General features: G+C 38.8%; 1 protein-coding gene across 1 annotated transcript; it reads left to right on the top strand.

The window, feature by feature from the left end:
* The first annotated feature begins 38,012 nt into the window (after window positions 1-38,012).
* Window positions 38,013-89,546, top strand: tox3 (TOX high mobility group box family member 3). Its single transcript, XM_067400895.1, has 9 exons — window positions 38,013-38,230; window positions 67,082-67,147; window positions 74,483-74,485; window positions 77,835-78,083; window positions 84,988-85,017; window positions 86,808-87,053; window positions 87,172-87,399; window positions 87,718-87,798; window positions 88,799-89,546. The coding sequence occupies exons 1-9, from the start codon at window positions 38,132-38,134 to the stop codon at window positions 89,543-89,545; spliced, it is 1,749 nt and encodes a 582-aa protein (XP_067256996.1). The 5' UTR covers window positions 38,013-38,131; the 3' UTR covers window position 89,546.
* Window positions 89,547-144,179: the final 54,633 nt, after the last annotated feature.

Here is a 144,179-nt window from a genome sequence, read left to right as displayed (position 1 = left end):
CATGCTCGTGATGAAATCTTTTGTTTGTTTGCATGTGTTTCGTTCAAGTGAAAGGGGTAATTGGTAATTATGAAAAGTATAAAGAAATCCAAGTCCCTTGATAAACACACAGAGACAGACTCCTACGCACTGTAAGTATACATCACAGCTTTTATAATAATGTGTTAATTAATAACAAGACTATCTAGTCCAACAAACTTGCTGCAACTCACTTGTGAATATTTCCACAGCTCTGATTTGTCTGTGAACAAAAGTGTTTGTGAAGTCGTGTGTGTGTGTGTCTACTCCCGCCTCCCTCATGCTATAGGTTGCTATGGATACAGCTTTTGACAGGCTCTTGTCAAATGCTTAGTTCGATACTCTGTGTCCACAGAGAGCAGTTTCTTTGATCACAGTTCAGAGCCAAGGGATCTTAAAAATCAGGGCAAGGGACGATACTTTGAAGACAAAAGTAAAGAGAAAAAAATCCATTGGTTGACACTGTTTGGAGTGTCTTTTTCAGTGCATTCACTTAAGTAGTCAATCCGTAAAGAATATTTTAGAGAGTTCACAGATTAAATGATCATGTAAAGATGTTTTTTGTTTTCACCTTGACAAGATTGACTCAATAAGCAATGATTCACTCAAATTTAGTTCTTAATGCAAAATCCTAATCATTCTTCTATTCATATATGGTTGTTAAGCATGTTCAGTTGGTCTACAAAAGGTAAAAAGCAGCCTAAATAAAAAATGGCTCTTAGGCTTTATTTTAAAACATGCTTGGAGAAGGTAAAGATAGTCCTATTAATCCTATTAGATAATGTCTATGACATGGCTGACTGAGTTGTTTGATTATTGATTGTTCTCATACATGAGTATTGATGAAGAAGTAAATTAAATGGCTTCCCAATCAATTATCTTTTCAGTAAACTCTAAAGGAATTGCCAATTGGATCTTGATGCCTTTCTGTGGCCAGATGGAATTTAGTGTGTGAGCCAATCAAAATCAATAAAGCCAAGCTGGAGTAACCCTTTAATCACTAGCAAAGCTTGCTTGGGACTAACAATGAGGTTAGAGGATGTTTCCTAATGCACCACTATATCAAAGATAACATTACAAAGATAACATTTCCATCGATGGAAGCATTTATTTGCTTTTCTGCTAAATTACTGCTGTATTATTTTTCTAACCAACCTCATTAGTGCTCTATACTGGGTTATCTTTTGTTCATATAGATTACAAGTGTGGTGTTCATGTGGTTCCAAAAAAAGATGAATAGCAATGGTTGCTGTAAAATAAACTTCCAGCCTCAAAAAGAGCTCAGACATGTAGAATACAAAGGGCATGTGAAAAATATAGCTTGACAGATTTGATAGGCAGATGCTTTGATTAAAATATCAAAACACCACCCACAAACAGAATGAAAAAAAGATGAAAAACAGAAAGAAAATAGAGAGCACCTGCAAACATCATTGGCACTAGTGATCCATGAATCCAATGGTTCTTATTAGAGTTCATCATAGACTGGCATCACATCTATCTGTTCTGCAGAATGTGGCTAGGGGCATTTTAAAAAGCTCTGAAGCAAAACTGCTTCCTGTTCTTACTCATTTGTTTCAATTAACCACATTATGACCGTTTTATCAGAAAGTTTTCAAACCTACAGCAGCGTAGTCATGCAATGAGAAATGTTCATTAAGTATCTTGCTTAATTCTTGCTTCGTCACAGCACTTTTGTGTGGCAGTTCAGTGTTCACAAAAATATCCCTCAGATTGTATGATGGCAATGTGTGTTGTTCTGTGATCAAAAAAGGTAGATGAAGATGGGCAACTTTTGTGGAGCTTTAGCAAGTTCTTTTTGGTTGATGCTATACAGTCGATTCCACAAATTTTGGCCACCATTGGTAAATATGAGCAAATCTGACTGAAAATTTGTTTTTGCAATTTCTCCTTAGTCTTTCATTCAAAATTTTCACAAAAATCAACTCTTCAATTAAAGTCTATAAAGTCTTTCTATGTATTCCACAATTATTACCACAACCACCAAGTCTAATTAGTAAAACTCTAACTGAAGTATATTCACATTGTTACGTGTTGTTGTAGGGACAAGCACAACGACGATGACGAATATAACAATACTTTAATTCCAAACAGAGAGAGACAGCATACACACGTGTTGATACAAACGAGAACGGACGATGAGTGAGGGCAAACACAGGATATAAATACAAGAGACTAACAAAGGAACTAAACAAGGTGATGGGATAATTAACAAGACACAGGTGGATCAAATGAACTAATAAGACAGACTGGGGAAAAACTAGGTCACAGGACACCGTACAGGTAACATATCGCCCCCCTCCGGGTAGGCGCGGCCTCGTGCCGTATGGAGTTCAGAGGAGGGAAGGGTGGGGGCTCTGGAGGAGGGCGAAGGGCAGATGAAAAAAAACCAAGTCCACAGAAAACAAAAATAGTCCAAGGGGGAGTGGAGGGTGGGAGGAGCCAAGGGGAAGCCTGGAGCAGGAGGAGCCAGATGTTGGTCCAGAGACCAACCATGATGAGGCCCCAGGGTGGAGTCGAGGACAGGAAGAACCATCGTGGGGAGATGAGAGGCGCCACCCTGGGGACGGCCGATGGAGAAGCCACCGATGATGGTGATCCAGGTGGAGTTGGAATGCCGGAGAGCCCAACCGACACTGCTGGATCTGGAGACCGAGCTGGAGCCGGGACGACGAGCATCCGAGGTGGAATCCGGGAACCTGAAGACTGAGATGGAGACAGAGATGAGATGGTTTGAGGAGGCGGGAGAGGGAGGTTGGGAGGGAACACAGGGCTGGACAGAACCAGCAGGGGCACGGACAGTTCTGAGCTGGACGGGACCAGCGGGGAGACAGACAGTTCTGAGCTGGACGGGACCAGCGGGGAAACAAGACAAGGGAAATTTATCTCCTCAAACATCCAATAAATCCAGAAAAGTTTCTGTAGACATGACGATGCCATCCGCAGTGTTGATGTTGTGGTCGGGGCTCTCTTCCCAGCCCTCGAACTCCACTAACACTCCCTCGACAGCACACGATGTAGCGGACTCACGCTCCTGGTCAGACACACCTAGCGGTTCACATCCCGGGGTGACGACTCCTTCCGTCCTCTCTTCAGGTTCGGTCTCAATCGTCCCGGCAGGTTGATCTCCGCGGTGGGCTCTCGTTTCTCCATCGTGCACGTAGTCGATGGCGGATGGTTGGTCTCTGGATGTGGAGTGGTGCTGGTGTCGTCCTCAGCGGGGCCGATGTTGAACTGGGAGTTGTTGTTCACCAGCACCCACTCCACGTATGCGGCGAAGTCTTCCGTTGGACCGCCCGCTGGAATGCGTGCCTTGGACCGCTCGCTCAGGCCGGTACGATAGTAAATACAGAGCGAGCGGTCCGGGAAGTGAGTCAGGCACGCAAGCTGGAGAAAGTCACTGGTGTGCTGTTCCAGCGAGCGGTCTCCCTGCTCCAGGCAGAGGAGCTGGACTGCGGGTAGAGCCATGAAGGATAAACAAAAATAAAAACTGGAGCAAAACACCGCAAAAAAAACTGTTTTGGTCCGTTCTTCTGTTACGTGTTGTTGTAGGGACAAGCACAACGACGATGACGAATATAACAATACTTTAATTCCAAACAGAGAGAGACAGCATACACACGTGTTGATACAAACGAGAACAGACGATGAGTGAGGGCAAACACAGGATATAAATACAAGAGACTAACAAAGGAACTAAACAAGGTGATGGGATAATTAACAAGACACAGGTGGATCAAATGAACTAATAAGACAGACTGGGGAAAAACTAGGTCACAGGACACCGTACATGTAACACACATTCTTATGGTATGTTTTTAAGTTCACCTTAGTGACAGGAACACTTAAGTGATAAGTCATGACTTACTGTTTCACTGGCCTCTAAATAAAAGTGACACTCAGGCCAAATTCATATAGCCATCCATCACTACGGCTATGTTCACAATATACATTTTTGGGAATAACAACCGCGTTTACTTACAGGTGTAAGTCTCGAAATGTGCCATTCACACAGCAACTTGCAGTACGTATACCGTCTGTATGAAGGTGCAATGAGAGTCAAGCCCGTATTCTCTTACCAGTAACTATAGTGACAGTGACCAAAGTAATATCAAAAATGGCGACATTCATAAAACTGAAAAGTCTTATCACTTTTTAACACGACAAGTGTCCAAGGGGTTTATCTGTCAAGTCTTCATTAATCAACAGAAGCTTCAACATAAACACTCGCCAGCTGGATGCATTTAACCTTTGCACTCGCGTCTTGTGTCCTTTGCAGTCTCACGCATGACATGGCATGAGTCGCGCATAGAACACAAACCTGATGGGAGCCGCTCCGGTGGAGAACAGTGACTGGATCTAAAACCTTCAGATGACACACAGCTTGTATCTCCGTCACTGTAAGTTACCGAAAGTTAAACCACACACACGAAACCCCTTAACATAGCGTCTCTCTCACACTGTATGACGTGACAGGGACATACAACTAGTTGTCCACTGCGGTTCCATTCACACAGCGCGGGTTTTCCAAGAATGCGGTTGTGAGTTTACAGGTGTGAGTTCGGTTATAGAATGTGGTTGTCACTCCCGTAAATAACTGTAGACCTGAGAATACAGTAATGATGTGTGACAAAAGGATGTTGAGCTGCACAAATCATGAAATGTCTATAAGATGGTAGTCTAATTGTTGGAATACTCATTTCCACTATCTGGGCAATGATTAAGAAGTTTAAATCAACTGGAGATTGTAAGATTGTAAAAATATGCCTAGAAGAGGACCCGTGTCTATAGTGGTCCCATACGCACTGAGGAGGATGGTTTGAGTTGCCAAACAAAGTGTAAGGATCAAAGTCGGAGAATTGCAGATGCTAGGTGGGTCTTGTTGGTTAGAAAGTCTCTTAACTATGAACAGACCTCACCTATAACCACACTTGTTTGGGGAGATTACAATAAAAAAGCCTTTGTGTAACCTCTTCAGTTCTACTCGCACCACTCTGAGCAGAATTCGAACGGGCGTTTCCGGGCATGGGAGGCGGTGTGCTAACAAGGATGCTAAGGACTCCATCCCAGTGTCAGTTGCTAGTGTGCCTCTTGAGGCCAGGGTAGTGTGGTTTACTTGCACAACTCATATTAACTGGCCTGCTTTACATTTGGTGACATCAAACAGTGATCTCATGCACCTACAGTTTGCCAGGCATTACTGGAACCTTCAGTGGAACTAGGTTTTATGGTTAGATAAGACCAAAATTCAACTTTTTGGAAAAACACCAGAGGTGGGTTTGGCATAGACAGAAACATAGCCATGTACTCATCCCTACTGTGAAGTATGGTGTTGGATCTGTAATGCTGTGGGTTTAATGTTCTTCCAAAGACCCTGGACAACTTGTTGGAATACACTGTGAAGATCCAGAGCTGTTATTTGGGCAAAGGGAGGATGCACAATGTATTACATAAAGGGGTGCCAATAATTGTAGAAAACACATTTCAGAAACAATATGTTTTATGATAAGACTATATGACCAATTAAAGGTTAGATTTTTTGTGAATATTTTAAAGGAAGGACTAAGAGCCCATCCACATGAGACACGTTTAGATGTATACTGTACATAAAAGTTTTTTATATCATATCAGCATTTTATCCTGACAGATCCAGAATTTTGGGAGCCTGAAACCACTATTTTTTTTAAACCGGATCCTAGAGTGGATAAATACCGATCTGGCATGTATACTACATCGTTTTGAGTCGGTTTCAGTGGTTTTGTGTGTACACAGAAAGAAAACGAGGGGGAAAAAAGATCGGATAGGGAAAGCCAGTGTGGATGTGACCTAAGAGGAGAAATTGCAAAAACAAATGTTCACCATTTACCAAATGTTCACCATTTACCAAGGGTGCCAATATTTGTGAAGCCTACTGATTTGAAAGGCTGCACACACATCTATAGATATCAGGAAGAAAATTGATTGATCATTGGTGAGATAAAAAAGACAAGTAAAAGTGTGTTGTAAGATCTCATGGCAATTCATATCTACATTTATATGTTGCAGAATTGGTGGCTAATTTGTTTGAATTTGTACGATCTTCACTGATGGGTGGACCTTCATTGTCATACTTACTTTTTTCTAAAAATCATGTGTTCATATGAATCACATTGCACAAATTTATACAAAATTGCAAATTTTGTTTTGCTACAATAAAGAAAATCATTTAGACTCTTTAGTAATTTTGATAATTCCTGTTACATTTGACCTACCTGATGCATAGCATTAAACCAGTGCAAATAGCAATATGTTAATAATAATAATAATTAAAATAGTAAATAATAATTATTATAGCAGATAGTGCTATCTTGAATTTTCTGATTCATTGATGTTATCCTGCAGAATTGTTATGCTTTTCATACTCTCACACAATACAAGTAATTAAAAAGAAGTTTTCTTAAGCCCTATGTTTAGTACATTTTTCTTTAAATGATTACAACCAATTAGAAAGTACCAAAGAACAGACTAGTAAGGTGCGGGAGTCACTATTAAGCACCATTTAAAGGTGGAAGTCCTGTTCTGACACGTGGTCACAGAAGCACATGGTGTGAGAAGAAGGCAAGATTATTTGCTTTAGTAATCTTATTTAAAATGACATGAACTGTACATAAAAAAATGTGTGTGTGTATGTGTGTGTGTGTGTGTGTGTGTGTGTGTGTATATGAAGATGTAGAGAAGCCTTTTGTCAGGTTTTATTAAGTTTTTTTATTTTGCATGTTCAGAAATTCCGTTTTTCTTTTCGTTGCCATAGGGCAACATTGTGTGATAAGGGGTACTTTTCGAGGATGTTTTGGAAAATACCTCACATTGGCAATAATGTGTTATAAGAAGGGAAGATGCAGGGTTCCTGGGTGCGCAGGAACACCCAAAGTGATGTGCAAAAATTGTAAAATAGACCTCTATTGCACAGCAGAGAAGAACTGCTTTTTGAAGTTTCGTACAGAGTGAAATGTTATTACTTGAAGTACATTATATGGCATGACACACTATCAATAAAATGTCCCCAAATGAACCAAAAAATGATGTACAATATTTTTTTTCATCTGCCATCAACGTTTGCAGTAGAGGGTTAATTAAATTGTAAATATCCTATATAGCTATACACAATACATACTTATAGTGTGAAGAGAAACTACATGTTAAAGTTGGTTCATGACCAAATGGATCAAAAGGGAACCAGATATGAAAATTCTGTCTTCATTTACTCACCCTCATGTTGATCCAAACCTGTATGCATAAGAAAAAAGAAGATATTTTGAAGAATGTTGGTAACCAAACAATTTTGAGGACCACTGACTTACATTGTATGGGCAACAAAAAACATTGAATAGGCATTTTTCTCAAAATATTTTTATGCTCCACAGAATAAGTCATACAGGTTTAGATCAGCATGAGGGTGAGTAAATGATGACAGAATTTTCATTTTGTGTATATTTCATTTTCATTTTAAAAATGTAAAGATGAAATAACCCAGTTAAGGACTAACATCAGATTCCTTTACGTGCTCATTATACAAAACATTTTCAAGAAGGAGCTCTGTTTTAAAATGAAAACAGCTCAATAATTCTAAAAGTAAAGCCAGTTGTCAAAGTCTATAAAGTGTCCTTTCACATTTGATGAATGTTGTATGGTTGGACTCTATTCAAGAGAATTGCTGACCACACAATTTAGTTAAAAATGGCAGTTTGACCAATAGATCTACAGAGTCTTTGTTATGGTCCTCATTGTGTGGTTCTGACCTGTAGGTTGTATGAAGAAAGCCATCCCACATCCTGGTTAAAGCCTCATTAGAGTTAAGACCAGCTGGGTAAGCGGGTGGGACACTGTTCTTAAATCCTTTTACCCACAGCTCCTACACAAGCCTCTAACTGCTGAGAAATTGTGTGGTCATTTAAAACGGTGGCCTTTTGTACACCATTTTCTCACACCCAGTTCATTATTGAAGAGGTCAAACTAAGTCATCAGCTCACTAGTTTACTGGGAAATAATTACCATCTCAAATTAGAGTTGTTAAATGACATTTAAATGTTATGTGGAAATAAGTCTGGCGTTGGCCTCTTTACATTCAACCATTATTTTTAGCTTCATATGTGTTGTGCTTTTATTTGGCTGACAACATGCATTTTATATATATATATATATATATATATATATATATATATATATATATATACACACACACAAACACACACACACACACACACACACACACACATTTCCATTTTTGTCTAATTGTTAAAGCAAAGCAAATTGTTAAAGAAAAAACTCTCTTGCAGTGTAGATAGCTTTGTTGATTATAATTATAGCAAGCTAAATTTGTTGCATTGCTCACTTGCAGTTTAGACACTGTGTAATTCACGACATAAAGTACATCATATCTGCATCAGCAGCCACATGACATTTTTAGTCATTCATGAATAGAGGCAAGACTATATAATGAGGCTCATTTTCCAGCACTACAGCAGAGCAAGACATCATTTTCACTGCGTCTTTAAACAACAAACTCATGCTGGGAATCCATTGCTGCAAGCTGTATAACATATGTTGCATATAAAAGTACATTTCTGATTGGATTACATTCCTTACTGTATCCAGTAGAGTTTCATAGAAACCACTGGCAATGCAGCGGCCCATCAGTTACAGTCTGTTTCTTTGGATACACAGCAGAGTGCCAACTGTCCCAACTGTAGTGCTTGGTTTCATGTTTAATATGCTGAAATAAACTTCAGACATTCCCTGCTCAGCAGACATTCTGCTGAGTTTTTCATAAGTAAAGATGCATCATGCAACTGTAGCAGCTGTGGTGGTTAGAAGTGTTTTTTTTCTTTCTTTCTTTCTCTTTCTCTCTGTATCTCTACCCTAGTGAAATGAATTAATTAGAGGTTGCAGCTGAAACTTGAAATAAGCAAAAAATAGCAGACATTCTCTGGAACTGTAATATATTAACATATTACTTTTTGATATTAATATGAAATGGCACTTAAATTAGTTTTTGGTCTTTTGGAACAGAAACAACGTCTCGGTTACAAAGGTAATCCTTGTTCTCTGAAGGAGGGAACGGAGACGTACGTCGGACAGACCGACGAATAGGAATCTCGCTAGAGAGGCCAATCTACTTCGAGTGTAACTAAAACGAGCCAATGCACATTGGCATGCAATCATATGCATCAGCTGCTCGCCTCGCAGCGCGGGTATATAATGAGCAGCAGGTGCGTTGCATCTTCAGGTTTTTGCTGAGGAGCCGAACCGGATAGGTGGCAGCATCAGCAGGGTACAGCGACTGTGGCGACGGGACGTACGTCTCCGTTCCCTCCTTCAGGGAATGAGGGTTACCTTTGTAACCGAGACGTTCCCATTCAGTCGGTCACGTTCGACGTACGTCGGACAGACCGACGAATAGGAATCCCTACCAAAGCGCCACAGGAGCTGCCCCCTTCCAGCGCTCTGTTGTAAGCCACCTGAACCCCCTGCCTGAGGATGGTGGGACAGGGCTAACACAGAGAGTGTCGATCACTGCTGCTCCCCAAAATCCATTCAGTGAGACTATTGGATAACGCTGGGAAAGCGTACCTTTTCGCTGGGAAAGGAACGCTGCGGAAGCCACATCCTTCCCCGAAGGAGTATGTGGAGAAGTACATATGGACTAACCCTGTAGGGCTGTGCTACATATGGAAGAGCTAGGGTGACTCCAACCCAATGAAGGGTAGGTTCTCCCAGAGGGAAAGACACGGGCTTCGTTTAGGAGCAACCGTGGAACCAACCATATGGGATCCCCGTAGGGTCACACATATGGAACCCAGCCTAAACCCGGTTCTCAAGGATACAATGGGGTATAGGCCTGGCGCCAGATGCTCCGCCACGTCGGCTGCCGAAGGGATATCAGAGGACTCGACAGGGTCTGCCTTGTAGGGACTCTCTGGAGAAAAGAAGCGCATGTAGCGCAGCAAGCCGACACTAAGCCGGGGTCTCTCCGTGCCTCTGACCTGTGGCGAGAACACGGGAGGAGACCGGCTCGACACGAAGGCTATAGTATCTAGCGAACGTGTTAGGTGTCGCCCAGCCCGTAGCTCTACAAATGTCTGTGAGAATGCAACCTGAGCAGGCAGGGCACGCCCTGAGCTTGGTAAGCCAGGGCGATGGCATCCACTATCCAGTGGGCCATCCTCTGCTTGGTGACAGCCTTACCCTTCTGCTGGCCTCCATAACAGACAAAGAGCTGGTCTGAAGGCCTGAGGCTTTTGGTTCTGTCTATGTACAGTCGCAAAGTGCGAACTGGACAGAGCAAAGCCAGGGCTGAGTCTGCCTCCTCTGAGGGCAGCACTTGCAGGCTCACTACCTGGTCCCTGAAGGGAGTGGTAGGAACCTTGGGCACACAGCCAGGCCGGGGTCTCAGTACCACGTGACTGTCACCCGGCCCGAACTCTAGGCATGATTCGTCGACCGAAAATGACTGCAAGTCCCCTACCCTCTTGATGGAGGCCAATGCACCCAGCAGCAAAGTCTTCATAGAGAGAATATTTAAGTCTGCTGATTGCAAGGGCTCAAAGGGAGCAATCTGGAATGCTCTTAGCACCAGAGAAAGGTCACAAGAGGGTATGGAGGGAGGACGAGGAGGATTTAACCGACTCGCCCCCCCTAAGGAGCCTGACGACCAGGTCGTGCTGACCAACAGACTTCATTGATATGCGGAGATAGCAGCAGTATGGACTTTGAGGGTGGAAGGGGACAGCCTATGCTCCAACCCTTGCTGCAAGAAGGAAAGCACGACTCCGATCGAGCATCTTCGGGGGTCTTCTCGGCGAGAAGAACACCACTCGATGAACAGGTTCCACTTCGAGGCGTAAGCACGTCTCGTAGACTGTGCATGTGTCGAAGTGATGGTGTTAAGTACCTCGGGGGGTAAGTCACCTAGAACCTCCGCATCCCATCCGGGGACCAGACATGGAGTTTCCAGAGGTCTGGACGCGGTGGCCAAAGAGTGCCCCATCTCTAAGAAAGAAGGTCCTTCCTCAGAGGAATGGGCCAGGGAGAGCTGTCGCAAGGAGTGAAAGTTCTGGGAACCAGGTCTGGTTGGGCCAATAGGGCGCAACTAAGAGGACCTGCTCCTTGTCCTCTCTGACTTTGCACAGGGTCTGTGCAAGTAGGCTCACTGGGGAAAACGCATATTTGCGAAGGACCAGTACAGACCAGTACATGCTTGCCCCGTAGGGGCCTTTTGAGGCGGCTCAGAGCAAGACGTACTGCTAGCAACTCGAGGCAATTGATGTGCTAATGCAGATGGGGTCCCGTCCAAACCCCTGACACTGCATGCCCATTGTACGTGGCACCCCAGCCTGTGGCAGAAGCATCTGTGAATACCACAGCATGCCGGGACACTTGTTCTAGGGGCACTCCTGCCCGGAGAGGGTCCGACCACGGACTGAAAGCTTGGCGGCACTCCTGAGTGATTGGCTCCAGGAACTTATGGAACGTGCCGCGTTGCCACGCCCATCTCGGGACTCGGCCGTGAAGCCAGTGTTGAAGCGGTCTCATGTGAAGCAGATGAGCGGGGTTACTGCTGCCACGGCCGCCATATGCCCCAGGAGCCTCTGAAAGAATTTCAGTGGGACCGCTGTCCTGCCATTGAACATATTCAGGCAGTTCAACACCGACTGAGCACGTTCCTCTGTGAGGCGTGCTATCTGTTCGACCGAATCCAGCTCCATACCAAGAAAAGAGATCTTCTGCACAGGGGAGAGTTTGCTCTTTCCCAGTTGACCTGAAGACCCAACTGGCTGAGGTGCCAAATCCCTGTGTTCGTACAACTGATCCCGGGACTGTGCTAGTATGAGCCAGTCGTCGAGGTAGTTGAGAATGCGAACACCCTGTTCTCTCATGGGAACAAGGGCTCCCTCTACGACTTTCGTAAAGACGTGGGGAGACAGGGCCATCCCGAAGGTTAAGACTCTGTACTGATATGCTCGACCTTTGAACGCAAAGCGCAGGAATGGCCTGTGTCACGGAAGAATCGAGACATCGAAGTACGCGTCCTTCAGGTCGATCACTGCAAACCAATCTCGGGGACGGATGCACTCAAAAATGTGCTTCTGCGAAAGCATTTTGAACGGTAGCTTGTACAGGCTCAAAACTCGCAGGTCCAAGATCGGTTGTAACCCACCGCTCTTCTTGGGTACAATGAAGTAGGGACTGTAGAACCCTGACCTCATATCGGCTGGAGGGACCGGCTCTATCGCGTCCTTCGCCAGTAGGACTGCAATCTCCGCACGCAAGACAGGGGCAACGACATCTTTCACTGTAGTGAAGAGGACGCACCTGAACTTGGGGGGACGCCGGGTGAACTGAATTGCACAGCCGAGCCTGATGGTCCGAATGAGCCAGCAAGATGTACTGGGGAGCGCTAACCAGGCTCGCAGAGACCGTACAAGCGGGACCAAAGGGACCACCGGCGTACCGGCAGCGAGGTGGAACACAGGGACGCGGCTCAGGGGGCTCTCTTTGTGAGGCGGCCCGAAGCTGCGTCACAGTGTGCTAGGCAACACTTACCTGGTTCCACGGATGGACAGAGGGAGCAGTCGAGGCTTTGGCTGCTCACTGCTCGCTGCTGTCCGCTGGCGACAGAAGAGGGGGATGAGAGTGGTGAGGTTTTTCTCCTCCCACTGCTCTCCAAACCCTCTTCAGACCTGGAAATGAAGGAACTGCTCTTTTTTTTTTTTTTTTTTTTTTTTAATTTGGGTACCGCTGCCTCTTGGGTCAGAAACAAACCCAATAAAAGGATTTACCACCCGGCCCTCCTCCAGGGGTGGAAGAGCAGCCCCACCCATCTCTGGGTTGCCCGTCTCAGGGGTGATTCTCACCAACCACTTAAACAGCTGCAGAGACGGGAGGCGTCATCTCCCCGCAATGGACACAGCAGAGCATACTGGGCCAGAGTTTCTTGCAGGGGACGACACCCTTGGCGACGAGCAGACTGAGGGGCGGCCCAAGAGGAACTCAATGGTTTGTCATGGGAAGCTCCCTGATCCTCTACTAACTGAGGACAACCGCTGGGCTCAGTCCTCGACAGTGTCACCAAAAAGGCCACCTCGTAAGATGGGAGCCATAATTTTCCAGCATTTATTAAGTTAATGTTAATTTCTACATATACTACATATTTAACTTAAAGTTGTATGAATTAACATTGAGTAATAGCATATTGGTAACACTTTACAAAGGACCATGGTTTCAGCTAAAAATCATGTTTTCAGCTAGAAACATTTCTAGTGAAGAAAAAAAAAAAGACAATACATCTTGGATGGCTAATTAACAGCAAATTTTCATTTTTGGGTGAACTATCCCTTTAAATGCTGAATGACAACAATTCGGCTAAGTCTATAAAACCTTTTGACAAGTACGATCATAGCACTTTCAGATCTGTTTTGTGCTCTTGCAGACCCAGAGAGAACAGTTGTCATGTAGATAAGAAACAGCTTCTTTTCAACCACACAGTATCCTTATTTCTGTCTTATAATCATTCGAATTCTGTCTTATAATCATTCAAATTATCACAGAAGTAATAAAAGTTTATAGTTTAGATATAAACACTGATGTTTTCGGTAGTGATACAAATAAAGTAAATCACCTTTTGAAAGTAACTTGATGCTTTAAATAAAGATTGGATCATTACATCATAAAACCAGTAGGTGGCGACAAGTGACTTTTAAAAAAAATTGTCATTGAATCATTCATTCAAGAGTTTCTTTCAAAAAAGTTGATTCATCTAGTAATGAAACAAGTGAAGTCAATAGCACTTTATTTCAATGGTCCACTTTAGACATTCTAATATCTAATTATAACTTTGCAACTACATATCAACTTATTCTACTAAACCGAACCCTAACACCTAACCCTAATCTAACAGTTTACTATGATCTACTAATATTCTAATGAGAGTTAGATGACATGTATTTGCAGAGTTAGTAAAAAAAGTTGACCATCAAAATAAAGTGTAAGTCTTAATGAGTGAGTCATTGAATCTTTTTTTTTAATTGATTCAAATCAATATTTTTTTGAATAGAAAAAAATATTGCAGCAATTAACATTTTGACAGAACCTTTAGTATATTACATGCTGTTCCCTTTCGTGGGAACTATCGACGCTGCGTGACAACGCATTGGGAACCTTCTGCGTGATGTCGTCACTGAAGCACTCATGTATCTAACCAATCGCGTAGCGAGACGTCAGAGACGGGTGACGTCACGGACCAGGAAACTATAAAGCACACCCGGATGCAGAGCACGGTAGCTTCTGTGTCTTCAGCAAGCACTCTATGTTATCGTGTGTCTTATTTGGTGTTGTTTGTCTTATTTCATATAAACAAGTCACGATATCTTTGTCTGAGGACAAGAGTATCTCACACCAATCCATATATATATATATATATATATATAAAAAAGACACGTATTATGGCGAGAAACATGCCAGCTCTGAGGAGGTGGATATTGTGATATCGATCTGAGGACTCGCCACCTCACACACATCGTGTTAGGGAGTGGAGCATGCACGTCAGTTCAAAAACAAAGCAGCTGACGGTTCATTCATAAAAATGTCCCGGAGTGTAAAAGAAATGAACTAGCGGGAGTTTTTATCTCCACTCCTGTTGGCTTTATTCTCGAGGGAATAAAAGTCTAACACGAGGCTTAGATCTCGCGTTTGCCGAGGCAGCGCATGGATTAAGCCTGCAATAAGGAATATATAGCTCGAATCTCGCGTTTGCCGAGGCAGCGCGTAGATTAAGTGTGCAACAAAAAATATACGGCTCGCTCGGATCTTGCGTTTGCCAAGGCTGCGCATAGATTGCGTGCACGTAGTATATATTGTATATAATGTTTATACATAATATATATATATCTGGAGGGAACTGAGCAGACGGGAGTTTCCCTTTCTCTCTTTCCCTATAATACCTTGCAAACTATTACGAGCTATAATTCTCTTTGTATTCTAATATATTCAGCCTGTCATTTTTGACTGTTTTGGGCTGCATTTAATTTAAGGATTAAATGAAATATTGAATACATTAAATTCTGAGGAATTTAAAGGAAAAGGGTGTCACCACCCTTGCTCCCCCGCAGAAAGCTTGGGGACCGGGACAGGTGACACAGCTGAAGTCCTTGTGAAGTAGGACAGATCTGCGGACTGTTATTACCACCAAGAAGGCTTCAAAGAGGTCCTGACATCTGTGGGCCAGGATCCATGAGGGCAGCCCCCTCCGGAGGGGGTACTGTGTTAGAATATCTGACACCCGTCCCCCTTTGGCGCCCTCAGGAGGCCGTTATGCTAACCCTGCCACCCAGTGTGCGTCAGGGCACAACGGTCTCCACCGACTCTCCGAGGAGAGCCGGTTATGACTTGATTCGTCTGTTTTCTGCCGGTGCGCCGCTCCAGAACGTTGAATCGAGTGCTCAAAAACACCAGAGGTCAGTCTCGAGAGACTGGTTCCCTTAGTAGATTTTATGGTAGAATGGAAACTTCTACCAAATATATCAAAATGGATGCTGCTCATCAGAGGGTTACAGGGTCTCGCCCGCCCAGATTCAATGGGGTCTTTCCCATAGTGGTGACCCCCAAGCAGTCTCTGGTTATGGAACAAGAGGTTATGACACTCTTGCGAAATGGAGCTATAGAAAGGGTTCCTCCTCCCAGTCAGCTGTCAGGCTTCTACAGCCGCTACTTCATTGTTCCAAAGAAGGATGTGTCCTATCATAGATTTACATGTGTTAAATCACTCAATACGAAAGCTCAAATTCAAGATGCTTACACTTAAACAGATTATCCCACAGATCAGGTCCAAGGACTGGTTTGTGGCGATAGACCTGAGAGAGGCATACTTTCAGGTGTCCATCCATCCTTCCCATAGGAAGTTCCTCAGGTTTGCTTTCGGGGGCAAAGCTTACCAATACAGGGTTCTTCCTTTCGGCCTGTTATTATCACCCCGCACATTCACGAAGTGCGTGGATGCAGTGCTGGCTCCACTGAGACTCCAGGGCATCCGCGTACTGAATTACATAGAAAGTGATTCTAGCTCAATCAGAGCAACTAGCAGTTCAGCATCGAGATGCTGCTCTGTACCACATGAAAAGGCTCGGGCTGAGGCTCAATGCCAAAAAAAAAAAAAAAAAAAAAAAAGAGTGTGCTAGTTCCGGCTCAGACTACCACTTATCTAGGTGTAGTTTGGGACTCCACCATGATGCAGGCACATTTGTTTCCTGCTCGTGTGAGTTCCATTCTCGCAGCCGTGAAAGGGGTGAAGTTAGGCCAGTCACTCACTGTAAAACAGTTCCAGAAACTGTTGGGTCTTATGGCAGCTGCGTCCAACGTCATACCTTTTTGGCCTTCTGCACATATGACTCTTACAGTGGTGACTCAGGACCAGGGGATTTTCTCCGAGGGGAAATCCTTTTCGCATGATCAAAAGTCGCGCGGCAATGCCTTCGTGCTCTGGCCATGTGGAAAGATCCCTGGTTCCTGTCCCAGGTACCTGTGCTGGGGATTTCTGGTTGTCGTGTAATGCTTACGACAGATGCCTCCCTCACGGGCTGGGGGGGCGATCATGAGTGGTCGCTCAGCTCAGGGTCTATGGGAGGTCCTGGAAGGTGTCAGACAAGTTCTTGACACTTAAAACTATCTTTCTCCTGGCCGTCTCTTCTTTGAAGAGAATTGGTGATTTACAAGCGCTGTCAGCAGTTTGCACCTGGTATGGTGAAAGCCTTTCTGCATACCAGGCCGGCACATAAATCGGTTGGAGATGATGGTGGTGTTTCTAGCATTAAAACACTTTCTCCCAGACCAGAGAGGCCATCACGTGTTGGTCCGCACGGACAACACGGCAGTGGTCTTATATATAAACCATCAGGGGGGTCTGCGGTCTTGCCAACTTTACTACTTGGCCCGTCGGATCCTCCGATGGTCCCTAGGGAAGCTGCTCTCTCTGAAGCCAGCTTTCATCCTGGGGTATAAAGGGAGCAGACGCCCTGTCGAGGCAGGGGCCGAGGCCCGGGGAGTGGAGACTCCACCCAGAAGTGGTGGATCTCCTATGGAAAAATTTCGGTCGAGCGGAAGTCGACATATTTGCTTTGGGAGAGTCAACCCAGTGACCACTCTGGTACTCCCGAACACATCCAGCACCTCTGGGTCTGGATACCATGGTACAGACGTGGCCGAAGCTACGTCTGTATGCATTTCCCCCGATCACCTTGCTCCCGGGAGTTCTGGAGAAAGTACACCGGGAAGGGGTCAGCCTAATACTGGTAGCCCCCTTCTGGCCAACCAGAATATGGTTCTCGGACCTAGTGTCCTTACTAGACGGCTCCCCAATGGAGCTTTCCCTTAGACAGGACCTCCTGTCGCAAGCGGGCGGCTCGATAATACATCCCCGCCCAGAACTGTGGAAGCTATGGGCCTAGCCTCTGAGGGGGCCAGGCTCATAGATGCTGGTCTTCCAACTGAGGTTGTGGAGACCATCCTTAACTCCAGAGCTCCCGCCACGAGGAAGCTTTATTCCTATAAACGGAATTTATTTTCTGCTTGGTGCAGACAGAATAATATGGACTCTGTCCACCCTCCTATCAGCTTTCTGCTAAGATTTCTCCAAGAAAAATTATCGGAGGGCCTATCGCCTTCAACCTTGAAGGTTTACGTTGCGGCTATCTCAGCCTTTCATGCTTCTCTTGAGGGTGGCTTCTCGGTGGGTCGAGACCCCCTCGTTACTCGCTTCCTCTGTGGCACACTGAGGTTGAGGCCAGCCTGGGACCTGGCTGTGGTATTACAAGGGTTAGCTGAGGCTCCCTTCGAACCACTCTCACTTTAAAACAGTTTCAGAGACTTTTGGGTCTGATGGCAGCTGCGTCCAACGTGATTACTATTGGCCTTCTGCACATGAGACCCTTACAGTGGTGGCACAGGACCAAGGGGTTTTCCCTGAGGGGAAACCCTTTTCGCATGATCGAAGTCACGCAGCGATGCCTTCGTGCTCGGGTCATGTGGAAAAAGCCTTGATTCCTGTCCCAGGGACCCATGCTGCCGCCACGAGGAAGTTGCATGCCTACAAATGGAATTTGTTTTCTACCTGGTGTAGAAACAATAATACGGACCCTGTCCTTTCTTCTATTAGCTGTGTGCTAAAATTCCTCCAGGAAAAATTCTCGGAGGGCCTATCTCACTCAACCTTGAAGGTTTACATTGCAGCAATTTCAGCATAACATGCTCCTCTTGAGGGGAATATCTCGGTAGGTCGAGACCCCCTCGTCACATGCTTCCTCCGTGGCACATTGAGGCACAAGGGTTCCGGCCTGGGACTTGGCCGTGGTCTTACAGGGGTTAGCTGAGGCTCCCTTTGAACCACTAGAGGAGGTTCCTGAGAGGTTCCTCACTCTTAAAACGATTCTTTTTTTTTTTTTTTTTTTGGCTATCACTTCTCTGAAGCGGATAGGAGACTTACAAGCACTTTCTGTTGCTCCTTCTTTTCTTGAATTTGCTCCGGGAATGGTGAAAGCATTCCCGTATCCTAGACCGGGTTATGTCCCAAAGGTCCCTACCAATGTCCCAGGCCCCATTGTGCTTCAGGCCTTCTATCCTCCTCCATTTGAATCTGCGGATCAGGAAAAATTTAACCTGCTGTGCCCAGTAAGGGCTTTGGATGCTTATGTCCACAGAGCTGCCCTGTGGCGTAAGTCAGATCAATTGTTTGTCTGTTATTGGTCCCCTAAAAAAAAGGCGGCCCAGCATCGAAGCAGAGAATGAGCAAGTGGGTGGTCGAGGCCATCTCACTTGCCTATGAAGCGGCCGGACAGCCTTCTCCTTTGAATGTTCGCGCCCATTCAACTTGGGGTATGGCGGCATCAAAAGCTTTGATGTCAGGAGTTTCCATGGGTGATATATGTGATGCAGCTGGATGGTCATACCAGCACACATTTATTAAGTATTATAACTTTGATATCGGCTCCACCCTAGGGTCCTCCGGGTTGTCAAGATAACTTTGACAAGTGTTTGAGCTACGGCTCAGTTGGGATTGCGTTCCCAATGCGTTGTCACGCAGCGTCGATAGTTCCCACGAAAGGGAACGTCTCGGGTTACAGATGTAACCCTGGTTCCCTGAGTAGGGAACGAGACGCTGCGTCTCTTGCCGTACCCCTGCACACTTGTGAGTGCTTGCTTCAGACTTATCCAGAAGCTACCGTGCTCTGCATCCGGGTGTGCTTTATAGTTTCCTGGTCCGTGACGTCACCCGTCTCTGACGTCTCGCTACGCGATTGGTTAGATACATGAGTGCTTCAGTGACGACATCACGCAGAAGGTTCCCAATGCGTTGTCACGCAGCGTCTCATTCCCGACGTTTTGTTTAGTTGTCTATTCAGAATCATGGGAGAATCGTGATCTGTATATTAAGCAAAAAACAAATTGTGATTCCAATTTATCCAGAATCATGCAGATCTAACTTTAATAAAAATGTCCATATTCATGTTAGTTCACAGAGCATTAACAAATGTTAACAAATACAACTTTTTATTTTAAAAATGTAGTAGTAAATGTTGAAATGAACATTGCACAACAGAGAAGTAGATTACACAAACACTATTTAATCCAATTATCCAACAAATAATGGGTCATAGAAACTTCGGAGAGAATGCAACAACTAAACATCACTGAGAACAGACAAAGAACTGAACAAAACAGGGAGTATAAATACACAAGCTGTGCCTCATTTCATTTAATTTCGAAGGCTGCATCCTCCAAAGGATGCATCCTGTGAAGGATGCGGTATACGGAGTGTCCTTAACCAGAATTAAACAAAACGTCCTTCATAAGACACACTGGCAGGAAAGGAAACAGGAAGTATCACGTTGCTATGCCAACACATTCATAACAGTTAAATAAATGAAAATTATTTATAAATTTGAAAAGTAATTTGAAAAGAAAATGCATTTACTTGTTTTATTTTGGTTAATGCTTGAGGAGCTGCAGTGTATGTGCAACAGATACAGAGACAAAGGAGGATGATATTAAGAAGAACAAAGTTTAAAACAAAAACATGCTTGAAACCACTTACATTTAAACACCATATCAAAATAAATGAAGGTTGTTAACAGCGACAGATTTGTGGGCTATCTGCAGCAGCGAAGGATACACCTCATGCATCCTCCGAATTCCTGTGAAAGAAGGGCACATTCAAAGGTCGCATTCGGAGTGTCCTACTTACTTTCTGAAATGATACAGCCTAAATGATGTATGCAACCTTCAAATGCGACCTCCGGAGGATGCATCCTTCGAAATGAGACACATCTACAGAATAGATGAGGGAGCTAAATAGGCTCAGCTGAGCAGAATGATTAACTAATGAGTTACCAAGGAAACAAACTTAGAACTCAGGCAGGGGTAACAGGAACTAAAGAGAACATACACGTTAGAGTATGCTGTATTGTTCATTGTTAGTTCATGTTAACTAATGTAGTAGTTAACTAATATTAACAAATGAAACCTTGTTGTAAAGTGTTACCAGTAGCCTATATTTATAAATTAACATTAGCCTAAATAAATGTAAAAAAAAAAAAAAAAAAAAAAAAAACACAGTTTATGACACTTAAAGGCAGGGTAGGCAAAAAATTTTGTTCCAAATTTGTTTAAACTTTCTATATATATCCATGCATAATTAAAATTTAAGAACTCTGATAAAAAGAGTATAAAAATCAAGTGACTCTAGACCATTTAATCTGTAAACACAGCTCATTATTTCCATCCGGGACGAAACATAGGATTGGCTGAGGCCACTGTCACTCTCTCGCAACCATGGCAACCACCCTTTTGCCACACATGACCTGCCCACTTGCGCACGCACAAAGAAATAAAACGCGAGTTAATATCGGCGTGGCTTTCCAGCGATGGCGAGAACTGAGAGCAGGATTGTGCACAGTTTGCACGCATGCATCAATCGGCATTTATCATATATGCATCATATAATCGTGGCAGGTCCCAAGGCAGGCGCATATAACCACGGAAGGTCCCGAGGCAGGCGCGCATAACCGTGGCAGGTCCAGTGGCAGCTCCCCCTGCCACGCAAAGATTTTACTCCCTTTCAACTGAGGGAACTCAAGGGGCTGAAAAGTGACTCCTTGATGGCTTTATTTCTGCTGGACAGGTAAATCTTTCTTTTTGTATTTTGGTCATACATATTTTTTTGTTTATTTTTTTCATGAAGCATGTGTCATTAGCACATGTAGCTGCGTAATATACCTAACATAACATTACTTAGCGAGCCGTAGTAGAGACGATAAATAATTTATAGGCCTAGCTCAAGATGATAGCTATAGTGTTGAATTGTGCATAATTTTGCTTTAGATAACTAAATACGTTTAACAGATGGTAGGCCTAACGTTACTCCGCATCTAGGAACTTTTCTTAGAACTATATTTACCCTCTGTCTAACTCTTTTACCATGTTCACCTGTAAGTTTACCTGCACGTTTTTTTTTCGCCTTTGTTTTGTTTTTATATTCTCTACCTATGTTTACTGATATCTTTATCTTGTATCTGTGTGTGTCTTACACACTTTGTTGTATGTGTGTGTTATTATTTTGTGTCTGCAATGCAGTTGTGAGTTGATGTTACTCTGTTTATCTGTAGAACAACGCATATGTTATGAATCTTACACGAAATTCATCTTCATCACAGTGTAAATGATGGTAATGGAAAAACGTACAGTATCATGCAACCTGTTTTTAGCTTTGCCTTATAAATAACTAGCTCGTTAGCGAATCAAAAAATATATATTTTAAACTTTACCAATATCAATATGCTAGCTTGATAGTGAGTACTAAAATACATCTTGTTTGTTTATATTCATAATTATAAAGTTATTTTTATTACATGTGATTCTGACATGATGTCACTACATGCACTGTGCTCCTTCCTCTCCGCTCGTCTCAGGTAATTAATGCGTCTTCCAGCTCAGTGGTCGGAGTCGCGCGTTCATGCGTTTTGGGAGCGTGGCTATGGAAGGAGCCCAGAAGGGAGGGGGTGGAGTGAATGGAAATAATGAGCTGTCTTTAAAACAGTCGTGAGAGGTCTACAGACACTCGATTTTTATACTTTCTTTTTCAGAGTACTTACATTTTAATTATGTATTGATATATAAATAAAGTTTAAACAAATTTTGAAAAAAGTTTTTTTATACATTTTTTACCTACCCTGCCTTTAACACATTAACTAATGTAAATAATTTGAACCTTACTGTGAAGTGCTACCATAAATGTTTCCATGTTGACAGTGCTTTACAAGGTTTAATTTGACTCTGTTATCAACTATAACAGAATCTGCAACAAAGCAAATTAACTAAGTGTTAAATTGTACAGGCTCTGACTGTTCTTCCCAGTATTGACTAGCACTACATGCTTGGATTATGCGTTTATCCATTCAGTTAGGCAGCTGTGGAGGCTAAATCAACTGGAAATAGTGTGAACTGACAACAGTCTGGATTAATATCGGACACAGTATCATATATTCCAGCTGATGTGTATTGATTAAACTCCATAGGCTCAGGAAGACCACTGTACAGTATGCATCAGAGATAATACATGCATTGAGGAATTGGTGTGTGTGTGTGTGTGTGTGCATCTCAGGACATGTCAGGACACAAATTTGTATAATGACATGGGTATGACATAGGTATTACAAGGAGAGGGTGACTTATGAGGACATTACCCCATGTCTCCACTTTTCAAAAGGCTTATAAGTCATACAGAATGAGTTTTTTGTGAGAAATTAAAAATGTGCAGTTTTCTGTGATGGGAAGGTTTAGGAGTAGGGTGTCATGTCTTGTTTGTTTGTTGTTTCATGTTCATGTTTTATGGTTTATTTTATTGTTATGCTATGTTTGTTTTCCTTGTTTTTGCCATGTGATTTCCCATTGCCCTCATGTGATCATGTCACGTGCTTCCCCTGTCTCATGTTCTCATTGGTTGTCTTAGTCATGTGATTTCAGTTCTGTCCTGTCATTGGTCAAGTCAAGTCAAGTCAAGTCAAGTCAAGTCAAGTCAAGTCAAGTCAAGTCACGTCTGTGTTTTTGTTCCTGTTCATGTTATGGATTATTCTCATTAAACTGCACTTGGGTTCTAACTACACTTGCCTCCAGTGGACTCTGTGTTACATAGGGGTAGTGTAGGGGGATAGAATGTAGAGTTTGTTCAGTATAAAAACCAATATTACGTCTATGGAATGTCCTCACACTTCACAAAAACAAACCTGTGTGTGTGTGTGTGTGTGTGTGTGTTTAGAATGAGGTGTGTGTATCTGCACACCATCTTGCCTCTCTTGAGTGCGATCCATAGCTGTTCTGATTAGGAAAATGGCATAGGTTACCATTTGTCCATTTGTAGGATACTAATGATAAGACAGAGTTGAAAATAGGCTGACAGGTGAAGATGACCTGGCAATAATTTGTACAAGAGAAGCGCAGTAAATAGATGCTTTATTGGACATCGCCAGAGACATCACTGTATGACCAATATATTTAATTGTTCATGCTCACTTCCTCAATTTATAAATTTAGATTACCTTTGCCATCATGATCCAACACTTAAAGTTGATCTTTAAAAATTCTAATATTTTAATAACACTTTTAAATGCAATCTTTAGCAAAAAATAAATTGCTCATACATAATAATGTTGTAATGTCTAATTTCACTCATATAGACTAACTTAAAATGACCTTGATTTTAGTTTTACTGTTTTATTTTTTAACTTATACTTGAACTTAATATCACCCATTTATCAGTTATCAGCCATAACATGAATTATCAACTTATTATGTTGACCAGAATATTAATATATGTGCATTTCTAATGGGTACACATATGAGCCTTTGTGGTTGTTTTTACTTCCTTGACCCTAAAGCCCAGGGTTGACAACACATCAAATACATGCACAAATAACATAAGAAAGACTATTCATATCCTCACCAAAGAAATCATTTTATGGTATTTGCTATAACAGCATGAAGGACTTTGTGATCTGTTTTGATGGCAGGATCATGATAAATTATGTGTCTCTTTGCTTCTGCAGCAATCCCTGAGACGTCTGATGGAAAGTCTGTTTTTCATTTTGCAATTCTTTCTGCCTCACAGTGTAGAGCCTCTAGAACTGTCTAGAAGAGGTGTATGAGAGGGAGGACGAGTCTTTAGGGAACACTGAGTAAGATGAATGAGATCTGTTTGAAAGTCAAAGATGACCACCCTCCCATTGCACCCCACCAGTCACATTACTATTACCATACCTGACAATGTCTGCACCCAACTTTAACAATAATAACAACCCTAATAATGGGAAATATCAGCAAAAGAGATTGCTTGTTGTCTCCATGAGTTATACTAATAAAATGAGTATATTTCAGTTATGATATATGCATAAATTTGATACAGATACTTTTTTTTACACTATGGCTGCTATTTGTCATGTACTTCTCTCTATTAACCATGTAAAAGAGTGTGTATATGTGTGACAGTGAAGGAAGGAAAAGAGAGAGAAAGAGAGAGAGAATGCCCCTAATCTCCTCTGATTCACTTTGACATGTGAATGACACAGTGAATGGTTACCATGGAAATAAATGTGTAAAATTTATGCATGCACCTTTTTTCTGTCTCAGCCAAAAGAGGGAGATTTTTGCTAATGGGGTGTAAGTGCTACTGGTCTCTCTATCTCTCTCTCTATCTGTCTGTTTCTCTTTGTGTATGTATGTAAATGTGTGTGTGTGAGTGTGTGTACAAATGTGGGTGTGTGTCTTTCTCTGGGCTTAGTAGGCATTATATTGTGTGTTGTTCTTAGGCATCAAAGCATGTTAGCATGATTAGCAGTGATGAAAGCACAACAATGTAAAGGCTTGTTTCTAAAACTAGACTCATTCAGCATAAACCTCCAATTATCATATAAAATGTGATGTTTTAGCACATGTGTATTGACATACAGTACACTGGATTTAAAGTAAGGTATACCGAAGAAGCAAACTATCTGAATAAACACACACACACACACACACGCACACACACACGCACACACGCCTACACACACACACACACTCACTCTTGCACAGAGGCAGTGGACAAACCCCAGGGTGCAATTTTACTATTTTGGTTTCCTGTATGAATTCCAGGAACTGTGTAAGTATGTGTGTGTGCTGGTGAAACAATGAGCATTACATCCATCATTACATTTTCTAAGGGCATTATTTCAACTTCTCTTAGCCATATTTTACAGCCTTATTTTTACTGCCACATTCTTAGATTTCAAAGTCATAGCTCATATCCAAAAATGCTTCTCTAAAGCTCTGCACCTCATAAAAAAAAATAGTTTATGCTGCAGTGCAGGACAAGAAGACTTTCTGTTTATGAAATCTGCAAATGCGGTCAGAAATAAGATATTTTACTTGCTGTTCAAACCTTTCATTACAGCCTACATAATGCTGAATCATGTACTAATGATTCAGTAGGGTGCAACTGCAATAATATCTTCTTCATTTTGAATACTCAAGTATTTCAAACGTGTTCTGCTCCTCTCTCTGAATTTATCAGCTTGTTAACCTTTAGATCAGCAGTCAGTGGGAGAAGAAATCTGATCGAGCAGTTCTGTACACAGGGTAATGGCTCTTTCTCTCTCATCCCCAGGCAAGTTAGTCTCTTCATATATAATGGACACAGCAGCAGTGTAATAGAATTCTTAGATATTTATTTTATGATATAATCTGCTGTGTGAATAGTGCTGATCTAGATTGAGAGTATAGGCCTATTTTAAAGGTGTTTTATAGGTATTTCAGTAGTGTGTACCTTGGTTCACCTTTGTTTTTTAAACAGATATGAAATGCACAAGGTGTCGAATTAATTAAGAGAAAAGTCCATCTTATATCAGAAATTATTATTGGAAGAAACAATATGAGGGACATAGAAAGGCAAAGAGAGAGAAAGGGAGATATGGGCAGAGAGAGTAATGACTGTCTCAAGCCATTAGAATGAGGGATATTTCAGCTTGACTGAGCAATTCATTCTCAGCATGTCACACTGAATTCCTTTCCTTTCCTTTCAGATGCTGAAATATTGCTTCCAAACAGTCATTCTACATAAATATGTTCACATACTCACCAAAAATATTCTGCTTGCTTGGATTGTTAATCACAGTGAACATGAAAATTACATTTGCATTAAGTTGATTTTATTAATTTGCATAAAATTAAGTTAATAATGTAACCTCTCCAAAATATGTAAATCATATCTTTAATAAGTTATGTAAAATACATTGAAAGTTCAAAAGGAGCATGTTCATCTAATCCTAAATATCACAACCCAAGGATAACCATATATACATTTTTGCTTACATCTTTCAAATGACCCACCAAGGTTATTTATTATCGTTTTGAATTTAGTTTTATGTAGGCTATAGTTTATTTAAAGGTGCCCAATAATACTTTTTCACAAGATGTAATATAAGTCTAAGGTGTCCCCTGAATGTGTCTGTGAAGCTTTAGCTCAAAATACCCCATAGATTTTTTTTTAATTATTGTTTTTAACTGCCTATTTTGGGGCATCATTAACTATGCACTGATTTCTTCAGCACGCCTCCCCTTTAATTTGCGTGCTCCCTGCCACACGAGCTGTCGATTATATTACAGCACATTTACAAAGTTCACACAGCTAATATAACCCTCAAATGGATATTTACAATATGTTCGTCATGCATGCTGTATGCATGCTTTGAATTATGTGAGTAAAGTATTAATTTTGATGTTTATATTTGATTCACTATGAGTTTGAGGCTATATGCTCCGTGGCTAATGGCTAATGCTACACTGTTGAGATTTATAAAGAATGAAGTTGTGTTTATGAATTATACAGACTGCAAGTGTTTAAAAATGAAAATAGCGATGGGTCTTGTCTCCGTGAATTCAGTAAGAAATGATGGTAACTTTAACCTCATTTAACAGTACATTAACAACATGCTAACAAAACATTTAGAAAGATAATTTACAAATATCACTAAAAATATCATGCTATCATGGATCATGTCAATTATTATTGCTCCATCTGCCATTTTTTGGCCTGCCCTTGTCTAATGCCTTTCATAATGTTGGGAACATGGGCTGGCATATGCAAATATTGGGGCGTACATATTAATGATCCCGACTGTTACGTAACATACTACATACAAACATTAATGTGTTAATTGATATAATTCTGCATTAATTACTCATTGGGGTCTAGTATCATTACTATGTTATATGGTGCCATTTTCATGTTTAATGCATTTTTAATGGTAATGAAATTCATATTCTGTATCTACAATTTTCTTTTCTTTTGTTTAATTGTGGAGCCATAAAAATTATTCATTTTATTTTATTTTATTATTTTTTTTCCAATTGTACTACTTTTTTTAAATTATTATTTATTTTAGTTAACAAAAATATTTTCATTTTATTTTTTTGTTAATGATAATAGGGGGTATTTAGAGCAAAAGTCAAGTTATGGACACCAAAAATGTTTCTTTATCCACATATTTTTAACTTACCTAAATGTAAAAGTAACTTGTGAAACCTGAATAAACATAATATTATGTCTTTTTAACCTATATACCTTTATTGTATTAAATGTTTACTCTCTTTTTGTTGAATTTAGGTAAGTGGCTTGCTCTCATCATTGTAATATCCCCTATCTCTCTTTCTCTTCCTTATCTGACTTCTCTCTCTCTCCCGCTCTCTTTCTCTTCCCTGCAGTCAGACAGTTGTGACAGGCCTGCTTCTGTCTGACTGATGTTACTGAGATGCCAAATGGGAGAGAGAATGGCAATTATGTCAAACTGTGCAGAAACATGTGTCTGTGTGCACCAGCGCCGACCCACCTCGCTGCACCTGATCACTCTAAATAACTCTGAACACAGGTATTCTGTGCCAGTGGCAGTGAAAGAGACAGAGCCCTATCCTGCGGATTTGTTTTCCTACCTCTCCCTTCTTCTTTTTCTTTCCCTCTGTATTGTGTTTTGTTTTTTCTTTCCCCCTACGGCTCTTCAGTCCGCAGCCTTGAACTATCAGATAAAAAAAATCCACAGTGTTTCTATATGTGAGAACCTTTTAAAGTGTGGTAAGAGACAGGACTGCATTGATACACGTTACACGTTACATGTGTGATTATATGTGTGTGTGTGTGTGTGTGTGTGTGTGTGTGTGTGTGTGTGTGTGCGCACACAAACGTTACTTGCAGTCTCTCAGTACGACACAACAGCATTCAGTGCTGTAAATTTAAAAATAGCAACCTGCAAATACATAGTTATGCTCTAACCACAAAGTGGAACAGTGGACTAAATGAGATCTAGAGCAGATTGTAGGAACATTTCACAAGAGAGACACACCAAGTGGAGCACAGGACTGAGAATTTATATTCCCTTAAGTGCTAGACAGAAGAAAGAAAGAAAGAAAGAAAGAAAGAAAGAAAGAAAGAAAGAAAGAAAGAAAGAAAGAAAGAAAGAAAGAAAGAATGAAAGAAAGAAAGAAAGAAAGAAAGAATGAAAGAAAGAAAGAAAGAAAGAAAGAAAGAAAGAAAGAAAGAAAGAAAGAAAGAAAGAAAGAAAGAAAGAAAGAGAATATTATTGAATGTAGTCTGGCAGTGGTTTGCTAGTAGGGCACCATATGTGATGGTCTGTTTTCATAGAAAATAGTCTCAGTGCTGGTTTTACTGCAGATCCACAGGCTGACAGCACTTCCTGGCACTCAGCCAGTAACATGCAGGCTTTAGGATTTGCTCATTTCTGCTACTTATTATTTGGTGGGGGTGTGACAGAATTGTTACCGAGGTTTTGAACACCAGAACCACTTCTTAGGACTGAATAATTGCTACCATGCAACAACACAGTAGTGAGAAAAACAGTAAAGTTTGGAAAGTTTGGTTTAAGGAACTGAGTGAATGAAAGAAAATGTTTGAAAAAGAAAGAGTTTGTGTATGAGAGAGAGAGAGAGAGAGAGATGGAGGTTTTCTTTCAGAATCTTGGCTAACGTCCAGCTGAAGGTGATCTCTTTTTCTGACCCACTGTCTCTGAGACATTTGAAGACATTTGAAGAGAAAATTAAATGTTTGAGAGTGTCCTCTAAGCAAATTACATAATATGAAATAGATTATTTGTAAACTGTTTATATTTAGATCACATCATCCTGGTGCCCTGGTGTTACGTTTGTGTACCATATTTGTTTTTAAAACTCATGACCAAATAGTGTCATAAAAAGAGATGATTTCCAAAGGCACCATGTTACCATATGTTATTTTTGGCCCTACCCTGGGATATGGTTAATTTTAGCCTCTTTTCTTATTTTACACATGAGTGGACATGCTGCATTGTGTGTTCCTGTCTTCAGTTTTATATATTTACAAAAAGATTTTCACACATAATTTCAGCATTATTTCAACAGAACTTCAGTGTAATGGCATCATGTCATGTCATGTTAAGCTATGAAATGTACAAACTGCTGAGAGTGATTAATTAAATGGCAATTTAAAATATGAGTTAACAGATTATTTATTTTTTCACATCATTGAGTCTGAGGATGTGTGTGTATGTGTGTGTCAGATTAATGCAGGACACATTTCAGTTTGAGTTTTGTTCTTTTTTACTGCCCATCTGAAATTCAGGTCAGAGACAGCTTTAGGATGGCTATTATTTTCCCCTTATTAACTAAAATTCTGATTACATTAGTCTTTAGATTGATAGAAAATGTGTTCTGTAAGAGCCAAATATTTCCCTTGTGTAGATGAGCATCACTGACTACAGTGCTTTGAGCACTGGACCCATTCTCACAGTCCTGCACAGTGAGGCTGCAGTGTAAAATAAACACAAGGTCATTTGAAAGGATTTATGACATGTTTATGGGGCAACAGAATTCACATTCCTACTTCCTCTTCTACTGTTTATTCTCTGTGCTAACATAACTGCTGCCCCATCTCACATTCCCATTTCCTATCTTATCTGATGGGATTTTCAAAAACACTTAGCCAAGAGTAGTGTAAACACACACACACACACACACACACACACACAGGTTTGTTTTGCTAAAGTGAGGACATTCCATAGGTGTAATGATTTTTATACTGTACAAACTGTATATTCTATCCCCCTACACTACCCATACCCCTAAACCTGCCCATCACAGAAAACATTCTGCATTTTTACATTTTTAATAAAACAGTGTTTAGTTATTTTAAATATGAGCACTCATGAAATGTCCACATATTTCATGTTTACGTCGTAATACCAGTGTAATACCCAAGTCATTATACAAATTTGTGTCCACATAAATCACAAAAACGCACGCACACTTACACACACAGACAGACACACACACACACACACAGACACACACACACACGCACACACACACACACACACACACACACACACACACACACACACACACACACACACACACACACATACACGCACACACACATACACGTGCACACACACACACACACACACACACACACACACACACACACACACACACACACACACACACACACACACACACATACACGCACACACACACACATACACGTGCACACACACACACACCTTTGACAGCAAAAGGAAATAAAAAAAAAATCTGGTAACACTTTAGTATGAGGAACATATTCACTATTAACTATGACTTTTCCCTCAATAAACTCCTAATTTAATGCTTATTAATAGTAAGTTATTTGTTAAGTTTTGGGTAGGATTAAGATTGTAGAAGGTCATTCAGATTAAGGTATTAATATATGATTAATAATTACTATAAACAGCCAATATTGTAGTAATAAGCAACTAGTTAAAAGGCCCTAATATCAAGGATTTCAAGTTCTAAAATGAATTCTATCTATCTATCTATCTATCTATCTATCTATCTATCTATCTATCTATCTATCTATCTATCTATCTATCTATCTATCTATCTATCTATCTATCTATCTATCTATCTATCTATCTAATCACAATATCATAAGAAGAAAAAAAGGATGAAATCCAAGTTAAAGGCAACAGAGAGAAATAAAGTCATGGCAGAATGAAACATGTCATTATATGCTGATAGAAAGGCACACTGAGGCATATAATGTAATTACTTCCCAACTTTCACAGTGTGTCAATCACGCCACTATCTGCTTATGCTTTAATGGGATATTGAAATGTCCTCTCAGCTGAGAGGCAATGAAGGCTCCTGCTAATTAGTATGAACGAGGAGCGTTAAAATGAGTAATGCTGTGGAGGACAGGTTTTAATTGAGAATAATATAATGCTCTATCCCTCAAATTCATCAAAGCCACACACTAATTGCTCATCAAACTAATGTTGCTACAGACCATGTTTTACTTCCTGTACATTTTTGGACCAAGAAAGTTTCTTTGGTCTAATTGATGTTAGATAATTACAGTGACATCTTAGAGTAGGGTGACATACACATTTTATAAGACAGCGTTTATCTGAAATTTGGAGATAAGTAGATTACTAATTAAGTAATTACCAGTAGTGTGGTAATGACTCCTCGTGTGTCATTAGGTGAGCTGAAGTCTCTGGGCGTTTATCTTAGAAATGGACAATGATTTACTATTTATCATGGTCAACAAAGTATCACATCTCTTTCCAAAAGCTAGAACTATAACTTATGCAGTGTCTGAATGAGTATAACAATGAACAGACTGTGATATATTCATTTATTTAGAGCTGTATTTTGCTTTAACAAGCAAAAGGGGACCAAACTGTCTCAATTAGTATGAAAATATCTATCTTGAGCAATTAACACCCAAATTTCCATAACACATAGTATATAGTCCAAGGACTCGAATAGTTGAATCTGTTTGTTTACATGAATTATCCAAACCTACCAATTGACTTCACTAGTATGAATCGGACTTTATAATGATTTGAGACAGAGGACTGGTTCAGATAGAATGAATCAAACTTCTGGCACTATAGCACTAGAAGGAGAGCAAAATGGCTGTTTAGGTGAGTGATTTTGACTATTTCCTAGCAATTGGTTGTGAAAAAGTAACTTTACTTTACTTTTTGAAAAACTAAAAGTTACAGTACTTTGAAAATAGCTGAATCATTTTCACACTACTTATCAGGGGCACTACATTTTGTTAGTTAATCCCCATCACAGATTCTAAAAAGGTCCATTTATTTACTCTTAATTCAAACTACTGTACCAATGTGCAATGTATTTTTAAACCTTGTTCCTTTTACCAAAGACTATAGAATAACACAAGATGCGTTACTCGTATTGTTTTGAACATGAGCAAGTGCAACATGCAATATGGCGGAATTAATCTAAAATAAGGGCTGATCGCTGATTGGTAAAGTCATCACATCACCGTTAGAAGCTCCGGTTCCTATAGAAACAGTCAGACGCGCACTTCCTATAGAGAGATGCATTTAGGACTGCGCATGCGCGTTAACTTGATCCAGCCTGAAAAATATATTTTTTTTTCATGATTTGAGCGTTTAGCAACAAAATTTATGAGACAATTGTCATCAGATTTCATTGGTGATTTCAAATGTGAAATTGAATCTAAATCTTGGCAAACAGCTTTGGAGAATTTGATGTTTCCCCATTCAAAGAGATAGGAGCTGCACTTAAATGCCCGAGAGGCGTTTCAAAGATGGCTGCCAAGTGAAATTACTTTTCTTATACTTAATAGCATGAACATTTTGGGGAAGGTTGCCTTATTTTGTATAGCTATATTTGAGTCAGGAAAACTACTAATTCTTCAATCCGTATGAGATCTCACTTATGTATCATGAAATTCATGACCATATCCCAGCACATATGCCCAACATTGCAGCAAATTATTACCTACAGTACATTTCAACAGTGCAAAAACAACATTGCAACTGTAATGGCAGAGAAAGAGAGTGAGACAGAAAGATAGATTAGGATAGGGGGTAGTGAGAAAAAGAAAGCACTTTTATCTTTTATCTCTCTCATCATTGCTGAATGCTGTAATAGAGGCGATGGCCCCTGAGGGCTCTACATAAAATGCAAAGACAGCATATCCACACTGCATACTGCAGTATCAGCCATGATGTAGAGGGGAGGGGGTGAGGGTGGTAGAGAATCAGATCTTGTGAGAACAACATTTGTAAAGGCTAGAGTAAATTTATCCTCCTCTGATCCAGTGCAGCCTACTTGTTATTCTTACAGACTATTAAGATTCAAATGCATCAGTTTAGAGATAGAAACACTCCAAAATCAGCTACACCCAAGCACATCAGTGATCTCAGTGATATATAAGATACATCATTTAGTATTCAGTTAAGTTTTTAGATTCTTACTCAATTCTGCGGTGTGCCCTTATAAAATAAACATGGTAAATATTTAAGACCCTGCCTTTGCTTATATGACTGCACCGATGATAGAAAATGTATCAGACATTTCTTCTGAAGGGCTTTTGGACATGTGAGACCAGCCGAACACTTTTTTCAATGACAATTCGACTTTATTGCATTACAAAAGGGGGAGAGATCAAAGACCTCAGTGTCTGATAATGAAGACTGAAGGCCAAGCCAATCGCACAGACCCAACAGCCTGAGAATATTACTGCTGTATATGAATCCATGTATAATTGGGAAAAAAACGAAACAAAACATTGATATGTAAGAAGACTGTGGCTGAATCTTGAGTATCTATTCTATACACAGTGGAGCGAAGCTGATTTGTCAGTTTGCCAAGGTCACAGCAGAAGATGCTCTTCTTTAGATTCATAACAGAGAATAATTTGGAGCTCCGGGTGGAAAAGTAATGCTTTGGGTCACAGGTCCGAGGCCCAGAAGACAAGAGTCATTTTTAACAAATGCAAAATGTTGTGTAGGCTGCTATACGATAAATCACAAGGCTATACAGTACATGATTGAATTAGTATCTGTTGTAAAAGGGCACATGTGAGGTGTCATTATCACATTATATATTATGTTGGCCTATATAAAAATGCAGCTAAAAGATTTGCATTATGTGAAGTCTTTGGCCTTGTTTTATAATAAGCACAGATATGAATATTATTGATTCCACTGATGCCTCTTCTACATCCACAGATGTTCAGTCTAATTTAGAGCACACTGCCACAATGGAGAGATCACAGGCTTAATATGAGGGGCGCATAAATAAAGATTATTAGGTTAATTAATTATTTTGCATTTATTATTCTTTTATACCTCCACATAATTACTGTGGGCTGCTATAATTGAATTTGAACTTGTGCCAGAGTGGGATAATTTGTTTTCAGGTTACCAAATGGTGACAATGTTGCCGGGTGTAGAGGAAATGACATGAAGTGTGAGTGCGGCATAATTCATCTGTGCTCAGACGCTGACACCAAACCCACAGAGAGGAAATTAATTCAGTTTCCCCCCTGCCACATGGGCAAACAACATTACACACACAAATAAATAATAACAGAGAATCAAAGATGCTCCTGCACACATCAGATCGGGCGCATTCATCACCACACGTATCAAACGTAATAACAACAATGTGGAATGTGGAACACCCTCCTTATCTGATCATCAGTGTGTGTGTGTGTAGATAACATGCATGCCTGTGTTTGTCTGTCTGTTCATGCATGTGCATGTTTATTGTATGAGTGTCTGTCTGAGAGGAAGAAAGAAGAAGGAATTCTATGAATATAATGTGCATATATATGGCATGAATTTCTTTCCATTTTGTAAAATCCTTGGGCTTTGTAGATAATTTGAAATGTAAAAACTCATCATAATTAAATTTTTGGTAGTTGTTGCGTAATATAGGATTATGCATTGCGCGAGAGAGAACATTTTCAAAGGGAACACTGTGAATGCAAATGCAATCATGATTGCCACTTACCTTCCAGCCGAGCCTCTGTTTTGCTGTTGGAGTTACTTTCATCTATAGCTCTCTGATTCAAACCCATGGGATTACAGAACACATCCCAGCCATAATGTACTATACATGTCTGGCATTTTCGAGAAAACAAGTAACCTTTCAGATTGTTTGAATTGGATCAAAAATAAAACCTTTTTTTGTTTTATTTGTGGCACGGCATATGACATCATTCCCCTTTAAAATTTGGTTTTAAAGGGATAGGGGATAGTTTGCCCAAAAAATTATCCCATGATTTACTCACCCTCAAGCCATCCTGGGTGTTTATGAGGTGTATATCTTCTTTCAGATGAACACAATTGGAGAAATATTTAAATATCCTTAGTTCTCCAATTTTCACAATGGTTGTGAATGGGGGGCCGTGTTTTGAAGATGAAAAAAGTAATCCATACGACTCCAGTGAGTTAATAAAGGCCTTCTGAAGCGAAGCAATGCGTTTTTGTAAGAAAAATATCCATATTTAAAACTTTATAAATTCAAATAACTAGCTTCTGGCAGACAACTGTACGCAGAATGCACAAGTCAACTTGCACCAAATAAATAATCCTCTGACGCGATGTATGATGTAGGATGTAGGAGTAGCGCAAGCTTAGACGCCTCTCACGGTTCAAACACATAGGGCTTGGCAACAAATTTAAGCTCCTCTTCTCTTATATCGAAATCCTCCGACATTTCTCTTTAAAAATGATCGTTTTAGACTTATAAATCGTGACCGGTGATTTGTTTTGCTGTGTCCTCTGCGCCTCCACGTTCGTCATTACGTTGTGCGTCAGGTCAAAGGATACAAATCGACTTGCGCATTCTGCGTACGGTCGTCCACCGGAAGCTAGTTATTTGAATCTATAAAGTTTTAAATATGGATATTTTTCGTACAAAAACACATCGCTTCGCTTCAGAAGACCTTTATTAACCCCTGGAGTCGTATGCATTACTTTTTTTTAGATGGATGCATTATTTTTGGCTTCAAAATGCAGCCCCCCATTCAGAACCATTATAAACCTTGGAAGACTAATGATATTTTTTAAATATATCAACGATTGTGTTTGTCTGAAAGAAGATAGTCATATATACCTAGGATGGCTTGAGGGTGAGGAAATTTTCATTTTTGGGTGAACTATCCCTTTAATGCACAAAACTGTATTATTTCCTTACTTAATTTGTTTTTGTCATTGTACTCGTTTATGAATGTTGTAAATACATATAGCAAAGTCTAATGAAATAGCTTCAATGTGAGAAATGAGACAGAGCAACAAATAACTTTTAAAACATTGAGATTACTGTTCTGATTCTCTACAGTGTACATCTGTAGCCCCTGGTGGTCATAATTGAGAATGCTAGCCAGATGCTTCAACAAAACTGATTCAAAAATGATTTGGCTACAGGAACAAGTGACAGGTCTTTCACTTCCGCTCTCTTTCCGATTGCCCCACTGTCACCTTGCATTTGTTAAGAACTATACTACTAATGTACACTACTTTGATTCATTAAACATTGCTTACGCATAAAAAACATCACGAGAATAGATGAGCAGAAAGCTGCTTATTCACATGCAAATAGTATGCCTTTATTCTGTTCAAAGATCCTCTGACCCTTTTGAATTCTGATGAATTGCACTGAAAGAAAGTGCATATGGGTTGTTTTACTTAACTGTTATATATATATATATATATATATATATATATATATATATATATATATATATATATATATATATATATATATATATATATATATGTGTGTGTGTGTGTGTGTGTGTGTGTGTGTGCAAAAAAATGATATGACCCAATAAAATTATGTTTTTTTGTTCTAATTTATAATCAGTTTTTGTTTAATTAATCTACTTAAGATCAAAGTGCAGTTTCGTGTCCCTGTTCAAGCCTCGAACTGGGCAGAGGATTTTTAGTTCCCAGCATGCATATTTAATGTGTTTTTGAGCAAGATGAGAAAAGGAGGAGACTTGTTAGTGTTTAATGTCCTGTTGTGTTGGGATTTCTACAAGAGGTTCTGTGATGTAGATTTTTGGACTGCTTAGGATGAGGATGAGCAAATAGAAATGGAGATCATAATGAATGCTGCTTTAAACAAAGAGAACATATTTAATAGAACTGTTGAGTCATGACGTCTATTTGTAGGCCAACTCAAAAGCCTAATTCACCATGAGTTCCCTCGGGAATCTCCTTTAGAATAGCGGTTTTCTGATATGAATAAAAATCAGGCAAAAACGAAAGTCTCTTCAGGTAAAGGTTACTTACTCTGCTTTGCTAATCACAATCCAATGGCCTTAAAATGCAAATTCTTCAAATTATGAGATTATGAGTTTAATGTAGTGGCTAAACGTTGTCCATCAATGTAATGAACATCCATGCAGCTAATGTTCGCCGGGGGTTTCTTTCTGGGGCTGATAGGGGAGTGGCGATGGGTGTTCGGGGAGTGGTCGCAATGAGCCCCACTCTCTCCCATACTCCTCCATCACAGCTTGATGTTGGCTGAAGTAAACAGAAGACCATTGGCTGTTTAGAGTCCCTCAAGCGCTGTAATGAATATGTAAACACCGCTTCCCAAGTTTCTTGGACTAACGGTGCAATCGGACAGTATTATCCATGTGTCTGGAGGGCTTAATTTCTTTTAATTAGCCAAGCTTTGAGAGGTTAAAGTGTGTTCAGATCTCCCAACTGACCGGCAGCGCTTAATTTGAAACGCAAAGTGTGGATTGATGGAGGCGTCTTTGAAACACTGAGAGCGGGAACAACATTGTGTTTAAATCCAGCAACTGAGTGTGTCTGTGAATGTGTATCTGAGTGGAGAACATTGTAGCGGAGTTGCTGTTTGCCGGCTTTCTTTGTGTTGCTCTTCTCCAAGCATGCTTGAACCTCGCAGCGCTGGAGCAGTTTGAACATCGCCAAACCTCAACATCCCAAAACTATGGCCAGCGACCACTGCTTATAGAAGAGGATTACTAAAACTCCCTAAAACACCCTTTTACCCTTTCTCTGTCCCCCTGAGCTGCATTAAACCCGCGTTGTTCACCGCGTCGCTCTCATACATCGCGCCTGGATTGTTGAAGGACAAGTAAAAAATTGCGCCCTTTTCATAGAGCAGCGCTTCGCCGAGAGGAAACATGGATGTATTTTATCCGTCTGCCGGAGGGAATTCTATTCCTGGAGATCCACAGAACCTGGATTTTTCCCACTGCCTGGGATACTACAACTACAACAAGGTGGGAGACGCTGTTTAAAGCCCTGAGCTGGTGTTTCCAAACTAGGAGCGCAAAGTTGATTCTCTGCTTGGTTCAGTAGATTTTAAATGGCGAGCGTATGCGACTGTATACTTCTTTTTATCCAATTTAAGTTAGACAAGGCAACTCTGGAGAGGTTTATTGAAAGGGTCGCGTTGTTTTCAGTGATTTTACTTCGTGAAGCACCATTCAGAGCAGGTGGAAGAGCTACAGCCAAACACGCTCACTTGTGGCAAGCCAATTTAACATTTATTCTTTAAGATTAAACAGTATCTGTTTTTATATAACTAGTACTTCTTTTTAAATAACAAGTAGTCCAATAGTGACTTATGACTAATAGTATATCAGTTTCACTTGTAACTATTCTGTTCACTAGCTAATGATACTTTGCTACTCGATATGAAAAGGAACTATTGCTTCTAGCAACAAAATGCAAATTTATGTCTGTCTGTGTTCTTATTGTTACTAGTACCTATTCCAGTACCAATACCAGTACTTATGTATTGGATACTAGTACTTATCTATGAAACGCTTATAACATTTCTTATCTTTCAAGTTACAATAGCTTTTTTTTGTCATATATGACTCATCAGAAGACCTACTTTATAGTTTAAATAAAATCTTACTAGTAAAAATTAGGTTGCATTTTAGTGTCTATTCAGTTTCTATTAGGAAAACTGGTGATTAATAGCAAAGGGAGGATAGTAAAGTAGCATATAATGAATAGCTCTAGAGAAACCGACAGATTAGTCATTATTAGTTTACTTGCTAGTAATTTAAAAATTACAACACAAAAATAGTTAAGAAATAAATGTTAAATGGCTTGCCATATTCCCCATTCTTTCTGTTTTCAGTTTCTAAGTCCTCTGTTATTTTCCTTGAACAGTTTTGAGTCAGCCAATGTTAAACAATTTAGAGCGATTTGGCACAAGTGACAACCCCACTTTGTCCTGGTCACATCCTTTTTGACTGTAAGTTAGTTCCAAAGTCTCACACGTCTATAGATTTAGTAATGACTCTAATAAAGCAGAGTGATACATGCCTTCAGCAGTTAAATAAGACTTTCAGACAAAAGGCTGTCAGTGTTACAGGACAATGCATGAATTGTGCTGCCTTACAGACTCTGCTTGATATGACAGGAATGTTTTTATTTGCTCCTAGGGGAACAGTTCTGTGATTACAGGATTTTAGCCCTGCCAAATGTTGTTGTTTAGTAACTCACAAAAGTATAAAATCACATTTCATATTTTTTTTGATGGCATGTGTTCTCTGTGTTACAGGAGCTTGACTTTGTTTATACAGCTTTACCATCAGAGACTACATTATTTTGAACCTATGATAAATAGTGTCAGAATTGTCAGTTAAGTCAAAGTGATACAGTAATAGATTGCAAATCTGCTTTATTGTAAAAAAGGTTTCTCTGCCATTCCCTGTTCCAACTTATTTGAGTTATATGTTGTTAACATATACAAGGGGTGGGGAACTCAGGAGAGCCTCAGTTCTGCAGAGTTCAGCTCCAACCCTGATTAAAAACTCACCTGCCTGTAGCTTCCTAGTAACCCTAGCTTGTTCAGGTGTGTTTGATTAGGGTTGCAGGATTGTGGCTCTTCAGCGCCAACATTCGCCACCCCTGACATAAACCATAGTTTGCATATAAAACGTTTGTTTTGTTTTGATCATTGAGTCTTTGAAGCTAACTTGCCTGTACTTCTACTTTGTTTATCACCTGCCAACACAGTTATATGAAGACTGATAAATCTAAAGCATAAGTGAAGTTTTAACTGCCAGCCTTAACATAACTTAATGCTGTTTTAATTAGCTTATATGAAGTACAGTGTTGATAATGTCACTGCAAATACCATGGCTCAGAATAAAGCACTAGAACCATATTTACTACAGTGTTAACCATCAGTGGCAGTGTCCAGTCATTTTTAGGGACTGTCAGAGGTGCTCAGATTGTGTTTTGAGAACAGAGTTTTCCATAGATAAGCAATACACAAACATTATTTGGAGCACTATGATAGTAAGATAGTAAGAATATCTCTATCTCATGATATTTTATTATTTTGATGTTGTTGTGACTACATATATTTTTGATTGTCATTTTAAAGGTGCCATAGAAATGAAAATTCAATTTACCTTCGCATAGTCGAATAACAAGAGTTCAGTACATGGAAATGACATACAGTGAGTATCAAACACCATTGTTTCCTCCTCCTTATGTAAATTTGATTTGTTTAAAAGACCTCCAAAGAACAGGCAATTCTCAACATAACACCGACTGTTACGCAATATTTGGGATCATTAATATGTATGCCCCAATATTTCCATATGCCAGCTCATGATCAAGGCATTAGACAAGGGCAGGCAGTATTAACGCCTGGGTCTGTGCACAGCTGAATCATCAGACTAGGTAAGCAAGCAAGGACAATAGCGAAAAATGGCAGATTGAGCGATAATAACTGACATGATCCATGATATCATGATATTTTTAGTGATATTTGTAAATTGTCTTTCTAAATGTTTTGTTACCATGTTGCTAATGTACTGTTAAATGACAAGACCGTCGTTATTTTTTTTATTTTTAAACACTTGCAGACTGTATAATTAATAAACACAACTTCATTCTTTATAAATCTCTCCAACAGTGTGTAATGTTAGCTTTAGCCCGTTAGCCACGGAGTATACCCTCAAACTCATTCAGAATCAAATGTAAACATCCAAATAAATACTATACTTATATGATCCGATGTATGCATGCAGCATGTGTGACGAACATTTTGTAAAGATCCATTTTGAGGGTTATATTAGCTGTGTGGACTTTTTTTTAATGCAATTTATTATAGAGTTGTGAGCTTGGGGGCGGGGAGCACAAGGATTTAAAGGGGAAGCATCCTGAATCAACACATTTATAATGATGCCCCCAAAATAGGCAGTTAAAAAAAATGTATATATATATAAAAAAAAAAAAATCAATAGGGTATTTTGAGCTGAAACTTCACAGACACATTCAGGGGACACATTAAGGCCAGAACACACCAAGTGGCAGCGTCTGTGTCCAAAGATGCCCTGACACACCAAACCGACGCTAAAAAAGCCGACGGCCAAGTAACACGTCAGTTCTGTGCCTGCGTGAGATGAAATGCCTTTCCGAACCAGCAGGCGGCAGTAGCTGAACAGCCAATCACAATGATCAGATGGCCTGACGGACCGACGATTCAACATTTCGAATCGGCCGAAAAAAAGCTTACAAGGACCAACTTTAGCCGACGGTGCGGAACACACTGAGAAAACTTAGTTGGCCGACGACGAAAAACTGCCCGACGGCCGACCTTCGCCTTGGTGTATTCCGGCCTTTAGACTTATATTACATCTTGTGAAAAAGCATTCTAGGGCACCTTTAAATGCATTAGGTTAGTCATCCCACACTTAGGCTCCTGTTCTTACTTGTATTCCTTTTTGCAAAAGTCCTGGTAGATTCAGTCCAATTTTAATGAAGTCCACAGCACAATAACATTGCTTTCAGACATCACATCTTTCTTTATATCTACAGTAAAAACAAAATGACTGACATAAACTTAATTTGGTACTGAAATAAATCCAGAAACCATGTAAGGATGAGATGGAAAAAAGTGGCAGATGGGAGAAATAAAAGGAGCAGGACACTGTAATCATCTCCACTCTGAATGTTCATAATGCAGGTTCAGGTGTATCAAGAAAAAAAAAGGACGGTTTGAAATGTTGAAACCAAAATCATAGGCATTAAAAAGGTCAACGATCACAACTGATTTGCAAACAGTATAAGAGGTGTGTCCCATTGACAGTTCTAATAAATGAATCATTTTAGTGCAGTAACCGATCCGGGTCTGTGGATGTTCTAAAATTGAACTTTAGGGTAACCGGTTAAAGGCCTGTATCCTTGAGGCAGCTATAAGGGGTCTTGATTTGTGTCTGCAGCCACACTGTATGCAGTGGATTCTGGGTAATGAGTGTGGTTTGTGCAGGAGCATTGGGTTTATGAAGCGAACACATGTGGTAGCAGTCAGTGAAATTTACTAGAAAAGTGTTCCTGATGGCTTAAATAAACCAATGCTTACATTTGCTGAATGCAACGTGATTTTATTTTTGGCTTTTATATTTGTAGTTTAGAGATTTGTGGAGTTTTGAATGACACATTTAAATGATGTTTCTGTTTCTGCTCTGTGTTTGGTCTAGTTTTGGTTTGTATTCGATCAACAGTACTTAAATATCAAAGACAGATCTGTCACACTAAACTGAGCCCATGTGCTCGTTTTATAATTTTGTGAGTTTGTGGTAGCATTTACATAATGTCAGGTAAGAGTAATTTGCATCCTAGGTCAATAGTTATATTTACTCTGATCATTTACAGATGGAGCTTTTTTTATTATGCCAAGGCATTAAATTTAACTGATAATTCTGACTGAAAACATTCAAAGTTGTTGCTAAGGAGATAGTTTAATGATTACATGGATAATGAGACTTTACATTTTGGCAGGGAATGTCCATCTTTCATTTGGTGGATGTCAGCATTCCTAACCCTATTCACTCTCTCTCTTTCTCTCTATCCCCCTCTCTCTCTCATGAAAGGCATCATTCAGTTATGCAAGAGATGGATGATTCTCTTTGTCCTGTTGTCCTGGAAATGTTTGTGTGTGTATGCATTTTGAACTTGATATAAACAGATCGCTTTAGAACTGCTGCAAAGTTTTGCACACTAATTCACTCATTGTTTAAATGTAAAAGGCTCGATGTATGTTGTGCAAATTGTACAACAAAACAAAACAAAACCATAAAAGGTCCATATAGTCAACACTGAGGTTTTTTATTATACAAACTCCCTGCAGGGAATGACAAGTTGTGTGGGTTTAGTCAGACTGTTTATAGAACAAATCAGAGATTGTTTTGACATACTAAGTTATTGCAATTTCAAATGACATTTACTTTCTTTTGATAGCCAACTATCAGTGTTTACACAATTATCTGTCATAACAGTCAGATGTCAGTATATCATTTCTTCACAAATGTTGCTCAGAATTGCACACATTTCTTCAACAAAAAAAACAAAAAACAAAAAAAAAGTGAAAATATATTTACTGAAAGAGAAAGTTTGGGTAAAGACAGTACAGGAAGGAAGTCTCGTTAAATGCAAATTTGCAGGGGCCGAAACTGTTATTATAAGGAAATACTGATGGTGGGTGACTTGGAAAAAATGTATATTCTGTGAAATATTGCTTCAATTTGCTTTTCTTAAACTATTTATCCTAAGTTACATTTTGAGTAACACTCTTAATAAAGACGAGTCGAGTGAAGGAAATAACTTTTACGTAAACTATTTTTAGGAGCCGGCACTGATCTGATTATGAAGTGTGCACATGAAATGAGTAGATACAATCATATATAGCAAACTGTACAGACTTTGAAGGATGTAGGTGCTGTTTCATGATCCTGTGCTGAAGACAAAGGCTAGAGGAAATGAAGTGACAGCATTTGAAGACATCAAATAACAGTGTCGTCTGCATTCAAATGCATGAACTCACTTGTTTACACCCATATAGACTCTCGTCCCTCAGGTATATAGCTTTTCAATTCAGGCCTAGTGTTGATCCATACAGCAGGGGTTAAATTACTCCCCAAACGTGTTCTTTCATTCAGATCTGTGTACATTGATACAATGAATGTACACAGTAGGTGTCATTACACACATGGACAGGAAGCAGCATAGATCTGATTCGTAAGTTTTAATCGATGTAATGTAATCCCTCTTTGTAGAGGAAGTGGATATGTGTGTTTGTAGAGATTCTTGAGCAGATTTTTTCTGAATGGTTTCTGTTTTTTTGTCAGATGTTGCTTGGTGTCAGAAGACAATTTTGGGGAAAAAATCTTATAAAAGTCTTATGATTTGGTAAAAGGTCACAGGTGAAGATAGTTTGGCGGTCTGTTTTTGTCCATGCAATGAAAGTCAATGGAGCTAAAAAAGAAAAACAATAAACAAAACAAAATACAGGGACATATATATATATGTATATATATATATATATATATATATATATATATATATAAATAAATCTTCTTTTGTGTTTTGCAGAAGAAAGGAAGTCATACAGGTTTGGAATGACATGATGATGAGTAAATGATGATAACAGAATTTTTATTTTTGGCTGAACTATCCCTTTAACTGTCTGATCGTCAGCGGAAGAAAATAGCAACTGTTAGTTGATATGTGAACGCTGTAAATGATATAGGGTTTCACTTTCAATCTCCATTCAAGCAACATAGCTTTTTGAGAGCAGGAGCACATGTCAGTGTGCAGTGGGTCTGAAATGTTTCTCATTGCTTTTGCCAGGAATACTGATGTAGTTATTGAAATTGGCAAGCTTTCATCAGCATATGATTTCACCAGTATTATATCCTAAAATGGCAAACAGATGCAAAGATTGTCATTTGGAGTTTGGTGTTTGTGGCAGGGTACACATAATCTGCTACTGAGTGTTCAGATCTTGTACTAACACTTAACAAAATGATGCGCCAATCACATTGTGTTTTCAGTCATTTGCGTCTTTACCGAAGTACTGACCACTTTCTGTCTTGTGGTCTTCTCTCCTGCCTGTTTCTATTTTCTTGTTCTCTTTTTATTGATCCATTTATTGAAGTGAACTTGGACTTAATGTGATTTTTGCCTCCAGGACCAGAAGTCATGGTACTAGTTGCATATGACCATGTTGTATAACCTACATAATGCATCTCATTCTGTGCATGGGAAGTGTTATCATTCAGTGTAAACAGCAATGTAATTCACTCAAGTCCTCCACAGCTAACCATGAACAATGGCCATCTCGGATACATCAGTGATTGATGAAAGAAAGGTAACCATGCCAGTACAAGCCCCAGGCTCAAGAGCTCATTTCCACTAACCCCTATCAGCATAGTCTTTAATAGTGGCTATGATTGATTTAGTAGCTGGCTGATATGATGTTGTGTGCCTGGGCAAATATGTAAATTTGTAGCTGACACACACCATTAGCCAGGCTGGATCATGCTCTGTAAATCATGTCTTTAATCCAGAGGGGGACTTGAGTTACATTACATGAGTCACACATTTAAGGACTTGTGACTTGTTTGACAAAACGAAGAAAATGTCTTGACCCTGTAGGTGATATTTCATTGGAATTATATAAGCAAAGTTAAAAAAATATGACATTTGATTTACTATAAAACTAATATAATGTTTATGCATCACACCTTTGTGCACATTCCTTTTTACGTAGGCATATTTGCATTTATTTGATCATTAATTTATTTACTCTTATATTTAATTATTTAATTACTTTTATTATCACAGAAATTACGCACAAACTGTGATTCTGTCATTCAACCAAAAAATAAAAAATTGACCAAGCTTTTTGCAGATGCTTAACGACACATATTTTCTCAGAGATTAATCTACTTCAACATATGCTGATAACGGTATAGAACTTTAAGTTATTTTCTTAATATTTCTCTTGTGATCCATACGTTAGTGAAAAAAATTAGAAGAAAAGTATTTTGTTTTAAATAGTTTTTGAAAGTTGGTGTTTGAAATAAAGCTGCTCTTAATTTTAATTGATGACTGATTATTGCAGTGTTGAAACCTAGACTGTTATTATATCACTTTAATTATATGATTCATTGTATAATAGATGATAGACCTAAATGTTTTAAAACATTTTTTAATGAGGAGTAAGATAATCTATCTAATCTTGTATTATGATGCGCTAAGATATTATGGCAGGGCAAATGAGCTGTAATATTTATTTATATTTAAATTTGTGTCTCATCTGGGTGTTGTTCTGCTTTAACTGATGGAGTAAACTTCTGTTTTTGCTGTAAGTGAGAGATGTTTGTGAATGTGTTTGATGAAAGAGTAAAATAATAAATGAAACACGAGGCAATGTAATCCTGTATTCCTACATATGTGTGTTTTTTTTTTTTTTTTTTTTTATTGGGAGAGGGAGAGGGAAGGAAGGTGAGACAAAGAAAAAGAAAGGCATCATTGATCCTGAGCTGCTGAAAACTGTCACCAAATCTTCCCCTGAGATTGTGTTGAACAAAGGTTTGATGGCTCCTCTTCAAGACAGGAATGTGCCCCATGCTAAGGGCACAGTACATCTGACAACACATTGTGCCGATGCCAGTCAGCTATGTGGAGAGGGTTTAGCATGTCCTCCTTCTTTTGTTAGTATCCCAGCAGAAATTCTGATTCTCATCCTGTTCCAAAACACTTCTCAAATCTTATTTTAACAAAACAAAGGGTGCCAATCTGGAATGCTGATCACTCAAAAGATATTCCAGTTATGACAATGGCTTCCGAAAAGAGAGAAGGGAAACTTTTCCATGCATTGTTTTAGTTTGATGGGGTCACCAAACATCTCTGTTATGATGAGTGAAAGTATTGCTACATTTTTTCCCACTTCTTTTGGGGTTGAGTTTGTGCAGAGAATATTTAATGGTCAAATATCAATGTATTATTTATGCAGAGATCTTGACTAACAGCTTTGTGTATTGCATGTTTATGCATGTTAGCTTCTAATTTGCTTTTCAAAAGGAGTTAAGTCACGATTAAATGGAAGTAGCGGCAGTTCTTTTCTTCTGTATTGTGACATATATATGAGTGAGGTAGATCTAAATGTGAGCTTGCAGGCGATTGTAAAAAGGTTTAAAGTGGTTAACACAGGTTTAAGTGGACAAAATGAGTGCAGAAGTCTGGTATACATCACCTGAGAGATGACTGTCGTTTCACCGAAAGATCAAGTTAGGTAATTTTAATTAAAATTACAAGGTCAAAAAAATATGCATGGGTGAATCATTCATAATAAAATCAATAACCTGCTTTTAGAAAAAAAGAAATGAATGAACTTTCTAGGGCTGCCCTCGACTAAAGATTTTTCTGGTTGACTAGTAGTCGTTCATTTTAAGCAATTAGTCAACTAATCGCACGTTTATTAATAAATCATATATTTTATAATAAAGAGCCTTTAATGCCTACATAGCATAATCAGCACTCAAGCACATGCATAAAGGTTGCCATGGCGCATGGGCAGAAGTAATGATTATGAATGTGTCATGGAAAAACAGCAATGATACTGCTTTAACATTTTAATAATCAATTAATAAAGTAGTGTTTTCTGTATTTTCGGCTGCAGTCATGAAGTTGACTATGCTGACTTGTCATCTCCGCAGTAGTGGATGGGCTTATATGCACGTTTCATACATATTACATAATCTGAGAATATTTGTTTCCCATTTGAATTGGTTAATTTGATCGTAGACATTTCGCTTTCTATAGATATATTTTTTCATGTCTGTGAGGCAAGTTTACATGGAGTTTCGGTTTGTTTTTTTGGCACGCTCTAGTTCACACAGAGAGAGACGGCAGAAAGCATACCCTGTGTGCCTTTATTATTTTACAACGGCACAACGTTTGGATGTTATTGTAAGTACACACAAATAAAAGTAGACTCTTCACAGATTCAAAAGATGTATTACACTTATCTGTATGGCCAAAAATGACAGAGTATTTTAAGTGCAAGTGATCGCACCGGCGCCTCCATGTTAGCTGTCATGCATTAACCACGCTACTGTTCAGCTTTCACACTCCACATAACTCCTCATAACTTGAATAGCCCACATAAAGTTGCTACTACTTGCATGTTTCAGGTGATATGCCATCTTTGAGGTGGATATTTAACGATTAGTCGACTATATTTTGATTTCATGGTGTCTTGATCTGACGTTTTCTTTTGAACATGAAAATGCTGTTTTATGTGACAAGTCTCAGCCAATAAGAAGATATTTAATTTACAATTATGTGGATTTTGGACCAATGATATTTCATGGTGGGTGGGGCTAACCTGCACAGTAGAAATCAACAAAATTTCTTGTTGCTTGTCATGGTTGTGGTTGGTTAGACAGAAAATTAGATTCACACAGGAGATAACTTTTATCTCTTGTCGTTTTATCACATTAGAACACGGTGTACAAGAGAACATCTATCTGAATTTATATTGAGCTTTATATAGCTCTTCAAGAGTAGTGTTTCAGAGATTATAATTGCACTAATGATTGCTCCCATTTCCTTTAACCTTTTATACATCATTAAAGCTAAAAGGACGTAGAGGAAACAGACTATTTAAAGAACAGTCTGGAAAGTGTATGTTCATGGCCCTACAAAGTATATTTTGGTCTCTCAAAGCTCTCACAAGCTTTGTCCTGCTTCTCTGAAGTTATCGACCTCTCAGGCTTATTGCAGGGATATTTTCAGTGACCTAAAAACAGCTTTTGCTCTGAATCAAGCTGTTTCTAAAGATCCACTTGGTACTCCAAAAGCATAGTGCAGTAGACTGTTTTCTTATTGCCTTATGGTTAAAACAGCTACTTTTATTTTTCAAAAGTTTCTCTATGTACACTACAGTAAGAGTACTATCTTATCTATCTAAAACGGGGTGCAATGTTATAAAAGGGCAAGGCTAAGTCATAGTGTACAGTCAGCAGATTGTTGCGCAAAAGAAACCTCTTCAGGGTGATTCAGGGTGCTACTTGCCACATGAGTAAATAATTGAATGCAATATATTAATTTGACATATTTTATTACCTCAAGATGACTCACAGTACCCACTTGAGCAGTCTGTTATCAGTTGTAGCGCTTGTTGTCTTGAAATAAATAGAATTGAGTATTGCAGGGAGCCATGTTAAAATATAAATAGTTACCTTTTAAATATAAATAGGTTTTGCACCAACCATGGACAAGTTTATGAAATGACTGTCATTGTCTGCTTATGCTTGCCTGGCATAAGCAGACAATGAATCTACTCCAAAAATTACTATTACCAAAACAACATCTACACCAGACGAGACCAGCATGATGCGACAAAAGCAAATTAAACCCATTGTAATCAAGGATGCTTTCTACACTGGATGTGGCACGCCAAACCCCCGGCAGTAAACTGATGCACTGTTCTATTTCTGATGTACTCCAGCACTCGCGTCCAGTAGTGTGTCACGTCCAAGCTGTTGTGGCGTGGCCGTTGCATCTGGTATAGACATGGTGAAAAAACAAGAAAATATGATGAGGCATACATATCTCACCCTCAGATTCAGCAGTACAATGGTGGGTAATGAAGAGAAACCACAGTGTGTTGTGTGCCTCAGAATATTAGCTGCTTCTTCGAACAGTACGAAGATGCCACTTAGAGACTTCACATCACAAACACAAAGACAAGCCCGTTGAAGTTGACAAGTTGTACTGCTTTATTAAATACATTGTTTCAAATAAGTCCTATAGTATTTTGCTTTAAAATATCTAAAAAAAAAAAAAAAAAAATGTCTACAAAAGGGGGGCCTGACAGAAAAGTTGAAATAATCCAGTAGTCTCAGCATTTAATCAACTCAAGCTCTTCTAATAGACTAAAACACTTTTGATTGTTACTTCATACTGAGATTAACATAAGTCACCACATATTCAATCATTTGTGACAAAGAGGTACAGTGTCAATTATTCATTTGAAGACTATTTGGTTTTCATCAAACTCCATTTTTTATAGCCTTTCGCAGAAGTGAATAGTGACAGAAAAAGGGGAAGAGAGGAGGGAGGATCTCATTATTATAACTGAAGAATGATGCTTCAGATAAGACGTGTCAGATAATAATATAAAATCATACTGCAGTGCTTCTGTTAGTCCTTTGTCAGGTTCCGCCACACATTCCCAGAATGCCTTGCGGCTCCAGGTTGTCCTGTATGAACTGACAAAGACAGCAGGTGTGCAAATACTAGTAAGGCTCGCTGAGCAAAGAGTTCAGATAGTGGGGGTAAACAAAAGACTCATTTGAATGAGCAAACAGAACACATATTGAAATGACTTGTATGAGTAACAACATAGATAGTCATAGAAGATTTCCTTTAGAGCTCTGTTACATTACATTATTAGTCCTTTTCTTTCTTTCTTTCTTTCTTTCTTTCTTTCTTTCTTTCTTTCTTTCTTTCTTTCTTTCTTTCTTTCTTTCTTTCTTTCTTTCTTTCTTTCTTTCTTTCTTTCTTTCTTTCTTTCTTTCTTTCTTTCTTTCTTTCTTTCTCTGAAATTCAGAACTTTCAAAACTTGAAATTCAGTTGCATTTTAAAACCAGTAAGGTGATTATATGCAGCTGGAGACAGTGTTATGGAAATCAGGGACCAATGTATGTTTGCTATTAGCTTAAAAAAGGTCATCAATTACTTACACTATGGCTAACTCCTTCCCTATTTTCCCACAAGTTAGCTGGGTAACTTTTAAATGTCTTCAAATCCAGTTCTTCTCAAATTGAAAAGCCACCATCTCTCTTTCTCTGTATTTTAATTTGATATTTTATAGAGTTGCATTAGATTGATAAGAAAGAAATACCCTTTGTTTTGTATGAGAATGTAATTCACTGTAATTTATGTTAAATAAAATTGTTTGGCAAAGTAAACTTTGGCTTTACAGTGTACTCTCTGTCTGACTCTTTCCTCTATTCCTCACTCTACCGTACCTTCTTCCTTGTTACCTTGTTCCGAACAGGTACGGTAGAGGTTTTTTTTTCTTCTTATGTTTACATTTAGCACTTCACAGAAATTGGATTGTTAGCATGTTGATTCACAGCTGTTCCTTTGGACTCGTTGGCTCCCAGTTACTTACACTGTCAAAGCCGAGGAGGACCCGCCATTGTCTCCCATGCCTGAGGCGGAACAGGAGCATGGTTTTGTTCTGTAGCGGCGCATTGCTCCAAGGGCACTGATTTCCAAAGGCTGGCAGCTTGTGCTGACATGCCGACTCATTTAAATTGTGCTTGACAGAACAACCCAGGGCAATTAATCATTTGACTAGCATGTGGAATGATGCTGTATCACAGGCAGAGGAGAGAGAAAAGGACCTCTCGCACGTTTGCTCTTCCTATCCGATTCGCCAACCATGAAATTGTTATCATGCCCATGACAGCATATTTTCCCTTATAATAAAAATCTGCTCCGTACAGAGGATCTCTTCTTCTCATTAAGACAGGGCAATGGACATTCGTTTGCTGCCACTTGTATCGTAACGCATTAAGACATATGTTTTCTGTTTGATGCTAGATGAAGACAAGGTTCTGCCAGAGGGAAGAATGATGAAAAAAGAAATAAAAGGAGTTAAAAAAGTTTGATGCTGTTAGTTTTTCATAGCCACCAACCATATGGTTTGCGTCACTGCTGAGCCAGCTGCTGATATTTATTTCATATGCATATTAAAACTGGAGAGTGAATGCTTTGTAGACGGTTTCCAAAAATTGTACAGTGATTGCTTCATTGCTGATGGGTCTTTTATAAGCCTCAGAGGAATCCTTGAGAGAAACACCAGTCTGCACTCTCTGCTAAAGTGTGATTGAATGTTGCATTTAGCCTCTAATAAAGTTCTATTGGAGACTTCAGCAGCTGGCTCCCATCTGGAGTTTTTTCTGTGTATGTGTGTATAATAAGCTTTTTCTGTGTATGTGTATATTGGGGGTGAGAGGCATTTATTTAAATATATTCAGGTATATTTATGAAGCAACTCCATTTTGCTAAATTAAATCTGATTAGTGGAATATTTTGGGTAAGATGGTGTTATGTGAAAAGCTCACAAGAGTTGTGCCACAGAAGCCGGATGGCTACTAGGAGGACCTTCACAGGGTTCACTGATGTCTAAGGCATGGCGTTTGGTTGAAACCGATGTTTTTCAATGAAAAGGAATAAACAGTAGAGATTTGTAACTCATACTAACAACAAAGGCTCTTGGACTTTTCATGACACCTTCATAGTAAAATGTCCAGTGAGTGGCGCTAAAAATTCTATCCAAAGCAGAAGAATGTGAATCTGGAAGTGCTTTATTACGCTAGTTGTTTTATGTATTGGTAGTTCGAAATCAAATGTCTGATGAGTGGTGCTGAAAGGGTTAATTCATGTTTGAAAATAACGTACAACCTACACTAAACCTAACCAAAAGTGTTAACAGAAACAAATACGAAATAAAAACACATTTGCTGAAGCAACCATGCCATTTTAAGCTTGCTTTATGGGACTCATACCCAAGTGCTTCCCATTGCAAGAGTAATGTTGTACCAGGTGAGCTACCGAGGAAGGTTACTATGTCAGAAAAGCCATATGGTGTTGGTTATGTGATGCTAACATAAAATTTATTAGTTTACAAATCATGAAATATTATGAGTATTTTGAGGTCATAACATATTGTTCAAAGAACCACTTTAAAAGACTTTATTAACAGATAATCTGCCCCTGTAGAGACAGTTTGTCTGAAAATGGAATAAAAGTTGTTATTGTTTTACTGCCACTTGTCTTTATTTCACCTGGAAACTGCAGTGAATTGTTTGTATGTATATTTTCGAAGTTTTGAAAACGTGTAGGTAAAGGCATGTTTTCCCCATGATACAGTGTCTATCTTGGGAACTAATGTTTAAAAATCAGGGATGCACCTAAATTTTGGCGGCTGAAAATGGCATTTTCTGTTTTTGGCCGATAAAGAATATGTATGCAGAGAAGAAAATATGCTGCCCCGCCCCTCAGTGTTCAGTGCTGGTTTCACGCTTTTTTCTAGCCGTTATAAGTGCGCGGTGTGATACTCTGCTCAATATTTTGCTCTATGCTAAGGGCGTAACCGATTGTAGTTAATCAGTGATCCATGCAGACTAGGCCCCACGGTTCGGCACGCACGCAAGTTTTACCATCAAATCGGTACTTGCAAATCTTGAATTACAGTGAATTGATTCCTCTTTTGCATCTCCTCTTACAATCACTCCCATGGGCACAGGTGTATAAAATCAAGCACCTAAGCATGCAGACTGCTTCTACGAACATTTGTGAAAGAATGGGTCGCTCTCAGGAGATCAGTGAATTCAAGCGTGGTACTGTGATAGGTTGCCACCTGTGAAATAAGTCCATTTGTGAAATTTCCTCCTACTAAATATTACACGGTCAACTGTTAGTGGTATCATAACAGAGTGGAAGCAGTTTGGAACAACATCAACTCAGCCATGAAGTGGTAGGCCACGTAAAATCACAGAACGATCAGCGCATGCTGAGGTGCGCAGAAGTCGCCAACTTTCTGCAGAGACAATAGCTACAGACCTCCAAACTTTGTGTGGATTAGCTCAAGAACAGTGCATAGAGAGCTTCATGGAATGGGTTTCCATGGCCGAGCAGCTGCATCCAAGCCTTACATCACCAAGTGCAATGCAAAGCGTTGGATGCAGTGGTGTAAGGCATGCCACCACTGGACTCTAGAGTAGTGGAGACATGTTCTCTGGAGTGACGAATCACGCTTCTCTGTTTGGCAAATAGATGGACGAGTCTTGGTTTGGTGGCTGACCTCAACCCCATAGAACACCTTTGGGATGAATTGGAACGGAGACTGCAAGCCACGCCTTCTCGTCCAACATCACTGCCTGACCTCACAAATGCGCTTCTAGAAGAATGGTCGAAAATTCCCATAAACACACTCCTAAACCTTGTGGAAAGCCTTCCCAGAAGAGTTGAAGCTGCAAAGGGTGGGCTCCATATTAAACCCTATGGATTAAGAATGTGATGCGTAAAGGCAGGTGTCCCAAATCTTTTGGCAATATAGTCTATATTTTAATATTAATGCAATTATACACAAATAAGGTAATTTAAAATAAGAAATAAATAATAATTTTTAAAAAGCGGTTTCAGTTTTCAGCCAAGTGCATCCTGAATTTTCGGTTTCGGCCCAGAATTTTCATTTCGATGCATCCCTAGTAAAATGTATGATTGAAAAATGAAATAGTTTTAGATATAAATGTGGTCTTATTTCACTTTGGTTGTTCAGCATACAGATGCAGGTGCTGTTTTTCTCAGATGCAAATACTTGGAAATGAAACCTTTTAAATGCATCCGTAGGAAGGAGACCAGAGAGGTTAAACAGGATGATTCAGTCTGTAACTCATCATTTGATGCAACTAACACTTTGATTATTTTAATACACTTAATCTACTGTTGTACTTTTTTTCTATACCTGAGGTAATCTGTATTAATTCATTGAGTTAGAGGAGCATTATGACAATTTCTAAGAGTTAACAGCTAATGAAGTGTTCCATAAATATACAAATGACTTAAGTAGAGCTTTGCTCAGTATTTAGGAAGAAACTCTGTGGCCTCCAAAGTGAGAAGACTTGTCTTGTATCAATACAGATCCCTTGATGTGATGCAGTATTGTTTTGGTTCTGTGTAATGGTTCTTAATCATTTCCAAAAAAAAAAATAAAAAAAAAAATACATAAAAAACAAAATAAATCAACTTGATTGCTTACAGTTTAAAGTGTCTCAGTTAAGTTTCAAATCCCTTCTAAACTTCCAAATGTACAAATAACATTCTCAGGATTTAATTGCACTATTTTGGAGCGGTTAACACATTTATTCGATTTTGACATTTATAAGTGTTTCATTCTGTTCTGTGTGGTTTCTAAAAACTGACCTTTGAAGCTTATTGGAACTGTTCACACTCACAAATATCCATAGTAGAGCATGCATTACTCAGTAAATGAAGATGGATAATCTTTACAAATAATGTGTGACACTTTGGCTCTGTAGCACTTTCAATATTGTTATACTTCTTTGAGTGATTCAACATAGCAGCCAATTTCTGAGTTTGAGGTGGGACTAGCAGTTGTTCTAACCAATGTCAGATTAGCAACGTGTTTGGAGAAAGTTATTGAAAAGGATCATTGGTTGCTGCTAGTTGTGCAGAAATTAAACACTTCACCCTCAGTAAACTTCCTTTCTGTTTCAATGCTTGACTGTGTGAGTTTTATATGAACATACAGTTGGTCCACTTGTGCGCTGCTGTAGGGGTCACTAGATGTTGCTGCAGTGTTAGCATCTGTTCGCTTAAACCGCTGGACAGTGCGCTCTAGAGTCTTATGCTCTGTAAAACCCCCGATGGTGGATTGTTTTAGGATCATTACCCCTCTCACTCACCCTGATAAAGCCTGTATGAGAGCATTCATCTCCCCATGCTCCTCTGAGCCACATGTCAACCCCCCTGAGACTGAAATCTCCAAAGCTCTGTTTACACAGGGGCTCAATCCACTCCTAAACTCAACTGGCCTCACAGAGCACCGCGGTGTAAAAGAAGGCCATGATCACTTCTAATTAAACATCAGGGTGGAGTCCAAGCTGTTTGACATCCTCCCGTTTGAACGGCCATTTTGTTCTGCGCCAGTAGGGAGTGAATGCATTGTTATCAGTGTAATCTTTGTGGGTTGAGCATATAAACAATGTCTCTTCAGTATAGTAAGAGTATAGTGCTGCTCGGTCTGTGTTAAATGACTGGCAGTGCTGTGTTCATATAGGGATCTGATTTGGCTGTATAGGTTTTCACTGCCTTGGCATGTGAGACCTATATGCTTAACATCTTTGTTCTCAATCCAGTGGTGCCGTAGGATACGATCTACTTGTGCGACGTTCCTTGAAAAGGTTGCTAAGCTATCTTCTCTTTATACGAGAGCGAGCTAGAGAGTGTTTGGCCCCCTGTCTAACTGAGGCTAAAGGGCTGCAGAGGAGAGCTGTGATATTTGAAGTAATTCACAAGTGCATGTGTTCGCACATTAGTGGGATGCAGTCGGACAGCCACAAGGTTGAGAGCTAATTACAGCATTTAAAGCCTATCAGTTCCATGTGATTGCTGCTTGTGCTGGGTAAACGGCTTTTATTTGGTATGCTGTGGAAGTTTCCCCTCACAGCGAGGGCTCTGTGGCAGCAAATTATTTTCATCTTAATTGCATGTAGGTGGAGACATGAAATAATGGGGCATATTTGTGTTCAATCTGCTGTGTTTTCATTACATTGTGGAGGAAAACATTGTTAGCGGGAGTTAATTAACAAATATGAGTAATTGCTCTATGCTCATATTTATCACTAGTGTGTTCGCAACAGGCAGGCCTGAAGCGCTAACGACAAAGTGCTACATAAATCAAAGTGCTTTTCTTTGCCAAAGCAGAGCCCTTGGGAGGTACCTTAGAGCTTAATTAGAATCTAGAAGGATTTTGTTTTAAGTGTGAGGTGAGCAAGCACTTGAATAACAATGATAAATTAGGCCCCAGAGCATTGCCTGTATGTTTTGGACCACGCGTGCAATGTTATATCCTATTTCTATACAATTCATAAAGTGTGATGGCAGAGGCGCTGCGCCAGACGTTCTGCCGGCCCTGTCGATTTGATGAGAGAGATTAATGCAGGTATTGCTGTTACTGGCAGAGAAGTTTACTGAAATGATGCCAGAGTGTTCACTCCAGAATTACCCAGATGGGATTACGTGGACTATTCAGATTTTACGAGGCCGTTTAGAATATTTTTCTTGTCACAGAGTAATACGAAGGGATGCTTAATGTTGTGCTTCACTGTCAGTCATAATTCAGCGATTTGGCAGACTAAAATATTGTCATCCAGCATATTTGTGGTCAGCCAATAAAGTGTTCATTTTTGATTCCTGATGGGAAATTACTGTGTGACCTTATAAGTTTTCATCAGTTATTTTTCAGTTTTCCGTTTATTCTTTTTTTGTTTGTTTGTTTGTTTGTTTGTTTTTTTTATAAAACTTTGTGGTTGGATAATTTTTTAATAAACTTGTTCATAAAAAGTTATTCATATTTGAAAAAAAGCATGATGATATGTAGGCAACGTTCTCAAAATCAAATAATTTCCTTTTATATTGTTACTGTACTGAAGCAAATTATTAATTTATCTTCTGGGAAATATTTACGTGTTCTATTAATGTGTTTTATATATATATATGGGGGTCTGCAGAAAATATGAGAGAAAATGTATGTATTTTTTAGTTTCATTGTAAACTGCTCTGGAATGACATTTATTGTGAAAAGCATTATTAAAAAAAAAAAAAAAATTATATATATATATATATATTTTTTTTATAATGCTTTTCACAATAAATGTCATTCCAGAGCAGTTTACAATGAAACTAAAAAATACATACATTTTCTCTCATATTTTCTGCAGACCCCCAAGAATCTTTCAGTTTGAAAACCCTTGAACTAACCAGTCAGGTCACCAACATTTTAGAGCACTCACGGGAAGACGACTTTCATCATTTAGCCACTGAAAGGAGCAGAGTGCTCTCATGCAAACATACAGAAAGCATGTTGTTTAAGGACTGTGTATTGCCGCATAGTGCCAATTGAAGGCTTCTGTTGCACTACCACAGAAGGTGCACTAAATGTTGTCTGCGGATTTAAAAAAAAAAAAAAATAGTATGCTGAGTGAAAAGACTTGTCTGACAGACACTTGTGTGATTCTTGATTACAGTCATACTGATACTCTGTGGACATGCATATGGACTGCCTGCCTGTCTTGGCACCAGATTTAGCCATCTGGCCTCAATTATGCTTTAAACATGCTTTGTTGTACATGACAAGTCCACACTGACAGCGAGTCTGCCAGTGTTTAAACGTCATGCCTCTGGCTACGATTATACTCAATCAGTCATTCTGATTTTAATTGGAATGGTTGAGGATGAGTGGGAGACGTGAATGAAAATAAAACTGTCTTCATCTCTGCTGTGGTCAATTTGGAGGTTTTAAGAGTAGCTGTGCATTAGAAGAAGAAAAGGTGCTCAAGATGATTGGAATTGAAATCTACTTTACAAAGAAGAGTGTTCTGCTTTATCCTTTGAAATGAAACCATTTTTACATGTTTATCTTTGCTAAGTCCCTCTGAAATGGTTTATTTTAGATCAGGGGTCGGCAACCTAATGGCACGTGAAGGGATCATCACAGAAGTGTGCACCTCTGGTCGCGCAAATGGTTTGTCGGATCTGCACGTGCATGTTATAATCTCACAGTTTAATAGTATTTATAGCTCCTAAATTAATAATACGGGCTGTGCGACTATGAGGAATGATTACCTCGAAATGTACGTCTATATGCAAGTGCGAGGGAATACCATGTTCTGTCTCTAGATGCCGCAGGCTGATGGTTCCTTAACACAACCTGCTGTCAGTTACATTGTTAACTACACAGCACAAGCTGATTGGTTTCTGTCGCATCTGTAGCCAATGACCTTGCTGCGCAACATAAATAGTTGGTCAGTGTTTACTGTAGCAGTCTGCAGCGTGTTTTTGAAGTTCCTTTGAAATCCTTCTCGTTTCCCGGCTCTACCTGTATAGTTCTACTATGGGTAATTTCATATATTCTATTTGTAAAGCAGCAGTATGTCTTACATGCTCACAGAAGTGTGTCTGTATATATATTGGTAGTAGCAAGACTCTGTACTTGCTCTGCAGCAGCAATGATCAACAGCAGCAGCAGCTTAGCGGATCTATTCCGCCAAGACCAAATACACTGACATTGTCATATCCATTACCAAGCTAAACTCTTCCGAGAGTTGTCATGATAGACCTTTATTTAAATTAATATATACAATGCTTTAGCTGTTGTCATGTGCCAGTGATTATCCCTTCGCGTGCCAATTGTGCCTCGTTTTAGATCAGTGTTTATGGATATCAGCCAGAAAATGAGCCTTGATCTCTTTTGTGCAAATGAATGAAAATTTATTTTCATGTTTTTTTTTTGTTTGTTTTTTTTTTAATCAATTACATCTCCTATTATCTCTACAGCACCCTAGAAACAGTGGCAGCAGTCTATCTCTCTTTTCTCACCATCCTCAGATATGTTCCATGCCAGAACTTTCCTCTATCTCTTTGCTCTTATAGGCTCGGATTAGCCACTTGCCATTGTCTTCACCAGACCTGCTGTTGCTGTAAATTGGCTGGCTGTGCTGTTGTGAGGTTACTGCTTTCAAAATATCCACGCTAACAGTGTTAGGAGTACACAAGATGTCCCCGAAGACCTCGTCAGATGCAGAGAAATGGGTCAAACACTGACCTAATGAAGACAGATGGAGGTGGACAGTGTCTACATGTGTTGTGGATGATGGTCGGCTTGTGGAATGTTTCGTGTGCTTTGGCCAATCTGTTATTTTAGTCCAGCATTTCTCCCATTTGGCCTGTTACAGAGGTCAAAACTCAAATATAGGATCAGTTATTGACCCCCTTTTCAAACTTTTCACCATAAAATGGGGTAAAATTGCACAATGTCCTTGCGCTGAAAGACTGAACATTTTTCTGGACCCCAGTCTAACACAGACGAAGCAAGATGGCTAAATTATTTATTCTTGTACAGTATATTGTGTGATTGACGTGTACATTGATTTCTCCAGTTTACTTTCTTGTTTGTTGATGTTGCTGTATTTAATCACTCGAAATATGATTTCCACAGTCTCTTCTGTTCTTTAAAAACTTCTTTGTTGCTGAAGATAAGTTCCTTCTCCATCCACACCTCATGAAACCCTTTTAATAATGGCACAATTTCAGTAATTCCCAGTTTTATTTCAGTCGGTCTTTGATCTCAGTGCAGTCGCCCTGTCTTCAAGAGTGGAATAATTTTAGGGCATATATGTGCAAATCCTTAGTGCTCTTTTGTTCCTGGGCTCACCATAATGACCAGAAGTGAATAGAGAAGATTAGGTATTGTAATTCTTTTTTTTTTTTTTTTTTCATACTTTTCTTTTATTTAGTATGCTATGAAGCCTGGAACACGGTTTGTCTTTCATATATGAGCAGGACCTCACTTTCCATATAGCTGTGTGTGAACACACAATAGGTGTAAGCAGTCTGTGTGGCACTAAACCTATAAACTGTTTTCATTATTCAGACTAATTCATATCAACCATGCAGTTAATCTTCCACAACCTGTTGATTGCTTTGTTTCTCGACACATTTCTGGAGGGCGGCCATAACTGTGTTTTCAGAAGGACTCCTGTCAGTGGCGCCAGGCTACACAGCCACAAATTGGAATGTGGCACTGGCCCGGGAATACAGCCAAGATTTAAATTAGACAATAACCTCTGGCCTCTCATGCAGGCTCCTCTCTGCAGCTGTAGGCTGATCCATTTGTTTAATATGGTAGAGTATTCGCTAGAATAATAAGCTGATGTATGAGCCGGCTCTTAACAGTTTGTGTTTCACAGACTTGCAGACACTGAACAACTGGCAGGCAGTGCAACCACTGCAGATGTACTCAAACAGCAATAAAAGAAATGTACTGTATGTAACACTTGGAGAAATTAGTCATGGAAATGATGAATACAATAGAAAATTCTGCTTTGGAAGTTTCACAGAGAGTTGTTTGGTAATATGAAAATGCATTTAACATTTTTATAGGGTACACTTTTTATTGCGTTATTTTTATTTTTGTTTTTATTTGACAGGGCTTATTGGTACATTCCAAAACCTGAAATGAAATTAGGTGCAAGTCAGCATACATATATAAACTGTGTTCATTTCCATATGTTGGGGGCGTTATGTGTGTGTATAACTGGATGTTCTGTTCTATTGTGGGAATCTCTGAAGCCATATCCAGGGTGTTAGCTTTACTGTGGCACAGAGCCAGTGCTGTATCCAGTGAGATCAAAGATGAAGCTTCAGCTAGTCAGTGCTTTCTTTAAAGGTTTTCTGTAAAGATTGAAATGGAATAACTGACCTATGACTCCAGCACCGGAAGTTACAGGGGCTGTCATTAATCTGAGTTATTTAGACAAGACAAAATTTAAATTATCACTGCTTTTAAATTAATAATAATGTAACATCATTATTATTTCTGTGAATGTGATAATGCTGAAACTATTATTAGTTAAAGTAATAGTTGTAGTAGCAGTATGATAGAAATGGCGATGGTGGTGATAATTTATTATTATTATTATTATTATTACTTCTTTAATTGAGCTTTTTGTAACACATGCTGACATTAATATACTCAACCCACATTTTTTTCTGTCAAATTTATTCCTTTTAATTTGCATTCAATAATCCCTCTTTATACATTACAGTGATAAAATGCCTGTCGTGGTGAAAGCTCTGTGGATGGAAACTCAAGGACTTATAAATGGATCCATTTCATATCTCTCATCTGGTGGGGAAAATCTCAAGTAGCTCTCAGATTTCATTGTTGCCACTTGTAGCTCTTTTGGCAATGGTGCACTAGTCCGGATCTTCTCTCTATCTGTCTTTCTGATATGTTTGTAAAAGGCCAACATCCATAGCAATAAATATCATGTAATGCAAATGTTTTATTTAAAAATGGCCCTTTGTACACCCAGATGTACTTGTTTTTAAAGAAACTGGGGTATAGCCAAATGCAATAACAGAATGAAAAAGCACAGAAGAGAGAAGTGAAAGAAAGCAAGGGAGAGAGAGCAAGAGCATGAAAGAGAGAGATGAGAGGAAGAGGTGACTGTCTAAAGAGAGTCTCTGTCAGTGTGATTGTATTCTCTCTGTGTGCAGTGCTTTCATGTAATGATTTTAGCTTTAAACTGACTTTGTGATCGATTTCTCCTGCGGATCAGAACGGCCCTGCTTTAGGCTCTTTGTGTGGGCCTGCTGGACAAAGATGTCAGTTTACACATTTCGCTTTCGAACTGTGTGTGCTTATGTCATTTTATATTTGTGTGTATTGTTTATATTGTGTGTGTATGTCTGTGTTATTCACACCATCTTAGAGGCTAGTTTCACTGTCTCCCTTAAAACATCAAGGATACTTTCTTTCTTAAAGGTGCCCTAGAATTAAAAATTGAATTTATCTTGGCATAGTCAAATAACAAGAGTTCAGTACATGGAAATGACATACAGTGAGTCTCAAACTCCATTGTTTCCTCCTTCTTATATAAATCTCATTTGTTTAAAAAAACTCCAAAGAACAGGCAAATCTCAACATAACACCGACTGTTACGTAACAGTCGGGGTGTACGCCCCCAATATTTGCATATGCCAGCCCATGTTCCCAACATTATGAAAGGCATTAGACAAGGGCAGCCAGTTACGTCTGGATCTGTGCACAGCTGAATCATCAGACTAGGTAAGCAAGCAAGGAAAACAGCGAAAAATGGCAGATGGAGCAAAAATAACTGACATGATCCATGATAACATGATATTTTTAGTGATATTTGTAAACTGTCTTTCTAAATGTTTCGTTAGCATGTTGCTAATGTACTGTCAAATGTGGTTAAAGTTACCATCGTTTCTTACTGTATTCACGGAGACAAGAGCCGTCGCTATTTTCATTATTAAACATGTGCAGTCTGTATAATTCATAAACACAACTTCATTCTTTATAAATCTCTCCAACAGTGTAGCATTAGCCGTTAGCCACGGATATTTAATGATGCCCCAAAATAGGCAGTTAAAAAAATTAATTTAAAAAAATCTATGGGGTATTTTGAGCTGAAACTTCACAGACACATTCAGGGGACACCTTAGACTTATATTACATCTTGTAAAAACATTCAATGGCACCTTTAAAGTGTTATTTTTTTTTTAATAAAGTAATCTTGCAAATGTGTGTCACTACAGTATGTTTGTTCAGCTCTCCGATTTGTAGATAATGACCTCAGTAATTCTTCAAATAGGCTGTTGGTCATGGTCACATTCTTCTCAAGTAGATTGTGTTTGGGTTGTGTCGGGTATTAGTTCTGTAATATTGTTTTTTCCCCCTGGGGTGATTGAATTCACTCTGTTGTAATAATATATTATTTCCCTCTGGAAACACTTGCATAAGAATATACAAACACTCAGGTTATGAAACTCGGCTCAGTCTGGACACTGGTGTCCAAAACCAGTCAGGAACTTCATGGAAGTGAAGCATCACAGTTTTGTGCATATAAAACTAACATCTATTATAAAACATACTAACTAGTTGACTTGTTAGTTGCAAGTAAAGTGTGCATATAACATTCACATTTTTGCATATAGTTTATGCATAAAATAATAATAATAATAATAAAAAAATAAAAACATCTATAGAACATAAAGGTTAGACATTTTGAAAAAGTAAAATAAAAGTTAAAGCATTAATGCTAAAGAAAGAAACACTAAGGAAAAAATAAATAAAAGAGAATAAAATACTAAAACTTACATCACTAATCAGCTGGTTGGTTGTTAAATGACTAAGTTGACTAGTCATCCATTGTGACTCATGCCTAATATGGGTGTGTTTTGAGCTCGTTACTGTTTAATAACGAGGCAGAGGTAGCGTTTACATTGCTCCTCTCATCTTGTTAATTACAGAGGCTCCATTGTCTGATCTGACCCATTTACAGCATTCTCTCTTTCATTCTTTCAGTTTGTCTCATCCTCCCATCTCAGCTAATCTCATTTGGCATCTGGCTCAATCCCACCCTGCCATGAACATGAGAGGGTCTGCTCTCTCACTGAAGAGAGCCAAGAGCGACAACAACACCCCGTGTCCGTTTTCATTCACGCTAACTTCTGTTTCCTAAAAACACTCCTTCATTATATTTCTGTTTATAGGCATCAGTTGTTAAATGTACATCTGACAAGTGAAAGGTGATTTAAAGCAGCACTTGTCCTTCTCTTATATTCATTTGAGAATAATGTTTGCTCAATTAATATTCATGAGTTGTGGATCTGCATGTGTCAGTGATGCGAGGCAGAGAGGCAGGTAATGGGATTTAAAATAGGGTGAATGCTGATGGTGTGAATGAATAACTTAAAGCCTGGAGCAGTGCTGGTGTATACGTACACACACACACACACACACACACACACACACACACTTTCCCCTTGCTGTTTGTATTATGTAGACCCACATTAGTGATGAAATGAGGCATGAACTTTTTTCCATCTTCTCAGAATCCACCTTGCGTTCTCTCTCAATGTCTCTCATTTGATAGATCTCTCTCCCTCCCTGCCTTTCTTCTTTTTTTAACTATCTCAAAAGATGATTTTTGCAAATTCATTGGTAAAGTCAATATGAACTGCCATTTTCAACCCATTTTCCATAATGTAACTTATTTTGAAGTGAAACTAGATATTACATGATGAAAAAGTGTGTGGTGGAATCGATTGGATCATAAAAAGACATTCTGTACCAGAATAGAAGCAGACCGAATGCGAGTTAAAACAATGCATAAATTGATATTTGACTCTTCACTCTGGAAATAGGTTCTTTATTTGTATATTTTACCCTTTTCTGCAATAAGAGAAAATTATTAAATTTGATTTAATGATTACAGATTAACTATTTTTTTCACAGATGAAACATTCAAAATAATACCAGTCACATTCATTTAGAAAGTCTATTTTGATTTCCTGTTGACTCTAAATAAGCCTGCAGTTATATTGATTTGTTTCATTTTTTTGTAATTATTCTCCATTTTTGGAGGGTGGGATTCTTATCTTTAATGAGATGTTTAGTCAAAGACCTCTGTATCTGTCTCTCTCCCCAGTGGTTTGTTTCAAAAACTCATTTTCATCCATAGAGACACATGCTTAAAAGTAGAAAGCATTTGCTTTTCTCAAACTACTCCCAGGCAGCTTGCACCAGTTTACCATCATATCTAGGATTAAATGGCACCTAAACTGCACCACTGACCGCAGACTCTTACTGATATGATCAGAACACTTTATAACAAACAAAAAAAAGACACAAACACTGCATGAAAGAAATGTTCATTTTTCAGTGTTTCTATTTACGGAGATACATTATATAGCTGACGTTATGGTGCTATATTTTGTGAGGCAGTGTGTTGTTCCTTTTTAGTGTAGATGCACCAGGTGAGCGCTCCAAGAGGCCTCCTCAGCCCAAAACACCTGCTCTCAAAGTCCTGCAGCTGCCACAAGGCCTGTGTGTGTTTGCGTTGTGCACGGGTACACGTGTATATGTGCTGGTTAGACTTTTAACATTTCAGCTAATTCCCCCCCCACACACACACTCTTTCTCTTGCTCACTCTCTCTCCAGGGCATAGACTAATTAATGGATACCATTCGCAGTTGATTAGCTACAGTTCCTTCGGTAATTACATTCGCATACTAACCACTCAGACAAAAAGATGAGTGGGGGAGAGAGAACAAAGCAAGGGAAAAATAAATTAATGCTCTTCTCATTTTGCTCTGATCTTAATTTGTTCCTGCAATTGTTTGCCCTCCACAATAAGATAAGAAAGCCCTTTTTCTCTCTTATTCTGACTCTTCTGCTTGTGTAACATCTGAAGGAATCACTTTGTTTTAAACAGACAAAAGCTTGCTGTTGGATGCGCCATTGAATCAGGGCCTTGAGGCTGTTATGAAGACTTTTTCTGGCTGTTCTGGTTTGTTTGTGTGTGCGTGCGCATGGGTCCTCACATGAGCGCATGTGTGTGTGTGTGTGTGTGTGTGTGTGTGTGTGTATGTATGCATGATTTGTCTGGTTATAGAGGGCCCTCTGTGCTGGCCCTCCAGCTGCTAACCCATAATTCCTCATTTTGCTCTTCCATTGTTCCTACCTGTCAGTGTGTTTGTGTCTCAGAAGAAAAGATAGGATTCCTGCCATTTTAACAATTTGCCATCATGTTTGATTTAGAGGGGTACAGATAGAATAAAGGATCAGAATAAAGAAAAGAGCTCCATTTAGAAAGGAAGCTGTAGAATACTACATGGATATACTGTACAATAAACAACACCATCATCCCATTATATTTTCACATGTAAATAAAATATCCTAAATGTGTATGTAGCGTCAGTTTTAACATTTATTATTTTTAAATTATCAGAACTTTGTGTGCGCAGTGCTATACAAGCTGTTTTGTGTCCACCTGCTGTAATAAATTGTGATCTTTCATCAGCCTGTGTGGGCATTTCAGATTAGTAAGATGACTCTGTGACTTTCCCCCACTTTTGTAATGCAAAGTTAGCCTCTGCAAGCCACATCTAGCTGTCCCATTGATGTATTACAGTACAAGAAAATGCGAGGCACATTAGCAACTGGGTTACTTCCTGTGTCATTATTACTCAGGTGCATGAAGGGTGAACTAATCAATGAACTGTTTTGATACTGCTTTGCAAGATGGAAGAAATATGTCAGATATCATTAATGTACAGGCATGTTAGAATTTTCTATGGCTGTTTGATTCCACAATATTTTTTTTAAATCAATTATGAAATTCCAATTCAAGTAATTATTAGCATCCCTTTAAATCTGCATTTTAAATTAGTGTCCTGTATATATAATTTTTTGTGTATATATATATATATATATAAGAAAAAAAAAATATATAAAAAAAAAAAAAATATATATATATATATATATATATATATATATATATATATATATATATATAAATAAAATTAGCAACAGCACACTAATTTAAAATGCAGATTTAAAGGGATGCTAATAATTACATTTGAAGTGGATCGAAAAAGTTCATTAAAGTTGTCCTAAGAACTAAGTTGTCCTAAGAAGAGGGTTTTAGGACATCTTTGTAAGGTTTTGATCCACTTCAAATGTTGACTACTATATGTACTTAAATTTAGATGAATCATATGATACAATGCGCTTACTGTGTACATGCATGTTTTTACATTGTACTTATATTTTAAAAAATACCTGCATGTAATTACATCTGTAATTAATTTCTGTAACATTTATAATTACACTGTTGACCCACCCTTAAACCAACCCATACTACCAAACCTGCCCCTTACTTTACCTGTATCGCACCCTAATTGCAGCAAAAGTGTTTTGCAATACAATATGAACACAATAAGTACATTGTACTTATTTTTTTGATGTAAGTATATAGTCGTTAAGGCCACCTAATATAAAGTGGTTCCGCAAAATTCGCTGTTATATTGTAACTGCAGAATAAGACTTCAGTGAATTAGAAAGAGAGAAAGAGGTGCAAATGTAATGAATAATGTATTCTTGTTTCTTTTGCAGTTTGGGAATAACAACAACTACATGAACATGGCTGATGCCAATGGAGCTCTGTTAGCAGGAGGAGATGTGAGTATATGGTTGCAAATAACTTTTATATTTCCATGGATGGTAAACCATTGTGCCATGAGCAATTTTATTTTGGAATCACTAAACAGTCATTTCCAATGTCTAACCATTTATTGTTTTAAAACAAAGTCAATTCATTTAGCATGCTTGCCTCTGTATGTTCAAATGAAGTGATTAATTTAAGTGGCAGGTGTACAGCTGCTGCATTTACATAAAACATGATTAGCTCCCTACATGCCTTTCTGAACTGCTTTGGGATTTTCCACACCCAAAACCCTTAAAGCTTAGAGCTTGTTACGCCAGCGGCTATGTGTTAATACACATACACTCCCGATGTTATAATCTGACTGAATGATTCCTCCAGTGGAGCCGGTATGTTTATGCATCAGTGTTTACCAGCGTTAACAGAGCGACCGGCTCAGTACTGACCAGAGGTTGAGGAGCACAGGGGGCACTGAGCGTTGAGATGGGATTAGGGTTGCTTTTGCGGGGGGATGAATACCACAAGTTTTCACATCCTGCTGATATGCTCCAGGTGAAAGCTGCCATCAGGCTCGGGTGACGGCTGAAAGAGTATGCATGTAAACACCTGTCCCCATGATCATTTAAAGATATCATTGAGCTAGAAAAGGAAAGAAAAGTGGCACCTCTCACAAAAGTCACTCTTCCTCTCCATCATTTTTTTTATTCTCTGTCAGTAAGTCTGAAAATATATGCTGCAAATCACAAGTTGTGTATATCAGGCTGGCCCTACTATCTGTGTATGACAGTGTACAGGCACTTTACAGTATGTGCTGTCACTCAGTTACACTCAATGTTGCCACTGCCTGATTTCCATCACATTTCCAATGCAAATCTCCTTCTCCTCACAATCTCAACGGCATCAATAGACTTATGCTGGCTAAGCAAATATAATGTCTGTGCACATGAAGTGTGTTGTTTGCACATTTGTTGGTAATAATGTGTTTGCGTGGGCCCCTCTCTTCAGGTGATGAAGCCACCGTTTTGTCACAGGCAGTTGTACCCACATTTGATAGCGTCGGTTGCAATCTCCATAAATTCTTCTGATAAAAGTTTTCTTTTGCCGAGGCCAAGCTCCATGTTGGCACCTGCGGTGGAAGTAGGGCTGTCGAGTGTTGATGGAAAATTTCCCCTAGTCTAATTTTTTCCCTAAGAAATAACATTTCCTCCTTCGCGCTGCAGCTGGTATTATAACACATGACACAATGAAATTAAAAGCATTAACATTTAAATTCCTCTTTCCCATACCTGAAATATGTGTATGGGGTGGACGGGGGATATTGTTTCTTGTAACTCAAGCTGAAGAGAAATTAAAGGGACTTTACCCTAGTGAGTGCTGTAATTTCACAGTGTGATGGGTTTTCCATGAGCTTTAGCTCTTTCATTAATCTGCTTAATGTGTCATCTTTAGGCGAGAGAGAGAGAGAGACCGAGAGAGAGAAGCTAAATATCTCTGAGCCTGACACTCTATACTTTGTATACGGACCTGAATATACTGAATATAACATTAGTTTTAATGTAAAACCAAGTCTTTATATACACATCATCCTGTTACATTTTGAAAAAGACCTTTGACGATAGGATGTATATTATAAAAACATATTCTGTTACATTTAGGGTAAAAACAATGGCAGCTGTGGTTGCTAGAAATTCACTTTAAAAAATATGGTGGCAATGTTTCAGATATTGATTGGAATATTGATGCCTGTGTAAAGTATTTTACTACTTTGTAATTGTAATTGTATATTATATTAAGTGATATAATGTTAATGTACCAATCGACTTGAACCTCCAAAATCTGCTTTTTAGCTTAAAGTGCATTGTTAACCACCATGATTATACAGGTGCTACAATAGTTCATTGTCAGTGGCCAGTTCATAAAACAGTTTTGGCCAATACTCGTAAAGTATTGGTCATACACACAAACACAAAACACCATCACACTGTAGCCTAAACCACTGTAAATGGTTCTTGTATGATTTACAAAAGTATATATTTCATATATATACATAAACATATATATCAGTTTTTCTACTTTAAAATTTAATGTTTAATTCAACATGTTACTTGCTGTTTCTTTGTGAATTTTCTTGTAATTTTTTGTGGAATTTACTAGCAATTTTTCAAGTGAAAATTGTTTCTCACCAAACATTTTTTCAGTGCTGGGTAACACAAACACTTAAACTTAATAAACATGAACAAAATAACAGAAATATCACAACATACCCTGATGTACATTACTGATAACAAAAATCGGTAATGAGAGAAAACGTGACGGGTCATGGGCCTTTTTACCATTTTTCTCTGTAAATTACACAGTAAAAAAACATCAATTGACAGTATTTACTGTCAGTATTTACAGTTTTCACAGTATATGGTAAGATTTTTTTTTTTTTTTTCTGGAAATAAAACAAAACAAAAACAAGGTTGCACCAAGGATGGCTTCCTTGATTTGGAGGTCCTCAGTACTTTTACTCATTTTATTTATTGGTTTGTCCTGTTTTAAGTACCTTTTTTTTTTCCAGATTAGTTTTACTAGGGACAAACTCCTAGACATCAGACATTGCACACCAAACAGCCTTTTTCCGACTTTTGAGCATTCACACTTTTTACTAGACATTCTAGTTAGGAGACGTGCAATCTGGTACAAGCGCTCCAAGAAACACAAACTAGGGAAGCGCGCTGGTGAAATTCTGACAACACGGGTTTAGGACCCAGAGTATACATCTGGCGAATCTCTTCTCCTTCCAAAACAAAACAGACCAACTGTTACTCCTCACCCACACAAACAAGGACTTCTCAAACTCTGCTAGTCTTTGCTTCAGAGAAACATGGTTAAATGGAGCCATTCCGGACAGCGCATTACATCTAACAGGGTTCCAACTGTCAGAGTGGATTGTATCGCTGAGTTGTTACGGAAAACCAGAGGTGGCAGATTATGTCTTTACATTAACAAAGGCTGGTATACAGATATGCCAGTGTTGAAGATGATGTGCTGAAGTTACTTAGAAGTTCTCTCTCGTAGAAGCCTTTTTATTCGCTGCAAGTTTTCCAAATTTATTCTGGTGATTTTTTTTTTTTTTTACATTCCTCCACAAGCGTGTGTGAGTGCAGTGCTGCAACAGCTGGATGATCTGATCACAGACACAGAGGAACAATAGCCGGACTCTTTCATTGTCATTATCTGTGATTTTAATAAAGCTAATTTTACCCATGACCTGCCTAAATACAGACATCACATGCCCCACCAGGGACCATAACATACTGGACCATTGCTACACTTCTTTTTTTTTAAAGGATGTGCATCACTCTGTACCCTGGATACTTTGGGACTTTCTGATCACTGTTTGGTTCATCTTCTCCCAGCCTACAGGCAGAAACTTAAATCTGCTAAGCCTTTAGTAAGGACTGTAAAGAGATGGACCAACGAAGCAGAGTGGAAATTCCAAGCCTGTCTCAGCTGCACTGATTGGAGTGTTTTTGAAGCCACAGTCAATGATCTGGATTAGCTCACACTGTGACATCCTACATCAGTTTCTGTGAGGACACGTGTGTTCCCACCAGGACTTGTTTAACATATAATAATGATAAACCATGGTTCACTGCAAAACTCAAACAGCTTCACCAGGCCAAAGAGGATGCCAACAGGAGTGGGGAAAAAAGCCTTGAACAAACAGCCAAAAACACACTGAAAAATGAGATGAGTAGCTAAGAGAAACTACTCTGAAAGGCTGAAAAACCACTTTTTGGCCAATGACTCTGCATCAGTGTGGAAAGGCTTAAAAGCCATCAACAGCTATAAGATGCCATTCCCCAGCACTGTTGTGAATCAGCAACTGTCTGAAGACCTGAATGTGTTTTACTGAAGATTTGAAAAGCCCAGTCTCACACCCTACACCCTCTCTGACCATCTCGCCACACAGCCATGTAAGCCCAAAGTATATTTCAGCCATCTGCGTTTCACGATGGCCCGCGCACTGTCCGCTTGATGTAATTTTTGGCATCAGGAGGGTCCGCAAACGTACAACCGCGCATGTGCAAGTAACTTTAGCACTTGAAAACAAAGTCCACTGATCGTGCGCATCCATCTTCACACCAATTTGCTCTAAACACTCCACCATCATCCCTTTACCCAAGAAACCAAAAGGACCACAGGACTGTCAAGAGACCAGTTGCTTTGACATCTGTGGTCAGGAATTCATTTGAAAGACTGGTGTTGGTCCACCTGAAGGACATCACTGACCCCATGCTAGACCCTCTTCAGTTTGCTTATCTGGCAAACAGGTCTGGATGATGTTGTCAACATGGGACTGCACTACATTTTGCAACATTTATGGGAAGCTGTGCCCTAATGGTTAGAGAGTCGGACTTGTAAGTCAGACACAGGTTCGAGTCTCAGTACTGGCAGGAAATGTAGGTGGGGGGAGTAAATGAACAGGGCTTTCTTCTGTGGCTACATGTCAATTCACTTTTCAACATCTGGACAAACTAGGGACTTATGCAAGCATCCTGTTTGTGGACTTTTCATCCTCCTGACTAAACTGACCCAGCTCTCTTTGCCCACCTCCAGCTGTCAGTGGATCATCAACTTCCTGACAGACAGGCTACAGCTAGTGAGGCTGGGAAAATCCACTTCCAACACCTGCACAATCAGCACTGGTGCTCAACATGGCTGTGTTCTCTTTCTCTACTCCTCACCTTGTACATGAATGACTGCACTGCAAGAGACCCCTCTGTCAAGCTCATGAAGTTTGCAGATGACCCTACAGTCATCGCCCTCATCCACAACGGTGACTGAAATGGAAACAGGAGGTTGGACAACTGGCTGTCTGGGGCAGTCAGGACCCCCCCACAGTACCCCCCCCCCCCCCCCCACTCACCATCATGAACAGCACTGTGGCAGCAGGGAGTCAATCAGGTTCCTGGGCACCACCATCTCCTAGGACCTAAAGTCCAGCAACAGTTGTATTTGCCAACTAAAGAAGTTCAGTCTGCCACAGTCGCAGGTGACACCGTTTTACTCAGCAGACATAAGTAGATTGCAACTGACTGTTAGGATGGCTGAGAGGATAATATCATCACGGACCCCTCTCACCCAGGCCAAAACCTCTTTGCACTTATGCCCTCAGGAAGACGCTACAGATCTCTGGGCACAAGAACATCCAGGTACAAGAAGAGCTTTTTTGTTTTGTTTTTTCCCTACAGGCCATCGCTTCACCCTAAACAGCTAGTACACCCACTATCTACCTGTTTATACAGATCTATATCCTTATTGCGTTTATGCCAACCAGGCATTGGGCAATAATAGCTCTCTTGTAAATACACTTTTGTTCATCTTCGGAACACAAATGAATAACTTTCTGTTCCTCCATTGACAGCTACATAACTACCACTTTGACACTTCAAAAAGTTCATAAAGAGATTGTAAACTTAATCCATTTAAATTGAGTGGTTTAGACAAAATTTTCTGAAGAGACTCAGTCGCTTTATATGATGAACAGATTTAATTTAGGCTTTTATTCACACATAAACATTGATCAGTGAACATAAACAGAAGCTCAACCAAACCTGGTTCACACACGAGAACAAACCTCTTCCGGAAGCTCAAACGTGCTGCATAAGACACTAGAATGAAGCTCACTGGTTCTCACATGTGTCAAGCAAACATGCTTGTGCTTCCATTTACTACTACTGATGTGTTGAGTTGATGTGAATAAAAGCCTAAATTCAATCAGTTCATCATATAAAGTGACCGTGTCTCTTCAGAACATTTTGACTAAACCACTCAATTCATATGGATAAGTTTTATGACCTCTTTATGAACTTCTTGAAGCATCAAAGTGGTAGTTGCGTAGCTGGTAGCTGTCTATGGAGAGACTGAAAGCTCTGATCATCTTTTTTGTCAAAAAGATCTTCATTTGTGTTCTGAAGATGAATGAAAGGCTCATGGGTTTGGAACGATGACATAATTTTCATTTTTGGGTGAACTAACCCTTTAATATGTACATCTGTACATAAGCCTTCTACTTACCATCTGAATACACCCCCCCCCACACACACACACACACTTATGTAATTTTACTAGATGTATACGTTGTTTTCTTTAATTCCACATATTTAATTCTTTCTCTCTATTCTGTTATGTTATATATGTATGTAAGTACCTAGAGATCCTACAAACCATACCAAATTCATTCTTTTAGATTTACTGTTGCATTTTTTGTGTTTTTCTGTAAAAATGTATTTATTTATTTATTTATTTATTTTTTACGAATTGTCAATAATTCATTAACATAACACATAAACATAAATATTTCAATTATGATAATATATGTAAATCACATTATCTTGAACATTGTAATGCTACATGATATGGAAACCATCACAGTGCTTGATAAGGTGACCTCTTCCTTCCTGCTGTTGAACCGAAACTGATATGGCCATATTCGGTTCCACCTAGTAATATCACTTATCACACACAATCTCATTACACATATGTAATCACTACTATATATGTAGAAATGGATTTGGAATGGCTGCTATTGGACTCTGAGAGTCTTTGGCGCTGTCATCTGAGGAGCGCTTTTCTCTCTGCTCGGCTGATATTAGGAGCTTTGCTGTATCGATCCTTCTAACCATCATGCTCAGTAATTGTGATGCACTGCCTTTTAACAACTGCTGCTTATGTCTCTGCTGAATCAGTTTACTAAATCTACAAAGTGAAAGGGGTTATTGCTTCATAATCGGTGCTATTGGTTTACCTTGGTTATCTGACTTTAGCGTATTACTGTTGATTGGGTTGTTGCATGTTGGGTATGTACTGTGTTTGCCATGCTAAATTAATGGGATAGTTCACCCTAAAAAGTAATTTACTCACCCACACTTCCTTTGAAACCTGTATACCAACCAGTATGCAACACAAAAGATATTTTGAAGAATATTGGTAACCAAACAGATTTGGTTACCATTGACCTCCATTTAATTGTAAGGATTAAAAAAACAAAAACAAAGAAACATTAAGCAAAATATCATCTTTTATGTTTCATAGAAGCAAAAAAGTCAGGTTCAGAACAACACACAAATGAATGAATGATGGCAGAATGTTAATTTTTTGGGTATTTTATTTCATTTATCTCTTTAAGCTTCTGTTTTTTTTTATATATATATATATATATTTTATTTTTTTTTATTTTTTTTTTTTTATTCCAGACTTAGACCTCTTTGGATGTTTTCACACCAATTTTGTTTTTGCTTTCTCTTCACCTTTTTGCATAATTTTTGACAATATGTGATTGCTTCAAATGAAAGCAAAAGCAGGTTAACTTCACATTTAAAAATATTTTGGCCTCTACAGGTTAGCATATACAAAGGAAATAATGGCAGGCAGAGGAGAAGATGATCTGATTAATTTATGTCTGTGGAGATTAAAAAATTAATAAACCACTGTAAACTCCACACAGAATCTCAAAGGTCTTCCTTCAGCATTCTGCACAAATGAAGGCTTGAGGGTTGGACCGCCTTGCAATGCCAGGTAAAGTGAGGAAATTATAACAGAAATATTACACTATTGTATTCTGTGCATGGATGATCTATGTATAACCTGAGGCTGTCTGTAAATTAAAATCAATCATGATTAATCTTGTGATGTTTTTTGTAATAAACATGATTAATTTATCACAATTGTGTTTGCCGAAATTTGCCTCTAAACATATTCATATAAAGTGGTGTGTGTGTGTTCATATTTTTTTATTTTAAGGTATAAAAAAATACAGGATGTTTTATTATTAATGCCTAAAGATCAATTAAAAAAATGTATAAAAAAAAAATAAAAAATTTTTTTTTTTTTTTTTTTTTTTTTTTTTTGAACAAGGACACAGAGTTTGGTGTGTTCAAAGACTACATCTTTTAAGTGGACCAAAACGTGGCCCAAATGAAAATGAACCTGGTTGTACTTGCATTTACTCTGAAATTTAAAGTAATGTCAGTAATGTTTTAGTCAACTTTAGTGTTTAAAGTGTCTCAGTCCACTCTCAATTCTTTTTTTAAATGAGATATTTAGAGTTTAGTTTACTTTAGAGAGGAATGAGTTTGTTTGTTTGACATTTTCTCATACAAGTCAAACCGATCCAAGATCACTTACGCAAAACAAATAAGTGTGAACACACTTAAAAACAGTGCTTTCCTCCACCTGACCTGAAGATTTACTCATACTGACCACTGACCTGATCTTTCAACACACGCACACAAATACACTCTCCAGTGACATACCACCTCATCCCACAACACCAGCCTTACACTGACAGCTGACAGCTTCTGTACATCAGACATGATACAAACACATCTCAGTTCTTATTCACACACACACACACACACCAACCACCTCACTGTCTCTGAGAGCAGATGTTAATTTAATCTCTGGCTTCTCTCGCTCTTGTCTCATTGTGTTCAGTCAGGTATTCAGTGTTTTGTTTTGTTATTTGTAAAGGTCAGTGTCATTTTAGTTATGCTCTGATGTGAAAAAGATGAAAAAGGGACTATATGTACCTCACATTTGATCTTTGAATGTCGTATCAGATCTTACAGCACAGCTGTGTGTTGTTAGGACATTTAGGTCGGGCCACTCGCTCTTTCTCTCCCCCTCTCTCTCCTTCTCACTCTTTCTTTTTCTCTGCGGTATTGTACTGTGAAAACATGCTGGCACTGCAGGTCTTATTCATAGAGAAAGGTCATGAAGTAAAGTAAATGAAAAGAGCACCACTCTCGTCCTCTCTCTTCCTGTTTTCTCTGCTTTGCTATCCCTCATTCGTCCTGTTTCCCTCTCATTTTATCAATCTTGCATGTTTTTATTTTTTATTTTTTTTAGTTCCTCTCTTTTTCTCTCTTTAACTTCCCTGTTGGCCCTTAAATTCAGTGTATGTGATGTCCTGTGATCACTGTCATGTGCATGATATTTGAAGCGTTCTTCTCTCATGACACAATTTTTATTATTTATGCCTCAACGCTGCTGTTTTGATTAACACACTGTTAACCACTGCAATGCCACAGGGAAGGAAAATGAGTTTGTAGCTTGTGTGTTAATGGAGAACTGGGAAACAGAGCTGTGCTGGCCACTAATGGCTTTATTTGGAGGTAATGTGAACATGTGTTAGGCACTGCAAGCCCCTGGCCCTCACAATGACAAAACACACTACTGCCTTTACAAGATCCACTGCTCACAGCTGTGGAAAAAATGCTGCAAGTTAAATGCTGGAATGGAGCCACATAAAAAATGAAATAAGAGGGAGAGGTGACAAAAAAGACCTGATTATTAGCCTTACCCCCTCAGCTGGATCTCATCATACAGGCATTGAATGAGCTTTGAGTCTCTCTCTATATATATGTGTGTGTGTGTGTGTGTGTGTAGATGTGGTTAGGGGGGATGGTGGTCAGGTTTTGCCTACACTGTGAGAACCAAATGTCCCTTAAAGGAAGCCTAAAATCACCTACATTATGACCAGCCAATGGCCTATAAGGGAAATTGCTTAATAAAAGTACCAAAAAATGACTAAAATCTAAAATGCAAAAAAAAAAAAAAAAAAAAAAAAAGGTTTTTGTAAGGGTTTAGTTTAGGTGTAGGGGGTTGAAAATATCATTAGCTCAATATAAAAAATAGAAGCCAATGGAAAGTCTCACCGTAGTGTGTGTGTGTGTGTGTGTGTGTGTGTGTGTAAATGTGTCTTTGCACTAAAATGAGAAAAAAAAAAAACATTAGTATAATAATAAAAAAAATGTTGGCATATTCCCTGCACACATAATTCATTTACAAAAGAGAAGTAAAAACTGGAAAGAAAAAGGTTGAGAATGAGAAAGTAAGAACATGAATATAAAGTGATCGCAGAAAGAAAGACAAACTGCTTCAGAGGATGAATGATGTGTTGACATGACATGATGTTTTTTTCGAGGTAGTGAAGGAAAAACATTGAGATTATTAAAGTGAAGATGGAGAACAAGATTGAACATGAAACGAGAGGTTCTGAATACATACAGCAAAAAAAAAAATTGAGAGAGAGAGAGAGAGAGAGAGAGAGAGAGAGAAACAATAAGAAAGAGAGAGGAGTGGAAGTCAGTGAATTCCTCTAAGAGGAGGAGCCAGAGCAGGTAGTCAACATAAGCAAATTAAGTGTGACGATAATGTAATTCACAGGCAGAGGGATTTGGTCCTTTGATGAGCAGATTTGTTGGTACAACTGAGAAGAACAAAATACGACACTTCTGGACAGCTAAAATAATCTGTGTGAATATTCTCTAAGCCCATCACTCCCTGCACTCCTTTTCTCCTCCAGCCAACATCATTTAGCTCAGATTAAGCAACTTTTATTTTGTCCTCCTGCTAGTGTGATGATAGTACAATATTGCATTTCTTGTTTTTCACATCCCGTTTAATGGAAAATGTAATGGTGTGAGTCAGAATAAACATTTACTTGTACAAGTATTAAATAGGTGTTCATATCTCTTCTTCAACAGATATTTCACAGCTCTGAGATTAAATGTTTTCAGCTTATAAGTAGGTTTTGTTTAATTTTTACAGTGATTTACAGCATTAAGAACTTGAAGATTTCAAGATTTCAACTATGTCCAAATTTTGCACAAAAATAATCCCTGATTTTCTCCTTCGTCTTTTCCTTAGACATTTCATACTCCGAGTCTTGGTGACGAAGAGTTCGAAATACCCCCCATCACCCCTCCTCCTGAGACCGAGCCTGGTATGGGCCTCCAGGAGGTGGACTCACCTTTCCCCGGGCTACCTGACCACCCCAACTCTCAGCGAGGGTCGTTCACCCCGCAGTTTCCACCTCAGAGCCTGGAGCTGCCCTCGATCACCATCTCCAGAAATATGATGGAGCAGGAAGGACAAATTAACAATGGACATCCCGGGGTAAGTGTCATGTTATTTGCTTGAACATCTTAAAAATCTTATTGTTTACAGATGTTGAAGGCAGTTGTTATACAAAGGCAACACATTCCACAAATTAAATTTCCACATCATCATTCCCTGGCAGTTACGTTTAGCTTTTAGCTTCACCTGTATTTAGGTGCAGATTTAAATCCAGGTAGTTTTCCTCCTCTAAATGCAAATTAGTTTGCCAAAGGTGTTATGCGCAAAACAAATCAAGGTGCCTGATGTTACGTGTCAGTGTTATAAAACTGGTTTGTAGACAAAGCCTTAAAGGGATGGTTCACCCATAAATAAAAATTCTGACATAATTTCATGTTTTTCCATGGAATGCAAAAGGTAATATCCTGGCCACTCTTTCCATTTGAATGAAAGTGAATTCTCTATTATCAATGCGCTTTAAATTTCAAAGCTCTTCCTAAGCCCTACTTGGTGAGTTGATTAGACAATGTTTGATTCATTTTAAAATTGTTCATCTCTTCATTGAATCAGTTTGTCCAGTTCATTCAAGAATCGAACTCATTCGGTTCTCACGTTCAACTCACTGATTCTATGATCTGGTAGTAATGGTTATCCAGCTCACTGAATTAGAAAATTATCATTAACAACTTCAGGTTTGGTTTGTTCATCAGACAAAGCTATTTTACACTCTAAAAAAAATCCCTGTGAAATTTACGGTAGAAAAAAAGCAGCAATGGTTGCCAGAACTTTACCGTAAAAAATACGGTAGCAATGTTTTAGGTTTTGAGGGACAGCACTTAGTTTACTGTCTATTTTACAGTTCAAAGCCATATAATTTAAAGGTTTATATTGTAATAATTACAGTTCATAACTGTTTATTTTACACACTGTAAAAAAAATTTCTGTTAAATTTACGGTAAAAAACATATTACATTAACTGATATAATGTTAATTTACAAACCTATTGAAGTACTAATATCGGTTTTGTACCTTTTGTAATACACTGACAACTACCAAACACAGTGGTGATGAGAGTCCACAAGCTAAGGAGGGTTCACACAGTGTCATTCACACAAACACTAAACATCATCATGGTAAAGCTGGGTGCACACTGTGCGATTTATAATAGTCCTTTATGATTGTTGCTTTTCAGACTGTACGAACATGATCCTCATGTCACACTGTGTGAACTCAGCTGTCCTATATGTAGACTGTATGACAGTCAAGATGCGGGTAAAAATGGATGTGAGCTTCAAAACTTGTCCGGAGATTTACATCATCAACCCATACACGTTCGGTGACAGTGATCTGCATTACACGCGGGACTGAAATGGTGGCTAACAAAGAAATCTCTAGCGTTAATTTTGATCATGGCTTATCTTGAAAAACGAAGACATTTTGATGTTTGACGCAGGAGAAGTCGCACACTGCAGGACTGTGCGCCAAATCTTCTGACACTGCCAGAATTTCGTCTGAGGTAAAATTTGATCACAGTGGCCATTAATCGGCTGTCGGTGAAATGTCAAACTAGCGATCAAAGACTACAGATTTTTGCCTAGGATTATAAGAATCGTTTAGGATTCTCAAAATTTATCTCAGATGACCAAATCATGGCCAAAAGTGCACAGTGTGTACCCGCCTTAACACCCATGAAATTTAAAAAATGCAATAAACATTAATTTAACAACATTAAATGTAACATAAAACCCTAATGTACATAACAGATTTAAAAAGCTAAGAAAAACGAAGAAGAAACAGAGTTATTTCAACGAAAATACATCAAATGTGAAGTGGCATGCAGGGAATTGTGGGAATGTCAATTTACAGTTGTTCCCTGTAAATTATACAATGACTTGTTGTTTTTCACTTCCCAAAACTGTACCGTTAGATCTATTACAGTTTTCCCCCTGTATATAGTATGGAAAATTTCTGTAAACCAATTAACTGTTTTTCACAGTAGCATTTTTACAATCTTTTTTTTTTTTTTTTTTTTTTTTTACACTGATAGCTTCAGAGTTAAAAGAACCACTTTATTTATTTATTTATTGTGATACTTTAATGGTAATTTTCCAAACTTCTTGAAGATTGACAGCTCCAAAACTCATTTATTGTAACTTTGTGAAAAAGAGTGACCAGTATATTCTTTAAAATTTTGTGATTTTTGTGCTCCATGGAAGAAATAAATACTGAATGTGCTTTGTATGACATGAGGAGTAGTAAATGGTGACAGAACATTTGTTTTTTTAAAAAAGACAGCAGACTTTTTAACAGACATTAGATGGAATAAAATTGGTCTGCTTAGCGGAATAGCTTTATTTATTAATAAACCTTGTCTCGCTGTGATGACTCACATTTATGGTAAAATAAAGGTCCAGGCAAGCATTTGCTTCATAATAATCATGTTTCAAGCTTTTATAGCTGTTAATTCAGAGAAATGGCCCCTAAATGCCATAGACATGGATTCACCAAAGAGGAAACATTGAAAATGCCTTGGCTAGACTAGGTGTATTAAAGCTGCTATAATAGAAATGAAATCACTATCAGAGAAGTTTGAATACATAAAAGGACACAAAGTGACATTAGCCAGCAGCAGATGATGTGTGGCAGGCTTTTGATGTTACTTTTTGTTATTTTCATTCTGCATAGTTGTTCACTTTCCCTAAACATACAGTGGTATATGTATATGTGGACTAATATATCTTTATTTACATTCCAATATAGATAGGCACCATCAAATTTTATTGCTCCCTTCCTGGCCATCCATGCTGCTGGCAAGTAAAATAATTGCAGCTTTTAAAATATCTGTGCTGCATAAGTGACTGCTGGAAGGCTTTTTGCCTAAAGAATTTTCATTTCATGGTCAGTTAAGCTCGTATGCATCTGGAAGAAAAAACGGAACCTTGACACAATTACAACACGGCCTGTTCTCACTGCGCTGTGAAGGGATTAGATTTGATTCTCCAACATTATTCCTCTTTAGCAACTCTTTCTGTGGACAGTGGTTCTGATTGTGTAGGGACTATATTAGTGGGTTTGGGGGAGAATGAGGGCACTCTGCTCTGTGCCCGGTGGCATTGTGACCATCCCTCTGATTCTTTTCTATCGCTCATCACTCATTGTCCTCCTGAAAGACTCTGTCTCTCTCCTCTTAATGGAATTGATCTCAGTTTGTCCTGCTCTCTGGGACTGGTACAGACAGTGCCGTGCCTTTGACTCAATGCCTCACATTTCTAAAGGACTCAGTAAGGGCTAGCGGAAGTTAGCACTATAACCTCCAACATTGTCCTTCAGTCATTTTGAAGCATTTCATAATTCGATTTTACATCTAATGCAGGAAGACAGACCAATAAATAAGAGCAAAATTATATATATCTTAATTACATATTAAAATAATAAAAATTTTGGGATCCAATTTATGTAATATTTAAAACAGATGGGCAGCAAGGGACTAAAAGAAGAATGTATATGTCAGGAAAATGTACACATTACCTCTAAAAATCCACTGCAACCCAACTAAACAGAACAGCGTACCTGTATTAGTTTCATCTGCCCTTTGTGTTTCTGCATTGAAGCCAACTATTCCTCTAATTCCTTCCCTCTAATGCTCCACGTATGTCAGGCAAAATCAGCCACAGATGCTGCTGGCCGACCGCAACTCGGCAAAATCCATTTCTCAGCTGTGAAGAAGTCTGGCGGGATTCAGAATGTGAAGTCATTATTTATTTAATCTGTTCTCCTAACAAGCTCCTGCATCTCGTTGGAGTCTTGTTAGAATCTGGGTTCTGACTGGATCTCAGAGTAGACGGAAACCGATGAAGAAGCAAATTATTTGATCACCTAATTAAACTTAAGTTTGGGGGAGATCTTCTCGGAGGTTGTGGACAGCAGCTTTAGCATTCCCATTTTGTTCTTGGAGGTTATCTTTTATCTTTTTTTTTTTTTTTTTTTTTTGAAACACTGGGCATGAACAGAAAAGCAACAGAAACAGTTAACTCCATTTGTTGACATTCTTTTGTTATGCATACAAATCATACATTGCAATACAATGCATAGTTCTGTGCATTAGTGTTTTGTAAAGACTATAAATGAATGGGTCCCACTTTATATTAAGTGGCTTTAACTACTATGTACTTACATCAAAAAATAAGTACAATGTACTTATTGGGTTCATATTGAATTGTGAAACACTTGTGCTGCTATTGAGGTGGGATACGGGTAAGGTTAGGTACAGGTTTGGTGGTATGGGTAGGTTTAAGGGTGGGGGTAAGGGTTAAGGGATGGGTCAACAGAGTAATTATAAATGCAATTACAGAAATTAATTACAGATGTAATTACATGCAGGTGTTTTAAAAATATAACTACAATGTAAAAACATGTATGTACACAATAAGTGCATTGTATCAAAATGGTTAATTTAAATGTAAGTACATAGTAGTTAAGGCCACTTAATATAAAGTGGGTCCAATGAATGTATGATTATAGTATGTATGAATATAAATAAATAGTTAACAGTGAATCAAAATATATAATTATGGTTTATTAAAATGGCAGTGCATTTTTATAAAGCAGGTGTAAGAAATCGGAGCACTCAACAATGATGGAGCTTTAAAACACGATCCCTCACAAACCGATGAGGGTCTGACTGCTGTGTCTGTGAATAAAATGGAAAATATGACCAGTGTTGCAGAAACTATATTTTTCTTCTCCTCCAACACCAAACACACGCGCTCACACTTTCTTCTCTCCCCTACTCTTTCTCTTTACACGTTTCTGTTATCTTATCTCCAAGCTGAGTAGTTGTGACATCAGTTGTACATCAATCTCTGAAAGTGGATTTTTTTTTTTTTTCACTTCACCTTCATGTTTTTCTTTTTCTTCTCTTTTTTTTTTCTGTCAGACAGCCTTTGTGACATATTGGACCAGTAAGAAATGAAAGATATTCATGCAGGCATGCAATACTTGTAATGAAGTCTTAGCCTGACCTTCTATGTGATTGATTTTGTAATTTAGTTTTCTCAGCCAGTACTTGAAATGAAATGAAATCATGTTGAACAAGTTTTAAATACCCATAGTGCAATGGGAGAGGTGGAGGGAGGGAAAAGGAAAGAAAAAAAGATGAGAGAGAACAGAGGAAGGTTGTAGACTAGTCCTTTTTTTAAGGCATTGGAACAATGTTTTGGACTGTTTTTTTTTTTGTTTTGTTTTTTTTTCAGAGGGGACAATTCGTACAGGGTGCATTGAGCATGAACAGTATATGAGCTGCATGAAACGAGAGAATGTGTGTGTGTTTTGTAGATGGAGCGAGAGAGGGAGAGTAAGTAGGTGGAGGAGAAATAAGAGTAGAAAACAATTTATCTTCACGCTACCATGGTCTCTGCAAGCATTCAAAATTCCATTTTCTTATTTTTTTTTTTTTTTTTCCTCGAGGAGCCAGTTATGCAGGTGCCCATAAATGGTTGAAAAATAAAGCAGCATGTTGGTTAAGGTTCCAGTGCAGCTGTGAATATGTGCTGGGGGCTGATAAACTATTCATAATAGAGCTGACCTTTTCACACTGGCCAAACTTGTAAGATTCATCCTTATAATTACCATATAGATGATTTTACTCCTTTTTCTGTTATGGAACATTTCCAAGAGCTCTGCAGAAAGATTGAATGAAAATTGAACTTGTTAACATTCTTTTCAGCATGGAACAGCTCATACCAAGCTGCTTTTAATAAACTCTCCAATTCCTTTCCAACCCCCCACAGAATCCTGAGGCCTGTATCTTAAAGAGCAGACCCGAGACTCTCAGCCATTGACACGGCATCTTCAGATTCTTATCCCGATCGTCTGAAAGCAGTATTGGTTATGTTATGGTTATGAACACATGCTGGAAAAAGAGGTCCCCCCCCCCCACCCCCGGTATATTTTCTTGACTGTTTAGTTGTGGTTCCTGCTTTTGATGAAAGGGGTGAGGATACGATTTGAGGCAGAACCAAACAGTCATCCATTAAACGTCTCAGTGTGTTGGACAAGAGGCTCGTTGTATGGTGTAGCTGTTTGGTCAGCATCTCTTTTCGGCAGCTTTTAATGTTGGAAGCTTTTGTGCTTGTTGTAAAGTATGTTGGGGAATAAAGAGATGAGAAGGAAAAAGGTTGTTTTTTTGCTGGAATACAGTCAGCCGAGATGGGCTGATTGCTGGAATAATAGCAACATTTGCACAAGCACACGCAAACACACAGAGGAGAGGAGAGGGCACATCTGGCCTCTTTGCTCTTCAGATAAGAAGTTATTTACAGATTTATGAAGACTATCAAAAGCATCTGTGTAGATGTGAGCTGTGTGTCAGCAGACAATGTTCCAATCAAAATGCAAATGGAGGGTGTGCAGCAGGGACATAAATAAACAGATCGGATACTGACTCCCTCATTCTACCAGCTAAACCACTCTGACAGCAGAAATCACATTTCTTTCATTGCCTACAAAAGCTGCTATTAGCAGAAGCTGACTGCTGTTTTTTGCAGGTTTAGTTTGAATGGTCCATTCATCATTCTTTCTTTTCCATGTACCGATTCTACACATAAATATCTATTTTACACAAAATCTTCTCGTGTTTTTCATTTTCTGCTGTTTGATCATTGGGAATTGGGAAGATAATGTTGTCAAATCATTAGATCCTTCAAGATAAATCACAGCCATTTTTTCATAATTCACGGTGGGAATTGGTTCTACATCTGTTCTGCTTTGTGCGACCGGATCAAAGTGATCCTGGAACTAAAGACTAGTTCTGATTGATAGTTTCTGAGACCTTATTCACCAACATAGTCAGTACATGGAGAGGAAAAAAAAAAAAAAAAATCAAAAGAGTGGGCATATGGTCGTCTGACGAATGTTACATGTTCAAATCATTGATCATGTCAATGTATTCACATGGGGGAGTAAGCCAGAACACAAAGACCAGTCAGAGACTGAAATGCTGCCTTACATCTCTGATTTTCTCTGCTCTTTACATTACTGATGCTTAGAGAAGGCTGTAGTGATTTCAGAGAGATTTGTAGGAGGCATCAGTGGCTGTTAGTCTGGAAGTGTTAGACGCAGATGGTCATGACTAATGAACACAGTAGACAGGTCTGACACAAAGACTGCTGCTGGCTCTGTCACTGCATTCTAGCGATGAAATTAATGCAAATATTTTTTTGTTGTTGTTTTTGTGAGGGTGTAATTCTGTCATTTATTGAATGTTTCTTTTGTTTTTCCTTTTACTTATCTCTTGATTCATTCTTTACCAGTGTCTCTTTAAAAAACAAAACAAAACAACACACACAAAAACAATACGGCATATTTTCCAGTACCAGATGTTGAAAACAGCTATTGTTTTGTAGATTGTGTTTTTGATAAGGCACAGATTTGATATAAAGCTGCGCGTGCCCAGGGAATTAATACAAAGAGAATGTAATCTCTGTGTGACGGAAGGTGTTAGAATATTGTACTAGGGGAGAGGGTTCAGGAGGTCTGGCCAATAAGGCCAGGTGCACAGCTTTATGATGTGTTGACACATACAGATATTGAGTTTGAGACTCTGAATACCAGATGGAAAGAGAGGATTGGAGTTGATGTAGGATGAAAAAAATTGAACAAAGAAGATCAAATGAACTCGAGCTGTTGAGTTGACTTTGCTCTGTAATCTGCACTTGTTTTTGGAGACTCTCAATTGCTATAATTTTACCCTCTGTTCAGTCAAATGCATCAGGCTCCTGCATACCGTATTAGCTTCTGTTGTTGTTGTTTTTGTTTGTTTGTTTGTTTGTTTATTTGTTTAAGTAAATGTTCCCTAACTTTACCCCTAAACTAGGTATGTATAGATATTAAAACTCTGGCTAATACAAATAAGCTGATAATATTTTTTTTTATGTTTTGGTCAATAACTGATGAACGGCCAATTTGCCTAAATAAAAAAAAAATAAAACGCCATCTGTTATTATTCACAGTCTGCAATATTTCACAATATTGTGATATATTATTAGAATTTAAAATACCTTTTGTCTGCAAGTATAATGTATGCCTGTGATGGCAAAGCTGAAGTTCAATAGACCAGCATTTATTTGAAATATAAATGTTCTGTAGCAATATTTCCTAGCAGTCACTTTTGGTCAAATGAATGCATCCTTACTGAATAAACATATTAAAGAGATAGTTCACCCAAAAATGCAAATTCTTTCATTATTTACTACAAAAGGAAATATTTTGAAGAATGTCAATTACCAGTTGATGAGCCTCATTGACTTTCATAGTATTTTTGTCAACTGTTTAGTTACCGAAACTCTTAAAAATATACCTCCTTTTGTGTTCAACAACTTGAGGTTGAGTAAATGATGACAGAATTTTCATTTTTGGGTGAACTATCCCTTTAATTTCTGTCAAAAAAACAAACAAACAAATGTAACACTTTAGTATGGGGAACAATTCACTTTTAACTAGTTGCTTATTAGCTTTCATATAGCACTTATTAAGCACATTTTAATGCCTTATTCTGCATGACCATATTCTGCCTCCCTAAATCCTACCCTATACCTTAACATAAACAACACTACCTTACTAACTATTAATAAGCGGTAAATTAAGAGTTTATTGAGGCAAAAGTCATAATTAATAGTGAATATGTGTTCCCCATACCAAAGTGTTTCCAAAAAAGTCTTACTGACACCAAATATTTAAAAATGTTTTTGTTGTCTGTTTGCTCTGTAGGCTGTTGGTCAAAGCCACCTCCGTCAGTATCCTCCAAACCCCACCATGGTGATGCGCTCCATCATTAGCATGCACAACCCCAATGGCATGATGTCACAAAATCAGCTTAGCACCATCAACCAGTCCCAGATCAACACTCAGCTGGGGCTGAATATGACTGGATCAAACATTGCTCACACATCCCCGTCCCCACCTGCCAGCAAATCGGCCACGCCCTCTCCATCCAGCTCTATTAATGAAGATGATCAAGAGGAAGGAAACAGGGTGAGTACCATTAAATCCTGAAATGTTTAGTGCAGTGTTTTCATCATAATGTGTAAACGAAAACAAAATCCACATCCAAATTGTGAGATTTTATAACAAGTTGCCTTCTCTCTGTCAGGTGATTGGTGAAAAGCGTCCCGCCCCTGACGCAGGTAAGAAGCCAAAGACGCCCAAGAAGAAGAAGAAGAAGGATCCTAATGAACCCCAGAAACCAGTGTCTGCATATGCCCTGTTCTTCAGAGACACCCAGGCGGCCATTAAAGGCCAGAATCCTAATGCCACGTTTGGAGAAGTGTCCAAGATAGTAGCTTCTATGTGGGATGGACTGGGAGAGGAGCAGAAACAGGTATCAAACTGTTCACAATCTGAAATGTTCTGTAAATAGAGCTGTATGTAATGGATTATTAATAGTTTTTTTTTTTTTTTTTTTGCTTTGCTTTGAGCTAGAATAACAAATGCTCTTAATTTCTACTCATGTTTTTGCACAAAATGATTCATGTCAGGTGTTTTAACAGACTGCTTGATATTTCACCCTTCTTAAGTTTTTTTTTATTACCGGCTGAGATGAAGCCTGCAGGCTCTCCCTGTTGTGAAACGCATGCTTGCCAGTCAATGTTCTGCTAATTATCTGTTTATAACACCTCACTTATTCTGCTCTTCACAGGTTTACAAAAGCAAAACAGAAGCAGCTAAGAAGGAGTATCTGAAAGCTCTTGCAGCGTACCGCGCTAGCCTTGTGTCAAAGGTGAATATGTTTTCTGTTTAAACAGCTTTCCTTCTGTCTGTTTTTTTTTTTTTTTTCCCTTTCAGTCTACCTTTTTTCTATTATATTTTGGTTTACCAGTATCTTAATAATAGTTCAGCTCACTTTCAGGCTCGATAGCTTTCACCTTGAGTCTTTAACCACTTTTAAAAGTTAAGACCTTCTGCACAGTAAACTTTTCAAAGAAAGCACCAAATGTAGAACTGACAGCTGAAAGGTGATTGAAAACAGCAGTTGTTCTAGCAGCAGTGTTTATTTCTTTGTTAATTAGTTAACTTTCATTGATTTTCACAAATTGAACTTCTAAAAACATACTGGAAAGGATTTAAATATATGATTTTTCCACAGACCAAATTCTCTTGCATACTTAAACGTGTCTGTGAATGTGTTTGTTCCATCACATTAGAGATGTAAAAATAGCATTAAATACAGCTAATGAATTAGAATGAGATATTCTTATGATCCATCATGCCTCATTAACTCGCTGTAGCAGCCAGGCAGCTGGGAACGTTTGCATATTTGTTGTTTCTTGTAAAAAATTAACATAATTTTACACACAGTTTAACACTATTGTTGTTCAAGTATACTAAAGTCTAAGCAACTCAAGTACTGGATATTTGTTTAATTTATGACACCAGCACCGCATTGCTCTAGATTCAGCGGTTGAATAAATTTATCAAGCCTTTTTTCTTTTTTTTCCCCCCTCTTTCCTTTCAGAATCTCCGAACCGTAATGTTTGTTATTTTCAGTGTGCAAGATTTCAAGTCTTTTTTCAGATCTTTTCCTAGGCTACTAAATAATATAAATTCCTCTCTTGGCAAGTTCTTTAGATCACTGAATGTAAGACAGCAGCAATTTTCTCTGAACAGCTTTTTCTGTCTAGTCAGTCACCAGATCAGCACTAATAAAGCAGAGGGCACTACAAAAGAAAGAATCTGTCGAGTACCAGAATTCATCTGACCGCTCTCTATTTCTGTCTCAGGCTGCTGCAGAGTCAGCGGAGGCCCAGACGATCCGCTCAGTGCAGCAGACTCTCGCCTCCACCAGCCTGTCGCCAGCGCTCGTGCTGCCTTCACCTCTGTCCCAGCACCCCTCAATGTCTGCTGCGGCACAGGCGCTCCAGCAGGCCCTGCCTCGAGCCATCGCCCCAAAACCTCTGCAAATGCGCGTCGGCAGCAGCCAGATTGTCACCTCGGTCACGGTAGCTCACCAGAACATGACGCCCGGCGGCGTTCAGTCACAGCTGCTGGGGCAGATGGGAGCGGGTGGTCCGCAGTCAGGCGTGTCATCGCAATTGAGTCCACCGATGCAACCCCGGCACGCTTCCATGCAGCAGCAGATGCAACAGCAGCAGATGCAGCAGCACTTGCAGCACCATCAAATGCAGCAGCAGCAAATGCACCACCAGCAGATTCAGCAGCAAATGCAGCAGCAGCATTTCCAGCATCACCTGCAGCAGCAGCTTCAGCAGCACCACATGCAACAGCAGCATCAACAGATGCAGCAGCAGCAGCAAATGCAAATGCAGCACATGCAGCAGATGCAGCATATGCATCAGCATCAAATGCAGCAGCATCTCCCGCAGTCGCAGTGTTCGCCCGTGCAGCACTCGCCCGGCACGCCGCATTCAGCCTCTCTCGGCAGCCCGCCGCCCCCTCCCGCGCCTCAACCTCACCCCTCGCAGGTACAGGCTCACGCGCAGGTCCTGTCGCAAGTGAGCATCTACTGAACCAAAAGCCCTCGGACCTGCAGTTGCGACTCCACGAGAAATGCAGAAGGAAGTTGTTATTGAAAAGCATCACTACAAGGTTGCTTTTTTTAAGTTGCACTTAAGAAGTGTGTAAGAAATACGAATGTTTTACAAAGAACTGTCCTTTGTTCTAGATGGATAAGAGATACGTTTTAAAAGGACAAAGCGTCTTAGCTGGATTTTTTGTCTATAAGATAGGCTGAGCTACTGGGAGGTCTGTTCATAGACTTGAATGCCCAGTAGTCATTTGTATGTATATTTAGTTCATTTGGTTTCTCTTTCTCTCTCTCTCTCTCTCTATCTCTCTGTTGTGGAGTTTAAACTCTGTCGGAGCATGATGACGTGGGAAGAACATTTAGAGACGATCACAGAAACACCTGATGGGTTTATTTAACAGCTTTATTTATGAGGTTGAATTCGCTCTCACCACCAGACTAAATGAAAGAAGGCACTGCATCACAGAAGGGATAGAGATGAACTGAACAATGCACAGGTACTAAACTGGTCATCAGAGACATGCTGAATGGCTCTTGCACTGTCCGGCCAGTGTATCGTCAAGTCTACCTTCTCTTCTTCCCTTTTTCCATCGTCCTCCTTGGCGTTCCCACGGATGAAACTGTTTAACAGTCACTGTCGGGAAGCTCTCTCAATCAACTCATCCTGCTTTTGGAACCAAGTGGTGTTTGACACATCTCATGCTGTTATCAAACGGGAAAAGATGTAAAACACCAGGTTTTGCTGGACTATTTGACACGCTTCCATAGATCATTTCTGTCATCACATCTCTAAACACTTTTTTTGACCTGCTGTATGTGTTCTGAGGAAAGAAGAGAGAACGTTCTTGGAGTTCTTCTCCTCTGGCCAAAAACCCTCAAAACTCTGTTTCACTTCAACAGTAGTAACAGCACTCCAAAAATCATTCTGCTCTGTAATTACCTTTACCTCAGAAATTTTATTGAATAAGTTATGTTTTTGTTTTGTTTTTTTGTTTTTCTGTGTAATGAGAACATTTTATGGGGGGTGAAATGACTAAAATACTGAATTTAGGCTGTTGGTTTACTGATTGGGGTGTTTTTTTTTTTTTGTTTTTTTTTTTTGTTTTTTTTCATAATACCCTACACTTCACAACAAGGACAGTTAAACGGGAATCTTATCAGATGTTCTTTTTACTATCATAGAAAGGACATTGAAGTATTTTGTGCCAGCTGTAAAAGAATCAGTGGTAAGATAAAAGAAAATGAAGTTGTACATTTTTCATACCTCTTGTTGTAAAGTTTTAATATGTGAGGCTTTAAATGCAGACGTTGGCAAAGTGACCTGTCACCTGCTTTATCTCATAGTACTCTTTTCTACTTTTTTATGAGTTACAGTAGCAGCGAATCATTTGTTTGTATTTTTGCTTACATTTCAAAATTAATAGTTTTTAAAAACCTGACAGTAAAATAAATACAGTTGATGTCAGTTGGAAACTCCACCTGCTTTTAAACATCATAGATGTCATTTATTAAGTTTTATTTTTGCCATCCAAAAACACATTTAAAAGAGGCATTCCATTATCGTCATCAATATGATACTAGCCATAATTTTGTATTATATTTCTCTGTGTCTCTGTTTGCAATTAAAATAATCCAAAATATTTATTTCAAGGAACTGATTCATTTCAAAGATTATATTAGCCATACTTTTGTATAAAATATTTCCTCAATGTGTCCTTGTTAGTTATGAAAGATTTAAAATAAAGACATCAGTACTTAAAATATTTTGTTTACTTTGGATATGCAGGTGTATATTTTTGTCCCAGCTCAACTCAAACAGATATTTGAATCTATTTATTTCTACAAATATGTTTGAAAAATGTATGTTTTTGTTGTTGCCAGAGTCATTAAGATTGGCATTCACACCTTTTCCCAGTCTTTTCACATTTTAATGACTCCTGGAGCCCCCAGACACAAATATTTGTAGGGGGAAGGTAGGATTTGAAAAAGGCTAATTATCATAAATGCACAATAAGCACGTGAGGATATTGGAGCGCCTTTATCTGCTGACCGGTGGTGCTATTTTACATGCTACGCCAGACAGAGACGTTCCGAACGCAACAGAAGGGAAGGGAATCTGTGCCTGCGCATATCTTGTTCCACATTAATAGAATTCTCAATCTGTATTTTGTACCCAATTAGTTAATTTTGAGAATGCTTGTGCAATTTGCATGAGAGAGGCTGCAGCGATTGGCTCTCGAGTCGGGTTTTGTGTCACAGAGAAGCCCACACTCTCACTCTTTGATTAATTGCAGCATCTGTTTTGTCAGAGGGTGTAGTGGAGAGGTCTGCAGGAAAACTGCAAATAAGTGCTGGCAACAGTCTTAAAGCGCCTATGATGAAATGAAAATTAAAAACAGCGAGTACCCCACATGCCCTGAATTTCAATAGCAAGGAGTGGGGAGAGAGAAGGAGGGAGAGAGTGAAGATTGCTAAGCATAGAATGTAAGAGTGGTGTCCATGGCGACCAAACACATCCTTTAAAAACAGCCGGTAATGAGGGGCCGGGAAATAGCGCTTATTATTCCGAACAGTCTCATGGAGGGCAGCATCAATAATGCATGCAGTACCTTGTTATTTGGTAAACCTTGTTATCCGCATTGGTCTCAGTGAGGATAAATATCTCACAACAAGGGTTGGATCGCTGACACACCCCAGTGATGAATGAATAAATAAAGATTTGCAGATATTTCCAAAACTTTTATTACATGTCCTAACAACAGCTGATGATGTTGGCACACCAGCAATTATGAATTAAATTAAGTGTGGTTTCAGGGACAGAATGAAAACTGATCCTTTACTAGACCTTAATTAAATTCAATCAGTGCTTCATAAATTTGAATGTCAATGTTTTAAAATGTAGAAGAACATACAGAATGTGACAGAATATGACAGAAAATTGATTTTTGGGTGAACTATCCCTTTAAGTAAAATGTAAAATATAAAAAAAATAAATAAAATAAAAAAAATAATCATCAAAGCAAAAAATTCCACCTCGACTTAGTAGAGCTTATGATCTATAGAATCTTGTTCAAACCACAGTCACATGATTGCACAGTAGATTTATTGCATATATCCCAATGTTCCCTTTTATTCATCACTATTAGAGTGTGTGTGTCTGCACATGTTTGTGTGGTTCAAATCTTTGTCCTTTTTTGTCCTCATGAGGAAAACGGGCTTATAAATCATACTAAGTAAAAATGCAGAAAGATTTCTGTGATGTGTAGGTTTAAGGGTAGAGTTAAAGTTAGTGGTAAGAGAATACAGTTTGTACAGTATAAAAATAGTTATGTCTATAAAGGTCCCCATAAAACATGAAAACCCAGTGTGTGTGTGTGTGCATACATATGCATTTTAATTTAGCCTATATGTTAGGTCATATGCATTGTGAATGTCCCATTTTTGTAATATCAATCAATGATTGATTGGTATCTTTCATTACCCTGCTGTCTATGCAGATACAATGTGAGCTGTGTGACAAAAGGTCTGTGGCCTGAGGCCGAGACTGTGACCTCAGAAGCTCGTGGTCTCTGGTGCCAGTTTCATCAGAGCAGGAAGATAAATGACCATCATTTATATTATTATATCACTTTTAAGATTAATTATATTTCCTACCAAATTCAAAGCTGTAAGGCTAGTGTTTTGAAGAGACATATTTTTTGAAATTAGCAATCAGGTATCAGCTGCCTCGTTGAATCTTATCACTACTTAAAATTTGAATGAAATGTGATTTAAGGTAATCATTAATACGGTTTCTAGGTTTCTGATAAAATAATCACTGATAAAGCAGATACATGACAGGTGGTGAGTTTCTGGTTGCGGACATCATTTGTGTAGCTTAGCAACAATAACCAAATAGGGTAGAACTTGAATAGGGCAAAGGTCATCTCCAGCCACAGAACATCAGTAACACTGTCCAGTAGGCCATGCAGTTTGCCCTTCATTAACAAAACTAACCCCTTCCCACCCATCTCCCACAGAGCACATGCAACCTTTGACCTGACTTTAGACACCTGGGCTTGCTTGTGAGTGAAGTGTTTCGCTGACTAGCTTTGGGCAAGATCCTGTTAGTCCCGGAGAGCTTTTGTTTTCACAATGTTGACCTCTTGGTCAGAGAGAGAGGACTTTCTTTAGGTGCAGTTGACCTGGTGCTGCTGTGAACATTTCTGTGAAAGATTCACCAGACTGAATGCATGTCTGAGGCAAAGTAAAGAACTTGACTTTCAACACTATCTTTCTTTTGTTTATTATTTTATTTTCCTTCTTTCTTTTGTTTAAAGGCAGAATTTTCATTTTGGGGTGAACTAACCCTTTAATGCAAAAATTAAATCCAAAGTAATGTATGTAATATTTGTTTAATGAATGGTTTACTATTAGAATTAAACTCTATGATGTGCTATAAAAGTAATACACTATAAATCACTCATTTTATTGTTTAAAATCTACTATATAATGGTCTAGTTTCACAGACAGGGCTTAGATTAAAAGGATAGTTCACCCAAAAATGAAAATTATCCAATGATTTACTTGCCCTCAAGCCATCCTAGGTGATTATGACTATCTTTTTTCAGACGAACACAATCGTAGATATATTTAAAAATATCCTTAGTCCTTCAAGGTTTACAGTATAATGGTTGAGAATGGGGGGCCGCATTTTGAAGCCAAAAATAATGCATCCATCTGTAAAAAAAAAAAGTAATCCATACGACTCCAGGGGGTTAATAAAGGTCTTCTGAAGTGAAGCAATGCATTTTTCTAAGAAAAATATCAATATTTAAAACTTTATAAATTCAAATATCTAGCTTTCGGCGGACGACCGTATGCAGAATGCGCAAGTCGATTTTTTTTTACTAAGGATATTTTTAAATGTACTGTATCTCTGATTGTGTTTGTCTGAAAGAAGATAGACATAGTAGTTGTATTGTATTGTTTATAGCCTTGATGGTGAGATGAGCATCAAATGTTTACTCAGTACAGATACCACAACCAGCCTTTGCTTTTCCACAGCACTTTATCAAAGCAATGCTTCAGAAACACAGAGCTCGATTCCTACCAAGTACAGATCAAATGGGCTTCTAGCTGTTCCCAGCAGCCCTCTCAGCTCTGGCAGAAAGAGCAGAACTGCACTAAATTGAAGTTTAAATTCCCAGAAAATAGTTTTCGCTAATGCAGGATACTTATATGCACTTATTAATGTCAAGTGAGATTATTCTGTGAAACTATATTTCACGCTTCCACTGCAATGATGAATACAATGAAGCCCTCAATATTTTAACTTCAGCAAGTTCATTTTACAAAAATGTCTTGCATATTATGAACTTGCTGGATTTAAGGGAGTGGGGATAATTTCAAATTCTATTCATTGTTCTCCACAGCTACAATAATTGCAAAGTGATGTCTTTGAATATACTGAAGTTATGTTTTCATAGAGCAGTTCAGCACTCCAAAAGACACCCCCCTCCCTCTTTTTTCATTCTTTTTTTTTTTTTTTTTCTTAACTCATAAAAATTCCATGGACTGGGTCACTTTTATTTGTTACATTAATAAAAAAAAGACTGTATTTCCTATTTATTTTTAATTCCTACAAACAAAATAGTTTGGCCAAAGTCAAGAAATGCTGTGAGATGTTCCCAAACTACTTTATTCCTTCAGTTTTTGGGCTCTTGACCACTCTCAGTGTCCAACTTTTAGAGTTAAAGGTCATCAAACAAACAATCCTGGTTCAAAATCACTGGGGTGAACAAGCCCAGAAATTTGACTCTGTTTCGCCTTGCAGGCAGTAAAAGGCCAACCGTTCTAAACACAGTCTTACCAGGAAATCTCCAAACATACTGCCAGTATTTTCGAGGCCAACACAACCATTGTGATTTGGTATTCAGAAACTGTTTGCACATTCCTGGAATTTTTCAGCGCTTATGTTATTGTTACATTTATTTAATGTTCAGGTAGAGATTCATTTTAAAATTGCATTGTGAGCTGTCATTGATTGAGGAACATTTGCTTTGTTGTGACAGAACTAAACTTTGTATCTGACAGATGTCTCTGGGAGAGCGAATTGAGAATTCATTCCATCTTCTTCGCTTGCAGAATATAAAACCATATCTCGTTTCCCCTGAGTTGCCTCTTTCCAATTCCTCTTCAGTATTCTATGGACTTTGTGTTCTTCAGAGAAACCTGATTCTCTGAAATTGCTTTTTATTGTGACTTACTTAGGCTGTTAATGTAAGCTATTACTGAGCTCACATGTTACTATAGCAACAAAGCTGATAAAGTGTACTGGGAGACCAAAGTGATAGATTACATGTGCATGCTATGTCATATCCAATAACTCAAACTCACTATACGGCACATTATTCCACTGGTCTGAGAGAAATCAATAAATGTGGACACAACCCAACAAGCCATGCTTCATCTCTCTCTCTCTCTCTCTCTCTCTCTCTCTCTCTCTCTCTCTACTTCTTCTCTCTTTCACTACATCAGTCTCTCTCTGTGTCTAATTCTGTACGACAGTAAGGAAGCTGTAGCAGATCAGACCATGTTTCTATGATGTCTGTGTGGAGCTACAAGGGGCAGGTGCTGTACAGACACCATTCAGAGAGACTCTATTCAGCTCCTCTCCTCCGTTTCTCCATTCATGCAGGGCAAAACGCCATCTGCTCCTGTTGTGCCTGGAGCTCTCACAGCTGACCAAAAAAAACCCACCCCAACAGCTGTTGCCAAACAAAAGCCAAACAATGGGGGCAGAGAAAGGTTACACACAAGTTTGAAAGAGAGAGAAAAAGAGTGAGAGGGAGAGAGGGAGGAAAGGGTGGAAACACATTGCTCTGATGAAAGGGGAGTCAGAAACAAATCATTTACAGATTATGAGGAGGAATGCTCTTTTCAATGGGTGCAGTAGAAACTGTTAAATATGAGATGGTAAATCTTGCCTGTTGTCTCTATGAACTTAGTTGACTCACATTATGGCTGAAAATGGAGGAAACAGTATTCATGGTCAGTCTTTTGAAGTCCCTGATGAGTCAGACTAATGACAACAAGAAGGGAAACAATGAGAATTCTTGTTACAATATTAACCAGTATATGATGTCTAAAAACACATGCAAATTTGAGTATATTTGACCATAATAATATTCTGTTGTTGACTTAAAGAATACAGTCTGTTTCACAGATGGATATGAAATTGTTTTGGAATATGATTCAACCTGCGACCCTACAGCGGATAAGCAGTATGGAGAATGCATGGATGAATTTTGTGGTTTTAAATCCACTTAACTATTCCACTGACTATTATTTTTGTACATTTGAGGAAGAAAATAATAATTGGTCCTAATTATATACTAAACAAAAATACTAAACAAACATAATACACCTTTTGATATTTGATTTTATGGAACCAAACATCATGAAAATCATTCAAATCTGGGCTTTTTAATGGAACCTAAATATAAGAGCCGGTTCTCAATTTTTAACCGTAATCAGAAGACCAGAATTCTGGATTCTGGCCTAGTTCACACAAAGTCAATGGTGTCTCTGCCCATCTCTGCCCATGCACATAGATGATGAGTTATACTGTCTGTTAAATATCAGTGATGACATTCTGCAGCACTTCCTGGTGCAACAAGAGCCGCTTTTCCACCGTCGCGCCGAACGGTGCTTAGAATGGTAAGGAACGGTTCCAGTTGTGTTTTCACTGGAGCCTGGTACGGAACAGCATGCCGTTCCCGGCATGGTTGTCTAACAATGCTGAATCGTGCTGGTAGAAACCGTGAAGTGATGTCGCCACTCAGGATTGGTAATTTGTCTGTTGCCTGGCTACCAGTTTCTCTGTGGCTGGCTAAGCACTCTATTTAAGCAATGTAAACGAATTAATAATAAAATTAAAAGAAATATCTTCCTCCATAACGCAATCATTATTTACATCTTATATCATCAGTAAACCGTTGCGTTACCAAGGCAACGACTGATGCTTTTGTATTACATTCCTAAGAGTGGCCATTATCAGTCCCACAGTGGAAAACGAAACCGTAACCGTACCAGCTGGGCCGGATCAGCACGGAATGGAATAAGAACCGTTTCACCCGATGGTGGAAAAGCGGATAAGGTTAGAGAGTCTAATATTAAATATGTTCTTCATTCAAATAAGCATGTCATGGAGAAGATGGGAAATAATTTGACAGACATGGAGGTTCTATAACAGGGTCAGAAAGTAAACATATTAAAATTAATTAAAACTACCCTTTAAAATTGCCCTAGATATTTGAAATGTGATTTTTAAAAATTATTTTTATTTTTGTTGGTCAGTGTGGTGAATTTGCATGACCAACCTGATTCGTTGCAAAATCTATGTGGGGAAATCTTTTGCCCTCATGAGAAATTCACAATCATGTGGATTCCAACTGAAAAGACTGGATTGGCTGAACAATGTGACTGACCACACTCTAAGACTTTTTCATATAGCCCTTTAGACCAAACGGATTCTTCATAGTGTAGTGATCAAAGACATCCATCTTGGGCTTGTTTACATAGAACAACAGAAACACAGTGCAGCTGGACACAGAAAGCTGCTTGGTTTAAAAGTGATAGAACAGAAACCTGGCTAAAACCAGATGATTACATTATTTTGAATGAGTCTACCCCCCAAGATTACGGTTACCTCGTCGTAAGGTGTTGCTGTACTTTCTTCTCCATTCTGTCACCTGATGGAGTTTGTGTTCCTTGTCACTGTCACCTTTGTCTTGCTTATTTGGGGAAACTTAATATTCAACAATATTATTGATCTGACTTTAATGATGCTGTTGTATGAGAACTGAACTGAGCTGGACGATGACATTTTTTTGCATAACTGCTTTATTGATTAAATTAACTAATTTAATAATTGATGATCTTTACAACTGAACTAAATCAATGCTGAACTGATTCAGCTGAACAACAGCCGAAATGCATAATTTTCCTGTTAACACTGTAAAGCTGCTTTGAAATATCTGTATTGTATAAAGCGCTATATAAATAAAGGTGACTTGACACAAAATCACCTAAAGTTTGAACCGTCGCCTATTCACATGGCACGACAGTAGTTGAAGTTAGTAGCCTATTGTTTCAATTGATTGTAGGTAAATATTCTCTGCTTTGCTTGTTTTCTTTATTTACCAATAAAGCAGTGTTTCCGTCCCATGTGTTCAAGAGTACAAAATCATCACTTCCTGGGAAACTGGCACAAAATATCTGTAATAAAAATGGAAGTTGCTGCAATTGCTGAATTCCAATTTTCATAAAAGCACCACTATTATGCACTATTTAAGTGGGTCTTCTTGTTTATCACCATTTTGCAGTTTATCAGAAACAAAGAGACAGATTTACAAAATAATAATGCATTTTGCAATCTATATAATATGCTACATTCAAAAATTAAATAAATAAACAAAAAAATAAACGCTGGGAACAGAGAGAGAGCATAAAGGAATGATGGTCTATCAGCCAAATATTATACTCTTCTACTTCTATATACACACATGAGGCAAATAATCACAGTGAATTCTACTTAACAAATCCAGCCAATGATGGATTCTAGTGAAGTTGTTTGGTTTGGTCAGAGTGTAAACTGAATTCCTGATGAAGGTGTAGCCAGCAAGACAGCATAAAGACACATCAACTTAATCCTAATCCTGTTTCATAACAGTATGGAATTTCATGAAAAGAATATGTATTTATGTAAATTAGATTCTATTGAACCTGATGTGAAATATTTTTAACAAAAAAATTATGTGATATTTTATTGGTTTCGAAAATGTAGACATAATGGTGTAAGTAAAACATGGCTTCCGAATGACACAATTATATAAAAAAATGTATTTTTACTTAATGTTGATTTTTCACAAGTAGTTTCAAGTATGAATGGAAATGATGTTAAAATTATGTCAACTAAACAATAAACAACACTATATTTACCATCTCTGCTCTTCAAACAGACAATCTCTGCATTTCTTACGCAAGGTTGAGCCAGCTCTGCAAAGCCGAGCTAGCATAAATAAGATTCATGCATATTAAATGAGTTTTAATCAAAATCAGTTCTCCATTGTTTTTCTATGCTTCGACCACCCCAGTGATGTGATCGTGTGAGTGTGTAAATGTGTGTTTATGTATGCTGCCCTGGCTCTGAGTCTGGTTTATTATGTTCATGGCTCCATTCAATTTGTCATGTGTTTGACTGTGTTGATGAGGCTACGGAGGTGCTGGGGCTATTTATCACACTGCTCCTAATGCACTAATTCTGTGTTCATGATCTTCAGAGGGTTCATCCATCAACATCAGGTTGACAGAACCCCTCCCCCACCCCTTGTCTGAAACTCCGCCTCCCCCAAGAGCCGTCTGTAAACATATGGGCCTCATTTTTTCATCAGTGTCCTAAATTTCACACAATCACTCCATCCTATGAATCTAAACAAGCTGGATAGGACATTTGATAAATGGTATAAAAACATGTACCAGACTATACAGACTAAATGCCTTTAGTTATTAAATAAATAATTTCTTTACATTATTGAAGAATATAAACAGAAAAGCACTGAAAACTAAATAGACACTATCCAAATAAATGCACACACACACATTTAGTTTCCATGTTTTATGGGGACTTTCCTTAGACATAATTATTTTTAATACTGTACAAACTGTATATTCTATCCCCTAAACCTACCCATCACAGAAACCTTTCTTCACTTTCTTCACTGTGTTATTCATAGCACACATAACTAACCCCCCCCATCCCCCAAACACCAGCCATAAACATAAAGACACTATACATAATCAGACGTTCGTAAAGAAAAACATAAATAGCATGAAATAAATGCATGATGTATTAGCTGTTTTGGGGACCATATATATATATATATATATATATATATATATATATATATATATAGAGAGAGAGAGAGAGAGAGAGAGAGAGAGAGAGAGAGTGAATGGGGCCAATATGTAAACATTGAAATACTCACTGTTTCAATAGTATATATATATACTGTATATTTGTTGCATATACAAATAGAAAAGACACAGCTGAATCAATGTCACGTTTAAATCTAGTAACCTAATTTATTTGTTTGACTGCCTTAATGTGCATTAAACATCCAAGCAGTTCTTAGTAAATAGTGTCTAGTTGTTTTATGAGTACAGATAATGTTTTAGATAATTCTGATCTTGTATATGTGAACGTACTGGTTTTATCTCCTTTCCTGCATCCCAGCTGTGTTAATTCCAGCTATGAACAATAATGAGGTCTGAGCAATCAAAACACAATTACAGCAGAGTTTGTACTGGTAATTAATAATGGATGCTGATAATGATGGTATTAAACATTAGTCATTCAATACTGTTGCTCGCAAGTGTGTTCTTCAGGATATGAGAGGGGAGAAAAATGATCAGGAGGCAGGAATGAAATGGCAGCGCTCTCTGTTATGTTCTCTCCAGCAGTAGAAAATGAAAACAGAGAGGCTGGCTGTGGGGAAAGGTCAGAACACATGTAGTAGAGATGTCATTTGAGATCGCTTTACCACAGATGGCTTGTACTTAATGATGAGGTGGACCAGGAAGCTTGAGAAGATTTTGATTAGACTTATGCTTTGAATGAAAAGTGTGAAAGGAACAGATTCATGTAACAGAACTAACCTGTTTTTTAAATACCTTCAGGTTTAATAAAACTCTTATTTTAGTGAGATAAATGTACAAAATGCGAACTCTTAAAATTGCACAAGAACCCTACAATTATATAATTCTTTATACTACGGGGCTGTTGAATGCTTGAATCTGATTGGTTGACCTAAGGTGTGCAATTATTTTCAGGGAAACGCACGGCTAAAGTAGTTCTAGGCAGGTCTTGACCGCATTGCTGTTCACTTCACCAAATGATTTCAGTTATTTTAATACAGCCTACAACCGCAAAAGAACCAAAACCCACAACGACACCGACCAAGCAAATAAATATAGTAAACAATAGGATGAAAACGACAATTATACATTTTATTGTGTCCTGAAAGTGCATACTCTTCGGCTCTCTCTCTCTCTTTTTCTCTACTGTATAGTATGGACACACACTCGTACCTAAACGTTTTATCATCATATATAGGCTGCGGCCCCTTTAATTCTCGTGCTCCCCTGCCCCCGGAGCTCGCGCTTGCCTTGCACAGCATAAACACAGTTCTCACATCTAATATAACCCTCAAAATGGATCTTTACAAGATGTTCGTCATGCATGCTGCATGTATACATCGGATCATGTGATTATTGTATTTATTTGGATGTTTACATTTGATTCTGAATGAGTTTGATAGAGCTCTGTGGCTAAAGCTTAAAAGAATTTTACTATGTACTTTCCCATTTCATTGTGTCTGCTGTGCTCTTGCCGAGAGAGCCCGCCCACACTCTCTTATGATTGGCTGTGGTTTTTGATTGATTTTATAGCTTCTCATTGTCACGTCGCATTTAGTGTGGACAGTCAAACTGTTTGTCGCTGGAATCTTATCAAATCGCATCTGGTTAGGACACAGTGTTAGTAGAGACACTGCTGCTGTTAGAGACGCACAGACTTAGGTAGGCTAATTCACATATGCTTATTCTCTCTTATTCTCAACTGCGTTAATAACTGTATCAACTGCATTAGTCTGCTATAAGGCTCAAGCCTCCGTTGTTAGTTCTGAATTGACGTTTTGGAAAAAGCAACGGCTTGGGATGAGATGCGTAAGAAATTAGTCCACACACAAGAGTGTTTTAAGGACAAAAACCTGACAAATGTCTTGAAATACAACATCGGAACAGTATGGAAGCCCGTTTCCGCCACAGTTTAGTAAAAAAAATATAATTCTGTAAGTCATAAATAAACTTTCTCATAATTAAGACTTAGTATCTCATTATATTGAGAAAGTTTCTCATAATAATGACTTAGTATGTCAGAATAATGAGAAAATTTATTGTAATTATGACTTATTTTCTCGTAATAATGACTCAGTATCTCATAATAATGAGAAAGTTTCTTGTAATAACGACTTAGTTTCTCATAATAAGGCCGTGTGTCCACCAGAGCGTTTTTAGCCAGCTGAAAAGCTAGGCGCTCTGCTTAAAACGCCCGTCTGTGAGCACTTGAGAGCGCTTCTGCAGCGCAGCGTGTTTTTCCGTTGAGACGCTTTGTTGCTATGATACGGAATATCTGCGTCACTGTTACTTATAACTGATTTTGCAGGCAATTTGTTTCAGGCTAAAAATGTTCACACAATGTGGAATTACTTGCTATGTATGTTCGGAGACCAGCAATATTAATTTCTCATCCATTTTGTTTCTGTTTGTTGATGTCGCTGTACAACAAGAATGTTACAGTTGGTCGGAGTTGTATTTGTCCCACCCCTCCTCCACTCTGATTGGACGGCTGGCTAAAAAGTGACAGTGATGAGCGCAGCGTTTTACTCAAAGTTGAACATTCTTCAACTCGAGGCGACCAGTAAAAAAACCCCAGTGCTCAGCGCCTCGTTATGCTCTCTGCGTTTAAAAAACGCGGCGCTCCCATTGAAAACAATTGAAAAAGGACGCTAGCAGCTGGAAAAAACGCTTAGGTGGACACACGGCCAAAGAGAAACTTTCTCGTAATAATGAGAAACTTCTACGCATGCGCAGAGCAATGGAGCAGTGACACGCTAGCGACATCCGCTGGTCAAATGCGAGAACTCCGCAACCATGGCATGTTCTGCAAAAGTGTAATCTATAATATCATTAAAGCTGCTGTCCGCGATTTTTGGCCCTCTAGCGGTTAATAAACAGAACTGCACGGGTCTTGCGGAAGAACATTGTAGCATTGGAGCTACTTTTCTCCGTGTATGTCTATAGGGCCTTTCAAACAGGACGCGGTATGCGCTGCGCTATGAAACCCATTCATTTCAATGGCTTGCGCCGCGCGAGGACGGCGTCGGCCAAAGCGCAAGCGCAGCACAGCACAGCTTGCGCGCACGCCGCGGTCAAAGTTCAAAATAGTTCAACTTTTGCCGCTGCGCTCTGTGACGATTACCCGCGCGGCCAATAGAAACGGAGCATCTAAACAATCGGAAAGCAAAATGGATGAACAGCTATTTACTGAGTTGTAATTTCCAGAGCTATACAATACAAGTTTGCTGGTCATATAGTGACAAATCGCTTTGTATCTGAAGGGCTGCGCTGAACCCAGCGGCGAGCGCAGCGCATGCCGCATCCTGTGTGAAAGGGCCTTATGGCGAGTCATGCACTTACTGTGATACTCTGTGGCGAGTCCTAGTCTGGTCTGAAATAGTCTGAATATAAACACTTATTATAAGTGTACCATAATGATTCAGGGTTAGAGAAAAACACGGTTTGGAAAATGGATTCATGTTGTACATTCTCATTATATAATTTTTGTAAATTTTTAACACAAAAAAGTTACGGACTGCAGCTTTAAATAAATAACATTATTGATAAATTATCAGTAGCCTATATGAGACGGCATAGTCTTAATTTGTAACATTAATTTTTAAGTTTGTGTACGAACAAGCAGAAGTACGAGTGGTGATCCATGGATTTCAAACAGATAGGCTAACAGCACACACCTACATATCCAACTCTGTTAAAGAATACTTCACCTGGAAAGCTGTCTTTTGCATACATTCTAATGAGTCATAAACATCTTAAAGTTTTAGTCTTAAATCTTAGTTTTCTGTAGGAATATCACTAGAATGAAGGTGACTTGAAGTGAAGTGCTTTAGGACCCAGTTTATAATAGAAAAGCTTTCCAGTCCCCATGTCTAGGCAAACCTGCAAATCAAATAGCCTACTCATCCGCGAAATGTTAACGTTAACACATAAACCCACAAATTTTATGAAGACATTGCACTTAAATTGAACAAATAAATGTCATATCCCTTCATTAATCTGATAGTTTTGAAAGCCTTCGCGTTCATACAGCAGTTTCCACCGTTACCACGGAAACCACTTTGCGTTCGTGCGCATGGAAAAGTATTGAAGATATACTGATAATTTATAACTGATGTTATTTAATGATAATATAGACTGCACTTTGTAGATTATTACACTGACTTTAACAAAAACAGAAGTGCACGAATGCAGATTGTGCCATGTTTGCTGTTCTCGCATTTTCGAGACTTTGACCAGCGGATGTCGCTACTGTGCCACGCCCTTCTGCTCCACTGCTCTTCGCATGCGTAGATGTTTCTCATTATTATGAGATACTAAGTCATAATTACGAGAAAGTTTCTCATTATTATGAGATGTTAAGTCATTATTACAAGAAAGTTTCTCATTATAATGAGATACTAAGTCATTATTACGAGAAAGTTTCTCGTTATTATGAGATGTTAAGTCGTTATTACGAGAAAGTTTCTCATTATTATGAGATACTAAGTCATTATTATGAGAAAGTTTCTCGTTATTATGAGATGTTAAGTCATTAATACGAGAAAGTTTCTCATTATTATGAGAAAATAAGTCATAATTACCAGAAAGTTTCTCATTATTCTGACATACTAAGTCATTATTATGAGAAACTTTCTCAATATAATGAGATACTAAGTCATAATTACGAGAAAGTTTCTCATTATTATGACTTACAGTATTACATTTTTTTACTTAACTATGGTGGAAACGGGCTAATAGTGTCTTTAGATCTGGTAACCATAGTATAAAAGCGGAATAATTGATGATGGGCCGTTGAATTCTTAGAAAATAATGCACACCTGAGGTAGTAATGCGGCCACAACACTTGAACAGAGTTCAACGGCCCATCGTCAATTATTCCTTACATATTCTAAAGATGTTATGGGCTCCCAGGCTGCAAAATATTCACTCTAATATGCTGACTTGGTGCTCAAGAAGCATTTCTTATTAGGGATTCTTTAAGGAATAGAAAGTTCTAAGAACTGCATTTATTTGAAATATAAATCTTTTGTTCTAACAATATGAAAGTCCTTACTGTCACTTTTGATCAATTAAATGCATTCTTGCATGAATAACAGTTTTAATTTCTTTAAAAAAAAAAAAAAAAAAAAAACATACCGATCCCAAACTTTTATATATATATATATATATATATATATATATATATATATATATATATATATATATATATATATATATATATATATGTCCCATTTGTCATTGAGGACAAAAAAAAATCTTTCTGTAAAGACCTCGTGACTCACCTGGACCAGAGCACGATTCACAGTTACACAATCTGACCCGGCTCTCATCTCTCTGTGACTGACTGGTCTCTCTGAGAGACACATTTCCTGTTGGGGTTGTGTTGTGTGTTTCTGGGTCAGTGGCCTGGTTTTTGGGGGGTGAGGGTCTTTTGTAGAGGACCAGAGTTCTAATACAATAGAGACTCTTCAACAGCTGCCCTGTTCTCAGCCTGCCAAATGAAGTCACCAAGCCCTGATGAACTTTTCTCTATTGTTCTCTGGCTCTGCCATCTTTTTTCCCCCTCACTGGATTGGCAAACTCAAATCATTAGGCTTCATTGGACGTGATGTACGGTCGGCTTTTGTTTGGGCAATGCTGTTGTCATATCTTGTAATTCATTAGACACAGCAGAGTGCACAAACACAACTGGGACTGCACTGAATCAACCTTACATGCTTGTTGATTATGTAATGTTGAGAGTGCATGATGATGATGATGGTGTACTGATTAGTGTTGATAAACAGCATCTGTTTAGCTGAAACCTGCAGAATAACCTTTAATTTCTTCGAAATAATGTTTCTCTGCACATCACTGTGCGGCAGAACGTCATCTTTGCATCCTGCATACTGTATGCAAAAATTTCTTAAAATGTGATCTTCAAGGAATATTTATAGTCAAGGCTGTGACATTTAGAGAAAGTTGCAGGAACATCATTCACATCATTTTATTTTGTTTATGTGTCACCCTGTGCCACATTGGAGTTGTTTTAATTCAGTCAAGTATTACATAGTTTACAATCCAGTGTTTTGAGGAATGCTGTATACATTTTGCTCTGTGGGATGTGTAAAATGCTTTGCTGTAGAGCAAGGGAGAGAGAAGCTTTTGAAGATTGTTGCAGAAATAATGTTATCCTGACAGTATAAATCAGCTCCAAAGTAAGGTAAACATTTGTGTTGCTGTCACATTTAATAAAGTGCCCTGGCATTTCAAGCAGCTTTGAAGAGTTATTCAGTGTAATAAATAATATATCTAGCCTTGGACTTCAAGACCTCGTATGGAAGCGAACAGTAAATATTAAGAGGAATTTTGTGTTTAGGTGGCCGACTAGTCATCAGATTTAAAAAACGAAACTTGTAAGGGTCGACTGTGTTCCCAGACATACAGCCCATTCTTCTCCATACTATAAAAAATGAAATTGCCTTGACAAAATACACAGCCTGTACTTCATACCATGTCAAAAAATGTGATCTAAGTTGGCATGGCAACAAATCTCCAGGGAAGGAAAAGGTCATAGTGACTATAAATTCATTGCTTCGGTTAGAACGAGGTGGTTTCCTATTATCATCTCCATTCTGCAGTAGCTTTATTCCCCCTCTCTCTCTCCCTCATGCTCTTATAAATGTGGTGATTCACTGCTCCAGAGCTAAACAAGCTGATGATTTTAATTTTCTGTTTTCAGAGTAATAAACATTGACATGAGAATGTGCCTCAGGCTCAGGCTCCTAATGAGAAAATGAAATTAGTTTTTCAGCTGACTGAACAGCAACATTTTACACGTAATAATCAAGCATTTATTTGAGTGTGGGATCTCTGTGCTTGTGAATGCTAGTGTGTGTTTTGTATGTCTACATACATTTCTAGGAAGAAGGAAGGAAAAAAAAAAAAAAAACCCTGACATGTTTGTGCCTGGGAACTGCATTTGTGTAACATTCATAGTTATTCATAGCGCACTAACTCCACTGAGTGCATAAATCAGGGTTTTTGATTTTACTTCTTATGTTGAAGGTTGCAAACTAACATTGTTGTTTCTGTAATTTATCTTTTTTTTTTTTTTTTTTTATTTTTTTTGTAGTTTTGAGGTAAAAGAGGTGGCCCAATTACCTCTCTGACACAACATTTATTCCATTTACAATCTGTCTGACCTCACATCTCAATGAATAATGCACTCCAGGTGTGTATTTGCTGTGGTGGCACAGGTCTTGAGTCATACACCAATGTCTCAATTGCTTACAGATGCACAATGGCTGATGCAAGAAGCGGTCAATAAGAGAGGCCCCCTTTTGCCCTTTTCTGCCCTGGTGTATACAGTTCGGTTGTGTTCTCTATTTCTCTATTTTATTTGAGAAATAGTTCAGGAATCTCATACACTAGAGAATTGCAAGATTTCCAAAAGGGCTGCTTTTTCCCTTACAGGAAACATTAATTGGACAAGGGTGAAGCTAGGAGAGACTTATATGATGCATTGTGGATAAATGTACTCGACTGAGAGTCCTCGCCAGGCTACTGTCCGCATAAGTTCAAACTTTACTCATTCGTATACTTCGCTCCAGACTTGAGTGAGCCAAGTCTCTATATCATTCCGTCCATATTGAGCTGTCTACCTTTGAACTGAACATGCTTTATTAGTTTTATTCCTGCTGTTGGCAGCCAGTGTTGGGGAATCACATTCATTAGTGTCAGTTTCATTGCCCGCTGAGTTCAAAGCATTTATCTGATGAGAGAGAGCTGGCGCGGTTACACTGAGAAACCCACAGCACCTCTCCCCTGCTACCACTTTACATCTGTCACTCAGCTGATGCAAAACACAAAAACAGCAACTTGTTTATTGGCATTGTTTTGTTCGGTTTTCTCTGTAGCGTTCCACAGAGAAGCACCTGCTGTGATCATTTTTGTTTGATATAAACTTGTAACAAGTTTTCTTGCCCTTGAGGGTTTTAATTAGCAGTAGAGAATAAACAAGCGGAGCTGCATCATGCCCTTGCGGTCAGTTTGCTAAATGAATCAAAAACAAATACATAGAAGTTACATTGAAAAATAAAATAAATAAAATGTTATGCCGCTCATTCAGATTTATTTAAAATGTGTTCTGTGTAATCATTTGGCATTTGATAAAAACAAACATATGTGAGGGATAATTTACTTATATTTTACTAGCTCAATCCCCAGATAACTTATCACATAACAAAGTTTCTCAGTTTTCAAAATCAAACGCAATTACTTGATAAAATATTTGATAAAATTATCACATGAGCTCTTTGGTTTCAGCCACAGAAACTCCTTTTTGAATGGATTCGGTTGCTCATTTTCATTTGAGTATAATTGTTGTCACAGTTATGTTCAGTTTTAGTTCCACAGACTCTTAGTTTGTATTCATTAGTTTCTGTTGTCCTTTGTTCTAAGTTCCCGCCAGTATTTAGTTGTCATGGTTACCTTGATTAGGAAGTTATTCTGTTCAGCTGTGTGCCTTATTATCTTTGGTATAAGTTCATGTGGATTTCCATTGAGATTGTCCAGTCATGTTTACGATTATGTGCGTTACTACTGTCTGTTTACTTTTGGATTATTTTTATTAAATTTGTGTTGGAACTTTATTCTCTTGCCTCATCATTGGTCTGTCTACACACACCCGTGACAGATGACTGGACCACAACCAAAATGTGAAGCTAAGTTTGCTGCGTTGGCCGAGGAAAGCCATGATTTTTTGGTTTATACAGAGCATTTCTGTCACCTTGCTATCACCAGCCCTTTTGACGAGGAGACCCTGAAATCTTTATTCTGGATTGGGGCAAATTACCACCATCTAGTAGCCCTCCCAGACACTGACACTTGACTGGAGGCAGGCCGTCATCAAGTGTCTGGAGAGTGTCTACTCCTGATTCCAAACACAGCCGGACCCAGAGCCCGATTCACCACCTTCAACCATGGAGAGTTTGTGTGAGGTGTTGATGGGTGAATAACACTAATGTAGAAGCACCTAACCTTGGTTGTAAACCGAAACTTGAAATAAACTGTAAACTTGTCCCTCAAATCTGATTGGTTAATTGAAATGTAGTTCTAGGATTAACAAAGATGTTGATCCAGGAACTTGTTATACTTGGTGAAATCACGTTCACCGGCTTGGTCCCCATGGTCCGGTGTATGCTGTTTAATGAGTTTGAGATGCGTTTCCCTCAATGCACAACTTACATCTTATGGTTGTATACATCCCTTTAAATGCTACAAATTCGTGCAAGTATTTCCATTTCATGTAAAGGATCATCCTGACAGCAAGTGAGTCTGTTTAACTAGACTTCCATAAACAAGTGCCAGTGTTGTAGACAGTGAAGATTAAAATGGGAGCACAATAGTTCAAAACTTATCCTAAAATATTTTGCTAACATATTTTAAAGAGTAAGCACTTCAAATTCCTTCCCCCAGCTACAACAGCACCATAAACTGCAGTGTATTGCTGCCAGTTGCAGTAACATTAACAGCTTTTTTATTTTTTTTTCAGTAAACCATGTTTAATATTTAAAAAAAAAAATAATAAAAAAAACATGGTTAGTTTTTTTCCCATGCTTTACTGAAAACATACCAAACTGTGACTTCAAAACTGAGGTATGTACCGTTACACCCCCCTATATGTAACTATGTAATCTGCGGAAAGGTGATCAGTGACATATTCAGTGCAACACCCTGGACTGATCTACAGATTATCTACAATAGAGTTCATAAACAGCCTGGAGGTGATCATGATTTGTATCAAATCATGATGAAATATGCCTGTTTGCCATTCACTCCCACCCTCTGAGGCTGATGTTAGACGGGGCATCCATTATTGTCAAGTGTTTTATACAATTTATTTCTAGGGTTTGGATATAACAAAGATAAAACATACAACATCCCTATAGATTTACTCCCAGGCTGCTCTTTATTTTAAAGCCAGAATTCAATCCTGAGTTTCAGGCGTTCACATTCACTAAAGCATGGCAAAAATAGTCAGGAAATGTGCAAGAGTTTGTGAAAACCAACTAAACAAATGAGGCATGAAAGGATTGTAAGACTTTCTCAGACAGTAGTAGGAGTGCACATGAAAGCACATTTCATATGAAATAATAACTCACCTCACAATTTCCCAGCAACCTCATTAAGGTCTGGTTAGACAGATGTGACAAATTCAACACCATGTGTAAAAATCACCTTAGGCTGTAATACAGTCAGGTACCACTGACCTAAAGCCCATTACAGACCTGTGATGTGCTAGTACCAACTCTCAACACTGACTGTGCACCTCACAGTGCATTGGTCTACATAATCTCCTGCCATCTGCTTCTGGGAACTTCATCCTGAAAAATTCCAAGAGAGATGCTGCTATACGTGAGTGTGACAGGTGTAGTGTGATGACCAGGGAGGGAGACCAGGTTTCACTGGGTAACAGCAAATACTATTCATTTGAACTGAAGTAAATTGTTCAACTTTTGCGATATTTTCTAAATGTCTATAAAAACTATTGCAAAATGACGGTGTTTCCATTTACTGATGTTATGCGACTAAAACGTTTTTTTTTTTTCCCTCTCGCAATAAGTAATTCCAAAAATCATGGCAATGTATGTTAGTGGCTTTAAGTATATTACAGCCATTGCACTAGCCATTATTTTTAATCGAAGGAGACGTAGGCTTGGTATCCAAGCATTAATGGCAAGGAAAGCCCCTTATACATGAGTGGCCTCATATGAGGTGTTTCTGGGTGTTTTTCCCTCTATGCTTCGAGGTCTTGAAAAATTGTGGCATTTCTTTGTTGTTTAGAATCCAGCATTATCGTAATTCTTTTATCTTTTATGAGTTTAATAAAGAACTCTTTCTCATCTTTTGCCCAAACATTTTTAAAGAATGATCGACTTTTACATAGTTTTTGAAAAATGTCCGTTTTTCCATTGGGTGCATTTTCAATTCGCGATTTCAATTTGCACAATTTGAAGGGTAATGGAAACGCAGCTAATGTAGCACAACTGGCTCACAGTAGCCTTTACAGAGTGCTTGACTTCCTCTTTATGGAAATAACATCACAACATTTATCTCCATCAAGAGGTTCATCAATTTTTGGTCAAGATCTTGTATTGACAATGCAAGAGTGAAGCACTCTGTAAAGACTACTCCAGCACATCCCAAAGACTTTCAATGAATTTAAGGTCTGGACTCAGAGGTGCCAATTCATGTGTGAAACTGATTCTTCGTGCTCCCTCCCAACCATTCTTTCAAAATTTGAGGCAGACGGATCTTAACATTGTCATCCTGGAATATGGCCATGATGTCTCTTCCTGCATGGTTGTTTAGGAAATTAAAAGCTACACACCATCAATTAGGGTTAGAAGAATTGTTGCCAAACCTATATCATGCTAGAAACATAATAATCACTGTAATAATGATCCAATCATAGATTCTTAAGCATTTGCATAATTACATCCAAACAGCTTTTTTTATTTTTATTTTTTGGATGGGCATATATCTGCTGTCTATGACTCTGGAGTATGCTAAATGACAATCTGTGCTAAACCATACTGTATGGTCTTTTCTAAACAGTGTAGCTCTTTGATGTGCCATACTGTACATGTGAGTTTAATGTATGATTCTGTTGTTCACCATGTAAATATAAAATAAGAACATTATGGTTGGTTTCGTGAAATTGAATAGGAGGTTTTCAGTGAGGTATTATGATTGTCTATCCTCTGACTTTTACTCTAACGCACACCAACACTGAACATGATGTAGTGCAAAGCACCAAATGAAAATTTTCATATCAACTGCAATTGGTTTTACCTAAATGACTGCTCCCCTCAGTGCCAGGTGCACATGCTTTATGTGCAGTTTTACATTATTGCATTTTGTTATTTATTTATCTGCACCAAATTGAATTTTCCATCTGGCTCAAGCTATAAAGCCGTCTTTGTTTGCCGTTAGATCATTACTCATGATTTTACCTTCTTTTTCCTCTCAGGGGACGTCAGGGCTGCTTTATCCAGAGGAGAGAAATGCACTGTGAAACATTGCCCCGTTTCCACAGCGTTAGGGTTATTTCATCCTGCTGTTGCTATGCAACAATGTGAAATGTTGGCACAACATGATTTAGATCTCGCACAACAATAAAATCCTGTGCATAGCGGCGAATGAAACCGCTCTACCTCCACACCTTTAATGTTGCCAGCTGTAGGCGAACACAATATAAAACACTTTTATTATAGATTTTCTGTCTCAAGTACACCACGGTCTGTTTCTCATTCAAAAAGGTATTTTTTCTAATCTTATATTAATGCTTGATGTCTGTATAGATTTGATGTGGCATCACTGATATATTTTGCATGAGACAAAAAAAAAGAGAATACTGGGTATGTTTCAACTTCCTGGTAACTATGCGCATGTGTATTTTACACATGCAACTGCTGCAAAAAGAGAGCATTCAAATAATGCTTTAATCAGCCCTGCTGTCGATATGTCCTAGATAGCAGCTCAAAACAGGTGTTATTCAGCTGATAAGATCTTTCTTATGTTAAAACTAAACTGATAAGGTGCAGTGTGGCATGAAATAGGCATAGTTTGAACATGAGGTTAATGTTTTTAGGCTGTAGGCTTGATAAAGATAAAACTCAAATACTGAAGCTTTTATTCACAGATAAGAATTGCTTAGCCCTTTATGACTTTTGCAGAGACCATGTAAATAAGGAAGACACAACTGTTTTTAAAAACTGAAGTATGGGATGTTGTATTATTGCTATTTTTGTATTAGAAGCAGTATCCTTCAGTTCTGTTTCAAATCAGCAAATTTATAATATTACTGATTTGAAATTGATCACCTCAGTTTATTAAAAAGACATGAGTCGTCATCTTAAATAGCTTTGAAAGCAGCCTGCCATTTAAGTTATGACATTACCACAGTTTTCAATAATAAAGCTTAAAGTAATATGAATATTCCAGACATTATTGCTTGCTGGTAATTCTGCTATCTCATTTTAACCTCTACCATGGCGAGCTACAATCATCTGACATTGTGTCTATATTAAGCAATGAGAATTACAGCATATTAAACACAATCAATGTACTCTATGTGGGCTGTAAAGAAAGAGTCTTGAGGATGTGTGTGTGTGATGGGAGGGGGAGGTATAATAGTGCCTGAAAAAGGAGCAGAGAACATTAATCATGGCTCTCTTTCACGGCCTTGACACATGAGTCACAGAAAAACTCTGTTTATCTGTGCTCAGAGAAAGAAAGGGAGAATAAATATAAACGCTTTATAGATAATTCCCCACAGAGCTGCAGAAAGCTGTCCTTTCAGACAGCTCTCTCTCTCTCTCTCTTTCTCTCTCCTGCCATCAGACAGTGCCTCAGATCATCCAATTATTTCCCCCACTGCCACATACCAATTAGTTAAACCATCCCGTCTTTATCTCTGAAGGCTGCACCAGGTGCTTTGGTTAACTTCCTGTGAAAGGGTGTTTAAGTTTGAGGGAACTCTATTAAGACTGAAACATATGGGAGACTTTCTGTCATTTTCTTGACACCTTTTATTATCAAGAGAACAAACTCTTTGTTCTTGCTGACATTGACATTTTGATGTTAATGTGTGTTTGTTGTGTGGGTGTTCATTAAAATTAATTAAACAATGGAAATGGGTGTGTTCACTCTTAAAGGAGGAATAAAACAAACAAAAATATTTTATATATTTAGTTTCGGTTTCTTTGCACATTCCAGGCACATTTTTTTCCTTCCTTTTTTTGTATGTTACACCAATACACCAGTAGGTGGCAACATATGTGTAAAAGTCCTAATTTGCAATCGATAAAATCAATTGACTTTTTTTCAGAAACCTCGAGTTTTTGATAATGATTTGGCTTCCTTTCTGAACTATTTTCATTGGTACACTAAAAATACATAATTAACAATATTTGTGTACAAAATATAAGTTTTCTTCATGCATAGTTTGTGAAAATAATTACTCTACAGAAAGTCCAGTAAAAGCATTATGAAGATACAGCAGAAAGAGATACTTCTGAACCATTTTTAACCTGGCGTTGTGTGTTTCTTCCTTATTTCTTTCTTTCTTGTGTACTATTCATGAGGAAAACAAAAAAGTGACAATCACCCTGAGAGGTGGACAGTCTGACAGTTTGTGTGAGTTTACACAAGGAGAAAGCCACAGTTGTTCTCTTGCTCTCTTCCATCTCTTGCTCAGACTCTTCTCCTGCACTACCCCTTTAGCGTGAGTTTAATTATCCTGCTCATTCTCTTATCTGATTCACACACACACATACAATACTCCATTTTCTCTGCTTTAGGACCCTCACTTCTTCCTACTTTTATTCAGCCTGAAAGAGAAAGCAGAGACTGAGCTGGCAGCATGGTGGATTTTATCATAAAGAGGTTATTGTTGTTTTATGGCCAGGGCAAGCTGAACAGATTTCTTAGTGCTGTCTGAGTTGGTACAGTAGCTTTGTCTGTACTGCTTTGCCTGGAATGGGTTGTTCTTGTTTTAACCTTCAGGACAAAATGCTTAATTTGTGTGTTTTCATGAGAGATTACAATGTACAGTGTGTATTATTGTGAATAATCATGTTGCCCTCAGTTGATAAGATGGGGGGAGGGGGGGGGGACTAAAACACACAACTCATGTAGCTTAAAATGTATTTGAATTGTTAGTCATTACAGAATGAATGATACAAAAAGCATTCTTAAATTTTGAAAATGCCACAGCAAATGGCCTGAATCCTTCTATTGTGTAACTCTAAAATGTCAGAATGTGAACTCATTCTCCACCTAAGGATTTTAAGAGCTCATTTTCATTTTATGGGATGGATTGGTCTTTCACAGAGCTATTTGCATTTACTCAGAACAGCCCTTACCATTATACATGCAGCTAAGCCAGTCATGTAAATAGGTCTACACAAAGATGGCTTGTTTTCAATCAAGGAGGATGGAGGCTGAGATTTCACCGAGCTGCAATTGACTTAAATCTGAGTGTTTCACATACAGCCCAGTAAATCAGTGTGGAACACAAAAGACTTCCAATAACACCATGTCACGACTCACAACAGAAAAATTGGATTCTAATGGTGTCTTTTCTCCCCCTTCCCCAGAAACCGAATGGCTCTCCCTGTCATAATTGATGCACAGGTCAAAATCATCTTGACAATCAGACTGATAATTCATATCATAAGTAATACCACAGAGCTGCAATAATTACATGTTGTTCAAATGCAACACACTGAACATCAAACAACAGACAAAGACAATTTATTCAGAAGCCAGTGGCCAAGCATTTATGTCAATGAAGCTGTGGATTTGACCACCACCATTAACAGAAGGTTGATTGAGAATATAGTCTCTATGTGAATTATAGCCTCAGGTTTATAGCATCTATTTCGTCAAGAGAGACATAGCTTGGTGGACCTCTCTCAGAACCAGTCAGCAAATCCATTGACTAGGGAGGCAAATAATAACATAACTGGCTGGCTATATGATAACATAACCTGCCCACAAATAAACATGGCCAATCACAACCAAAAGTCATTTGATTCATTGTCTTTATGCCAACAGCAACAGAACTGGTTCAGTGAAAAAGAGATAAATGCAAGGTTTTCAGCAATGACTGATATGTGTTCTTAGTTGTTATTGTGACTTATTTGTGTTCCTACACCTCTGATACATTTGCACAAGTACTTTACTTACAATGAACAAAGCAACATGTTGGTTGTTTTACAGTCTTTTTGCTGATTATGTACAACCCCAACTCTGAGATTTAATACTTTTAGTAGCTGGAAAAAGTCTATAAAACCTTCACCCTGAACTATATCAAGCTGATCTACACACATTTTAATCATTAATTTAATCAAAAATCTGAGACAGTACCAGTATTTTGAGATCTTTGGACTAGAGCCATTGGGTTTGTTTATGTGTATGTAAGCAGTCTGAGTAAACAGTCTGAGTTTGTTTATGAGTTGGTGATGCTGGGGGTTCCTGACAGGGCAGAGCGAGAGAAGGAGATTCTGATAAAGGTGCACTTTAGCCTCCAGACAAACACAACATGGGTTACTCAAGGCAGACTGTTGCTCTGACTATGTTGCTACTGCAGTTTCAGTTATCCTTACAGATAGAGAGGGAAAACAGATGCCTGGAGGCTTCTAGAATTCAGGTGGATTATCAATTGGTAAATATGTCAGTTAGTAAATATGACAATTTTCTTAAAGTATTTCTAGTTCTTAATTAGGGGTCATATAATGGTACATGCACTTTTACAAGTTAATTGTACTGAAATGTGTGTTTGCGGTGCCTGTACACAACCATCCTATAATGATAAAATCCAGCCAGTGTTTTTTTTTTTTTTAATCTCCTTATATGTTTCCCCTGTCTCAAATCGAGCTGTCTGACAGTGTGACGCTACATGGTCGGACGCCCCTCCCATGATAGTTAATTGACAGCAGCGTTTCAACATGGACCCGCCCTGAGCGAGCTGCCATCATAGTCTGCCATTGTTGAGCAGAATGGCATCTAAGTGATTGTGGTGTTCTGTTCTTGGGTGTAATAACGAACACAGCAGTCATTTTGATGTTCCTAAATCCGAACCGCTGACGACCCAGTGGCTGAGTTTTGTTTACGAAGGGAATATTCCACCCGATCATCGTCAATGCTTTCATGTTTGCGCGAATCATTTCTCACCAGACTGCCTTATTAAAGAGGGTCAGTATAAAGCAGGTTTTGCTAAGAAGCTGCTCCTGAAAAAAAGATCGGTACCAGCTATTCCTGTTCCTGCTGGCCCTCCAGAAGAAGTGAGTGTAACGTTTTATTAACCTTTATATTAATCTTTGCAAATCTTTTGCACGCTTCACGATGAATGCGGCTAAAGTTTACACTCAGGGTACATTATGGCATGCTTTCTATGTATGACATTCTCAATATAATTCATAATCCCACGTTTATAATGAACAACGCGTTATGGTTATTGTGTTATTACAAACTGTGTATGCAGATGGTAAAGTTAACGTGGTAACACTACACTAAGCTTATTTTTTGTAGATGGTTTATAACGGTGTCTGTTACTGATTAAGAAGTAATGTAAAAATAAATAAATAAATAAAAAAATCGTGTTGTAATAGTTATTAATGCATGAAGATGAATGGTAACACAACTACTTCTAGAAACATTCCTGCCATGACCTAAGGTCAGTGCTTCAGCCCTGACAGTTATACATTTACCGAAAAAAAGTTCATGACCATTAGCTGTAACATCAATCTGTCAATGAACTAACGTATACATCAGTAAACACATAGCATTCGTATCTCATTACACTACCCTGCCAGTACATACAAAGATAGATCAAAGTGACATTACATTAACCAACCATTCAGAAATGTCCTGTTCGAGCCTTAATTGTCGAACTTCGTCGGGGGCGTCATCTTGTTCCGGGTCCGACTCTGCCATTCTTTCTCCAAAATATACCCTCAGCTGTTGTCAAGGCAACACTCCACGTGTGTTATGTCAAAATGCCCCCAGAACAGAGGGATGGGGTGAGCAAAGTTCATTAACATTTAAAGACACATGCACTGAAATGGCTTGCTGAAAGAAAAGCTGTTTTTGACCAGGTAAAATGAGTGTTCCCTTTCATGGGAACATCGACGCTGCGTAGTCGCTTTGGGAACGCCTCTGCATGATTACGTCTTAAAGCACTCGTGAAATCAAACCAATAGTGTAGCGGGACGTCAGAGCGGGTGACGTCACGGACCAAGAAACTATAAAGCACCCCTGAGAACAAAGAACGCCAGCTTCTGTATCTTCAGCAAGCGCTCTGTTTATTGTGTGTCTTATTTGGTGTTGTCTGTCATTATCTACAGCAAACAAAATATCTGTTCGTCCGAGGACAAGAGTATTTTAGTCACCGAGCATATATATTACTATTTATATATATATATATATATATATATATATATATATATATATATAATAGCAAAGACACTGTTATGGTGGAAAAAGACAAGCAACTTTTTACCAAATGTGCTCCTCCCTGCCCTCATTTTATCATGGGCGGGGATACACATGATATGTGTGTTGCTTGTATGGGAGTGGAGCATGCACAGGCAGCTCTCGAGGGAGCTGTCTGCGTGCACTGTGAGAAGTTAACGCTCCGTGTACTCCGATCACGCCGCGTGTTCTTTGACAAAAAAGAGGACACCACGGCGAGTGTTCCCCAGGGCACGGGTCCCGCTGCTGCCGAGGCACAGCGTAGACTTCGCTCCTGGGGATCACAAATGGATCTGGTGGAGGGGTTAGAGATGGGTCCTGCCCTATCTCGACCCTCACCTGCCAGATCTGCTGCCTCTCCTCTGGCTGCGGAAGCACTGACACTGAGGTGTCGAGATTGTGGCAGAGTCCGGCACATTTCCGTGTTCATAACACAGCAACATCTCTGTACAGTAACATCATGGGAGGGAAAGAACACGGTTATACGGCGATGCCTCAGGTCGAGGAGACGCTCGCGAGCTATCTCTCGCCTGAGTCAGCGTCGTCGTTAAAATCCCAGACTTTGCCCACCAGACCCCTGCGTACAACATCAGCGTTGGTGGGCAGGGCTTACACCTCAGCGGGTCAAGCGGTAGCATGTCTCCATACTATGTCGATCCTTCAGGCATACCAAGCAGACCTGCTGGGGGAAATAGATCGGAGTGGCGAGGCGACTTTTGAATGCATTCAAGAATTAAGGAAGGCAACTGACTTAGCTCTCCGGGCCACCAAGGAGACGGCAAAAACAATCGGCCGTTCTATGGCAGCCCTGGTGGCCACGGAGAGGCATTTTATGGCTGAATTTATCGGACATTAAAGAACACGATAAAGCAGTGCTCCTGGACGCGCCAGTGTCTGTTCAGGGCCTCTTCGGTGACTCCATAACATCGGTCGTCGAGAGGTTCCAGGAGGCAAAACGCCAGTCCGCAGCCTTTCAAAAGTTTTTCCCTCGCCGCTCTGCTGCCGAGCGGGAGCAGCCTCAGGCGTGTACGTTTTCTTTGTGGTACTCAGAGGCTGAGGCCTGTTGTACGCACAAAAATGCCTTCCTGGGACTTAGCCATTGTGTTGGAAGGGTTAGCTGCGGCTCCCTTTGAACCTCTAGAGGAAGCATCTGAGAAGATCCTTACTCTCAAAACCTTATTTCTTCTGGCCATAACATCCCTCAAAAGAATTGGGGACTTACAAGCACTATCGGTTGCTCCTTCATGTTTGGACTTTGCACCTGGAATGGTCAAAGCCTTTTTACATCCTAGAACTGGATATGTTCCTAAGGTCCCTACAAACGTCCCAGGGCCTATTGTGCTGCAGGCCTTCTGTTCTCCACCTTTTACGAATCCGGATCAGGAAAAACTAAATCTGCTCTGCCCGGTGAGGGCTTTAGACGCGTATGTCCACAGAGCTGCCCTGTGGCGAAAGACTGAACAACTGTTTGTGTGTTATGGTTCTCCTAATAAGGGAGGTCCTGCGTCTAAGCAGAGAATGAGTAAGTGGGTGGTCGAGGCCATCTCTCTTGCTTACAAGTCGACTGGACAGCCCCCTCCTTTAGCTGTCCGGGCACATTCTACCAGGGGTATGGCTGCCTCAAAGGCTTTGATGTCGGGGGTTCCCCTCCAAGATATATGTGATGCTGCTGGGTGGTCTTCTCAGCTTACTTTTGTTAGGTTTTATAACCTTGATCTGGGCTCCACTCCAGGGTCCTCAGTCCTGTCGTCCTGAAATAATAACACAACAGGCTTTTGGTCTTATGGCCTAGTTGGGATAGCGTTCCCAAAGCGACTATGCAGCCTCAATGTTCCCATGAAAGGGAACGTCTAGGGTTACGTCTGTAACCCTGGTTCCCTGAATAAGGGAACGAGACGCTGCGTAGCTTAGCCATACTCCCTGCACGCCTGTGAACATCTGCTTCATTCATATCAGAAGCTGGCGTTCTTTGTTCTCAGGGGTGCTTTATAGTTTCCTGGTCCGTGACGTCACCCGCTCTGATGTCCCGCTACACTATTGGTTTGATTTCATGAGTGCTTCAAGACGTAATCACGCAGAGGCGTTCCCAAAGCGACTACGCAGCATCTCGTTCCCTTATTCAGGGAACCAGGGTTACAGACGTAACCCGAGACATTTTCTTACAATACTAATGAGAATTTTTTATTAAAGTATATTACAAACTTTTCATTTAGACCCTAAAGAATCATATTAACTTGTACAAAAATACTTGTATTTTTCAGTAACTCTTTCTGCAAGTTACATGGATTTAACAGTAGATGGTGACAAGTGACAATCAAATGAGTTATGAAATCATTCATTCAACCAATATGTTCAAAAACACTGATTCATTCACAAACAAAACAAGTGACTGTTCACTGAATCACTCATTCAACCAATTCATTCAAACACATGGATTTATTCAGCATATAAACCAATTTATGATAGTCTGTGTCCGAAAGCTGAAAAATGCAGCATACGGAGGTAGGAAGGAAACAAGGCACATTCGAATGCAATGATCGTGTCACATCTTGTCTATTGAGATACCTTCATCTGATCAAGTTTTGAAGGCAGCATAGATGTATTCTTGCTGTATAAATGTATGTTCCCTTTCTGTTGCTCACTTCAACATGTGGAATTTGCATTTCAGGCAACGCCCTGGACAAAAGGGTATAAGGCAGCCGGTGTGCACACACACTTCAGCTTTGTTCTTCGGAGCCATAGCATCTCTTCATGCAAGAAAGAGAAGCGAATTTTTATTCACCTCTCAAAGAGAATTTGCTGCTGCATATGCAAACAGCACATACATATCAGCGATCTCTCTTACAGCGTGCACAAATAAGTGCAGAGAGGTCCCCTGCGTGCATCAGCAGATACAGGTAATTTCCTATTAAAAGAACAAATTACTCTAAAAGAGCTATACGTTAGATTCCAGATACAGGCTATTTTGCTCTCCCTCAGATGGGCACGATTGCTGTCTTTATTTTTTTGGGCTGCACTCACACTAAAACAGCATTTGTGGATGTTTCATGCTGTCACTGCAAGAGCATGCCCATTGGGACATTGCGGTCATGACTCTCGTACTTCATCAAGAAGCCGAGAGTCTCCTCAGCTGCTTCTCGTCCTGATCCTTCTACCTCCAGGTACAAGGCCTTGGCAGAGAGTGCTGACGGTGATCTGGTGGTTACAATGAGAGAGCTTCAGGTTCCTTGTTAAGTTTTTTTGATGAGTTAGGCGGCTCGCCCACAGGCCAGTTTAATTTCTCATTTGGGGCTTAAGAGAAAGATGAGCTGTCAATCGCAGCATCAAAAAGTGGGTTTATCCCTTCTGAGGCAGAAGACTCGACTGAACTTCCACCTTCGGATGTGTCAGCTCAGTCTGAGGCTGATGCCGAGTTGGCAGCCATGCTTGCCCAGTCAGCCGCAAGCATTGGGCTTGAATGGACTCCTCTGCCCTGTCCTGAACATTTGCGGCGGTTGGACAGTTGGTTTCTGGTGTCAGAGCTAGATGGTTTCATTTTTCCCGGAAGTGCATGAGGAAATCTCAAAGTTGTGGAAGGCACCTTTCTCTGCCAGAACACGCTTTGCTGGCTTTTCCATCATCACTACCCTCAGTGGTGGGGCAGCGCAGGGTACTTGGATGTTCCCCAGGTAGAGCATGCAAATGTGGTGCATTTATACCACTTGGAGGAATCACCCAAGGCTCCTGTCCTAAGCATGTAAGTTTACCTCATCTATCACAGTGAGGGCATACAATGCTGCTTGCCAGGCCACCTCCGCCCTGCATAATATGGCCATCCTGCAAGTGTATCAGCCCAAAGCATTGAAAGATCTGCACGATGGTAGTCCTGACCTAGAGGTAATGCAGGAACTATGAAGGTTATGCCACAGGCCCTGGGTCAGGCGATATCCACACTTGTGTTCCAGGAGTGCCACCTATGACTGAACCTTGTGGAGATGCTGGATGCAGAGAAAGTGCGCTTTCTTGATGCCCCTAGTTCTCGTTAGTGAAAAAGCAGACGAAGGCAATCAAGCACATCTTGCCTTGGCACGGGTCTTCCTGTAGACCCCCAGAGCCCAAGCTCCGCCTGCTTGTCGCAGAGGGCGGTGACCTGCAAAGTCTGCACCGGCCCTGCAACAGCCTCGACTTTCAGCCAGACCCCAGCTGTCCAATCGTAGGAAGATGGGACCATCTGCCAGTCAGCAGACCACTAAGAACTCTCGCAAGGCTTCGAAGCGAGACGGGCGCTTCCTGGGATGGGCGACCCAGGGAAGGAGAGACAAGCCTGTTCGGCCCAGCCAGGCCGAGCCTCACTCCTGTCGGAAGGGGAAATTAATTTTACATGGTCAATAAAAGAGCAATTTCCTCTTTCCCTGGGTCACACACATAATGTTCATGGCCCTTGTTTTCATGATGGCCAGGCATCAGGTTTTCGCACCAGAGCCTCGGCAGACATGAACACTTCATATCCTTGCGTTCTGTTGCAACAGGCCTGAGCAGAGCAGGTAAGTGTGAGTATCGACGAGATCCAGCCTCCTCGACACCGTGACAGTGGCGTATATAAATCGTCAGGATGGCATCGTCTCCCTCAACTAGCCGCAATCTCCTTTTCTTGAGTCAGTAGTAGCTGAAGTTGCTGCGAGCCACTCACATTCCACACAACCTCATGGAGAGTGGAGACTCCTTCCCCAGATGTTCCAGCTGATATATATATATATATATCTCTGGGGAAGCACAAACACACAAACACACTCATCCTGAAGGGGAAGGCTGTCACCACACAAATATGGCCCACTGGATTGTGGATGCCATTCTCCAGGCCTATCAGGCCTGAGGTGTATTGTGCCAATTAGGAGTGAGAGCTTACTCCACTAGGGGTGAGCCACGTTGGCTCTATCAAATGGTCCTTCATTAGCAGAAATCTATAGAGCTGCGGGCTGGGCTACACCCAACACCTTCATAAGGTTCTATAATCTCTGTATGGAACCAGTTTCGTCTCAAATCTTAGGGAATAACAGGTACAATTCAGACAACTGATTAGGTGCTCTGCTTGCAGAAGCGCCCTCCCCCTCTTTGAGGTGGTAAAATGTGCTTTTTAGGTCCAGTTAGAGTTTCCCTTGACTGGTGAACCCTGGGCCACCCTTCACCATTAAGCACTCTTATGGTAGATGAGTTTGGTGGAGTAACTCACTATCAGGCTCATTATTTGCATTATGCCCCTTTTCAGGTGAGCCCTTGTAATCTTGCTAGTGCTACGTATGTAGTGGTTCCCTAATGGTGACCCGATGCAATGTATTTTTCAACTGTTCAGTTTCCATATCGGTCAACCCAGTATCTTCCCTTGGACAGAGCTAGCTCTACGGTATCTCAAAGACCCAGGTTGCTCGTCTTCAACTGGTGCAAAATGATGCAGCTAAATTTTTAACAAATAGTCATAAATACGACCATGCCACTCCCATTTTACAAGCGCTGCATTGGCTTCCAGTTCAATTCAGGATCAATTTTAAAATTCTTTTATTTGTCTACAAATGCCTAAATAACCTCGCTCCAATTTATCTGTCCGATTTACTGTGTCCATACAACCCTCCCAGAAGTTTAAGATCTGGTAATCTTAACTTACTTTCAGTCCTTTGTTCAAGGCTAAAATGCAGAGGAGATGCAGAGGTGGTGGGGCTGAGACTGTGGAATAGCTTGTCTGTCCATCTTAGAGCAGCTCCTTCTTCATCGGTTTTTAAATCTCTTCTTAAAACTCATTTATTTTATTTAGCCTTTAATACTTGTTAATCTCTGCTTGTGTTTTGTTTCTACTATTTTTATTATTATTATTGTTGTTGTTTTTATTTCTTACTCATGTACAGCACTTTGGTCAGTCCTGTGGCTGTTTTAAAGGTGCTTTAACTGTCACCACCCCATGCAGGTAGAGCCCACCACAGGGACTCTTCCCAATGAAGTACTGCCCACTGGTGAGTCCATAGGATGTATTTCCACATACTACCCACCCCCCGAACCAAATCACTTCTGCTGCACTTTGATGTCATACACCAACCGGTCTGCACAGTGCCGCTTCAAGTCGAACATACCTATTTCTTTGTTAGGGCAATGAAGCAACAAGTCATCTGTCTAAACTTTTGGATGCAACCATTGAGTTAGTGAATCATTTATGTAACTGCTTCATTCAAAAACACTGAATCATCCAGGAACGCCACTGTGGGTTGCTCGGAAATGTGCAATGTGTTTTCTGCTTTGACTTGGATTGGAATCTGTTGTCTAAAATGTAAATGACTCAATATTTACTCAGTTTTTATTGAACTGTTGTATAAATTAAAAGTAACATGACACTTGATGCTGTTGGTCTGAATATCAAGTGTATATCAAGTGAATTTTGTCTAGTTAATCTTATTTATATAGCGTTTTTGATAAAACAGATATTTTATTTTCAAAGCAGCTTTTATAATGGCTTAAATTCTAGATCATAACAGCTCTCTTGCTCAATTTTGTTTAAATAGATATAAAAATATAATAATAAGCCATTTTATATAATATGGTCAGACTTTATTTATTTACTTGCGTTTGCATATGTGCACAAAAACCACACTAGCCCAGTTTTCTGTCATCAGAATAAACATTGGCTGTTAGCTTCAGAGTGTTATGAAATAAATTACCACCCACAAAACAGAGCGAATGAGGAAAACTGAATGAGGCACTTCTGTGATAACTAGCTAGTTTAACTAGCTAAAGTCTGAACTAACAATTCTGCCTTTGCCCTTCTGACAAATTATTAATCAACTGGTTAATATACACGTAAAGGAAAAAAGGGCTTTCTGTCATGTCTGAGAACAGATATAATCTACCTGAACAAAGCCATACAGTTATTTTTATGTGTGGAAATGGAGTGCAGGGTGAAATGGCAAGCAAAGGCCATTACTGTTATCTGATTTATGTATAAATAATGCTGAACATTACTTATAGTTATATAAGCACAGTTCAGTTCCTGTTAGGTCAAGCATATTGAAATTGTGTGAGATGACACATTTCTCAGGTAAGATATTATTAAATATCATAGCAAATTAAAAAAAAAAAAAAAAAAAAAACACACACACAAACGATAGCGATTTTAACCAATTGCCAAGGGGAAAAAAATAGGTAATTATAATACCATTTTCAACAGATGCATCTGGCTGTGCTTGTGAAGGGGTTTGAATTTCCCTTTCCTTATCAGAAAGGTTAAAGGTGCTGTTTTCCCTTTTAGTCTTCAAATGATTCACTCTACTACATTCAGTAGTCCAATAAAAGTCCCTTTCAAAATTACTCCCTTTAACAACAGGACAGTTATCTCACAGTGAAGCAGTAAACAACCTGAGAACAAAAAACACAATGAAAGAACTCATTTCACTGTTAAAAACTGCTTTGCTATGAACATGTATATTTTTTGCAAATGTGTATTTCATAAATGGCTGCCTCTGGAAAGCAGCAACACAGGAAGATAATGGTGTAGATAGAGATGTTTGTGTAGGAGGATTAAACAACAGTCCTTCATTCAGAGCTAATGCATTCAATTACCTGGCCATGCTGACGGCACTCTCTTCACAGAGAGCTGTGGGTAAGTGGTTGCATTGTTGATTACCTGAAGCGCCTCCAAACACAAAGACCCAGCTGCTTTCTCATGTCTCTGCCAATGATAGAGAGCCCATCGGCCTTGGGAGAGAACAACAAGAAAGCATCTAAAAAAAACTAAGGGAAAAGTAAAGGGAGACATGATGGGGACAGATAGAAATTACATTTGTCCCACAATTGTATTCACAGAGATCTGCACTAAAATGAACATTAAACAATTAACATGCCGCTCAGTGTGGTTTATTTTATGACTATTGATGTTTATTATATGCAAATAACGTCTTGTGAACTTGAACATGAATATATCCATCTTATTTCTGGTAGTGGCATCAAATTAGAATCATCAATTATTTAGACACATGACTTGTTGTGGGCGAAGTCACATGAAATTATGGTAAACATTTTTCCATCATAGTTTACATTTTGGAAATTGTATTCACATTTACAACTGTTTCCATTTAGACTTTTTTGTGCAATATAACAAAATTTGCATGGAAATATGTGGATTAAACCCAGCTAGCGACTGTCCATGGTCACTGTAACATCCAAACAAAGCTGATTTTACAGTTATAAGTATCCACTACAAGAAATGTTATTTTGTGTAGTATTTCCCTTTTTTACAGCACTTCATCAGAACCAGGCAGCAGTAGACCAGTTAGCTTAGATTAACCTTGGATCTCAAATTTCAGTCTAGTTAAGAAGGAACGTATTGACCTGTAGCAGAACAGACCTTCCCTTTCTTCTGTTACTTCTCCTTCAAACACACCCACTCAGTGAAAGACACACACACACACACACACAAACACACACTCCACTGTGGTGGTAAGTGAGAGAGCTAAACTGTGTAATTGTTATATTTCTTTCAAACAGACTCAGTAGTTGCTGGTTGCAAGTCAAAAGTCTGTAATAACCTAAATGAACTCGGCTGCAGCCTCTCCCTATTCGTTCACAAAAAGCTGGTTTTGGGGTATGGGGTGTAATGGTGTGCAAGTAAGAAAAATTTTCATTAAATTATCAGAAAATTATCAGTAGTCATTATCAGTGTATGGCAAGTTTTGGTAATTAAACATTAAACTACTATTGATAATTTTCTGATAATTTTTCTGTTCATAAACAAAGTATATCATACATTATATAAAAATGAGGAAAAACAAAATATGTTTACATGTGCTTACATTTTAAAGGTTTCTTGTTGAATATATTGAATATATCAGCAGATGGAAAGAAAAACTTTAAAGGTGCCCTAGAATCAAATATTGAATTTACCTTGGCAATGTTAAATAACAAGAGTTCAGTACATGGAAATGACATACAGTGAGTCTCAAACACCATTGTTTCCTCCTTCTTATGTAAATCTCATTTGTTTAAAAGACCTCCAAAGAACAGGCAAATCTCAACATAACACCGACTGTTACGTAACAGTCGGGATCATTAATATGTATGACCCCAATATTTGCATATATCAGCTCATGTTCAAGGCATTAGACAAGGGCAGGCAGTATTAACGTCTGGATCTGTGCACAGCTGAATTAAAGAACAAGCAAGCAAGATTACATGATATTTTTAGTGATATTTGTGAATTGTCTTTCTAAATGTTTCGTTAGCATGTTGCTAATGTACTGTTAAATGTGGTTAAAGTTACTATCGTTTCTTATTGTATTCATGGAGACAAGACTGTCTTTATTTTCATTTTTTAAACACTTGCAGTCTGTATAATTCATAAACATCTTCATTCTTTATAAATCTCTCCAACAGTGTGTAATGTTAGCTTTAGCCATGGAGCACTATAAAACTCATACAGAATCAAATGTAAACATCCAAATAAATACAATACTCACATGATCCGACGCATGCATGCAGAATGCATGACGGACATCTTGTAACGGCCGCAGCCTGAATCGGTGCATAGTTAATGATGCCCCAAAATAGGCAGTTAAAAAAAATTAATTAAAAAAAATCTATGGGGTATTTTGAGCTGAAACTTCACAGACACATTCAGGGGACACCTTAGACTTATATTACATCTTGTAAAAACTGGTTCTAGGGCACCTTTAAATGTCTTGATCAGGTTCATTTTCAGATATTTTGTTCTGTCTTTAAATAAGACAACATTGATTCTGTGACAATATATCAGGAAAGACTCAATAAATTACTCTGGACTGGAATAGATCATTTATACTCTATTGTCCCCCCTGCCCCTCTCATGAACTATCACTTCATCCTGGAATGCATTATGTCCAATACTATTTAGCTTTCCTTCAGCATATCTCATTTCAGCCAAGCATGCTGCACCAGCACAGATTATGACAAGACCAGGCCTTTTCGTACCTCCCTGCCTGCTGCCTGGCCCTATGCAGTCATACAAGGGTTTTACATAAGCAGAGCTGCTATTCTGGGCTGTACTGACAGCAGATGTGATCCTAAATTTGAGCGCTGTGCTCAGTGAGCTTTCCCCGGCAGCTGGGAGAGAGATTAATAGAGCTAATGTAGCAGCACCAGATCCAAATGTGCATCGTAATGTAGCTCAGGCTAAAAAAAAAAAACCTACTGCCACACTGAAGACTTGGAATAGACTGTTTAAGGGGGATGAGATATATGGGATATAAGGAACATGAGAAGGGATTTCAGCATGTGACGGTCAGTGCTACTTAGGACATATACAGTATAAGGTCCCCTTTCTGACAGACAGGGTGTTGTTTTACCAGTTATCAAGTTATCAAGGCTCGCCATACAGGGCATGTTGTCCTAAACAGATGTGAGGGCTTCAGCTAAAACAATATTGCATATATTTTGGCATTAAATGGCAGATCCACTGACTCCAAAATAAACTATCATCTAGTTTAATCGCAATTCATAAGACTTGCTCATAAAACTTTCACTCTTAGGCTTAAAAGATATAATAGCTGAATAAGAGATATATTAGCTGAAGATGTTACTGTAGCTACCCATTAAAAGACACAGTACTTCCTTGAAAATAAATTGCAGCACAGCGCTACAACAACCTACTGTATAATGAAATGACCTTTCACAATAGACAGTGCTTTACAATGAACTCTGTTGGAGAGCTACATATGACATTCAATAAAATACCTTACTCATCTGTTGAGTAATAAAGAATAAATCTCCATGTCTCTTTTACTGCTCAGTTCTCAGCATCACCAAAACGTGATGCTGAGAACTGAATAATAAAACGAGAATGTTGATTCTCGTTTTATTACAAGCTCTGTCTCATTTTCATTTTGCCAGCAGACTCTCTTCTATTAAGCTTTTTCTTTTTCTTTTTTTTAAACAGGTGATTTCTCAGAGGTTGTAACCTTTGCCACTCCCACACCGTACATGCTTAAAAGCTATTTTCTCTATTTACGGATATAACAAGACACAGGAGAGTGACATATGTACACAATTTCCCACAAAAACCATCCCAACAGGTCTAAAATATTAACACTTAGCATAGTGAACTTAATAATTTTTAACAACAACAAAAATTATTAGTGTACCTTAAAGGTAATCATCATTACAATGAAAACATTATATTTTTCCAAATGCCTGTTTCAGTGTGATATAAACATTGTTTGTAAACTTTTAATTTGTCAAAAAATCTCCACTTGGAGTAATGACATCTGACCTTGCATTCTAGCAGTTATTATAAGATATGCAGTTTTATCCCATGCTTCCTGCAGCACATCCCTACAGGAATTGTGATTATCTTTTCAGGGATCAAACCTTATCATCAAACAGCTCCCAGAACAGTTTAACACCTCAATCTTGGATTCATCACTCTTTTCTAACCTTTTCTCAGTCTCTAAGCTCTTGCCCATTCTATCCTGTTGTTCTTATTTCCCAGAGTCAGATATAGCTTTTTCCTTTGAACCATTTCTAAAAGATTCTTCTCTTCACTGCTGCAGAAGAAACTAGTTTTAAGCATGTACTGTTCAATGAAACTTCCAGCTGTGTAGCAGTGAGAGTCTGTTTCTCAAACTAGAGGTTGTGATGTAGGCGTTCTCTTGGTGTTATGCATCTGGGTCATCTCTCTGTCCTGCTTAGATCCAGTTTGCTTTCTTCTTTCAAGACAGTAGTGCATGGAAAAGTCTTTATCTCTCAATAGACTGATGTGTTTCTAGAAAAATGTGTTTGTGTTTGGCCACAACATTTGAGTGTAAATTGACTTTCAAAAAACCTGTATACATATTTTGTAATGCACATTTCCACACTTCTATTTTCAGCTGTACTGATAAATAGAAAGGTTTTAGATAATAGTGTTTTCTTACTTGACTGGGCTGGCTGCTTCAAATGCATTTCTGTGCTCTCTGTGGGGATTTTTTGCTGTTTCTGCAGGTTACATCATTACGTCATTAGATGGCAGCAAGTTACCTTATTTATGAACAGGTCAATTGTGACCCAATCTGGCGAAATGAGTCGGAAGTCGCAACGTTCTATTTTAAGATATGGGCCGATAATGTGGAAAAACAATGAAAAAATAGATTTTTTTTAAGCTAATTCCAAAGAACAGACTTTCAAAAATAATATCCCAAAGTTTTGTAGTCCAGATAATTGAGTAAAGGTATTTAAATGGCTATTAAATTTGACATGGTTTTATTAAATTCGCTGGAAATGAACTTCTCAACTCCTCTCATCACTTATGAGCATTTCCCGGTATCCCCTGAAACGTCATTATCTCTGCTCTACAAATATGGTGTTACATGTTGTATAGAACCAATCAAAAAGCTTAGAAATGTAAACACACTGATCTAAACGCTAATTTTTAACCAGGGCTCTCAAGTGTCACGTATTGAGCGTGACAGTCACTCATTTCGGTCTTTTGTCACGCACTCCCGCCACACATTGTATTTCTCACGCAGAAAAACTATTTATCATATATTTAATATGCCGCAGCGCCCAAAATGTATCTGGCTGCGCCGCTCTCTCTATGGAACCGGGAAGGAATCAAGCGCATCTCGAACCTGCCACTTATCAGCCAATCAAAAAAAAAAAAAGAAAGAGACTACACAATAGCCAATCAGAAAATAGCACTATTGTATCTGGGTAAGATTTAACGCAACAACCAATGAAAAAAAAACATATCCTGGAATTGTACACCATCATCCTCGTTCACCCACAGAGGAAACCACTTGAGCTCTGAACATCACTTTGAGCACAAAGTCATGATCTCCTGTTTTAATGTTACAACAAATTCACAACTTGTTTGACACAAACAATGACAACTGCTGTTAGATAATCAGATAATCAGCTTCAGTTTTTCATGAGTGTGAACTTAGACAGTTTTACAGTCTGTTCATTGACACCTGCTCAGAACAAGTAGTCTAGGCCTAGTTATATTTTGCTATCACACGATGACTGACATTTTGTTACATTAAACATCTCTCTCTCCAAATAGTTTTAATAATTTTATTAGCACTAAATAAATTAAAGTGTATTGCATCGTCGATGTTATAGGTCACTTTTAAAATCATGTCACATTTTATATCCTGGCCATGGATCAGTGTTTGACTAGACTAGACTGTGGCGGCCCGCCACATTCTAATTGGTCCCGCCACAGTCTCAAAATATGAATACGGATATGACGCGATATTTAAATTACCGTCTGATAATTGCGCTCCTTTATATGGCAAAAGTGGGAGTCATAGAGCAAAATAAGTAGACTAGCACCAATTAAGTTTTCGTGCACTATATTCAAAGTCATCTGAAGCCATTCCATAGCTTTTTTTTTTCTTCCAAGGTCTTGGAGATGTCACTCTTGCCTGTCTCCAAAACTTGAGAGCCCTGTTTTAACAATGGGAAGCCCCGTTTCGACTGACAGGCACGCGATCGGTCCAGCCATCCTCCTGTCAGACTAGCGCGCCTTATAAAATGAAACTCCCATTTGCGTGTCTCTCTTTAAAAGCCAACAAAAATTGAATCCTATAGGTAGCACAAAAATTCTTTTTGCATACAAAACCAAAGACTTTAAACTTTCATATCAAGCCTCCAACATGCTTCTGTTGTGTTGTTTTCATCCTCTAATGAGTCTGAGTAATATGCGTTTACAACAAAAATAGCACAGCCGCTAACTGAATACAAATATGTATATTTCACATGCTCATAACTTCATGAAAAATGCACAGATCATAAAAATCGCACATCAATATTTAAAGCAGATTCTCAAGATTAAAATGAATCCAAAATCAATATAATATATTGCGTTGATCACAAGATATTACTCACGAAATGATTTAACATACTTGGCTAAAAACATGTCTCTCATCTCGGGATGCAGTGTGTATCCAATGTTCCCGGACCCATCCATGTTCGTTTTCCAACGTGGAATAACACATAATAGATATCATTTTAAAGCTTAATCTCATCTTTTTAATGCATCTAACCATTTTGAAAAACTCCTAACGAGTGCTGAGAATTGCCTCTAAACCGGAGTTTACCGCCCGTTGGCGCCACCTGGCTGCGGAAAAAATGAACAACAATTTTTCAAACTATTCTTTATAATATCACCACGAAATTTGAACCAGATGCAGCTCACATATAGGAGAGCATCACCAAAAAAGAATTTTTTTAGCGATCTTATTGTGTTCCTGAGTTATTCCATGTCAAATAAAAAAAGAAAAAATATTTTTTAAAAATTATATACATTTTTTGTCTTTTATCAGCTGTTTCTCAGCAAGATAATGTCCAAATGTAATGTAATTTATATTTTCTTAAAATTTAAAATGTTTTCTATGAAATGATACCTACCTTTTGACTCTCCTTGCTAGAGTTTTGGAGTTATGAGTCTTTACTTTTGTGTGTGTTTCTCAGAAAAAAAAAAAAAAAAGAAAAAAAAAAAGAACTCTAAAAAAGCCTTCAGGTCTTAAAGGGTTAATTCAAATAAATACTTTCAAATAATTTGAGCTTCAGCCTGTTTAAATCGCAATTATATATATATATATATATATATATATATATATATATATATATATATATATATATATATATATATATTTATATGTCTTTGGTGAAATTAAAGGCAGGGTAGGTAAAAAATGTTGTTCCAAATTTGTTTAAACTTTCTATATATATCCATGCATAATTAAAATGTAAGAACTCTGATAAAAAGAGTATAAAAATCGAGTGAATTTTAGACCGTTTAATCTGTATTAAACACAGCTCATTATTTCCATCCGGGACGAAACATAGGATTGGCTTAGGCGACTGTCACTCTCTCGCAACCATGGCAACCACCCTTTTGACACACATGACCTGCCCACTTGCGCGCGCACGTTTGATTTGGGGAATTCAAGACGCATGGATCCTAGGAATACCAAAACAATGGCAGAGAAACAGCAAGCAAAATTCACAGTACAGGCCTATGCAGTTAGTGAAGGCAAACCAGGCAAAAAAAGGAAGACAGTAACAGTACACGAAAAGGCAATGAACAAAAAGTCTTTGGATAAACAAAGAAATAAAACGCGAGTTAATATCGGCGTGGCTTTCCAGCGATGGCGAGAACTGAGAGCAGGATTGTGCACAGTTTGCACGCATGCATCAATCGGCATTTATCATATATGCATCATATAACCGTGGCAGGTCCCAAGGCAGGCGCATATAACCACGGAAGGTCCCGAGGCAGGCGCGCATAACCGTGGCAGGTCCAGTGGCAGCTCCCCCTGCCACGCAAAGATTTTACTCCCTTTCAACTGAGGGAACTCAAGGGGCTGAAAAGTGACTCCTTGATGGCTTTATTTCTGCTGGACAGGTAAATCTTTCTTTTTGTATTTTGGTCATACATATTTTTTGGTTTATTTTTTCATGAAGCATGTGTCATTAGCACACGTAGCTGCGTAATATACCTAACATAACATTACTTAGCGAGCCGTAGTAGAGACGATAAATAATCTATAGGCCTAGCTCAAGATGATAGCTATAGTGTTGAATTGTGCATAATTTTGCTTTAGATAACTAAATACATGTTTAACAGATGGTAGGCCTAACGTTACTCCGCATCTAGGAACTTTTCTTAGAACTATATTTACCCTCTGTCTAACTCTTTTACCATGTTCACCTGTAAGTTTACCTGCACGTTTTTTTTCGCCTTTGTTTTGTTTTTATATTCTCTACCTATGTTTACTGATATCTTTATCTTGTATCTGTGTGTGTCGTACACACTTTGTTGTATGTGTGTGTTATTATTTTGTGCCTGCAATGCAGTTGTGAGTTGATATTTGAGTGTATGTTACTCTGTTTATCTGTAGAACAACGCATATGTTATGAATCTTACACGAAATTCATCTTCATCACAGTGTAAATGATGGTAATGGAAAAACGTATCATGCAACCTGTTTTTAGCTTTGCCTTATAGATAACTAGCTCGTTAGCGAATCAAAAAATATATATTTTAAACTTTACCAATATCAATATGCTAGCTTGATAGTGAGTACTAAAATACATCTTGTTTGTTTATCTTCATACTTATAAAGTTATTTTTATTACATGTGATTCTGACATGATGTCACTACATGCACTGTGCTCCTTCCTCTCCGCTCGTCTCAGGTAAATAATGCGTCTTCCAGCTCAGTGGTCGGAGTCGCGCGTTCATGTGTTTTGGGGGCGTGGCTTTGGAAGGAGCCCAGAAGGGAGGGGGTGGAGTGAATGGAAATAATGAGCTGTCTTTAAAACAGTCGTGAGAGGTCTACAGACACTCGATTTTTATACTTTCTTTTTCAGAGTACTTACATTTTAATTATGTATCGATATATAAATAAAGTGTAAACAAATTTTGAAAAAAAGTTTTTTTATACATTTTTTACCTACCCTGCCTTTAAGCTGTAAAATAAATAGTTTATCCCTTTAAATGCAATGGATTTTGAAAGATATCAACAAAAAAACGGGCAAAAAACTTTAACACTAGCACTAATGTTACCGGAATTCTATAACTGCCAATAGCGGTCATTTTGACTGTTCATACCAGACAGCAGTGAATGTCATTTTTGTCATGTTATATTTACTTCTATGGTCATGTTTTATGAAACATGTGGGGTAATTTAAGCATACATAATATAATATGTTCGTGATATTATTGTGTAAGAGCTACTAGACCTCCCACAAAAGTGCATGCTGCAATGCAAAGTTTTTCACCGCAGTTAAAATGTTGTTTTTGAAAGTCAAAATGTCAACAGATATAAAATGAAGCAGAATATTTCGTTAGATAAAAACATATTGTGAATTTTGGAAATGATTACATCTGTCTTTATTCAATACATTTTGACTTTTGGAGTTTACAATGCTTTAGCATTACCGGAAATGTTTGGACCACACGAATCTGAAACAATTTTATGCAGACTCTAATGAAATCTAGAATGAATAAATAGTTCTGTTATATTAGGACAGATAATAAACATCATAACACAAAATTGAAATTTAAATAAGTGTCAGACGAACTGTCAAGACACCAAGAGACATCGCTCTCTGCTCCTCCATCAGACTCTGCATCATCAATGTTCTCAAGCAAGGATAAAACCTCAGTGACAGTCATTTTCTTTCTTGTTGCCATTTTGACGGTAAAGCTAAGTTTTAGCTTAGCAAAAGCATACAAAACTGCCAGAGAAAGGTTGCTAGGCAACAGCTACGCACATCTTTAACGGAGGGAAAAAGCGCTGAGGAGATACAAAGCCTGTAATATGTGCGGTCAAATTGACCGCTATGGCCATTCAAGGTAGAAATACTCAGAACTCTTTTGTGTTTTGTAATTTTAATAAAATAACAACGTTAAAATAAAATTTACATTAATTTAAGAAAAGTCATGGAACTGTAGTTATATGGGTTTTATTTCAACAAAGTTATTACATTGCAAATCTTTAAAACGGTCAAAATGACTGCCTTGGTAGTTCTAGTGTTAAAAGCGATTTTCTCAGGTTTTCAATTGGAAAAAGAGGGCAGACGACCATAATTAAAATGGGTATATCTTTAAAACCATTCCTGACTAGGATATCATTTTAAAGCTTATTGTCTCATCTTTCCATTGATACCAAAATCTCAATTTTGAAATTTGGGTCACTGTGACTCATTTTGCTGGATCAGGTCACAATTAATCATTCATTCAACTTGTGTTGTCAAAAGTACAGACCACGATACCAAGTTGGTACTGAAATTTAAAAAATATGGTACTTTGAGCGCTGTTGAGCAGATTCGTAAACACCTCTAATTGGCCTTTGTGTTCACGCGCTCATCAATGTCTGTGATTGGCTCGGGTGTGCCTCATACGTCTTGAAAAGTGAAGCTGCGGGCTCTTTGATCACCCCCTGGTGGCTGGATGCAGTCATAAACCTCGCCCTCTCCATGCAAACGAACGGAATGAAAATTAAAAAATAAATTACGCTTCAAATAAAATTTTCTGAAAGATGGTTTTGGTCATGTAAGGTAGTTGTTATCAAGCTGATATATATTCAGTTGTTCGTTTTTGTGATACGTTTGATTTTAGCTAGCAATTTGATAGAAACGGGGCAGGTGGCAGCTTCTCTGAGGACTGTCAGAGCTTTCGAGGGGAGAATGAAGATATATCACTAACTATTCATTTTTGATTTCTGTGTTATTTCACACCAACAAAAGGAGTTGTTCAGCAGTAAACTGTACTAATCGACCTACATGATCTGACGGATCACTGAACTTTTTTCGGTAACATTAAATTTGGGCTTTATTAGCTAATTAATAAACGTTATTAGTTAAGATAACACACCTAACGTTAGCCATGTCGGGAAAAAAGCAGGGGATCGTTATCTGGCAGTTACTAATTATTTTTATGGGTATAAAATAAAAATGAGCAGGACAAAATGATAGCCTACTCTAATTAATTGTAGAGCACTGTCTACAGCAATCGATTTCCTGTAACATTAGTTCAACTTTATTTAAAATGGAAGGACCGTTTCTGACAATTTAGAGTTGTTTCTAGTGGATATTATATTGAGTTTATCTACTGAATTTGCTGTTTCAAAAAGATTATTGCTCTAGAAACAGAATAGCCTATTATTTTATAGGTAGAATTTTAAATTGTGTATAATTTATATAGCCTATTTAAAATACATCAATGATGATGCAGTCGTCTGGGCGGAAGTTTGATACCGCGACTCCACCTCCGGGCTCCACTGACGATTCCTTCTGTGCATGCCCAGGCTCCAAACTGACGTTTTTGCGTAACATGTCAACGTCCATTGTCCTACGTTTTACATTCAGTTCATTAGGCCTACATTGGAAGGAAGCGGCGTCGCGGCATCCATCTTTTTTTACAGTCTATGGATTGGCTACAATGATCAATCCTTCAAAAACATGTTGTAAATAGACATCAATGACGCTTTTCACCGAGTGCTTACACTGATCCACACGGGAGCGTTTGAAAGAAGGCGTCAAATGCTCCTGTTCCCACTTTCAAATTCACTTCCGTGTGCTTTCAAACACACCAGTACTTTGATTATTGTAGCCAATCGCAGACATATCTGATGGCGTGTGAACAAATAGGCCAACCAAAGGTCTTTACGAATCCGCTCAACGCTCAAAGCGTCAAATTTTTTAAAGTTTCAGTACTAAATTGGTATCACAGTCAGTACTTTTGACAACACTACATTCAACCAATTTGTTCAAAAACACAGGCTGCATCTGAAATAGTAGGTGAAAAACGTCTCGGGTTACGAGTGTAACCCCTGTTCCCTGAGTAAGGGAACGAGACGCTACGTCGAATGACGTGATGGGAACCCTCTGTATTTTGTGTTCGTGAAGCACCTCTGTATCCAACCAATGAGAAAGACGTGACGTCAGAGGCGGGTGACGTCACGGATCAGGAAGCTATAAAGCATACCCAGAACAAAGCACGCTAGCTTCTGTAATATGTCTGAAGCGTGCGCTCCAGGTATGTAGGAAGTACGGCAATATGACGTAGCGTCTCGTTCCCTTACTCAGGGAACAGGGGTTACACTCGTAACCCGAGACGTTCCCTTTCGTGGGAACTATCGACGCTACGTCGAATGACGTGATGGGAACGCTATCCCAACTACGCCGTATCTCCGAATGCCTGGCTGTTGTCTTGTAGAACTCTGGCACCCGGAGTAACATTTAGGTTGAGATTATAAAATCTAATGAAGGTGTGCTGGGATGACCATCCAGCCGCACCACATATGTCGTCCAGAGAGACTCCAGACAAGAGAGCTTTAGATGCCGCCATACCTCTCGTGGAATGAGCACGCACGACTAAGGGACATGGGAGTCCCACTGTTTCATACGCCAGTGAGATGGCCTCAACCACCCACTTACTCATCCTCTGCTTGGATGCTGGGCCCCCTTTCTTAGGGGACCCATAACACACAAATAACTGATCTGTTTTTCTCCACAGGGCAGCTCTGTGGACGTAAGCATCCAGTGCCCTCACAGGGAAAAGCAGATTTTTCTTTTCCTGATCTGGATTTGTGAATGGAGGCGGGCAGAACACCTCAAGTGTGATGGGACCTGGGACTCTCGATGGCACCTTGGGAACATAGCCTGGTCTAGTGTGTAGAAAGGCCTTAACCATGCCCGGTGCAAATTCTAGACATGATGGAGCGACTGACAGCGCTTGTAGATCGCCGATCCTTTTTAGTCTCAGCGGAGCCAGTGCTGCATCCACGCACTTTGTGAACGTGCGGGGTGAGAGGGATAGGCCGAAGGGAAGAACCCTGTATTGGTAAGCTTCGCCCCCGAAAGCAAACCTGAGGAACTTCCTGTGAGAAGGATGGATGGATACATGGAAGTATGCGTCTTTCAGATCTATCGCTACAAACCAGTCCTCGGACCTGATCTGAGGGATGATCTGTCTGAGTGTAAGCATTTTGAACTTCAGCTTTTTTACGGATCGATTCAGCACACGTAAATCTATGATCGGACGCAACCCTCCATCCTTCTTCGGAACAATGAAGTAGCGGCTGTAAAAGCCCGACATTTTGCTGGGAGGGGAAACCCTTTCTATAGCCCCTTTTTGCAAAAGCGTCGTAACCTCCTGTTCCATCACCAGAGACTACTCTGGGGTTACCACTGTGGGAAGCACCCCTTTGAACTTGGGTGGTCGAGAACCAAATTGAATTCTGTATCCCTGTTCTATCATGAGCAGCACCCACTTCGAAATGTTCGGGAGACTTTTCCATTCTTCCAAATATTCTACTAAGGGAACCAGTCTCTCGAGACTGGTCTCTGGTGTTTTTTGAGCACTTGGCTCGTCTATCTGACGCGGCGCACCGGCAGACAAACAAATTACATGCTGACCGACCCTCCTCGGAGGATCGGCGGAGACCGCTGTGCCCTGACGCACACTGGGTGGCAGGGTTGACAGGACGGTCCCCTGAGGGTACTGGGGAGGACCCGATATCCGAATCCCCCCAGAGGGGGCTGCCCTCGAGAGATCCCGCATCATAGATGTCAGGACCTCTTCTTTGAAGCCTTCCGAGAGATAATGACGGTCCTCAGATCCGTCCTACCTCCGGAAGGCTTCGCCTGTGCCGCCCGACCTGGTCCCCAAGATTTTTCCTCCTCGGAGGAAGATACGTTGAGCATCGGTGTCTCCCTTCGGGGGGAAGAAACCGCTACGCGTGCTTCCGCCACCAAAGGAGAGACACTGGGTCTAGCAGGTAAGGGAAGCGATAGGGCAGCGCCCGTCTCTTCCCCCTCTGCTAGATCCATCTGTGAACCCCACGAGTGCAGCCTTCGCTGTGCCTCAGCAGCAGCGGGACCAGACCCGCGAGGAACACTCGCCCCAGCGCCCTCCTCAAAGAGCGCCCGGCGCGATCGCAGCACTCTGAGGGTGAGCCGTTCGCAGTGTACACAGACAGCTTCCTCGAGAGCCGCCTGTGCATGCTCAACCCCCAGGCATTTAACGCACATGTCGTGTGTGTCTCCTTCCACAATGAAACGCGGGCAAGGAGGAGCACACTTCCGAAACTGCTGCTTTTCCGCCATTCTTATATATATATATATATATGGTGTCTTATTTGTGCTTGGGAACTCTTGTCCTCGAACAAAGAGACCACAGTGTGTATGATAGACAATACAACAATAAATAAGACAGACAGATACAGATAGCGCTTGCTGAAGACAACAGAAGCTAGCGTGCTTTGTTCTGGGTATGCTTTATATCTTCCTGATCCGTGACGTCACCCGCCTCTGACGTCACGTCTTTCTCATTGGTTGGATACAGAGGTGCTTCACGAACACAAAATACAGAGGGTTCCCATCACGTCATTCGACGTAGCGTCGATAGTTCCCACGAAAGGGAACAGTGAATTCAGGGTGATGGGGAAAATTATCCCAAACAACCGGAATTCACCCCTATATGACAAAAGAAGTGTGTACAAATTTACAGTACTCATAAGCAAAAGTAAGCAAAAAATACTGGGATGACCTACTACTTCTGTCAAGATTCATACTACACACATTCATTCTATAGAACATACTTTTTAAGCACTCACAAGTACTTATTCAAAATAAGTACCTACTCGAGAGTATGCAAATTCGAACACAGTCAACAATTCATTCAGGAGTGAAACAAGTATTTATGTATTTATGAGTGAGTCATCAAATCATAGAGCAGTATCTGAACAAATTTCATTGCAAGAGCAAAAATAGACAAAGTAGCTGTTTACTTAACATAAACTTTGTTTATTGTTTATTTGTATTTGTTTATTGAACCAATGCATAAAAGCAATGTCACATGAGCTATGTTAAATGCATATATATTTTTTATTAATAAATTAAGCAAAATCAAACATGTTACAAATACTTAATTTGTGCAATAGGAGGAGCTTATTATGTCTACATTCAAAGAAATTACAAATTCTCAAAGTTTTAATTGCCTTTTGTTTCAATGACCCCGTACTGGGTCATTTTAATTTTTAGTTTATTTTCTTTTCTATAATAAAATGTATTTGTGAATATGAATTTTTGCCACAAATAATCGATTTCAAATTGATTTATCAAATAAACTTGACTGTGTTTGTTTCTTTGTTTCTCCAAGAGACCAAATAATAAATGTTTTTTGTTGTTGTTGTTGTTGTTGTTGTTTTTGTTTTATTAAACAAGTTTTACAAATGGACAATGCCTCAAGGAAAGTCTCAAGGAAATCCTATACTGTAAAATACCTTAAAATGTGTATATTTTGTCCCTGACGAGGCTACAAAAGAGGTATCAACAGCAGTGAAAGATATGTACTTGTTTCTTATAAAAGTTTGTGCTGATGAGTGATCTTTCATTATTGATGAAGTTTCTTATGGAAAACTCAGAGTCAAATTGCAGTGGACTACATCTTGTTGTTTCAATGACCTGCTAAAGCCACATCATCTATTGTGAAGGAGCAGCAGGTGGCCTATGTACATGCTCTTTGTTGTTTGTGAACTTGAGCTGCTTTGGCACATTAGCAGTAGTCCCAGGGGATGGCTGATGGGATGCAGGATATTAGCCTGGTTCCATCTTGAACTTGAACAAGGCTGATGGGAGAGGTCCTCTTTGTTTTCTTTGTGTTTGTGTGTGTGTGTGTGTGTGTGTGTGTGTGTGTGTGTGTGTGTGTGTGTGTGTGTGTGTATATATATATATATATATATATATATATACACACACACACACACACACACACACACATTTTCATTACTATATATATATCAGATCTCATACATCAGCTTCAGTACATAATATTGTTGAATATTAAAGGGTTAGTTCACCCAAAAATGAAAATTCTGTCATTTATTACTCACCCTCATGACGTTCCACACCCGTAAAACCAAATTAAGATATTTTGTTGAAATCTGATGGCTCTGTGAGGCCTGCATAGCCAGCAATGACATTTTCTCTCTCAAGATTCATTAATGTACTAAAAACATATTTAAATCAGTTCATGTTCATGTTTTTTTTTTTTTTTTTTCTTCAGATGTGTCTCTGTGTTTAAAAAAATTCAACTATAATTAAAGCTGCAAGCAGCGATGAAAGGGCTCAAACAAACAAAACAAATCAGTCCCTGAAGACAAAAAAGATACTGACTGGTTCTCTAGGCGCTCCTTATATACTTAGGGTCACGCTATGATGACGTCATAGGCTGTCGCCACCCAATAGGATTGTCATGAGTTGATATTGATTTCAGACACCGGTTCACGTGGAGGCATTCCCCATAGCGTTTTCGAAGGCAGAGTTGAGTTCCCTTTCAGGGAATTCTAGATTAACGTTAGAATAACATTCTGGGAATGTTAGATTAATGTTAGAATACCATTATACAAACCAAAAACTAACGTTCTGGGAACGTTCGATTAACGTTAGAATAACATTCTGGGAACATAACATTAACATTAGAATAACATTAGAATAACGTTATGAGAATGTTAGATTCATTTTAGAATAACGTTATACTAACCAAAAACTAACGTTCGGGGAATGCTAGATTAACATTAGAATAACATTCTGGGAACATTAGATTAACGTTAGAATAATGTCATGAGAACTTTAGATTATCTTTAGAATAACGTTATACAAACTAAAAAGTAACGTTTTGGGAAAGTCAGATTAACGTTAGAATAATGTTCTGGGAACCAAAAACTAACATTCTGGGAATGTTAGATTAATGTTAGAATAACGCTATACAAACAAAAAATTAACGTTCTGGGAACATGAATATTCGTTTGCTTTGAATATTGCCAAGTAGATGGCTGCATCCGAAACCACCTACTTAATGAGTAGGTACTTAATTTCAATAAGTACTTACTTAACGAGCGCTAATGAATCTCATTGAGTATGAATGCGAGCCGGACATCATCTGTCATGTTACGTTATCATGTGACCTATGACATTACACAAGCGCAACAAGTTAAAAGATATGAGTGACAGGTTTAATTCATCTTTCTGTAAATATCTTGATATTGATTAAACTTGCTTATTTTGTAGTCTTGTTGAAGAAACAGCTGCCCATTTATTTTTTGATTGTAATACAACCAATATATTTTGGGGTTAATTTAAGTTATTTTAATATTTAATATTTAATAATTTAATATTTGTAACCCTACTAATGTGAGCCCCAGTTTATTTTTTGTTACAAAAACCCAAAATCGTGATCTTTTGAATATGTTGTTAATTTCTTTATTTTATATGCAAAAATGTTCATCCACAAGCAAAAGTGGCATAAATCTCCTTTATGTTTTCCTCTTTTTCTTGTTGAATTAGCTCTAGTTTCATCCCTCAGGCTTATAAATAACAAACAAAAAAAATAAATAAATAAAATAAATATATTTGATGTATTCAAAGATATTTAACCTCATCAGCATGCTTTTTGCCTGTGTATATAATCTCAAACTATGATGTATACAAACCCATATATTTATGTTTTTTTTATTTTTTTTGGTCATTATTATTGTTCATTGTTAAAGATACAACCATGGTATTTTCTCTGATCTTGTATGTAATTATAGGTCCTGCAATAAAAATAAAGATATGAGCAACAGGTGCACTAACATCTCACAGCACCAGTAACTCGACAACCCTACCTAGAACAGTTTTTATCAGTGTTAGCAATGTCTGCACAAAGAAGATGTCAGGCAGCTGCTGGAAGATCTCGCCTTTGGAGAAGACTGATTTTATACTCAAAAAATGTAAGTATCACTACTTAAAAATTAAGATTACCCCAGAATGAACTGCATTGCTAGCCCACCCCAACACTTACAGTAATAATGATAAATGCTGACCAAAGCTTAATTATATTACTTTTTGTTTTACTTCTTTAGTAAAACAAGCAAAATGTAATGTTTTGTAATATGACATAGCTATGCATGAATACACACTATACAAATACAGCCGACGTGAATACATCTCCATTTACAGTCAAGCAATGAATTAATGCATTAATTATATATACATTTTAAATATATAAATTTACTGATAATAATAGCAAAATTAATTTAAAAAAAAGTAAAAGAATTAATAAAAGTAACATGACAATAAATAAATACATATACAAGTAAATAACACAT

This window comes from Chanodichthys erythropterus, chromosome 11 (assembly GCF_024489055.1).
Source record: "Chanodichthys erythropterus isolate Z2021 chromosome 11, ASM2448905v1, whole genome shotgun sequence".
In the NCBI taxonomy this organism is placed as follows: Eukaryota; Metazoa; Chordata; class Actinopteri; order Cypriniformes; family Xenocyprididae; genus Chanodichthys; species Chanodichthys erythropterus.
The sequence above is the reverse complement of the archived record's forward strand: the minus strand, read 5'-3'. Positions and strand labels throughout refer to the sequence as shown.

Excerpts from the sequence above, each read along its gene's own strand:
- tox3 (XM_067400895.1), top strand. The coding sequence starts at position 38,132 with ATGGATGTATTTTATCCGTCTGCCGGAGGGAATTCTATTCCTGGAGAT. Across the intron at positions 38,231-67,081 it reads GATACTACAACTACAACAAG|TTTGGGAATAACAACAACTA; the intron begins GTGGGAGACGCT and ends TTTCTTTTGCAG. Across the intron at positions 85,018-86,807 it reads AAGACCAGTCAGAGACTGAA|CTCCGTCAGTATCCTCCAAA; the intron begins ATGCTGCCTTAC and ends GGTCAAAGCCAC.